The sequence below is a fragment of the Podarcis erhardii genome (genome assembly GCF_964252035.2).
Source record: "Podarcis erhardii genome assembly, chromosome: 8".
In the NCBI taxonomy this organism is placed as follows: Eukaryota; Metazoa; Chordata; class Lepidosauria; order Squamata; family Lacertidae; genus Podarcis; species Podarcis erhardii.
In genome coordinates, this window is record NC_138499.1 from 87,539,033 (window position 1) to 87,645,945 (window position 106,913).

Here is a 106,913-nt window from a genome sequence, read left to right on the forward strand (position 1 = left end):
ACAGAGCACTCTGGCAGAGATGACTGGCCGAATTCGTGACCAGGGGAAAGAGGCAGTGGAAGAAGACTGGAAGAAATTTAAAATATATCTTAAAAACTGTTGTAAAATTGAGGAGGGTTAAGATGTCAAGGGGTAAGAAGCAGAGAACTACAGTTGTAATTAATAAATTTACGGGAATTTAATGAAGGGAACTAAATGGATAAATTGACTAAAGGGTTGCTAAAAAATTTTAAAATAAGGATGCAGTGAAAGGGAGGTAAGGGGAAGTCGATTGAAAGAAGTTACAAGAAAATAAGATTATGAATTTATTTATGTTTGATTTGTTTATGTTTGTTTGTATTTTGTGATGTGTTTATCTTTTAATTATGTGTTTTAAAAACTGAATAAAAATTATTATAAAAAAAAAACAATTTACAGAGCACTCATATGTTCATTAAATCTGGGTTTTGGCGCAGGTCATCCTCCGACGAATTTTGAGCACTGCAGTGCAGAATCTAGCAACATTGTATGTTGTTGCAAGGACTGGTATCTGAGAGCAGCAGGGGGGTATAGGATTGCCCTGTGCGCCCTGGGTACTTATGAAGTAGTGGGGAAATCCGGATAATACGAATGCCTCTGTGATAGGGTCACTGGAGAAGGACATACTCTGACGTTTCTATTTGTCCCGAGTCACAGGGGCATTGTCTCTCCGAGTAGTCAATCTTCCTGTATGCCAAGCACTCCAGTAAGAAATCGTGGGCTGAAAGTGGGCGGAGGGCAGCCTTGGGCTTGTCCGTATGTACGGTAAGTGTGCATATAGATGGCACAGCACCATGTGAGTGGATCCATTTGCAGGCTGGATGACCATACCAATACCGCATGCACACTTATCACTGGTGTGCTAACTCTACATATGAATGGGCTGACTTGCAGGTTACTCCTCCTATCCAGTCCGTACGGGGCAGCTATGGCTACTTGGGGGCCTTGCCTGAGAGTGACCCCTCGGGCAGAATTCAAGCCCGTGCCCTGAATTGTCAGCCTTTATTATCATCATCTTTAAACGTAACTCACTACTTTATTATTATTATTTTTAAAGGCATTTTTTCTTCTTCGGCCCAGTTCCTCCCTAGACCGCCGGGCTCCAAGGGCCGGGGATCCCTGAGCGGGGCGAGCGGCACCCTGCCCACCCGCGCACGACCCCTTTCTTCCGTCGCTGCCGGCAGAGCTGCCCCTGGTTCGCCCCAATCCCGGCTTCTCCCAAAATGATTGAATGTTAATGACGTTGAAATGAAATGAAGTGGTTCTAGTAATAAGGTAAAATAAGAATATGCAAGAATGGATTGATATCAGATGAAAATTTGAAGTTATAATATGTGAGGATAAATAACTAAGGGTAAATTAAGAGGGTATGAATTTGCTGAACAAATTTTTAAATGGAATACAAAAAAGGGAGGTGTGAGGAAGTCAGGAAAATAAGTAATTGAGTGGTAAGATATTAGTAAGAGGGATTTTTCTTTTTTTTCTTTTTATGTTAAATTCTGGTTTTTGTATTTTTCTTGTGTTCTTTGTTTATTGTTTTGTAACTCTTTTCTTGTTAAAAATTTAATAAATATCTTTTTTAAAAAAAGAATGCCGGCTTCTCCCGCCGCCGCTCCGGCCACCAGGGCAGCAGAGGCGGAGGTTCGCGGGGCGGGCCGAGCGCGGGGCCAGAGCAGGGCCGGGGAGGGTTGCGTCCGGCCCGCGAGCTGCGCAGCCCCGAGGAGGCAGGCAGAGGCGGCGCCGATGCGCTGCGCTGCGCTGCGCTGCGCTGCGCGGAGAGGGCGATCCTGCCGGCGGCGGGCCAGCAGGGGCAGGGGAGACGCGGCTCAAAGCAGGCGGGCGCCACCGAGGGAGGGAGCCTTGGCTCCCGGACAGTCCTGACCCGGCGCGGGGCTCGAGGTTCAACTTCTGGGGCGGACACGGGGTCTTCCGAAGCGGCGCTGCGCCACTGGCCCATCTGGCCCAGCGCTGCCCACACTGGCTGGCAGCGGCTCTGCAGGGTTTCCGGCATAGTCTCTCCCCGCCCCACAAGGAGACGCTAACATTTCTTTTAGCCAAAGAGGTAAGCGTGGGGGGGACAGGGACCAGTGTCATTTCAATTACTACTTCACACGTTCTTTCTGGCTGACTGCTGGGCTTAGATTACCTGAGGCTGCTAAAGGCAGTTTCCAGGGAGCGAGTCCTCAGAGGTATTTCCAAGGAAGCCAACATCAATGGCACTGGTAGCAGTGAACCCGTATGCAGCAGTGGGTGTACACATTCACCAGCTTAGTTGTAAATCATCTGGCTGATTAAAAACCTTTTTGTTAAAAAACTGGGCACCACAGTTCAAGAAGGACACGGACAAACTGGAACGTGTCCAGAGGAGGGCAACCCAAATGGTCCAAGGCCTGGAAACGATGCCTTATGAGGAACGGCTAAGGGAGCTGGGCATGTTTAGCCTGGAGAAGAGGAGCTTAAGGGGTGATATGATAGCCATGTTCAAATATATAAAAGGATGTCACATAGAGGAGGGAGAAAGGTTGTTTTCTGCTGCTCCAGAGAAGCGGACATGGAGCAATGGTTCCAAACTACAAGAAAGAAGATTCCACCTAAACATTAGGAAGAACTTCCTGACAGCTGTAAGAGCTGTTCGACAGTGGAATTTGCTGCCCAGGAGTGTGGTGGAGTCTCCTTCTTTGGAGGTCTTTAAGCAGAGGCTTGACAACCATATGTCAGGAGTGCTCTGATGGTGTTTCCTGCTTGGCAGGGGGTTGGACTCGATGGCCCTTGGGGTCTCTTCCAACTCTAGGATTCTATGATTCTATGATTCTAATAGAAGAGGATATATACTGGCTGCAGAGTTTTGATTTAAGTTAAGTGCGGAATGAATACAGTGCAGATTGTGATGACTTGAGACCTTGCCGCTCCCTGAATTCCCCAACCCCCTCATTTGGGTGCAGTGAAGTACACCATGTTGTCTCCTCCTCCTGACTCCTTGGAACAACTGGGCACTCAGCTTTTCCTGTCATCTTTGTTTAGACTTAGTTATGTTTGAGAGGACTCAAACCTGTTGCCGTGGCAAACCCTGCTTCCTCTCATTTCCTTATATACAGACTTGCACGCAATGGTGTGTGCTGACTCACATGACAGTACACCTGTATAATACCTGGTGTGAAGAATCAGGCACTGTTCTTACTAAGGTCGTAAACCTGTGTCTTAGCTCTGCTGCAGCAAATTGCAGGTGGACTTACATGATCAAATACTTTCTCCATACAAAGCATGTACTTTTTAAGTCAATGCTTTTTATACTTTTTATTGATGGTTTTTTGTGCTACAGTGGTACCTCGGGTTGAGAACTTAATTCGTTCCGGAGGTCCGTTCTTAACATGAAACTATTCTTAACCTGAGGTACCACTTTAGCTAATGGGGCCTCCCGCTGCCACCACGCCACCGCCACACGATTCCTGTTCTCATCCTGAAGCAAAGTTCTTAACCCAAGGTACTATTTCTGGGTTAGCAGAGTCTGTAACCTGAAGCGTATGTAACCCGAGGTACCACTGTATATGCTGGCTGGTTAAACCAGGTGTGGGTAGCCAAAAACTCAAACTCTCAGTAAGTGAAGGATTTCCCCTGCATGCAAAGACAGGCTCCAGCGGATTGAGTGGGTGGGGCCAAGAATGAGTCCATGGTCCAGAAGGTGGTTTCTGCATTTTCCGTAGGCAGTGATGTCCAAACTTTTTTTCAAAGAGGGCCAGATTTGATGAAGTGAAGGGCTGTGAGGGCCGACCAAAGAGCCAACCACAATTGAAGTTGTTGAGGGTTTTTTGGGATTTTACCCCAGGAAATAAACTGCCATAGGGGCCGAATTAAATCAACCAGCAGGCTGGATTAGGCCCCCGAAACAGACTTTGGACATGCCTGCCATAGAGGGAAGTGAAGGGCAGATGGAACCCATCAAGGTAGCCCATCTAGGAGAGGGAAACCCCTGATCCCAAACCTCAGCTGCCTTGCAGGACATATTTGGGAGAAGAAAAGGTTAAACCATACACAAATCTGGAGTGGGGTCCCTAAGACAGCTGGGTGGCATCTTGGATGCCTCCATCCGGCAACTCCTACAGCCAAGCTGGTACCAAATGTCTTGGTCTGCTTTCCTTTGGACCACATCAGCAAGGCCAAAAGTGTGGTCTTGTCATCTGGGCAGCCCACGTCAGTGCTGCTAATGCAGTGGTTTGACTTCACCTCTGGAGGCACACTCCACTGTCTCATCAAGGCAGATGGATGCTGACGACAACAAAAATCTCTCCGCATCGAAAATTAGCCTGTCAATGGCTAATATCCTCCTCTCTAACATCCAGTTTTCTATGTGCAGGGAATTAAATATATACAAAAAGAAACATTTGATCATTTGAGACCCCACCTCACCCACATGCGCATTCACTCACACAATACGAAGCAGTGCAGCTCAGACACAGGTTTGCCACCTGAGGACTTTGACATCTGGAGAAGTATACATGCACACATTTCATGCCAAGTAGAATGAACAAGCTACCTGCATGCACAGTGCCATCGGCCTATGCACAAATATGCACTCCTAGTGCATGGCTGAAGTAATTCCTGTTTGGGGGCGGGTTGGAGAGAGCAACAGGAAGGAAGCCTGCACTGAACAATGGGAGGAAATGGGACAACTGGGGGGGGGGGAGGCTCAGCGAGCGCAAAGTGGTGTAATGTGCAGCAGCTAGATTCACGGAAAAAACATTCAGCCTGGGATGCTTTACAAGCAAGACTCCTAAGGATACCTTATAGCCCTCCTGTGGCACCAGCCGCTGCACCCACGATGAGTGAAGAGGGGGGTGAGAACAGGTAAGCCATTGCCAGAATTACAGTAGTTTAATCCAGAGTAGTTTCGGTAGCAGTTGCATGGGCGAAAACTTTCCTAACTGGGGATGGGAGTGAGTCAGGAGAGCTGCCCAAAAGCACATTGTGGAGCCGATACACAGCCATGGCTAAGAGACCACCAGAAGCTCCCAGGTTCAGATCTTGCACGTACCATGAATGTGCTGGGTAGCTCTAAGCTAGCAGCTCTGCCTCAGCCCCCATCACCCACAGCCTCCCAGAGGCACGAGACATTTGACAGAAGCGTAATGGAAAAGAAGCTCCTTGAAAGGGAAGTATTTTTCATATATACATAATGTTGGGGAGAAATACAAATTCTGATTAATTCTTTTAAATCATTTCATTTATTTCATAATCCTTTTATTTATTTCTTGAACACGAAGTGATTTGCACCCAACCAATGATATGGCCACAACCCTGAAAATGGCTGTGAGCAGGAGACAGACTGTGGTCCCTTCAGCAGCTGCTGCCGTTCTTACAAAGTAGAATGTGGTCTCCTTCAGTAAGACATTTGTGTTTCTTAAGCAAAAGAGCGTACCTGGGATCATTTAATGCAGATTAGATACAGATCACAAGTATGCATCCTTTCTTTGAAAATTAAGAACGTGTTGATGGACTGTTGGGAATCTTTCCTATTCCAAGACTTTTGTACAGTGCCCAGAAAGCATTTGCTATTGGGCACCTAATTTAGGAATGAGAATACATGAGTAAATTCAGTATGTTGTTTTTTTTAATGCTGAAAAAAGACAATCCCTGTTTTTAGAACATAGGGATTCTTTTGCTTGATTAGATCAAGATCCAAATAATCCAGCTTTCTGTTTCCAACAGTGGGCAGTGAGAATCCTCCAGGAAACTCACAAACAAGGCGTGAAGGTGACATAGACTCTGTTTGCCCCCCCCCCCCGCCACTGCTGCCCCCCCCAGTAACGTGGTATTCAGGGGTACACTGTTTCTGAACTTATAAGTTCCATTTAGACATCATAGCTAATCACAGTTGACAGACCTACACTCCATGAATTGGCCCAAACTTTTTAAAAAGTTTCTAAATTAGGGTAGAGCTACATACAGCTGCATGCATCTGCACAAATGTCTGATGGTTGCTTTTCTGAAAGAAATGCAGGTTTTCGAGTGGGATTTGGAGTTGAGAAGCCAAGGGTGGGAGGGAGATGGCATTTAACTCTTTTCTACCCACCATATCTCTGCTCCGCATCTCTTTCTCTCTTTCATAAGAAGGGTCCTAGATCAAACTAAAGGCCTATCTAGTCCAGGATTCTGTTCTCACAATGTCCTGGTGCCTATGGGAAGGCCCACATGCAGGAAGTACGTACAACAAAACTCTCCTGCTCATGGTGTCCTGCAACTGGTTTTCAGAGGTTTACCACCTCCAATCCTGACAGCAATATAACACACACAGAGAGAGAACGCACACCACAAGCCACTTTGCCTTTTGCAGTGTTTGAAACATGTTTGGAGATGCTGTCTCAAACGTTTGGGATGAGGGTGGGGATGAAAAACCTGGTATAATAGCAGCAATATAACATTTTAGAAATGAATATGGGACCCAGGGGGAGCAGCTGGGGATGGTTTTGTACAGAGTGGAGAACTAGGCATCCCACCCCACCCCCCACTGCTTCTGCCACTTCTCCATTCCAAATCTTCTCTCCCCACAGCTTCCCTCCTAGGGAAAAGCAGCTGTTGTGCTTTCATTGCACCCCTTTGCATGTAACATTTGGTTAGGATCTGCATCTTGTGATCTGAGACATCTGCCCTTCCAGAATAAGCCATGGCAAAGATCCCATATTCCACCTTCTACATAGCACCATAGTGTGAAACTGAATTAAACAACTAAGGGAAATCAAATGAACACAAGACTTGGGAGTCAGGTAAATAAGTAAGAAATATATTATTTTAATTCATTTTGCAAGAACGATGATTAATCAGGAGTGCGGATTGCCCAGGAGTGAGACTTGCCAGTTAGACTGAATTTTTGTAAAGACCAGCATGCGCAAAGGAAAGTCATTGGTCTCCATCTATTTGCAGAAACCAGAGAGATTTCTGAGCTGATAGCAGGAAGGGCTTCTGCAAAACAGTGGGGTGGGGGGGACCCTCCCATCCTGAGTCTGCCTAGCAGGCTGGATGCTGTCTTAGTTGCTGGCAGACGGGCTGTGTGAAGGAGGTCCTTGCTGTGTGTGACTCACAGTTTGGTGACCTCTCTCATGCCCTCAGGCAGATTACAGCAGTGCCTTTCCAGTCACAAACCCCTCCCCATATTGGTCACCCCGGCAGAATCTCACTCCAGCCACAATCCAGTTGTTTCACTCTGGGATGGGCCTGCATCTTCCTGCACAGAGGACAGGGCTCTGAATGCTCTGGTGGCACTCTCACAGAGAGACAGCACAAGAGCAAGCAAGGGCTGACTTCTCAGGACCCACAGAGACTGCATATCAGCCCAGTGTCAGGACTCTGTGCAGAGCCAAGCTATGTGTGACAGAAGTCTGTCAGCCCCATCTTCCTGAGAAAGTGGGGGAGGGGGTTCCATGTGAGTCCATTGCTGTTCTCTGGGAACTTTTGTCTTCGCGAACTTTTAGCATGAAAGGTATGAGCACCAAGAAAGCCAGGCTTCAGGAAGGACAATTTTATGCTGCTGAATTAATCTCAAGGTATATGAACTCCTGAGCCTTTTTATCTGCACAAATTGGACACAAGGGTGGGGGGGTGCATGAGGCAAGCCAAGGATTCCCATACACTTAGCTCTTCTCCATTCCTCCCAGTTCCAGGAGAGATGTTCTGCTGCCTTCCTGTGCCAGGTTTTTAATTGCTTTTTTCCCTTTCCCTCAGGTGGTAGGCTGAAAAAAGCTCTTTCCTCCCTTGCCAAGGGGACATGCACCACCAGTGCTCTGTGGACTCTGACATTGCAGACTGGCTGGCCCTCATCCATCTGGAGAGATACTGGGATACCTTCAAGAAACATGGATATGGCTCCGTGAAAGATGTGATCTCTCTCAGTAAGGAGGACCTGCAGAAGCTTGGCATCACCGCTACTGGGCACCGCAAAAGGATTCTGAATTTAGTGCAACAAACTCGACTGCTTGTGAGGGACAGAAGTGGGCACATGGCAGGAGATGCTCGTTACAGATCTGGCAAGTGTGTAGATTCTCTGGATGGGACTAAGGCGGCAGAGAAGAATGAAGTGGGCACAAAGAAAGACATCTTGGTGGAAACTATTCCCAGCCTTGGGGTTGATCTTGACTCTGAAGACAACAGTCAGCATCCGCGGTTGAACAAGGAACCGACGCCTCCTGTGACCAAGCCAGTGCCCAAACCCAGGACGTTGTTTCCTCGTGCGCACCAAGCAGCCAAGCCAGAGAAAGTCTCATTGGCACAAACACCTGCGCCTGTCTGCAATCCCACGTCTTGCTCTGAACAACCTCTAAGAACGTTTATTATTCTGGAGGGATTTGATCCAGGGGAAAGTACCACGGATGCTGAGAGGCTTGAGTTCAGTCCAAAGCACCAGGCAGGGCCAGGAGACAAAGTCCAAGGGGTCACCCTGCCACCTCAGAGTAGACCAAGGGAGGGCCACTTGGAATATGCTCTGCAGTGTTTTGCTCCTGAGAGTGGCATGAGTGGGGAGGCCAGGTGTGTGCATGAACTCACCTCCTCATCCACCTTCAAGAGCCAACCTGAGGATACCCTCAGTCCAACGGAGTCGAGGCCAACTGCCGGCCAAGGGCAGAAAGAGCCCTTGCTGCTTCCTTCTGCCCTCACCAAGTCAGCCTCCCCAGAGGAGCAGAAAGAGTCTGTGTCAGATGTCACTGTGCTCTCACCAGTGAAAAGCATGGAGGCGAAGGAAGCTGTGAGGAGTCAGCCTTCTGACCTGGTCAAGCAAAATGGGACTGTGACCGTGGAGAATGCCAAGTGAGTATCTATGCCTTTCCTAGCAGTGCTCTTTCAGGAAACCAACAGAAAGGCCTCAGGTAAAATAGGAATGGGGTCATTTGGTTGTGTCAGTTGCAGATCATTAGTTCTACACCCCAGTCCTTTGGAGTTGATGACTGGATCCCTGTTGGACCTTGCAGCCAGCCAGCCAGCCAGCCTGCCTTAAGTGATGCACAAGGCTAGGGAGAATGTGGGCTGGAACAAAGGCCTTTTCATGGCTCTGAGAATGCATTTGTGCATTCCTGAGGAACAGCGTCCCACAATTGCACTACCTAGTATGCCAAGGGAAGCTGGTCTCATATAGCCCTCATGTTGGGTGATAGGATGGCATGGAACCTAGGATAATTCGCATCCTGAAAACATAAACACTGACCTTTTGCTCTGCAGTCAGTTTGAGGCATGCCAGGGCAGCTCTAGGGATCAGGGTCAGGTGGGGATGTTACAAATGAGTCCTTTAAGAGGTGCAGTGAGTTTTAAAGTTTTAGGGGTTTACTTGCAAGTTCACATTGCAGGGCTTCACACTTCTCATGAATGTGGTTGCCAGGCCTGGTTCAGTGGTGCTGACTCTTGAGGAAATCTAAAATGAAACCCTACTACACTGTCAGCTAGTTCCAGGCAAAGTCTAAAATAAAGTTAATACATAAAATGAGAAAGAGGTCAAACTTAACAGTGACCATGACAAATCCAGAATGCGGCAGCTAGACTGGTGACTGGGAATGGCTGCCAAGAACATATAACCCCGGTCCTGAAAGACCTACATTAAATTATGCTCAGAAACATATTGGGAGCCAAAGTGTTGGTGCTGACCTTGAAAGCCCTAAATGGCCTCGGCCCAGTATACCTGAAGGAGATTCTCCACCCCCATCGTTCTGTCTGGGCACTGAGGTCCAGCACCGAGGGCCTCCTGGATTTATATCTCTGCTCCATTCTTGCAGGTCCTTGGGACAGCTCTGCCTGGATCATCCTCTGCAGGGACTTGATAACAGATCAGGTGAGAGCGACAACAGCATCCTTTGTCCACTTAGCTATTGCTACATGGGAAGAGCTAGAACCACATCAGACATAGGCACCAATAAAGGGAATGGACACTGTGAGAGTAAATGTTGGTTTGGGTTCCATATGCTCCTAAATCTAAAAGCTGTATAGGGTCTATGCACACTTCCTAGGGGAACTGGCTGTGTTTACCCTGCATGGGCACAGGAGCCTAGGAGTTCAGAGCCCACCTGAGAAATGCTAAACACAAGGCCCAGAACAGACAAGACACAAGAGGCTCTGGATTTGTTTGGAACAGTAGCGGTGAAGAAGGAAGAATGTAAATCCCCATTGTCAAAGCTGCTACATGTGTGTGTGTGTTGCACTGTGAGACAAATAGCAGTTGGAGGGTGGATTAAGATTGGGGGAAGGGCCCTTTTTATTCAGGGGACTCAGCTATACAACTGCAAAAAAACAACAACATTTTAAGTGTGTTGTAAAGTGCATTATACAAATGTGACACTAGATGGCGTATTTTTCAAAATGTTTTTTTAAAAAAGCATTTTCACGTTTTTTAATATGTGTGTAGATTCCACCCAGGTAGAAACAAACATGTGGGATTCAAAAAATCTCCTGCATCTCATCTGTTTTGGCCCTCTTGAGAGCCAAGAGACCAGTGAGGACTTTTCTTTCTGCCACTTCAGCACCTCCTGACATTTCAGCTTTTGTTTCCCCACAGGACCTGTTGAGGACTCCATCAGTCCCTACTGCGAGAGCATGTTTGGGCAATGGTGGCCTGCCCAGGAGCAGGTGAGGAGATATGCAAATATGGAGTAAGGGGCAAGGAGTGTGAAAGCCAATGAGAATGCTTTGCTCAGGCTCAGTTCTGCTAATTCAAGAGTCCACCTTATCCCTTATACACCCAGTAGATCACAGGAGAATTTCTCCTGCAAGTTCCAGAGATCTCAGAAGCCCACTCCACAGTAACTCCATGCAGGGCTTTTAGTGTGGCTGCCTCTGTCCTGTGGAACAGCATTCCTGTTGTGATGCAACAGGCACCCATGAGCTGCACTTTCGAGAAAGCAGTTGAAGACATTTTTGTTCCAACAGGTTATCTCAGCTGGATAAATGGGCTGCAAGGTTTTAGTCTTGTTTAAAATGTATTTGCTGCTTTGTTTTGAACTGTTTTTAATTATCCTACGTGTAAATTGCCTTGAGAAGGTGGCTTAGAAGATGATTAATAACAAGCACAACAACATCAGCCATGATTGAAGCAGCTGCTCACTATACCTCAGAAGTGGTTAGGGGGATGCCAGAGGCCTAGTATGGCACCCCACTTTCTATGTTCACCCCCACTTTTCTGAGCAATGAGATGCCCCAGGCACACAGCACTTAACCGGGATTTGGTTTCCCTTGGAAGGAGATCCTCTGGAGGCTCCCAAAGTTCTGTAATAATGGAGCTTATGTCCAAAAGCACATAAGGTCTAGCATAGCTGGAGGCACAGCTTAGCACTCCTGACAGACAGCCAAAGGTGGCCAATACCTTCCTGCCCTGATTGTGAGCTTTCTCAAGGCGTCTGTGTAGCCACTGCTGGAAACTTAAAACTAGGTTAGATTGATCTTTTGATCTGATCCAATCTGGCAGCTTGGTGTGCATCAATTTGTACACAGGGCATAGAGTTCTGGAGCTTGTCTTTCAGCAGGCAAAGAAAAGGAAAGGAAACAAGAACTACCTTTGTCTCCTAAACATTCTATGAGAATCTTCTTCCAGGCTGCAGGATCCCTTGAGTGGCAGGAATACGAAGAGTTGCCAGAATGTGCACCAAACCAGGGAGAAGAAAGGCCCGTGTAAGTGGTTTTAGCTACTATTCTCTCCCTACTTCTCAACTCTTTTTTACCAGTGTTAAAAATAAGCTGAAAGGGGGGCAGGGACACACTGGGAAATATCTCAGAAGATGGCATCTCATTGGTGCAGTCTGCAAAGAAGTTCACCAAACTAGACAGTGCAGAGTAACTACGGGCATGGGCTTCAACCAGGTATGATCTGGTTCAGCACTACTAGTGGTTGCCTGTCTTTCACGTGAAGCAGAGAGGGACTCACAGGATCGGCCATCACTCAGGGCTTGTCCACACTTCCGCTTGTCCTGTGCCTAGAAAGCAAGGCTCTGGGCAGTTTTTTGCTTGACCTGCGCTTTCTAGGTATGGGTCTGAGTGGTTTTCCCCTTGCCCCACTCCTTTCCCAGGGAAACCTTGCTCTTTACCTTTGAATCAGAACAAATGGCAATCTGCAGAAAATCTGATTTCCATTTGCTCCAGTTAAGCGCTAAAGAATGGTTTTCCCCAGGGGGAAGCAGTGGGACCAAAGGAAGTGTGCATAAGTCCTAACTGTACTCTAACTCCCCCTCTGCTTATCAATTTCAATGAGGAGAGCAGGACAGAGGAATGGGACTGGCAGGGGCTGGTGTTTCCTGATCTTCTGTCTTCATTGCTCCTCTAAAGGGCATTTTGAAAGGAACAGGATTGCCCTTCTTGCTACCAGCTGCTGTGGGAGAGAACTGAATTGGTTCTATAGCCGAAGGGCTTTCCATGCTACAAGAAACAGGTCTAACGTCTTTCTTTCAGGAGCAGAAACACCAAGATAGAAGAAAAGAGCCATTCCATGCAGCCAGTCCACATTGCCCAGAATGAGACGGAGGGATACTCTTCAGTGGAGGCTCTGTGGGCCAAAGGCTCCCCATTCAGACTCTCTGACCACCTGTATCCTGATGAGACTTCAGAGGACCTAACCATCTCCCCCTATGCCAGCTATACCTCGCTGTCAGAGCGCTCGGTCACTGTGCTCAACGGCTGGCTGGACAAGCTGTCTCCACAGGGGTAAGTGGCAAGGGAAATGCGCCAAGTTAAAACCTGTGCGGAAACAGGCTCTTTGCTTACTTGCAATCATTTATTTGCCTCTTTCCCAATAAACTGCCTAGAGCAGTGCACACAATTTAAGCATCAGAAATCACGCAAGCTGAAGTAACTACAAACACAAAAACAATAATTACATCTCTGCCGGAAAACTGATAGTTTTGTTTTGGTAAAGAGAAAGGTCCTGGAAAGGAAGAAGAAATGCTGAGATTTATACACACCCAGAAGTGAAGGGCAGGATCTCTAAGCCCTGATGTGTGAGAGTAGGCGGCATCACTCTGTGAAGGAAATGCACTCTGCACATATGCAGAGTATTTAATCAGTAAACAGATTGACTTAGTCTTTGGTGTATTAATCATCAAGGGCAAATTTTAATGAAGTGCCAATTAGGAACATAACATGTTTTGGGGTATTTGAGGCTTTTGTTGTTGTTGTTGTTGTTCTTACACTTTCTCGGATTCTTTGCTCCAAATTGCCCCCCGTTGAAGATGACCATGGGGGGGGGTGTCACATGTGTTTCCAAGCAACATGGCTTTAAGTGTTCAGATTATCTCTGAAAGGTACATATATTGAAGTTTTGGTAATAAGCACATTTATTGAACAGCTGAAAGGCATACAATTAGTCCATTACTCTTTACTCTTCAGCCTTAGTTGAGAGGCTTTCTCCTTGAGAGCTGAAACCTTTTTGCAATAAGCCTTAAAATCAGTTCTAGGACTGAGCCCTGCTGGTACCAAAGTCAGGCCTTTCTTAAGCTCTATCAGTGCAGAGAGGTGCCCCTGATAAAGGGCTCTGGACTCAGCCGGCTTTCCTTTTATTCCCATCAGGAACTACGTCTTCCAGCGACGCTTTGTCAGATTTGACGGGAAAAGTCTCATGTATTTCAACAATGAAAAGGTGGGACCAGAAGAAGAGAAACTCTGGCTGCTAAATGCTGCACATTTGGTGGGGGGGGGGGGTGTGTGCTCAGGGAGACCCGAGTGGGAGACCGAAGGGAGAAGACAATGGGAGGTCCTGGCTCAGTTGAGGAAGGGTGGGCCTTTCTGTGCATGTGGAGGGGACATGGCTGTGGGAGGGGTCATTGTGAGACAACCATCCATTTAGGGCCCCAACATCCCATGCAAGAGCCTTTGACCCATCTGTTTATTTTCAAGAGCCCGGTTGCCAAGCTGGTTTTTGTTTTGTTTTTTTGCCTTCCGGCTGGGGAGGAAAAACCAGATCTGCATAAGATATAACTAGATTGGAGAAATGACAACACTGAGCTCCCTTTGTCTCTTGCAGGAGCCGTATCCTAAAGGTTTGGTTCCCCTCTCTGTCATTGATGTGGTGCGCTCCACCAAGGACAACAAATTCCAAGTTGTCACGAAACACAGGATCTTTGTCTTCCGAGCTGAAAGTGAGGGTGAGAAATCACATCCTGAACCCCAGCAGAGAGCACCCGCTCTCTTATTTTTATCTGTTTCAAATATTCGTATACACACACACACACAAACACCCCTTGTGATCCTGTTCACTGCCCACACTTTGCCCTTTTCACTTGGTTGAGAGAAGGAGAGCGGCCTGTAGCTCTAGCAAGAGCTGTCTGACAGTGGAAGGGACTCCCTCAGGAGGTGGAGACTCTAGTTCCTTGGAGGTTTTTAAGCAGAGGTTGGATGCTTTCCATAATTCATTCGTTCAGACCCCTGGCTCTCACTTGTGGGGTGCCTCCGGGTTCCGTCCTCTCCCCCATGCTTTTTAATATCTACATGCAGCCTCTGGGAGAGATCATCAGGGGGGTTGGGCTGAGTGTTCATCAGTATGCGGATGATACCCAGCTCTACCTCTCTTTCAAATCGGAACCAGTGAAGGCAGTGACGGTCCTGTGTGAGTGCCTGGAGGCGGTTGGAGGATGGATGGTGGCTAACAGATTGAGGTTGAATCCTGACAAGACAGAAGTATTGTTTTTTGGGGACAGGGGGCGGGCAGGTGTGGGGAACTCCCTGGTCCTGAATGGGATAACTGGGCCCCTGAAGGACCAGGTGTGCAGCCTGGGAGTCATTTTGGACTCACAGCTGTCCATGGAGGTGCAGGTCAATTCTGTGTCCGGGGCAGCTGTCTACCAGCTCCATCTGGTACACAGGCTGAGACCCTTCCTGCCCGCAGACTGTCTTGCCAGAGTGGTGCATGCTCTGGTTATCTCCCTCTTGGATTACTTCAATGTGCTCTACATGGGGCTACCTTTGAAGGTGACCCGGAATGTACAACTAATCCAGAATGCGGCAGCCAGACTGGTGACTGTGAGTGGCCATTAAGAGCATATTACACCAGTCCTTAAAGACCTACATTGGCTCCCAGTACATTTCCAAGCACAATTCAAAGTGTTGGTGCTGACCTTTAAAGCCCTAAACAGCTTTGGCCTAGTATACCTGAAGGAGCATCTCCAACCCCATCATTCAGCTCAGACACTGAGGTCCAGCTCCGAGGGCCTTCTGGCAGTTCCCTCCCTGCGAGAAGTGAGGTTACAGAGAACCAGGCAGAGGGCCTTCTTGGTAGTGGCACCCACCCTGTGGAACGCCCTCCCATCAGATGTCAAGGAAATAAACAACTATTCAACTTTTAGAAGACATCTGAAGGCAGCCCTGTTTAGGAAAGTTTTTAATATTTGAAGTTTTATTCTGTTTTTAATGTTCTGTTGAAAGCCTCCCAGAGTGACTGAGGAAACCCAGCCAGATGGACAGGGAAATTGTTGCTGTTGTTGTTGCTGTTGCTGCTGCTGCTGTTGTTGTTGTTGCTGCTGCTGCTGCTGCTGTTGTTCGTTCTGCATGTGTCAGTTCTCACTGAAACTTTACTCTGGTCTTTGGCAATTGCCCTTGCAGCTCAGCGGAATGAGTGGTGTAGCGCCTTGCAGCAGAGAGTGGCTGAGCAGCGGCTGCTGTGTCCCCGGCCGTGCCTCAGTGGCACCACTCATCTCCAAAAATCTGGGCACCTGGAGCTCAAAGGCTACAAATCCAAGCTATATGTGGTGCTTGTCCTGGCTGAGATGTGGTTATACAAAAGTGAACAGGTGAGCACCAGAGCCTTTCAGCAGTCAGAAGCGCAGTCTAGAGAACTTTCTGAACCTCCCCAAATACTTCTGAAACAGATTTTTTGGTTCTGTGCCTTACTTAGGAGTTTGGAGGAGCAACTTGGGGCCCCTCTTTTTTTTTTCTGCCCTTGGACTTGGAAGGCGAAGGATCCTTGCCTCTCCATTAGTAGAATAAATAGTATTGTGTCTGATAATGGGATTGGGGTGATGTCAGCACTGAGGATTTAACTGTTGGAAGAACAAGTTAGCAGTCAGCATTTCTAAACAAAAGAAATGGAAGGAAACATGTTTGGGCTACTTTTTATGGCTTTTGCTTTTGTCAGGGATAGAGCTGTAAATCTGTAATGGGAACATCACTGTGGCTATAAGCTGAAGTCTGATTATTATTGTACCAATTTCACCCACAGTTCTTTAAAATGGGCATCGCCATCTGCCTCATTGAGATGCATGGCGCCACTATCCGAGAAGCCAAAGGCCGCACCTTTGAGCTCATCACCCCATTCAAAATCTTCAGGTAAGACACATTGGGGTTAAAAAGTGGGGCATCCACATGCTGAAGAATTGCATGCTGGGTAGAACCAGCATTAAGCACTGGCAAGGCTGAGCCCAGCAAGACCCACTGCTGATCCTAGAAGCTGGGCCAGTCTCACATTTCTACATAGAGGTGCCTGGCAGTAGCAGAACAAAGAACAGTGCGAGAGAGCTGTGCACCCCACTGCCTCCTCCATGTATACCTTCCATTGAGAAATGGAAGATTGTCCCCAGAGAGCCCTGTAGCACCACAAGGCATTGAGCAATGACTCTTCCACTCTTCTTAGCCATTGGAGCACAAGGAAGTCTTGCTCCACCACTGCTAGGTGCTCCACGCATGAGAAAATGGCAACTTGCCCCATAGATAACATTGCTAGGGCATCTGGGAGAGCTTTCTTTCCTTGTGACACCTGGAAGGAGCACAGCAGCCAGCCTCATGGGCTTCCCAGCGGGGAAGGTTTCCTGCCTCACTTCCTTCAAGTGCATAGCCCTCTAGGAAGTAGGAACTTGTTTCAGAAGCCCTCTTGGCAGGGGCCTCAGGGCAAACACAAAGGTTTCCACTGAAAGCAAGCAAGGAAGGATAAAAGTAGCAGCTTTCTTGTGCTCCAAGGAGCATGAGGGCATTGCTACTTTACTCTTTCCTGGAAAATGAGTTTGCTGCAAAGTTCCCTGCCTGGAAGGTGTAGAGTACCAGCTCCATCATGCTTCACTCCCTCCATCAGAGCCCTGGAAATTTTTGTGGTGGCTGGAGATGGAGGCATGATGGAAGGTAGGCAATCCTGTGTCCAAGAGCTCCCCCAAACCGGATGCCAGCACCCCACCTGCTCAGGTATCTGAAAAGGGCAGGGTATTGTTCTCTCAGGACATGGGGAGGGTTTGAGAGAAACTGCAGAGGGACTGCAGTTTATTTAATGTCATCCTTGGCTGTGTCTGGAGCAGAAGAAGCAGCCCATTTGGGCTCTGGGTGTTGCAAGCAGAATATTTGTGGCATTGCAGGGTGTTTTCTGGGAAGACAGAACCTGCAGTGTTAGATCTGTGTTCCCTTAGTTTTGGAGCAGAGTCTGAGCGAGAGAAGAGGGAGTGGATGGAGGCCCTGCAGAACTCCATTGCTGAGACACTCTATGACTATGAGGTGGCTGAGAAGATCTGGTCTAACAAAGCCAACAGGTTCTGTGCCGACTGTCGCACCTTGAGCCCTGACTGGGCGTCCGTCAACTTGTGTGTGGTTATCTGCAAGCAGTGTGCAGGCAAGTGCATCTGTGTGTTGTTGTGCACCTTCCCATCTGCAAGATGGTGTGGATGAGAGAGTGGATGAGGATGTCTTCGTTATGAGGATATGCAGGAGGAGAGATGGAGGAGAAGGCCGCGCCATACCTTTGATGGCAGGCCAGGACTAGGCATTCTGGAACTGGAAGCAGTACCAAAATGTGAGTCCCACAACCTAAGCTACAACAGATTTAGTGTCTCTGACAGTATGCCTGAGGCCAGAGCAGCATCTAATCACCCACTCAATCGAGTTTTAAGTGCTTTAGGCAAAGGTAAAGGGACCCCTGACCATTAAGTCCAGTCGTGACCGACTCTGGGGTTGCGGCGCTCATCTCACTTTATTGGCCAAGGGAACCGGCGTTTGTCTGCAGACAGCTTCCGGGTCATGTGGCCAGCATGACTAAGCCGCTTCTGGTGAACCAGAGCTGCACACGGAAATGCTGTTTACCTTCCCGCTGGAGCAGCACCTATTCATCTACTTGCACTTTGACGTGCTTTCAAACTGCTAGGTTGGCAGGAGCAGGGACCGAGCAACAGGAGCTCACCCCGTCGCGGGGATTCGAACCGCCGACCTTCTGATTGGCAAGTCCTAGGCTCTGTGGTTTAACCCACAGCGCCACCTGTGTCCCCATTTTAAGTGCTTTATACTGGAGTTAATGAGCAGCTCTGCATGAGGCTGGAGCTCAAGAGCAGCTCTCATGGCCTCTCATGCAGATGCGGCTACTTTGGGCCTGGATGTGAGACTGGCCCTCTGGGCCACCTGCAGCTGCATCACATGTGTGTCATATGAAGTTTATGCTTTTATAGCCTCCCTGCTTCCACAGGTCAACACCGGAGCCTGGGCTCCAGCATTTCAAAGGTGCAGAGTCTAAAGCTGGACACAAGCATCTGGAGCAATGAGATGGTTCAGGTACTAAGCCTTTCCTTGAGGGGCCAGAAACTGGAAAAAAATTAATAATGGTAGGGACTAGGTAAAGGGTAAAAGGACCCCTGACCATTAGGTCCAGTCACGGACGACTCTGGGGTTGCGGTGCTCATCTCGCTTTGTTGGCCGAGGGAGCCGGCGTACAGCTTCTGGGTCATGTGGCCAACATGACTAAGCCGCTTCTGGCGAACCAGAGCAGCGCACGGAAACGCCGTTTACCTTCCCACCGGAGTGGTACCTATTTATCTACTTGTACTTTGACATGCTTTTGAACTTCTAGGTTGGCAGGAGGAGGGACCAAGCAATGGGAGCTCACCCCATTGCGGGGATTCAAACTGCCGACCTTCTGATCGGCAAGTCCTAGGCTCAGTGGTTTAACCCACAGCGCCACCCGCTAGTAGGGATCTACAGATCTAGAAGGGACTAGATCTATAGAAATGCAGAGCACAGTTGTGGAAAGGAAGGATAGATGGATCTAGTATTAACTTGAGATTCTTGACTAGCTTAAGGTGCTCTTCTTCTTTGACCCCCTCTGGGGATCTGGAGTGTGCTCCTCCTCCAAGCTGAATGTCACCCCAACTCTCTTTCTTAAAGCTATTCATCATGCTGGGGAACGAGCAAGTGAACAGGTTTTGGGCAGTGCACCTCCCGCCTTCTGAGGCCTTGCACCCCGAGGCCAGTGCTGAGCAGAGGCGAGAATTCATCACTCGCAAGTACCGCTATGGGCGCTATCGCATGCCACACCCACAGTACAGCAGTCAGGAAAATATTTTGCAGGTAAGGCCATGTTGTAAGTTGTTATGTATTTGGAAACCCATCCTGAGGATGCGAAGGAGCTATGAAGGGGCTGCAATTCCCACATGCGAATTTCAGGGCACTGCCCACACAGGCAGGAGGTAGGAAGCCATTGCTGTTATCCAGAGGGCTGTTGAGCTGCCTTTCCCAGAGATTCAGACTGCAGCATCTGAAGCTGCTGTAGGAAGTCGGCTACCTTGAGTAGCTCCACTGACTGCTTTTATTTTCTCAGGCTCTGTGTGTGGCTGTGTCTGGGCCTGGACTTCTGAAGAAAATGTTGCAGTTCTTTGCAACCACCAAGGAAACTGAGGCAGGAGGTTGCGGGTTCGTTTCTAAAGCCAAGCCCTGGGGCAACAATGGGCAGGACCAGCAAGGCAATTGCCCAGGTAACCTCAGACATGTCTGTCTGTGTGTGTTTATGCAAGAGGATAAGCATTTTATCCATTTAATCACATCACATCTTTCCCAGCGGAGACTCCTAAATTTTGTTGCTATGTACTTGCTTCCCGATATCAGCTCATAAAAAGTCCAGTAAGTGTGTTTAATTTTACATCACAACCTTTTACAAAAACATCAGTTTCCTTTTCCAAAACTACTCCCTGGAATTTGAAGCAAACTATAGGAGTATGAAAGCTGGTTTTGAGCAAAGACAAGCTATTATTTTTAAATGAAATTATTTGTACAGAAGATTTAACGTTTGTCAGCTACTGAATTTCCACTCAGTTCTACAGAACGTAATCTTTGCACTTCCTACTTGCCTGCCTCCTTCACAGAATATTCTGTAGATGTGTGTTCGGTGACAATGTATGGGCATTCCTCAAACAGGATACACAAATGAATTTTGTGCATTTGATAGGCAATGTCAGTGTGGAGGAATTGAGCTCAGAAGGAGTCTACAATGAGATTACACAACCTGTGGTACACCAAGGCTACTTGTACAAGGCCCCAGTTGTGACAAAAATGGCTGCCACCAAGAAGAGCAAAGAGGGTAAGTAAGTGTGAGGAAAGGGTGGGCCCCACAACCTGTGGGTCAAATGGAGTAAGGCCTTTGGCCAACACTCTCTCTCTCTCATGTAGATTTTCAGAGAGTCTGGTGCTCACTGGAGAAGTTTTTCCTCTTCTATGAGACTGACAGGAGCTCCGAGCCCGTGGGGAAGATAGAAATGGCTGATGTGATTTCACTGGGTGTGAACAGAACAGATGGGCTGGTTAGTCCTATCTCCTCAGAAAGGTATGTGAGAATATGACATGTTCAGCTCTTGTCCCCTTCCATCTAAAAGCTATCCCTAAAATGAATCATGACAGAAGTCAGGTCACATCTGTGTGGTGTGTTGCTAGTGGTGATGCCACACAGTTGCTCTCCCTGGCAGCCACCGGATGTTTCATGCTACTTCTTGTCATTCATGTGCTACCAGAGCCGTCTTTCCCATTGGTCTTAGTTGTGCGTCGCACCAGGGCGCTGGCCTCTCAGGGGCACCCTAGCGAGTGGGGGAGCTATGTGGCTTTGCCGGCAGCCTCCCTTTTCCCTGCACACCTGCCAGCTGTGCCCCGCCAACTATATGGCTGGCAGGCATGCAGCTTCCTTCCCAAGCCTCCGCAGGAGGAGAGCGATCCCCGCAGAGGCTCTGCATCTGTAAAGACGGCCCTGCTCCTGGTTGTTGTTCTCCTACTGCTTCCTGGCGAAAGGCAGCACGCAGCCTTCTGGGGCTGCCTTCTTGGGCAGCCCAACACTGGAGAGCATGTCCACTAGCACATTTTCCTACTTGATCACTGCCACCACGCTGGGGATTGGGGCGGTGGGGGAGGCAGAGGACATTTTCCACCCCCCTCTCCCTTGTTTTGGAGTTGCGGGGGGGGGGTGCGCCAGAGGGATCTTTGCACCATGGTGCTGGATATGCTTAAGACGGCCCTGTGTGCTACTGTTGGTTTTCACAGTGCTTTGCTGCTCTTGCAGTAACCACAATGAAGTGAGTTACAGTGGTGCCTCGCAAGACGAAATTAATCCGTTCCGCAATTCTCTTCGTCTAGCGGTTTTTTCGTCTTGCGAAGCAAGCCCATTGACAGCCTAGTGGATTAGCGCTATTAGCGGTCTAGCGGCTTTTAGCGATCAGCTGAGAAGCGGCTTATCAGCGGATCAGCTGTTAAGCGGCTTAGCAGTTTAGGAAAAGCAGGGAAAAAGCGGGAAAAAACCGCGGGAACTCACAAGATTTTTTCGTCTTGCGGAGCAAGCCCATAGAGAAATTCGTTTAGCGAAGCGCCTCCAAAACGGAAAAACCCTTTCGTCTAGCGGGTTTTCCGTCTTGCGAGGCGTTCGTCTTGCGGGGCACCACTGTACTATCATTCATGTCTCAGATATATATGGCCAAATAATTACTCCATATTGCAGAGGAAACCATGTACAACTTTCGTACAGCATTGGAACCATTTAAACCTACCCCTCACATAGACTCCTATAGAAGTTAAAAAGCATCTAATGTAAACACCTTACTGAAGAAAATACACAGGAGAGGGTTACTAAAAAAACACACACCACTCCCTTAAATAGACTTAACTATTCATTGCAGAGAATGCGGAAGGGGGCATTTTAAACATGGCAACAGTTGGTATCTCTTTTTTAAATATGAAAGAAATATTGGTGTCTAACCCAATGCTTTCAAGTGAAATCATGGGAAATAAAAGAAATGTCAAAAAGCAGTACACCTGTCTGATATCTTGTTTTACCAGGGCTAGGAGTTTGCAGGGAAAGCAGTAGCACAGTGGCTTATTTAAGAAAAGTTACATCGCACAAAGACCTATCTGGTAAGGTCACATAGAGTATCAGAAAGCGAGGACAAGTCAAGGAAACTCAGATTTAGAGGACTGTAGCTTGGCAGGGCTTTGGCAGGACAGCCCCACACGAGCTCTGCTGGACATCCCTGTCACTCACCTCTTCTGGGATGAAGTTGCTTCAACAAATATCTGAAGCCTTACAAAGGTTGGCAGTGCCTCTTCTGCTGTTCCCTCTCCCCCCCCCCCCGAAAAAAAACCTGGCTGTGCTCTTTGCAGGGCCTTGGTCCAGTTCCGTCACTACTTGTTTATGTGAGGTGAATGAGAAGGAGCCACTGCTGGGAACTGGCCCTCGGAGTCTGAGGAAGGCAGAATCACACCAGTTTCCTCCTTGTGTGAGCAGCCTGTGACTCTTTCTCATGTGAGGCATGTCCGAGGTGTGGCCGAGCACTAACCTCCTGCAAGATGGAGGAGATCCATGACGGCATTTCTCAAAATTTCTGTTTTATTCTTTTTTTAAAGTGCCTAAATGGGATTGAGGCCACGATGCTCTGGGACAGGAGTTCAAACTTCTGTCTGCACCATTTTCCCAATCTAAATTGTCCTCAAAACTGCTATTTTCCTTGCTGGGGAGAATCATAGAATTGTAAAGTTGGAAGGGAACTTGAGGATCATCTACTCCAAGCCCCCTGCAAGGCAGAAATCTCAGCTAAAGCACCCATGACAGATGGCCATCCAATGTCTGCTCAAAAACCTCCAATGAAGGAGAGTCCAGTGCATCCCCACTAGCAGTTCTGTGAGGCTGGGGAAGAATTTGTGTTGGGGAAATGACCAGAGGCGAAAGCACTAAGACGTCTCTATTTTAGCACAGAATTATAGAACTGTAGAGCTGGAAGGGACCACGAGGGTCCTCTAGACCAACCCCCTACAATGCAGGAATCTTTTGCCCAACATGGGGCTCGAACCCATGACCCACGATTCTGAGATATTAAGAGCTTCATGCTCTAAGCCAGTGTTTCCCAACCTTGGGCCTCCAGATGTTTTTGGCCTACAACTCCCATCATCCCTTGCTAGCAAGACCAGTGGTCAGGGATGATGGGAATTGTAGTTCAAAAACAGCTGGAGGCCCAAGGTTGGGAAACACTGCTCTAAGCTATCCCATGCTTTATGGCCTCATGTCTTGCCTGTTCTGGCTCTGAGTAAAAGTGGAGGAATTGCTTCCCCAGACAGCCATTCTCCATGACCCTATCATTTGCTTCAAACAGGTTCCACTTCACACTGGAACTGTATCTGAGCAGCGAGCGAGTGCAGCAGCTGGGGACTGATGGGCCAGACAGTTTGCAGTCCTGGGCCAGTGCCCTTGGCAAGGTAATGGTGTGGAGCGGTAGCATCCCATGAAAAGTGTCAAAACACTGGATTATTCATGCACCTCCAAAGCACAGGCACCACCTTCTCCTAAGACAGCCAGTCAAACTATCCTTCATTAGGGCACTCTAAGCCCAGGTCCAGAATGTGATCTCTCTTTTGTCTACCTTTCTCCCCTTTATTGTTGTTGCTGCTGTTGTCATTCTTTATTTCAATATTAGTCACTTGGCACTTAGGAGTCCTGAAGTGTCTCACACAGTTTTAAAAGCATAAAGCATGTCATTGAACAGAGGAACAATTGCTATGTGGTAGATTCCTCTACTCATCTGCACACTGCCCTGTGCCCCATCCGTCTTCCAGTGAGGCTGTATCCTTCTGACCTGACCCTATACCATTCCTGTCCTCAAACAGGAGCTTAAATGCTCTGGCCAACCTTTACAGGGCCTGTGCATTATCCTTTTGGCTTGCCTCTCCAGGTCTGCTTTCTTATTCCTTTGCAGTGGTTCACCCCTCTCAGCTGCCACTGCCTGCTGGGCTACGAGTTCCAGAAGGTGGGCAGACTCTGCTACAAGTCAATGTTGAATCCCAATCAGTGGCTGCAAGGTTTCTTCATCCTCCAGAAATCTCATCTCTTCATCTGCCCAGGAGAAGAGGGGGTAGCTGAGGACAGCATCAACCTGCGGCAGCTTCAGGAGCTCAGTGAGTAGTCCCTGCCCTAAGAAACGAGAGATCAGTCCCCAACTTTCAGAGCAGCCTAGATGCCAACACTAGCCTTTGAATGTTATAAACTTATTGCTTTTATTATTATTAGCTTTTCTGGCATGGAATGAAAGCCTCATTCAGGCTTAGCTGAAGGCATAGGGCTGCACCCTTCTGCATGGAGCTCTTCTCTGATTTCCCTATCCACTGCTTTTTTTCCCCCTTGTAGGTGTTGTTCCCCTTGCTGATGATCCAGAGAAGAAAGAGATGCTGATCCTGGTGGAGATGGGGCGGTGAGATGTGTGAGGAGGAAGGGCCCTCAGATAATTCAACAGAGCACAACCCAGCTTTCCTTGGGAAAATGTGGTTAGCAGCAGCAGGGACTGGCTGACAGAAACAAGAAAAGAGCATGCTAGGAGTTGAGCCTGCCTTGAAAAGCAGAGTCAGTCTGCAGCCTTCTCTTCTCCTTCAGCAGCTTCCTGGTGGAGAAAGCCAACTGGCTGCATTCTAGATGCAGTGTGCCCTTCTCCCTTCAACCCATCCTCAGGGGTTGTTATCATGTCTGCAGGTAGACCTTCCAGTGTTACAGAGTGATTAGAAGAGCTGACAGCAGCAAGACAAACCAGAGTTATCAATCTGCCTTGGTTTTGCCCACCTTGCTTGGCTCCTGTTTCAGAGCCAATGAAGATAGCTTGCAAAACTACTGGTTCGGGAGCAAATGTCACCAGTAACTGGTGTCGCCAGTAAGTGATGACATGACACTTCTTGGGGAAGAAGCAGGCCCTGAGCTATGACTCCTCACTTTCATCTTCCTCCTGCTCTTCCTACAAATCCACCACTCCTACAAAATGGAGATAGCTGCCAGTTGCTGCTGATCCAGCAGTAGTTCCAGTCCAGCTCAAGCTACACCTGAGCAGTGAGTGGCTCAAACACTTTCATAAGGTCAGGTAGAAGGCCTGTGGTCTCTTGTATTGCCTAATGGCTTTCCCAAACTTACTTTTCCTCTGCTCTGTCCAGGCATGGCCTGCACTTTAAAGTTCCATGTCCAAGTGCCCCCCTTTTTTTTCCATAGAAGTTTCCCTGTGAAAAACCACTCTTTAAAGCTGAATTGGAGCAAACAGCAATCTGCAGAAAACTCAAATTGATGTCCACTCCGAGTCAGCTTTAAAGAGCGGGTTTTTGCAAGGAAAGCTCAGGCCCCCCCCCCCCAAAAAAAACCCACCATGCTCAGACATGGAGCATTAAACTGCATGACCTGTGCCTGGAAAGAGCAGGGTGAGAGCTAAGTGTGTCCCCAGAGTTCCTGACAACTGATACAGAGCTCACTGCCTTGGCTGTCCCCACCTCAGCATCCATGCCTGGGAATAGCTTTGCCCATTTCCCTGTTATTCTGCCAGTTTCCCTGCATCCAGCAAACAGAGAGGAGCAAGATCTAGGATATGTCAGGTTTTAAAACAACTATACTCTGCGCCAAAAAGAAGAGTTAGTGGCAAGCAGGGGAGTGGGGAGGAAACAGTGTTAAATTATTGTGCTGTAGAGGACAGTATTAAAGAAGTGTTAGTAATAAGAGGGTGTGGGGGGAGTAATATCCAGAAAACAGAGGGTTGTGATGGAGCCAATGAATTGGGTTTCAGTGTGGCAGGGGGACGGGTATGTAGTTCTGAGAACAGTGGACTTGAAGGAAGGAAATCCCAAGAAAGAAAGAGTAGCGTCGTGCTGGACATCAAGAGAACTATTGCACTCGTGTCCTGCCTGTGGACTTCCTTAGAGGCAACTGGTTGGCTGCTGTGAGAACAGGATGTTGGACTGAAATGGGCCTTTGCTCTTGTCCAGGAGGGCTCTTCTTGCACTCCTAGGTCTGGCCCAAACTGTAGAGACAGGTGCCACCCTCCTCGCCTACCAGTCACACTCATTCTGTGTTCTGTTTTAGGACATTCTGTCTCCAAGGAGCGTCACGGTTGGACTTCTCCGCATGGTGCGCTGCTATTCAGGCTTCAGCAGGGGGGCAAGGGAATGCTCTGCGTGACCAGCAGCTCAGCAGAAGTGGCATCCCCATCATCGTGAACAGCTGCATTGCCTTCATCACCCAGTATGGTGAGTCCCTCAGGGGCTCTTCCCATCGGCCAAAAGTCAATATTCTACTGGGAGCCAACACATCAGTGGCCGCCCACCACCAAAAACAACATGAGGAACTTTACCTGAAAATGGTTGAAGGAGGTTTTAAGGATTGAAAGGGTCATACAGTCTCCATTATCTTCTCTTTGCTGGTCTTCTACTCAATATTGCAGCATCTGTGGCTGCTTTGTGTAAAAGAAAACTGAGCATTGTGTGTAATGTGAGTCCCACTCTCGCGCAATGCATTTAATCAGTTGCAACTTTTCCTTCCCATTTCCTGCCTGGGATCTCCTTGCTGATTTTTCATATAACAACTGCAAAGACACAGCCCTTAGGTGCCATTTTTTTCACTGGACCACCTTTCTCTCATTTCTCCTTCTCCTCCATCAGGGCTACAACATGAAGGCATTTATCGGAAGAATGGAGCTAAGTCTCGAATCAAGACTTTGATGGAGGAGTTCCGACGGGATGCTCGAAACGTCAAACTGCGCATCAGTGACAATTTCATTGAGGATGTGACAGACGTGCTGAAGAGGTTCTTCCGGGAGCTGGAGGATCCTGTTTTCACCACATACCTGCACCCTCAGTGGAAGGAGGCAGCAGGTACCAGCCTTCCTGTGCTGCTGCTCCTTTATACGCCAGCCAGCAGCTGAAGCCGCCTTTCACTCCTTAGATCCCAACTGCAGTGGGACAACTTTTGGAGTTACATACAAACAGCTTTGCTCACTGCAGGGATACATTCGAGCCACAAAAGAAGTTGTCTTCCAGTGCCATATCCTGTGAATTCTATGATGTTAAGAAAAACAAAACTGAGAGTCTGCCTACATGTGACCCTAACAAACTGATGTGCTTTTAAAAATTAAATGCCAACTTTTTCAGGGCATGGGGGTGTCAAAATTGTAACATGCAGGGAGGAGAGAAGGGGAGCTTTAAGTCTTTGGTCCTGGCTGCAGTCTCCATGAAATTCACCTCTTACACACAGAGAGAGAGAGCAAGTAAGCTTAGGGGGAAAGCTTCATTTGGTTCTAAAGGGAACTTTTCCCCTAATGCTACTTGCTATGGCTTTCACAGAGATTGTGGCTACAGCTGGAAACCTTTCCTCCCTGCATGCTGTGATCTGGATAACAATCCCCACACGACAGAATTGCTAATCCTGTTGCTAATATCACCTGCAGTTGGGCTTGTCACCCAAGAAAGCCAGTGCCAATCAGAATAGTTGATACTGAACTAGATTGGCCAAATAGACAACCCGATTTGGAAAATAGAGTAAACTTTAAAAAAAAAAAAAAAATCACAGCCAAGCATTCCTTGTACCAAGTTGCTCAGGAAGACAAGCTCTGTTGCATACTAAAGATCTCCCCAATTGCCAGAAAAGGCTCCCTTCTTTTTTGGTGTTCTTCTTGCTTGTATACAGCCCAGTATCTATTGATATAATTAAAGCAGAAGAATGTATCAAAAACCATCTGAAGCAGCACGTGTTGACCTGGGAGGCCAGGGTTCAAATCTCCACTCAGCCATGAAGTTTTCTGCCTCTGTGGCTAATCTGCCTCTTAGGGATGTTTGGAGGATAAAACAGGGAGGGATAGAACCACATATGCTTTTTGGAGGGAAGGTGGGATATCAATGTAATAAATAAGTAAAGTAATGAAACAGAACATAATATCATATTTAGAGTGTATGTTTACCAAAATTTAATTCTATGCTGCTTCCTTTCAGCAATCTCCCAGAAGTCCCACAGATTGGAGCGATACAAGGAGCTGATAAGCCGCTTGCCCCGCCTCAATGGCCGGACCCTGGCTGCTCTGATTGGCCACCTGTACCGGTCAGTCTACACTCACCCTCAGTGGCCTCCGCAAAAATATCACTCTTTGCTTCCCAGAGCTCCTGTGGAAGGTGTTCTGTTTAGAACAGAAAACACCTTTCAGACCCTGGATTTAAAATCGGGGAAATGGTGCCAGGAAGGATTAAGTCCCCCTCCTGTAGTTCCACAGTCCCCGTCTAAATTCCTTCCCCCTTCACCACTCTGGTTGCTTTTAAGTCCTAAGAAAAGATGGCACACCTGGATGACAAAACGCACAATGGTGATGTGCATGATGAGAGATCAGAGGCTGCTAGGATTTCCCTGGCTGGAAGAGTGGCGGACACTTTCTAGTTGAGTTCCCTCTTCCAGGGTTAGCAAACCAATCCAGTGCGCAGTTCTTCTGCAGGCTGCTCTTCTTTGACAGCCCAGCTTCTACTTTACCAACTTCAGTGAATGCTGTGCTGTGGCATTGGTCTGTTGATATCAGGACATGGAGAACCACCTAAAAGTTGCTTAACGAAATCCATGCAGTTCTTCCCACTCTCCCTTCCAACATACTCATTCAGTCCATAATGGGGTGGGGGGAATGTGCATGGACTGAAAAATACCCCCCCCCAAAAAAAAAATGTTTGTCCTATCAAGCAGTTAACCTTTTGAGTAACATCCCCTGCTTCCTCCACCCGTTTGACTCACATGTTGGAAGTGGCAAAATTGAGAAAGTTATGCTCCATTCCATACTGTTCTCCAGACCTCAAGGAAAATGTTGGGAGAGATGGGAAAGTGTCAAAGTAAAGAAGATACTGCATGCAGCCTTCTGATCCACCTGTGGAGGAAGGACATCAGAGATATAGGAGATAGAAGGGAAGCAGCAGAGGGGGCCACGTCTGCACATGGGGCAGATTGGTGGATATATGCAAACATGGCTACCAGAATGCCCCTTGCTTGGAAGAGTGCCAGCCATGGAAGCGCCTCCGCTCACTCCTGCAGGTACTCACGGCCTTCTCTCATTTGATATCGCAGAGTTCAGAAATGTGCTGACCTCAACCAGATGACCACCAAAAACCTAGCTCTGCTCTTTGCACCCAGCCTCTTCCAAACGGATGGAACGGGGGAACATGAAGTCAAGGTGATGGAGGAACTGATCGACAACTATGTTCCTATCTTCAATGTGAGTTGCCTGCCTCTTCATCCAACTGCTCTCCCGGTTACTTCACAGTAGGCCTCTGCCTTTTTGCCTCCATGCTAACTGCTTTGCTTCTCCTGCCCTGTAGATAGAGGAAGACCAGGTGTTGCAGATGGACCTGGAGAACAGTTTGATTACTACCTGGAGGGATGTCCAGGTATTGCAGTTTCGCTTGCCCATCCTTTTGGCATGTTGCCCAGCAGATAGGTAGGCAACCACAGCAGCCCAAAAGACATTATGCGAGGGCTTGGATCCATGAGGATTCATGAAGGCTCCCGATTCTGTGTGGTTAGCATCCCCTCCAGACAAATCTTCACTGTAGCCTAGTAAAAATAATACTTAATGTTTGTGGGTGGTCTGAAATGCTGAACATTTAAGATCTTGTCACAGAAAAGTCCCTGTTCCACATGCTCACACAACAACCCACATGCACTGGCTGTACCACCAGAAGGGTCTCCTCCACAGACTCTGCAGATCTTGGGAAAGGCACTCCTTCAGGTGTTTAGGCCCCAAGTCATTTAGGGAATTGTAGTCCAAAGTTTACACCTTGAATTGGGCAAGGTAGCAAACCAGCAGCCAGTGCAATTTCTGCAGGACTGCTGTTGCGTGGTTTGCTCTCGTTGTACCTCTCAGAACCCTCACATCTGCATTTTGCACCATCTTCAAGGGTATCCCTTTACAAGTAGCCTAAACAGAATTATCCCCTCACCTTACTCCCTACAGCTCTCACAGGCTGGTGATATCATCCTTGAGGTTTACCTAGAGCAGAAGAACCCTGACTGCTGTGTCACACTTAAGGTGAGCAACAGTCCTCTCAACAGCCACTATCGCTTGGTGTCATTGGTTTAATATGGGAATGATGTCGCTGGCTTTTTTCACAGAGGTGGAGAGATCAGCCCATGAAAGGCTGCTTGTGTGAGGAAATCCACTGGAGTGGCCAGAACCACGGAGCTGCCCCTGGGTGTGATGGAGGGGCTCTCAGCTCTAACAGAGACACAGAAATGCCCTTGTACTTCATGGCCAATTTCCAACTCTATGCTGAAATGCATTAACTGATTGCACGATTTGCGTATAATGTTCTGCACCTTTACTTGACCACATGCTGATATTCCTGCCTCTGGGTTGGTTGACTGAACTGTGCTTGCTCATCACCTCGCAGGTGTCTCCCGTAATGAGAGCAGAAGAGCTGTCCAATCAGGTGCTGGAGATGCGAAATGTGGCACCCAGCCTGGACATCTGGCTTACCTTTGAAGTCTTAGAGAATGGGGAACTAGGTAAGCAGATGATACCTTTCTGTTGGGTCTGTATGCCAGGAGAGCTGTAGAGGTTTTTCAGAGTTTCACAGATGTGTCCAAGACATTCTTTTATTTATTAAAATAATTACATTAAAAAGGCCCACCCCTTGCTTAACAATAATTACATTAAAATACAGCTTTAGAATATGTTCCTAGGGTTTTCATGCCACACACATGAAACTTGCACAAAATCCTTGACCCTCTGATAACAATCATTTTTGTGAATGCTCTTCCCGCTCCCTGAATCTGGTCTCTGGACATGCATTGGACTCTTTCTGGCCCTTGTTTTTCAGAGCGCCCCCTGCATCCCAAGGAGAAGGTCTTGGAGCAGGCCCTGCAGTGGTGTAAGCTGACCAAACCCAGCTCTGCTTATTTGCTGGTGAAGAAGGTTCCCATTAGGGAAGGCAGCTGCCTCTTCACAGGTGAGTGAGCATGCCCTTCTCACGTAGCCCAGCTTGTTGGTGCCCTGGAAACAAGCAAGTCAGCCCCTGCTCACTTTTGTGATATAGCAGTAGATTCTGGGGCTCTTAGCCAGGGTAGCAGGACTGAGAAATTCTGCTTTAAATTCTGCAGAGCTGTGGTCAATCGGAGAAAAAAATGATGGTCTCAATGGGTCAGATATTTGTACAAAGTTGTTTTATGGAGGGGCTGTAGCTCAGAAGTAGAGCATATGCTTTTTACCAGAGTCCCCAGGTTCAATCCTCACTTTCTCCAGCTAAAGGATCTCAGGTAGCAAATGATGAGAACGATCTCTGTGCAAGACTCTGGAGATTTTCTGCCAGTCAAAGTGGAGCACTGTGCTTGGTGGGCCACTGGTTTGACTCAGTTTAAGGCTGCTTCGTTCAGATTCATCACAGAATCTCAAAGCTGAAAGGAGCCACGACTTGTCTGTTATTTGGCCTCTGAGTGCTGGCTCCATAATTCCACCGCCCTGAACATTGTTAGGCAGCAGTGCCTTGCTGAGTGTAAACCTCTCCGCCAATGTTCCCATTTCCTTGCAGGTGCTAAACGCGAGAGCCCCAAATGTGGTCTGCTGAAGTGCCGTGAGGAGTTGCCCAAACTCCTGGGCAACAAGTTTCAGGAGCGCTACTTTGTCATCAGGGACCGCAAGTTGCTTTTACTGAAAGAGAAACGGGTATAGCAACCCAACTAATACATTTGTTTATTTTAAAATGTCACATCATGCCTTAGCTTGTAAAAAGCAGCCCAATACAACTTCCAAAAAACAACCATTAAAGCAAACCAGCAAAATTCGCTCTTAAGGTTTGGTTGTAAGTTGCTTTGTGACCAACAAATTTAATAATAATTGAGGGCTACTGGCTTTTTGGCTGCCATTATCTTGGTATACCAAGTTTCAGAGCTTGGTATCATCTCAATAGCTAAAGAGCACCATGTATTTCACAAGGACTAAATGATCCTCTATACTAATCCTTCCTTCGTCCCAAAGGTAGACTCTCGTTATTACAGATTTCAAGGAGTGGTCCTTCCATCCTTTTGCCCCAAACCACAAAACTGTAGGATACCCATAGGGCCCTGAAGATCTGTTTTAGTAGAAGGGAGTATCTTTGTCTCTCCAGCTTCCTTTTTGTCTCTTTCCATCCAACCTCTCTCAGAAAGGCAGCCTCTCCCCCCTTCCATTGCCCAGTTAATTAACCCCAAATAGCAGATAAGAGTTCTGCCCTTTCTTTATATTTTGGGAAAGCTAATAATGCCTTATGCCTTTGGAATGATGATTGCACCTTCCGGTTCTCTATCCTCAGAGTGCTAAGCCAGAGCGGGAATGGATGCTAGACGTGGCCAAGGTTTACATGGGGATTCGTAAAAAGCTGAAGCCCCCTTCACAGTAAGTGACTACGGGATCCCATTAAATTTACAGTAGTAGGGTTGTGAGGGAGACGCCTGACCTGCAGGCCAGACTTGAACCACCAGACCTCCTTGTCTGGCCTATGAGGCCATTTTGGCCAGCAGTTGCACTTGTTGTCCTACATGACATGGGAGCTTGGGAAGCGCTGCCCCCTTTAAACTTTGACAGGCGTCAGTCGCCTGATGTAATTATGACATCAGATGAATGACAGCAGGGGATTGTCTCACTCTGTATCCATCTCTGCTACAGGTGGGGTTTCACTCTGGTTCTAGAAAAGCAGCAACTGTGAGTATCCTTTCTATGTTGCTTTGTTCTTTCAGTGTGAGGAGATGAGCTATTCCTCCCACTTTCCCTCCCTCCCTCTGCCCCAGGGCTTTTCTCATCTCAAGCACTGCATGGGACAGGGTGGAAAGAGCCTGTCACAATGGGACTGCCTCTGATGCATGAATGTGACTATTCAGTGGTGCCCCGCAAGACGAATGCCTCGCAAGACGGAAAACCCGCTAGACGAAAGGGTTTTCCGTTTTGGAGGCGCTTCACAAAACGAATTTCCTATGGGCTTGCTTTGCAAGACGAAAATGTCTTGCGAGTTCCTGCAGTTTTTTTCCCCTCCCCCCCCTTTTTCTAAGCCGCTAAGCCGCTCATCAGCTGATCCAATAAGCCGCTAAAAGCCGCTAAGCCGCTAATAGCGCTAATCTGCTAAGCCGTCAATGGGCTTGCTTCGCAAGACGAAAAAACCGCTAGACGAAGAGACTCGCGGAACGGATTAATTTCGTCTTGCGAGGCACCACTGTAGTCCACAAATGGCATCCCACGTCCATATTAAAATAGCAGGTAGTGTACCACCCACTTTCTTACAGGCTGCTGTTCAGCCTGAGAGTGCAGTTGCTCAGGGACGCACCAAAGGGCTGCTTCCATCACTTGTGAGGGCAGTTCGCTGGCTAAGACCAGCCGTGTCTGGCTACTGCTCACAGCTCCCATGCCCATCAGGCAGCGTTAGGGAAGAAGAGAAACATGAATTGAAGGTGACATTTTCCTGTTCACTGCCTCCTTTTGGAATCTGTTGTAGCATAACTGGACAAACTTGGAGAGATTCAGGTGCAAGCCTTTCCCTCACAGGTTTCAAGTGGGAATTACAAATCCTCCAATCCTAATCTCGGTGGCTGTGAGTTGCAGCGGCTGAATGAAACTTCCATAGTCAGAGACAGCAAAGCCCCTGAGATTCTGGGGACAAAAGAACAGTGGGTGGTCCATGCCCTATCATTGAACTTAAGAAGGCATCTGTCTGGGCATTGGTGGAAATAGAATGCAGGTCTTTGGTCCAATCCAACAGGGCAGTTTTGATGTTCTTTTGAGTCCTTTCCCTGGATAAACTTCACCAGCCACCTTTAGCTGCTCCAGGGAATGCAGCACTGCCTGTTGAGCTAGGGAGTAGGGTGGGACAAAAGTCACCAAATGTTGGCAGTAACAGGGAGTGTTTGTTCCACAGGTATTTAGCATGCATGGGGCAATCCGATCTGTGGGACTGGACCACCAGCATCCTGAAAGCCCAGGTGTGTAAAAAAGCACTCAGCCAGGAACATGCAGTATTCCCTTCAGTCCATGTTATGCATAGGGAATTGCTTTCAAGTAGTTTGCTAATGAAACATCTGATTGACCGTAACACTGATATGATAGTTTTGTTCTGATTTGTGATGTCATCTCCACAAAAAACGTTTCCTGGATTGTTCATCCTTTTATCTGGCAACGACCTGCCCTTGAGGTGACAACACCCAACAGAGTCTTACCTGAAAATATATTCAGATGGGAGATCTGCCACGGGTCACCCTCAGGAAAAAGCTCAACTATTCCTTCTTCAGGTGAAACTCACCTGTTTTCACTCCAAGGGCAAGTTGTTTCAGTTTTTCAGTGCATTTGTTGGAAAAAATGGTTAGAATCCAATGTGCAAGCATTTATGCTTTCATGACAGGACTTCCCTCTCTTCTTCTGCCCCCATGAACACCTAGCACCCTCCCCAAATTTGCTCCAGAGGTTTGGGGGAAGTTCTGAAACAGATATAAGGGGGCCACAGGGAGAAGAGAGGGAAAGTCCCTTTGGGCAAGTGTGAATCTTTCCACCAACACAGTGGTAGGAGGAGTAGTCCTTCAATCACAGCAACCCTATAGCAAGTTTAATGTATGACATGAGAGGGCCAGAAAATAAATGCCTCCCTTCTTCACTATATGGCTACTTCTGTTTTGCAAATGTGAAGGTGGGCAAGAAAAATTGTGGCTCTTTCACCCAGCAAAGGCGGGATGCTTTCCTTTCCTACAAGGCACAGTGAAATGGGGCGAATTGTGTGTGTCTTTACCCACACTCTTGTGCAACATAGCAAAAATGTTGTTGAAAAGCCAGCAAATTAAAAGGGAAAAGGAGAGGATGATGTTGCCCCTCTTCTATTCTTTTTTTCAACCATAGCCTTTTTAGTGTTGGGGAGGTACATTGGCTGTGCTTCCTTTTACTAAACATTTTCCAGCAGCCGCCTCCTCCAGATGCAACTCTTTCATTACTAATGTGAAGTTCCCTAAAGGGTTAATGATGAAACCCAGATAGAAATAATCAGAAGTGCCATAAATAGTCCACTGCTTTATAACAGGTTTTTGCTTTGCAGCCATTTTCTGCCTGCAACGATAAAAGGGAAAATCTTTGAACTCCGTTCCAAATAAAAAACCATTAACGGAGCTGCAAACTTTGCACACTAAGCTTTCTACCAAACATCATCTTTGCCTCTGACAGCAGGTGCCTGTGTGATTGTGGTGGGTGCTGGGCTTATTGTGCATTTTAAATATTCCACATAAGTTAATGCTGCATTTCCAAGTCCTGTACGCAGACAGACTGTATTTGTGACCAACTTATGGTGGAAGACATCACTCATTCTCTGTTAGCCTGCCCCTTACATAGACCCAAGATATCACTTTCTGAAACCTTTGTTCACACAAACAACCAAGTACACCCCAGCAGAAAGGGTTTGGTTTCCTTTAAGTGACAATAATAGCTTTGTAATACAGAGACTGGTCCTCTATGCACTGGCTGCAAAAAAGAGAGGAAAAAGGAGATATGGTGATTTTATCTAAATTGTTTTGGTGGTTCAGTGGTTTAATATGAAATCAAGGTACAGTGGTACCTCGGGTTAAGAAATTAATTCATTCTGGAGGTTCGTTCTTAACCTGAAACTGTTCTTAACCTGAGGTACCACTTTAGCTAATGGGGCCTCCCGCTGTCGCCACACCACCACGGCACAATTTCTGTTCTCATCCTGAAGCAAAGCTCTTAGCCCGAGGTACTATTTCTGGGTTAGCGGAGTCTGTAACCTGAAGCGTCTGGAACCTGAAGCGTCTGTAAACTGAGGTACCACTGTAGATTTAAGCGTGTTGGTGTCTCTGGTATCTTCTCTCATCATGGATGCCAGCTTATATTATGGATGTATGTTCTGTAATATTTTATTCATACTATTGCTGCAAGTTGGTCATTACCTTTGGCTTGAACAATAAACTTCTGAACTTAATAATAATAATAATAGTTGCCTGCCTCTTGTGAAGGAAGCATGTTGGTTCAACAGGTAGTCACTGCAAGCGGTTAGTATCTATTACTAAGAACACACTTATAGAATAATAATAAAAATATCCATTGCCTCTTCTACTCAAAAGGGCAAAATAACCTTGCAGGCCTGAAACAAGAGATATCAAAGGATGGCTCTCTCCTAAAATCAGTCTCAAAATGTAGCAACCGGCCAGATGAAATGTGGAAGGAGCAGCCATGTTTTGATGTATTTCTCCACAACTCGGCTCACTTCATGTTGGACCTGGGCTGGGAGAAAGCATTTGAAGCAATGGCACAGATTAAGGCAGGGTACCAGCTGCCCTCATGCACATCTTTTGTTGTATACTGGTACATTAGAGCCCCATACCTAGGAGTAGGGAATGTCTGACCCAACGACCAGACGCATGCCCCCATTGAATCATGTCATGGGTGGCATGACGTCAGTGAATGTGTTGTGACTGGTAATATAAAGAAATAGTTGTTGACTTCCCTTCCTTTAGCATGACAGCATCCGCCCGGTCATCCTGCGTCGGCGCTCGTCTTCTGACCTATCCAAGCAGAAATTTGGCACCATGCCCCTGATCCCTCTACGGGGAGACAGCACCAATCCCACCATGCTCTCTGCTAACCAGACCCTGGTAAGGCTGAATGACCTAGCTCCTGCCGAAGCACTGCTCTTCCGTGAAACAAGAGCAAGCTGCAAAGCATGCACAGCTTTACAATCCCTGTGCTCAAATGTAAAGCATTTCCTTCTGCTGGTTGTATGCCCTAAGAAAGTGGTACAGTTCGTGCCAGAGCCCAGGAAGAGTAATTTGTGGGTGATCTATTTCTGTGTTTAGCTGAAGTTATGGGAGAGTCAGTTCCTCATTACAAGAGGAATTAATTCCCACATGATGTCTGAATGTGCTTCATTGAGAACACTGTCTTTGCCCCAGCCTCGTCCATGAAGCCACGGCCTCTGTCTTAGAAGAACAACTGGCAATGAAGCAACCAACATATTGCTTCTAAGAAAGCTCTTCTCAGCCAATAAATCTGAATTGGTGTTCACCCTGAGCAGATCTCTTAGCTGGTTGAGGAGCCACCAGCCCCTTCACCTTGTGGGCTGGAGGGCCTCCTCATGTCTTATTCTTCTGGTGCCCTGGATTGTAGGTGGAAACTGCATGCCCAGAAAGAGCAACAGCAGAACCTTCTGAGAAGAGGATGATGCATACTTTGCCCCTCTTGCTTTTTCTCCAAAGGAAAAACAAGATGGTATAAAAATAAACCCAGCAACCCCAACCTCTGGATCTCTGCTAAGCTTTCCAAGTCACAACCAAGACTGATTAATCTGCTCTTCCTTCTTGTCTGCTTGTGGTGTGAATTGCATCATCTGACCACTTTTATTCCTCTTGTTTGCAGCACCGCCTGCACACACGAAGGACGCTGTCCATGTTTTTTGTAAGTACCTATGCATTTACAGTATTACATACTTATCCTGTATGCCTTACACTGTTAGTAGAGGGGGGAAAGACCAAGCTTTCTCTCAGAGGTAGATCTTGAACCCTTGTCTCACACAGAAGCTCTCTCCTGGGAGCTTCCCTTTCTTCTTCTCCCAGTCTCCCACCCTGGGAGACCTTCCCTTCTCTGCCTCTCACACAGGGTCTTTCAGCCAGCCATCACCTTCCTGTGTGTACCCTCATTAACCCAGAGAAGAGGACATCAAACAAAAAACAAAGCAAAAACGTAGTAGATAAGAGAAAAAAAGAGAAAGAGCAAAAGCAGGAAGCAAACGATAATGAAATAGAGGGGACCCCTCCATTTCATCATCTGTTGCCTCCCGCTTTACTATTCCACTCTCACGTTCTGGCAGACCTTGATCGGTATTTTCCTTCAAAGGTTCTGTGCATTCTTTGGTTTGATCTTCCTCTGATCCATTTTCATTCACCGTTTTATGCATCTCGGCTCCAAGCTAATGAGGAATCCGGGCCGTGGTGCTGCAGAATGTCTGTGGAGTGGGCAAGCGCTCCCTTTCAAACCCGGTTGGATCTGGGCCATCCCAGAATGGAGAATAGCCAAGCTGTCTCCCCTGAGCCTTTTCAGAAAACTTGAACATTGCCCGTGCATGCCAAACAAAGTGTGAGCCACTGACAAGCTTAGTTGCCTCTAGCCTCACCCAGGACTGCCGTCTGCTATGGCAAGGAGAAGGAAGGGTGGCAGCCTGGGCCTTGACTTGTGGTTGAGGCCTATTAGACACACCTGTAGTGTCAGAGCCAAACCAGGGCAGGAGGCCAAACTTCTAGGATTTGTGTGATTGCACACATAGTCCTGGGTAGCTTACTAGACTAGGCCTGAGCCTCAGGCAATTAGGTTATTGGTCCAAGCTGCAGAGACTAAAATTGCAGAACCAGGGCCAGCCCAACCTTGAGGCTGACTGAGGCAGCCACCTCAGTGGCATAATCCCATGAGGCAGTGTCCCCATGGGTGTCCCACCTACTTCTGCTGCCACTACCACTGCAGAAGCAACAGTGGCTTCCAGTGAGATTTTGCTGGAAACCGCTGCACAACCCCAGTAAATGAGGCTCAGCGGTGGTGGAGATGGCACCTTCCTGTTTTGCCTCAGGCAGAAAAACAGGACAGGCAACCCCTGCTCAGAACAATTGTGGAATGTTTCTTTCTGCCTCGAGCCCAAGCATTGGCAAATCCATTAATGGCCTCCTTTTGCCTTGACTCCTCACAGCCAATGAAAATGCATCAGGATTCACTAGAGGAGCAGCAGGAGGTGGCTGAGTCTGAGCCTGTCTATGAGGAGGTGGGAAACTTTGCCGACATGGGCTTTCTGGAGCTCCAACAGTCCCTGCTGCCTCCCGTGGACCGAACCAAGAAGCCAGTTCCATGCTCAGAGCAGGCAGTATCCAGCTCACTGCCCCCCTGCCCAGCCCCCAGGACATCTGGAATCAACGTGGCAAAAGGATGCTGCTTTGAGAGGACCCTCAGGCTGGAGGAGGGGAAGGACCTCCTCCCAGACAAGCTCCCAGGACACAGTGTGGCCCCAAGTGCTGCTGTAGAGAGAATGACTGAGTTGCCTCAAGGGCCGCCTGCCCCAGACTGGGAACAAGGGCAGTCAATAGAGGCACCTGCCTCCCCTCCAGAACCTCCAATGGGAGAGGAGCCTCAAGCAGGTGCCCCCAGGAAAAAAAGCTTCCAGGCAGACTTGTCCATCAGTGACAAACTCATGCAGGAGCTGAGTTCTGCCATCCTCCGGAAGAACGAGTGCCAGGCACCTGCCACAGTGGGGAAGCAGAACCCCCAGGATGGGGCCCAGGCACAGCTGGAAGGGTCACGGGATCTGAGGACTGAGAGCCCTTAAACTGGAACTAGGATCACCACAGTCCTGAGCATGACATGAGTTGCGGGAGGCTGTTGGTCTGCATCACGTCTCTGCCTGTGATGGGTAGAACCAAATACCCTGCCTGGAAGCGTTGCATTAAGAAATCCTCTCCTCCTCTTGAACTATTTTATCCTTAGAGTTCCCACCCACTTCTAGAGAGGAAGCGTGGTGGAAAGCAAGGTGGGGTGATATTTACTAAGACAACGGTGGTGCCCCCCCTCATCTCCAGCTCATATCCACATGCAGAATGTGGTGCTGCGTGCAGGATTCAGGTTCCTGGGAACCTCAGCTTTCATTTTTACAAGTTTCTAGCCCTCATGCTAAGATTATACTCTTGCCTGCCTATGTGCAATGCCTGAATGAATCATAGAAGTCAAATAGGTGGCTGAGTATGTCCTGTGATAATCTGAACATGTCACAGACTTCAGCTGTTCATGGTGCAAAATTTGAATGGCGTGGTCATATATTTCTGTTTAGACAGGCCTGCACAGGGAATAAATGTTCTTGAAAAGGTAATGAAATCCTGAGCATTCCCAGCAATATTCATACTGCCACTTGGAATAAATGAATTTTGTACAACAGAGAGCAAGAGTTTGTTTATGCTGAGTTATCTAGAACAGAGCTGATTAATGTGCACGGTAGATATGGGAGCCAAAGGTTTGTTCATACCGTACTGGAGACAAGTAAATGAGCCACAACTGCTTGAAAATTGGTGAAGGAAATGCGGTAAACCACTTCTGAGGTGGTGATGGTGACTGGGTGAAACTCTGAGGAAATGTCTCAAGACTGCACATTCCAGTTGGCCCTCAGGATCCAGAGGCAGTTAAGAACACACTTCACTCTTCTCAGTTGGACATCTGAACTTCACAAAATCATAGAATTCGTCATCTAGTCCAACCCCCTGCTATGCAGGAATCTCAATTAAAGCATCTATAACAGATGACCATCCAACCTCTGCATAGAAACCTCAAATGATTTGGATCATCACTGGGACATGTGCCATTTTCCTGATGAAAATTTCCCTTCCCTTTTTGCCCTAGGCAGCAAAACATGCAGCTACGCATCTCTAGGTTTTGCCCTGTGGGACAAAAAGCATCATGGAAGTTTTTTAAATCAGGAAAATGCTGGGAGTTTTAAATACCCACCCATCCCTACTGCTATTTTTTTTTTTAGTTGTGGCTTTCCCAATGGTAACATCAAATCTGACTCTCAGATTCATTTATGATCCAGGCAGCGAACTTGAAATCATTGGAATCAAATCTAAATATTTATGAAAGTGAAGCCAAAAACAGAGCCAGCTATTCATCTCTGTTCAATAAACAATTTAATTCCCAATATATTATAAAGTAGCAAAGAAGTGTATTAAGGGAAGTAACAAGGTAATTTGAGAGAGGACAAAGTTTGAAAAAAACACACATGGGCTACATATAACAAGTGTAAAAAAATAACATTACATTTAGTTTATATTCAACACGTCCTTTCCAACATTCAACAAAAGGAGGACTCTCATCTGCCAGCTGAAGTCAACATGGCACAAAATTCAAAATCCAGCCAGGTGAGAGCTTGTTTCCAAAGAGGCAAGCTGGACATCCTGACCAGCAGGTGCCATATTATGGGTAGGAAAGAGATAAGAGCTATGAGGCATTCAACTCTGCTCTTAGGACCTGGCCACTTAACAATTAATATACAGTGGTGCCCTGCAAGACGAACGCCTCGCAAGACGGAAAACCCGCTAGATGAAAAGGTTTTCCATTTTGGAGGCGCTTCGCTAAACGAATTTCTCTATGGGCTTGCTTCGCAAGACGAAAAAATCTTGCGAGTTCCCGCGGGTTTTTTCCGCTTTTTCCGCCCTTTTCCTAAGCCGCTTCTCAGCTGATCGCTAAAAGCCGCTAGACCGCTAATAGCGCTAATCCGCTAAGCTGTCAATGGGCTTGCTTCGCAAGACGAAAAAACCGCTAGACGAAGAGAATCACGGAACGGATTCTTTTCATCTTGCGAGGCACCACTGTACAGTGGTACCTCGGGTTACAGGCGCTTCAGTTACAGACTCCGCTAACCCAGAAATAGTACCTCGGGTTAAGAACTTTGCTTCAGGATGAGAACAGAAATCGTGCTCTGGCGGCGCGGCAGCAGCAGGAGGCCCCATTAGAAGTGGTGCTTCAGGTTAAGAACAGTTTCAGGTTAAGAACAGACCTCCGGAACGAATTAAGTACTTAACCTGAGGTATCACTGTATATACATATTCCCCAAAGCGAACAATTGATCAGAGGTGAATAAATAAATGCACAGGGAGCATATGATTACCCTGTTTTCATATTTTTAAAGGGCTGCTGTGGCATTCGTATGGAGCCCCCGGGCGTCTCACGGACTATTGACCCGTACACCACTAATCCGCTGCCACCAACCAGGTCCTCCCCGGTAAATCACTTAGTCTCAGACAGGTTCTCAGGTTAACAAAGAAGAGTATAGTTTATTGCAGACACAAACAAACTTTAACTGCATTCCAAACATTGTTACTCTTTACCTTCTTAGTCTTATTTTATCCTGTCTCTATCTCTACTACCTCCCCTCACACAAGAACCAACTGCACTAACTGTCTATTTCCAACTGTCTGCCAACTGCTTTTCCAACTGCCTTTCCCAACCAACCAACACACTAAAACCAACCAACTACCCACTAAAACCAACCAACTACCCACACCCAAACCTCAGGCTAAACCCTTTTATAAACAGGTAGGCTCCGTCTCCAGCTTTCCTATTGGTCTACATATTAACCCTTTCTCTCCCCCTATACAGACATTTTCAAACGATCAGGCAAACACCACATCCCTCCCCCCTTAAAGAAGTTTGATCAGGAGGGATAACTGAACAGAGTTACACTCCTGATCAAACTGCATTTGACATTTAAAACAACTCAGTTATCTACAGGAAAAATTATTAACTGTCCATGGTTAATCTTCACCATCGGGTCTCTTGATAAAACATCGGCCACAATGTTCAGGGACCCTTTCACGCTTCTTATGGTGAAACTGAAGTCCGGCAGCCACAGGGCCCACTTCATCAGTTTGCTATTAGTTCTCATCATCCTTAGCCAAAGCAAGGGTGAATGATCGGTGCACAGTATAAATTTCTGGCCCCAGGTGCATGGTTTTAACTTCTGTAGGGACTAGATGATAGCAAAACATTCTTTTGCTATCATGGAAAGGTGTTTTTGAGTAGCAATTTCTTGCCGACATACCTGATCGGATGCAGGTTGTCTTCCTCTCCCGGTTAATTCAGCACGGCTCCAATCCCAGCATTCAATGCATCTGTAAAGATGGTGAACTCCACCTTGGTCTCTAAAGGCTTTATTATTCCTCCACCCACCATATGTCCAAGGTACTTGATTTCTGAGTCCCCAGTCTGACTTTTACTAGCCTTAATGGTCAAGTCTGCCTCTTTAATTCTTTGGAGAACTAACTCTTGGTGCTCTTTGTGTTCGGACCAGGTTTGACTAAAAATTGCAATATCATCCAAGTAACCTACTGTAAACTCCCTTAATCCATGCAGGATCTTATCCACTAGCCTTTGAAAGGTCGCTGGCACATTTTTTAGTCCAAAGGCCATCACTTTAAACTCATATAATCCTAGGGGACTTCTAAAGGCAGTCTTTTCCTGATCCCCAGGACATTCTTACTTGATAATAGTCTTCTGTCAAGTCTAGACAGGTAATGAAATAGCACCTGCCTATGGTCTCAATTAGGTCATCTAAGCAGGGCATTAGATAGGCATCCGCCTTAGTGATGTGATTTAACTTTCGGTAATCAACACAAAATCTTATAGAGCCATCAGGTTTGTCTACCAGCAATACCGGTGCTGCCCAGGGATTCTCTTAGGGTGTTATGATCCCTGCCTTTAGCATCTCCTGCACCTCGTTGTGGATTTTATCCATGTATGTCCCAGTTATCAGATAAGGGGTCACTGCAATGGGTTTAGCATCCCCAGTGTCTATGCAATGGACTTTGCTATTCCCGGAACATTACTAAAGACTTCCACCTATTGAATTTAATAAATAGAGAAGTTGAGAAAAAAATTACATGGACAAAACAAAGATATTTTGAACAGGCAAATAAACCGGTTAGGATGCTGGCATGGTTTATTAAAGAAAGACAGGTAGAAAGAGTAATAAATAGAATTATTGACGAAGAAAAAGAAATTATTGACCCAAAACAAATCAAAGAAAGATTTATAAAATTTTACAAAAAAGTAGAATTGAAAGAGGAAAAGAAAATCCAAAAATACTTATTAGAAAATAGATTACTAGATATAGAAGAAGAATACGCAATTTTAAATTCAAATATTGAACTTGAAGAGATTTTAAAAGTGATTAAAAATATGAAGGATGGGAAATCGCCGGGACAAGACGGAATCTCAGTAACATATTATAAAAAATTAGAAGAAATAATAACACCCAAATTACAATTAATTATGAATGAAATTTTAGACAAAGGAGAAATACCCAATTAGTGGCAAGAAGCATTGATAACCCTTATCCCAAAGCAAGGTACAGATTTGAGACTTATAAAAAACTACAAGCCAATATCTTTATTGAATATAGACTATAAAATATTTACTGGAGTTCTTGCAAATAGAATGAAAACTCTGCTAAAAAGGGTAATTAAAAAAGATCAGGCAGGATTTTTGCCAGCCAGACAAATAAAGGACAACACTAGAATAATTATAGACTTAATAGAATATGCCGAAATGAACCCAAGTAAAGAAATTTCAATGCTTTTGGTAGACGCTGCAAAGGCATTAAGAGTGTCTCTTGGAAATTTATGATCAAAACCTGGGAAAGTTTAAATTTAGGTAAAAAATTTATGAATGGAATTCAAGCAATCTACAAAAAACAAAGAGCCAAATTAATCCTAAACAACGAAATTACAGAAGAATTCAACATCAAGAGAGGGACACGACAAGGATGTCCTTTATCCCCACTCCTATTTATAACAATATTAGAAACCCTATTAATAGCTCTGAGAAAGGACAAAGAAATAAAGGGCATATGTCTTTGTACACAGTGTTACAAAGAGCATTTGCAGACGATGTGATCATTACAACCGAAACACCAAAAGAAAGTATAAAAAAAGCATTAGAAAGAATGAAAGAATTTGGCAAAGTAGCAGGATTTAAATTGAACAAAGATAAATCGAAATTGATAACTAAAAATATAGCTGAGAAAGGGGAAAAGGAATTAGAGGAAACAACAGGACTAAAAATAGAAAATAAAGTGAACTACTTAGGGATATGGATTACAAATAAAAATACAAATTTATTTAAGGATAATTATATTAAAAAATGGAAAGAAATTAAAGGAAGTATGGATAAATGGGGAAAACTAAAACTGTCATTCGGAGGAAGAATATCTATGATTAAAATGATGATACTCCCCAAAATTCTATTTTTATTCCAAATGATTCCAATTGTAATAGGAAATAAATATTTTATAAGCTGGCAAAGAGATCTTGCAAATTTTATATGGCAGGGGGAAAAGGCAAGGATGAAATTAGAAGTAATGACGGGCCCAAAGGAAAGTGGAGGATTCACAGTGCCATATTTAAGAAAGTATTTTGAGGCAGTGTGTTGGTGTTGGATAAAAAAACGGATATTATTAAAAGACAATGAAGTCCTAACACTAGAGGGCTGAGACAAAATATACGGCTGACACGGCTATTTATTCTATGACAAAAAAGAACAACATAAAAAATTTACAAATCACATAGTAAGAAAGGCTCTATTGGATGTCTGGGAAAGATCAAAAGGAAAAATTATTGAGAAAACTCCCCAATGGGTTTCGCCAATGGAAGCAACCACAACATTAAAGAGTAATGTAAAAGAGACTTGGCCAACATATAGGGAAATATTAGAGGATGTAGACGGAAATATTAAATTAAAAGCTTACGAACAATTACAAACATTTGGAATAAATTGGTTACAATATTATCAATTAAAAGCAAGATATGAAAAAGACATAAAAAGGGGGGATTTGAAAATAAAACCTCAAAATTAGAAAAGGAAATATTGCTAAGCGATTAAAAATACTTGCAAAAATGTATAGATTATTAATGAAAACCACCTTAGAACAAGAGACGAAAGGGGGAAACATGTTAAAATGGGAGCACGATTTGGGATATGAGATAGATCTGGAAAGATGGAAAACTTCTTGGGAGGAAAACATAAATTTTACTGCGTGTGATTTATTAAGGGAGAATTTCAGAAAAATTCATCACAGATGGTACCTAACCCCTGACAGATTGTCAAAAATAAATAAAAGGAACAACAGCAAACGTTGGAAATGTAACAGAACAAAAGGTACATTATATCACATGTGGTGGACTTGCCCAAAGATTAAAACCTTTTGGGACATGATCCATGAAGAAATAAAAAAATTGATAAGGACATCACACACAAAAAAGACAGGGGCATATCTATTAGGAATTCTAGATAAAGATATCCCAAAAGATAAAACTAACTTATTTCTATACTCAACAACAGCAGCAAGAATTTTGATTGCTAGCTATTGGAAAGAAGACAGCATCCCAACAAAAAGAGAATGGTTGGGGAAACTTTGTGAGTACCTGGAATTAGCAAAACTGACGGATATAATAAGGAGAAAATCCAAAACTATGGTTATGAAGGAATGGGAGTTCTTAAATGATTATTTACACAACCAGGGCTCAACTACAAAAATCTGGTTGTGTTTAGAATAATCTTGTGCATAATATAAAAAAAATACAAAGTGAGACATTAAGGAAATCAAAAGGGAAAATATGAAGAACAGAGTTTCTGACAAACAGATTATTAAAAATGTGTGAGGTAAACAGTGGAAGTCTTTTTTTAAAAAAACAAAAACAATTTATTTAAGGTAGATAAGGAGAAGATGAAATTATACAATTGAATATAAATATAGATGGGAAACAGCTATGTATTGTGAGTACTTATCTACATTTAAAAATTTTCACTTATGATATTTTTCTTTTACTTCTTTATTCTTTCTTTGTTCTTTTCTCTTTTTTCTGATATCTTATCTTTCATTTCACCGCTTTATTGTGAATAGCATTTTATAGAGGTATAAATAACTGTAAATATGAAAAGAGACAAAATATTCTCTAATTCTTTTTCCTTGGTTAGATGTATTTTCTTTTTCTTTTGTACTTTCTTTTGTTGTGAATATGTATGTTTTCTAATTTGTACTTTAAAATATTTATAATTTTTTTTAAAAAATATTGTTATTTAGGGGAATTGAATTTAATTCTAAATTATATACAGTGGTGCCCCGCAAGACGAATGCCTCGCAAAACGAAAAACCCGCTAGATGAAAGGGTTTTCCGTTTTCGAGGCGCTTCGCAAGACAAATTTCCCTATGGGCTTGCTTTGCAAGACGCAAACGTCTTGCGAGTTTTGCAATTTTTTTTCGCATTCCCCCCTTTTTCTAAGCCGCTTAGCCGCTAATAGCCGCTAAGCCACTAATAGCGCTCAGCTGCTAATAGGGTTGCTTCGCAAGACGAAAAAACCGCTAGACGAAGAGACTCGTGGAACGGATTCTTTTTGTCTTGCGAGGCACCACTGTACTGGAAAGGGACGCGGGTGGCGCTGTGGGTAAAACCTCAGTGCCTAGGGCTTGCCGATCGCATGGTCGGTGGTTTGAATCCCCGCGGCGGGGTGAGCTCCCGTCTTTCGGTCCCAGCTCCTGCCCACCTAGCAGTTCAAAAGGACCCTTAAGTGCAAGTAGATAAATAGGTACCACTTTATAGCGGGAAGGTAAACAGCGTTTCTGTGTGCTGTGCTGGTGCAGGCTCGCCAGAGCAGCTTCGTCACGCTGGCCACGTGACCCGGAAGTGTCTCTGGACAGCGCTGGCCCCCAGCCTCTTAAGTGAGATGGGCGCACAACCCTAGAGTCGGACACGACTGGCCCGTACGGGCAGGGGTACCTTTACCTTTTTTTATATACTGGAAATGTGGGAGATTACAAGGGGTCAAAAAAAATGGATGTACCATGCCATATTAGAAGCAAAAAAAAAATTCTGATGAATTGGAAGAGCCGCAATAAGATTCCATTGAGCACATGGATTGATAATATGGACAGACTAGCTACATACGAACGAATTGCATGTCAAAGCAAATTAAGAATGAAGAAATATGAAGAAATCTGGAAGGAATATTTAAGCAATAAGGGGGACGGTGGTGGGAAGTAGGGGGATGAGAGGTGGGGAAATATTGTTAAAAAGGTGTAGTCATAGGTATATCAGTACTCAAATTTGAAATGTTAAATTGTGTTATAAGTGTTATTGCGGTTTTTGTTGTATGTGTTTTTTGTGGTTGTTGTTTGTCTTGAAAAAATGATTAAATAAAAACAAAAACCAAAGCAGCACAAAAGAGTCCAAGATGCTGGTAAAATAAGTAGCTAATTCAAGACATAAGTACCAGTGGCTATATGGACAAAATGAGGACTGAGAAATAATAAAGATGTATCAGCAGAAGCTTGAGGCCTTAAGAAGTACAGAAAAATCTTTTTTGCTGCAGGCCCTACTTGTTACCTTTAATGCCACTGAGGTGTCACTCTTCAGCCCATCCAAGATGGGTTTGAATCGTTCCACTTCATCCATTTCTGCTCGTTGTGTCAGTGCCACCAGAACGTGCTCATGCCTATGTAAGAGTAAAGAAAACAAATCAGTAACAGATTATCTGACAGTGCAATGCTAGCCATGTCTACTTGCTAGTCCCAATTAGTTCAATGAGATGCACTCCCAGGTGCTTTAAAGATGGCAGTCTGACTTTCATACGCTCACAACAGGAAACTATGTAAGAGTTTGATAAATTGTGCATTTACTATATTAAAATTTCTAAAAACTGTTAAGAACCAATGTTACCTTGGATCCAGGGGACCAAAAACCCTCCTAAGCAATATGGAGTAAGATGTGGGGCTTCAAAGTGGGGATGACCCCAAACCTTACACAAGCTTTGTTCAGCTTCTGCTTCTTAGGCTTCAGGCAGCTGTGCAGATTACATGCACATTAAAACTTGCCATTTAGATGTAGCCTTCCAGTTTTTAATGTATTCTGAAAAGGATCCCAAGTGCTAGACTGCCCACCTATGAAATACAACTAAACCAAAAGATAAATCGCCTACAGTGACTTACATATCCACAGGCTGAGGCAGAATGCAGAGGGCAGACAGTAGCGTGATAGCATCAATCATCATGGATGGGACTTTGGGGTCAACGGCTCTTGCCAAAAGCAGGATCCCCTCCTCCGTTTCAAGCATCGTCTTAATTCCAAACTAAAAAAGGGGGGGACACACCCACTGAGTGCATGCACATACAGAAAGGTTGCCAATGCCACAGGAGGAGAGTAAGGCAACTGTCTAACCTGGGAAATAGGTATAAGGGGGGGGAGGGCCAAGACCCACCCCCCCGCTGACATGTGCAAAAGTGATGTGCGGAAGATGCCATAAGTGTGCAAATTTAAGAAGGGGAGCATCTCAACTGAGAGTAATCACACTAGAGGTTTCTCCCTCTTAATCTAGAAGTTCATTTACACTTCATCTCTTCTCTCCTCAAAGTTTTGATGTGCTTTAACCTATATACATTTTAGATTAGATTCCTCACACTATTTCCCTCTTATCTTCAATTCTGTTGCTTGTTTAATTTACACTGCCTCTTCATTCTGATCAAGTTTCTCCTTTTTTCTTCTCCCCTTTGCTTCGTCTTACTACCTTCCTTCCAATACAATACAGTTCCTAATTTCAAATAGCTCTACTCCCTTGCTTCTCTTACTTTCTTATTGCTTTCTTCTCCCCTCTTAACCTCCATGCTGCTGCTGTGTGTTGCCTGGAAGGAAGGCGTGGCTGCGCTCTGCTCCAGGTGGCTGCCATCAGCCTGAGACCCTGCAATATCATCTGCCTTTCCATCAGGTATATAGAAGGGGAAGGCTTCCTGAGGCGAAGCACCATGTGCAACACTACTTGGCATGGCACTTGGTGTCTCCATGGAACCTCTCTGTTTCTCTGCCCAGCACCAGATTTCTCGGTGGTGACCCAGGTCTTGGAGCCTGAGCTTCCACAGCAGTAGTCGCCTGCCATGAACCAGCTTGAGCAGTAACAGCAGCAGCAATGTTTAATGTAATATTTTATTTATTTGACAATGATGCAGTTTCAAATGTGTCTTTTATATTTGATCTCCTTTAGTAGTGTTTTATTTTGATATGTTTAAGTTTTTTGTTTGTGTGTTTGTTCGTTAAGTTTGCTGTGTTAATGGTGAAGTCTATATTTGAAATCTTTAAGATAACATTTTAGTTTCCTACTAACATTGTTGTTTTGAAAGTACACTTTATATTTGATTTTCTTCTGCAAATGTTCTATTTTGGATTGTTTTAAAAAACAAAGTGGTATAGTAACTGTGGCGTTCGTACGGAGCCCCCAGTCATCTCACGGTCTATTGACCCGTACACCACTAATCCGCTGCCACCAACCAGGTCCTCCCCGGTAAATCACTTAGTCTCAGACAGGTTCTCAGGTTAACAAAGAAGAGTATAGTTTATTGCAGACACAAACAAAACTTTAACTGCATTCCAAACATTGTTACTCTTTACCTTCTTAGTCTTATTTTATCCTGTCTCTATCTCTTCTACCTCCCCTCACACAAGAACCAACTGCACTGTCTCTTTATTTCCAACTGTCTGCCAACTGCTTTTCCAACTGCCTTTCCCAACCAACCAACCCACTAAAACCAACTAACTACCCACAACCCAAACCTCAGGCTAAGCCCTTTTATAAACAGGTAGGCTCCGTCTCCAGCTTTCCTATTGGTCTACATATTAACCCTCTCTTTCCCCCTGTACAGACATTTTCAAACGAACAGGCAAACGCCACAGTAACAAAAATATTATTATTATTAATAGTAATAATACCAACTTGATTCTAATCTGAAGAGCTCTCTCTCTTTTCCATCTCCCTTCCCCTATTCCCAGCTACTGGAAAATTCTTGCACCATATATTTGCTGGGCTTGCTCAAGTCTCAATTAAAACATTTATCCCATGACTTCCCACAGCCATTCCTATTCCATTTTCTTCCCTTTTGTGTCTGTTCTCAACTGCAAACTGAAGAATGGTCTGGCTTCTTGAGCAATTGTTATACAGAGCTGAGTTACACTGTGTTCTTAATCACCATCCTCATTTTTCACTTGACTTTCTGAAGTTTGCCTACTGATTCTAAAAAAGTAAGAAATGGCAGTTCACAAATATTTATGTTGAAAACAAAAGACATACCTTATTGTTCATGAAAGCTTTTAAGCATCTAATGATCTCATGTTTGATCCGGATGTCATACGGCCTAGCAGGGGATAGAGAAAGCAATCTGATTATTCTTCCAAAAAAATTATTGGTTTTCACAATATTATAAACACATAAGACAAACAAACAAACATAAATCATAGCCTTATTGAAAATTACCGTTATTAACTTTGTTAAGTGACTTCCTCACTTCCCCTTAGTTGAATTTCATTGCAAGTCCTTTTAACGGTTTTCCAAATCCCAATTTTTATAAAATTTAACTTAAACATTAACATCCTTAAATCTTCACCTTATATAATTAAACATATTAATTCATCACTTAACATAAACAAAATCCTAAGCCTATTAAGTATCTGCAAGCTGTTTCCGGTTATTTTAACTTAACAAATTTAACTAAATAATCATTAAATTTATTCCATTCTTCCTGATATTCCTCCTCCTTCTGGTCGCGGACTCTTCCGGTTAGGTCGGCTAGCTCCGAAAAATCCATCATCTTCATCTGCAATTCTTCTACTGTTGGTAATTCTTGGGTTTACCACTTTTTAGCTAACAAAATACGAGCAGCAGTTGTGGAATCTGATTATTTATGGTCAACGGTTCCTATACAATTATGTATAATTTTACCACTCCACTCAAAGAAGCTCCTGGTCCAGGCAGCATTAAGAGTTGAAACAAGATGCCCCAACCTTCAATAGAACTTTGGGGTGAGGAGAGGAGAGGGAGAAGAATGTTTGGAAAAGACTGTTTCCCTCAATCTGAGCTCCAGTTTCCCCATCCGCATATTTGCATCCTTGGCCTAACTCAGCTCCTATATTCTCTTCTTTCAACCATGTATGAAAGCCTATCTGCAGGCATATATAGAGATATCCTTGTCCCATGTATCTTAAAATGCTCCACCCCAAAGCAAAATAATCTCTTTTATTTCTTTATTTTATTTCTAGCATTTGTACTCTGCTTTTCAACCATTTAGGCTCCACAGAGTGGCTGACTCAGCAATGAAGTACATTCTTGAAGTACAAGCAAAACACATTTTTAATCTACTCCTATATTTAGAAAAATGGCTGTGAAATAATACATACATGTCCCCTGTCATCTCACTGGCTTATCTGTTCAGATGTTATAATGGCCCTGGACACAGGGCAAGCCCACCCACGAGGCAAGGTAGCCAAGCACCTGCCACTGCTCACCTGACACCTGGCAGAGGAGGAGGAGGAGACAGGGTGGGGAGGGGAGGGGAGGGGCATTTATTTTCAATTTCATCTGCCCTGGCAAAACATCCAGGTGATAAGAAACAAAGACATCTGAGAATGAGCATCTTCCACACCAGACACACACAAATTTTACAGGGACTTGAAACATAAAGGTACATAAGGAACCACCTTCTTTAGCCCAGCATTTTCCTCCTATTAGCAGCTGCTCTGAGGGCCTAAAAAGCAGAGGGTCTTTCACAGCCTCCTGCCCTCCCTCCTCCGAGCTCCTTTTAACTGGAGAGGGAAAGATCAGAAACCGGAGTCTCTTCTATATGGAAAAACTTGGCTCAGCCCCACCATCCAAAATCAAGCCTGCCCTCTTCCTGATCCCAGCCCTCTACACCCAGAGAGAGAAACTAATGGCACCTGAATCTTGCTTAATGGTGTCCGTCAGGTGCCTTTCACTGTGCTCTTTTGGGTGCCTGCTGAAGACCTTCCTATTTAGAAGCAAGACTACCCAGATGTTTGAGAAAACCTGCAGGAGGGTTGGTTGGTTTGGTTTGTTTCTATAGGGGAAAAAATCAGTCTCCGTCGACTCTATTCTGGTTTCCAAACTTGCCGCGTGTTTGGCAGTCCTGGCTTTGTAACCGTAAAGAAGCGACGCCTTTCTTTTCTTCCTCCTGTTGGTTTGGGGGAGCACTCTTGCTTCCCAGTTAAATCCCAAAGGAACGGGAGCGGGGCGAGGGGGCGAGGGGGCGGGCAGAGGGAAGGAAGGAAGGAAGGAAGGAAGGAAGGAAGGAAGGAAGGAAGGAAGGAAGGAAGGGGGAACTTGGGCCGGGCGGAGAGGGGCGGATCCGGCACCCGGGGGACACCTGCGCTCCGGGGAGGGAGCCGGAGGCCGGGGCCGCTTCTGCCCGCCTTTCCCCGGCCAGCGCGGGACCAGGCAGAGCGGGACGAGGCGGCGGGGGCCGCGGGCTCCGAAACGCCCCGCCAGGTCCTCCTTCCCCCTCCCTCCCTCCGGAGACACTCACGAATTTGCGGGACTTCCCGCCGCCGCCGCCTCCCCCGGGGTCTCCTCCAGGCACGGCCGTGGCGGGGGCCTCGTCGGCGGGGACCTTGCTCTTCTTCCTCTCGCGGCCGGTCCCGCGCGAGGCTCCCCCGCCGCCGCCGCCGCCGCCAGTGCCGCCCTCCATGGCCGGGCGCGAAGTCCGCCCCTCGCCCTCGCCGCCGCCGCGACCAGGACCGGGGCAGCTGGGCTCGCCTCTCCCGGCGCAGCCAGGCAGGCAGGCAGGCAGGCAGTCAAGGAGCGAGCGGCAGAGCGAGGCGGGCGGGCGGGCGGGCGGGCGGCTCCTGACAGCAGCGGCGCTCGACGCCCACCCGACGGGACCTCTCAACGGCCGGGCAGCCGCGCCTGCCGAGCTCCGCCTCAGCCGGGCTCCGCCCTCCGTCACCTCACACTGGCTGCTCCGCGCGCCGCCCCGCCTCCCAGGAAACAGGCGCCCCGCCCACCGCGGCGGCGGCGGCCGCGACGTCGCACGTGAGGCGCAGCCACGCCCCCTCGGCTCCCTCGCCCGCAGCGGCGGGAGGAACCAGGAGAGCGCAGAGATAGGAAAATGGGGTAGAGGGGCGCATGTGAGCTCGGAGAAACAACTTCCAAGATCCTTTCGGCGCTCTCTTTCTCTCTCCTCGAATGCCAGTCGTTCTCTGCTATGGAGAAAGACGCAGACAAATAGGTCTCTCTCTCAAGGCAGTATCAGGCACGTGGCCTCTTTGAATCACTTTCTTTGGGGGGTTTACCTGTCTCAGAACATACAGCCAGGCACTCCCCTTTGCAGGCACAACGTAATGTCTGTCTTCCAAGATAGAGCAAGGTCAAGGAACAAAGACTACACTTAGGTGTATGCAGACCCTCTGGAATCTGTTAAACTCCAGATAAGGTGCTCCTGCTGATGTTAGAATGATCTGACTTTAAGGATTCTGTGCATCAGTTGGCCAAAGGTTGGTCGCCACCTCCACCACGTAAATCTGCTTAACCCTCATATTTTGAAACAATCTGAAAGATGCTGTTGGTGACTTACAGATTAACCAACCCCAACCCCCAACAAATCATGCTGAAGAATTTGGATGAAGTGGATATATCCCTGCACCCAGCCCAACCCAGAGACACTGCCCTTGTTGGCGGGGCAGTTCCACCAGCAAGAGGTTCCCCACTGTATCTGCCCTAACAAGGGGCACAAGCTACCACTGGCAGCGTTGTTAGCAGCAGCCAATAGGTAAAGGTATCCCTGCCTGTACGGGCCAGTCTTGACAGACTCTGGGGTTGGTGCGCCCATCTCACTCAAGAGGCCGGGGCCAGCGCTGTCCGGAGACACTTCCGGGTCACGTGGCCAGCGTGACAAAGCTGCATCTGGCGAGCCAGCACAGCACACGGAAACGCCATTTACCTTCCCGCCAATAAGCGGTCCCTATTTATCTACTTGCACCCGGGGGTGCTTTCGAACTGCTAGGTTGGCAGGCGCTGGGACCGAGCAGCGGGAGCGCACCCCGCCGCGGGGATTCGAACTGCCGACCTTTCGATCGGCAAGCCCTAGGCGCTGAGGCTTTTACCCACAGCGCCACCCGCGTCCCTAGCAGCAGCCAATAGTAACCCCCAAAAGGGAGTGTTTCAGGGTAGAGGCGGGCTAGAACCCAAATCAGCTGGGCTGCTGCCACATGATAACAAGGGGCCCAACCAGGACCTGGACACCGATATAGTGAGCTGACATTTTCCTCTGCACACCACACCTGCCCTGGCCAGCCCATGCAACAAGGTTCTACAGGTGGCAGCGGCTACTCCATGAAGCCTTGTCATTGCTTTTGAACTAGCCCCCTAAGTTATCTAGATACTAATAACTTGGGGAAACTAAATATGCTACAAGTGACATCAGTGACGTTTGAACATGTAGGTCCTCAACTTACCACTATATGGAAGCTCCTCACTAATTGCTTCATCTACAAGTAATGATGTTTCATAAGTCCTAAAATGAAAGGCAGACTACAGTGAAGTCTTCCCATGACACAAACCTGTGCCATTTTATATCCAAGGAAGGTGAAGCCCCAACCCATTATCAACAAAAGCTTCCAGAAGACTCACCAGCACCGGGCCACATTGCGAACTGTGTAGCCACCTCCTCCTAACACCAGGAGGGGTATGTTGAAACTCTTTACATATTCTACACATTCCCTAGGATTCAAAGTTATAAAATTTAGAAATGAATTCATCTCAAACTTGCTTACATTCATCTATGTGTTGTACATAAACCATCACCCTTCATATGGCTACAAATAGGTTTTGGAAAATTTACAAATAACTAACAACACAGGATCTATTTATTCTGTTGTATGCTCCTGAGCGCGTTAAAAGTGGGAGGTTTATTTCAGACCAGAAAAATATATGCAGCACAAAGAGCCAGTGTGAACTCTCTAAAGTCCTAAATATTGAAAAGGTTGAGTAATGTGTGTTATGTATAAATACAGACAATAACTTATTCTGAGCTAAATGCTGATCTTTCACTACTGACTTGAAAGGTGAAGGTTGAAAAAAAAGTAAAGAGAGCCTAGGTAGGTATGTACTATTAACCCATCAGTACCACCTCAAGGTAATTCTTAGTATAACTGTGGGAGGCATACACAATTAATAAAGAACAACCAAAACCTGTAAACTTTCTGCTTATCTTGTCTTTGTGACAAAGCAGATAATTGTGCAGGTGCGCCTTATAGAACACACCTGCTTACAGAGGGGGACAACTGATCCAAACGTGTTAACAAAAGTGGAACAACAATACCATCATTACTTCAAAGCACAAAATCAACAAAGTTTGACCTAACACTACATTATTGCTCAGAAAATCAGAAACGAATCCTCATGTGCCAGGGTGAGAATCAATCATCAATCAATCAATTTCCTTTATTCGACCGATAGTCAGAAATAAAACACAGAAATAAAACACAATACAGAATTATGAACTAAAACATCATAGGGGTACATGAATAAGGTAGGGCCACAGCACTAAACCTCTCACAGATAACCCACATCAAGGCATTCAATTGTACGTTTCCGACGCTTGAGTGCCAGGAAAAGGAATTTAGCCACTGACAAAGTTGTTTTCCTAGAAGACTTATTTAGCAGATATGCTGTCTGCTTTCCTCTTTGTCGGGGACTAAGCTGGGGTAAGTATGGGGTTATAAGATACTGTCTTAAATCGTTGTAGAAGGGACAGCTCAGTAAAATGTGCTCTGTGGATTCTACCTCACCCAACACACAATAGCATAATCTCTGGTCATATGGGACTCCTCCATATCTTCCCTTCAGAACCGCCGAGTCAAGAACATTCAGCCTAGCCGCGATAAATAGTCTGCGGTATTCCACGTAGTGGATATCCGCCAGGTAGCGAGCTGGAGCAGCTTGGTAGGGTGAGAATCAATTCTCAGAATGGGGAGGGGGAGAGACAGGGTTTCAAACTGCTAACTACCAAGGACCAAAAAAGATGTAACACAGAGATACATTAATGCAGGGAGTCGCCCAAGTTTTTGGAGCAGTGGGCACATTTTGAATTTGGGGGAAGTGCCTGTCACAAAATGACTGCCGTTGGAGCAAAGCACAATTTGAGCAAGTACACGCACTGCTGTTTCCCCCTTCCAGACCTCATGCTTATTGTGGGAAATAAGCTGTGTCCTGCTTGTGGAGATCACATGGCAATTATTTCACACTATTAGGAAAAATAAACAAGGTCGTTCCCCCCACCCCCACAGAACCGTCTCTCACACATACATTACACAAATGCCTCTCCCTCTCTGCCCAAGTGCATCTTTCCCTCTCTCAAAGCACACATTCATCTGTACTTCTTGCTCACATATGTATTTCAGTCTCTCACAGACCATACGCATGACTCTCCCCCTTCCAGCTCTCTCTCATACAAACACACTACACATGCATTTCTCATCCCTCTGCTCAAGTGCATCTCTCCCAATTACACCCAGAACCCCTTCAAGGGGTGAAGCAAGTGGACACCCCCAGCTCCATATTTACTGGCAGGCAACAAGCAAGGAAAGAGGATGGACCACTAGGTGAGCAGAGAAGCAATCCCTGCCACTTCTCCCCCCTCCAAAAGCAACCCCTCAAAAGCAACCAGAATGCAAGGAGGCCAACCCTTCCAGCTTTGCTTTATTTTAAAAGCAGATTTTACTGAAGCAGAACAGGTGGGGGTGTTAAACTTTTTCTCAAACTGTTTTTCAATCACATACACACCAATTAATTCCACTGTGTTTTTCTGCTGCAGGGTTAATAGTCGCTTTGTGGGAGGGCTCAACCTCTCCCTCACCCCTCCAGCACCACTAGTCCAAACAAATGTGAAGCTCCCACAGCTGCCGTTAAACGGTAAAAAAGGTGGGAGATCCAATCACATCCGTTTCAGTTCCAATGTGCCCTTTTACTCAACTCATTAAAGGGACTCACCCATGTCCTCTTATGCTGAGGTTAAAGCAGGGGTAGGCAACCTAAGGCCCGGGGGCCGGATCCGGCCCAATCACTTTCTCAATCTGGCTCGTGGATGGTCTGGGAATCAGCATTTTTTTACATGTGTAGAATGTGTCCTTTTATTTAACATGCATCTCTGGGTTATTTGTGGGCATAGGAATTCATTCTTTCCCCCCCCCCCCAAAATATAGTCCGGTCCACCATATGGTCAGAGGGATGGTGGACCTGGCCTTGTTAAATCAAAGACTGGAGTTCTGGGGAATTCAAAAGCTTTCCACAATTTTGCATCACTTTGCTTGGGTCTAATAAAGGTTTTGCCCAGCTGGGTTATGAAATGCTTTCTTATGGTCGCTGAAGGCAAATACTTCCCGCACCTCCTTTGAGAGCTGGTCAGCCCTTGCTAGGTCAAAACGCAAAGCAGCTCAGATGTATTGCAACCTGTGGAAACTTCACCAAAATGCCAGCAGATAACTCTGGCTGAAGCTCTTGCAAGCAGATCCAGCAAAATGTAAGATTTGCGCTATGATTAGAAAGCTCCTCCCTTGCCAGCAACCTAAATGAAAGAGGAGCATTTGTACAAATAACATCTGTCCACGAGGTGGTGCTAAACTGCCACAAGTGGCAAGGCTGGGCATGAATCATTTTCTCATATAAAAAGGAGGACAATGCCATTTTGGCTATTACTGCCAGCCCAGGTGGGTGTAAGAGCAGCTACTTAGGAAACAATAAATCTGACAACTGGTCTCTAGTTTGACAGATGTGGCCCAAAATTATTTAGAAACTTCTTCAAAACCATAGTGTGCCTTTTAAAAAGTAGCACGGCAGAAAAGAAGCTTTGGGAGCTGCAGTTGGGATCAAAAGAGCAGGCAGAGAACACTGGAACTGGCAGGACCAGTGAGGTTGGAGGTGGCCAATGCAAATATTTAGCACAAAGCATCTTCCTTTGGTTCAGCAGTCCCTGTTGTCACAGTTGCTTCTCTGCTGGAATAAAGGTTGTGGGGCCTCCGTTCTCTCCTTACCGTCCTCCTTTATGAAGAACAGCCAACATTGCAGTTCACACCAGTTTTATCGCAGTTCAGACCTGCTGTCACAATTTCTAGTGTGGGTTCATACCACAATAAGTACTCAGCAGTAAACCCGATTGCATTCCCTGGGCATTGCTCCTTAGTAAGTGTAAGGTAAAGGTAAAGGTATCCCTGCCCATACGGGCCAGTCTTGCCAGACTCTAGGGTTGTGCGCTCATCTCACTCTAGAGGCCGGAAGCCAGTGCTGTCCGCAGACACTTCCAGGTCACGTGGCCAGCGTGACAAGCTGCATCTGGTGAGCCAGTGCAGCACACGGAACGCTGTTTACCTTCCCGCTGGTAAGCGGTCCCTATTTATCTACTTGCACCCAGAGGTGCTTTCGAACTGCTAGGTTGGCAGGCGCTGGGACCGAAAGACGGGAGCACACCCTGCCGTGGGGATTCGAACCGCCGACCATGCAATCGTCAAGTCCTAGGCGCTGAAGTTTTACCCACAGCGCCACCCGCATCCCTTCTTAGTAAGTGTAGCTAGCCTTTAATGTGCTTCACAGGACTATTCACAAAGGACTCCAAAAAAATTCCAGACCTATGCAAAACTATTGTCTCTCCCCCCCCCCCAATTTATCCTCTTCTCTGTCTTCTTTCCAGGATGTGGAATAAAATAGAGGAATATTAAGTGGACCAGCAGTCTGTTCTCAGTGCCTCCCCCCTCTAACAAGGGGACTTGCTAGAAGTCAAACCAAGGTGGCAGCAGCCAGAACAGGGTCTGGGGTCAACAGATCTTAGGGCCTGGCTGTTGCTACTCACAGCACAGATTCATGATTCAGAAATATCTACCAGGCCAAGGGTGGTATATAGATTTGATAAATAAAATAAATAAATGGAATGTCTCGGCCATAGCAATATTTTGGGGTTGGGGGTTGGCTGAGCAGTGCGTAGAACTGGTCAGCCACAGGTTGACAGGAACGACTCCAGGAGCCCCTTTAAGTTTAAACAGAAGTACAATGGGGGGTGGGGGAGGAAATATAGTTTAAAGATTTTTGGTGATTTTTTTGGGGGGGGGATTTTTGTTTGTTTGTTTGTTTTTGCTTGTAACTTTCCCTTTGCAAGGCAGATGCCCTGCTTTGCTCCAATGAGCCCAGCCTTGATTCCCTTCCTCTCACCTGTCTGCTCCAACTCTTCCCCGTCCTGAAAGAAGCACAGAGAAGAACCGTTTTTTCAGGACATCCCCCTGCTTTGGAGTGAGGCAGCTGCGTATGATACTATGTTAGAATATTATATATTAATTTATACCCCGCCAGCCGCCCCCCAACAGACAAGGGCTCAATAAGAACCGCTAAAAACCTAGGGGTGGGGAAACAATCATTAGAACAACTAAACATCAACAATTAAAAACCGTATAATAGTCATGGAAGTTGCTTTGGGAGTCTTTTTGGCTGGAGAGCGGGGTACTGATGCTCTAAAATAAATAATATAAACAATATATATATAAGATCTATTAAAAGCCTGCAATAAGAAGAGCGCGGCCCCTGCCATTAACAGCAGCCCGTTCCCAAAGCGCAGCGCTCAGCCCCGCCACCTCCTCCTTCCAGTCGCCGAAGCCCCGAGAAAACGCCCCGTGGGAAGCGGCGGGGAGGCGGGCAGGGGCGGGCGGCGCTCTGCGGAGCCGGGCGGAGCCAGGCCAGCCGGGCGGCGCGGCAGTTCCGGACTCGCCTCCCCGCCGCCGCCGCCGCCGCCGCCGCGCTCTGGACCCGCTGGCCGAGGTCGCGAGGGCGGCCGAAGGGGCGCCCGGGAGCCCGTCGCCATGCAGCCGCCGCCGCGCAAAGTAAGTCCCTGCGTGCCGGGCCCTCCTTGGCACCCGGGCACAGTCGGGGCCGCGGGGTCCCCGAGACGCGCTCTCCGCCCCCTAGTCTGAAAGGGGGTGCGCCCTTGAAGGGGGCGGCTTCCTTGGCAGCGCAGCGTCAGGCTCTAAACTAGGGGGGCCCCAAACTTTGGGGATCCTGTGGGCACAGTTGGAAATGCGGGCGCCACAAACGACCCATTTCACAGAAGGAGAAAACCGTGGGGATGTGCAGAAGCTCCTCCCAGACAACGCGGGACGGTGGGGGAGCATCTACACACACCTCAGAACAAATGAAACACAGAGGAAGGCGAAGGGGCAACCCCCCCAAACAAGAAAGCAAACATTAGTTAGATATAAAAATTGGGCAGGGGCTTGTCTGGCGATGGAGGGGGTCTTGGTGGAAGGTGCCACAGTGCCTGTAGGAGCCACATGGAGCCCCCCCCTAACCTCTTGGACTCTTATGCATCATCATTCCTAGCCTTTTTATTTAAAGTGCTTAGCACCCACTACCTTGTCCCCCTTGCAACAACCCTTTTGCAGAGACTGAGAGGAGGAGTGACTTGCCCAAAGCTACTTGCTGAGTTCATGACAAGCAAGATTTGAGCCAGGGGCTTCTAGACCCTATTGCTACACCTGCTGCATGTGGGTTGAGCTCCTGGAGCTTCTGCCCACTGCTGGTCCCTGAGGGCAGGTGTTCCTGGGGTCCTGCTGGTCCTCTTCCCACTGCCTCTGGGTTCCATTCCTGTGCAAAATAGGGGGTTCCTTTCCCTTCTGCTCCAGGTGTGTATGCTTGTCGGCTCCTTGCCCTGTAGGAGGGCCTATTGCCATTGCTAAGGTGCCAACTCTTTTTCTTCTGCAGGTTAAGTTGACCCAGGAAGTGAAAGTGCGCCTCATAGAGCAACTGTCGAGCCTTCAGAACAAGCAACAGCGGGAGCTGGAACTCCTAGAGGACATCAGGTAACAAACTGAAATTGGGAACTGGGCAAGCTCCTGAACAGGTTCCGCCACAGGCCTAAAGGCTACCCTTTCCCTCCCCTGTTAAACAGCCTAAGACAGCCTTCCTCCTTACAGACATTGAATCAGAAAGCAAGGAATGGAGATTGACCTCTTGCTAGTGGGTGACCTATGAACTTCTGAGAGCCTACTGCTCCTTATCCGAGAGGCTTAGCCTGTAAAGAGCATCAGCCTTAAGCTAGAAGTGTGGTTCACCTGCTTACATAAATCCAGCAGTCATTTGTGTTGATTCTGTACCTGAAGTTAGCATGTTATGTTTCAGGGACTCTTCCAATGGATCAGTGGTTCATATTTAAAATGTGGGGATTACTGGAAAAAGCAGAGTGGTGCTGAGTAGCATGTGCTCAAACCTGAGCCATTACTGTGCAAGGCTGAGGCGTCTCAGGGCCAACGAAAACAACAGCTGCTCAGTAGTCGCGTCCCCCCTTTTGCTGGAGGCCATGCAAGTTAAAATAATGTGAGCTGGGTTATTAGGAAAACTGCTCAGTTGAGGTCTTCTCTGGAATTTTCTGTCAGGAAGTATGACACACTAATTGTTGTTTCGTAAGTATTACTACTTTGAACTTGTTTTTTAAAAGCATCATGCAATTTCTGAGGTTACAGTCGCAAGGGAGAGTTGGGTGCATGCTAGCTGGGCTTCCGCTGAGTCCCAGAGCTCTTCACCCAGCAGATCTTGAGAGTGAGATTGTTCCCTTGCCCTTAGATTCTGATTGTGCAAGAAGATTGGGCTGTGTGGTTATTCAGGGCCTTTGTCTTCTCCTTGCTTGCAGGTCCTACAGCAAGCAGCGATCTGCCATTGAGAGGGAGTACGGGCAGGTGAGACAATGCAAGGCTTCTGAGCTGCTTGCTTGAAATATGTTGCATGCTCCCATTTAAATTGGTTGTAGCCAGTGACATATCATGGCGGGGTAGTGGTGGATATAACCAAAAAGTGTCTGGCCTTAGCAGCAGCCATTTCCCCAGGGTTTAGAGCTCTAACTAACAAGTTGTGGCAAGAGATGGATACAGACTCAGCTTGTGCCATCCATTGTAAGTCAGCACTCTTCCCTAGCTGAAGGAAATGACCCAGTGAGCAGGCAAGGATCATTTGAGCTTGTCCTTGGAGCTTATAGACCTAAAGAGCCAGCTGCAGTTGTTTCTTATGACTTTTTCTACTTGGAAGTGGGCAGACGAAGAGTCAGCTGTATCTGGAACTTGTACAGCAAAGGGTCTTGCAATCACTAGAAAAAAGTTGAAATAAGAGGTGGTACTTATCAGACCGTAGATCTGATTCCCACCTGGGCCATGTTTTGGAGAAGCCTCGTGGGTTATGCCCAGGTTATGCTATCAAACCAACATGCCCTGAAGGCCTAACTTCCTCAGCAGTGGTGCTGCAACAAGCTCCTAGGCTTTATGTCCTCACATTACTGAGTGTTGCTGACAGAATCCTACCCTTTAGCCCTCCTGCCTAATCTCTGATTCTCTCTTGGTTGCATCTGGCCACTGCACACATAGATGGCTTCGTTTGGCTGTCCCCACTGAGGCTTGGGCCATTATCTCTTGAAGTCCCAACCTGGGATTGCACGTGAGTAGGAAAGTGATCCCTTGGTGTATCATATCACTCGTCTGCATTTGATCTCCTGCCATCTTGTTGGACAGCATCCTTTTCATTCCTCCCCATTTGATTCTTGCGAGCCATTCACTGGTGTTGACAAGTGCGTTGCCATCCTCCTGGGGGGTTACATAACTGTAACGGGACTGGCCTTGGAAATGTCCTCTGAGGCACTTTGCCTGTCTAGAACTGGACATGGAAGATGAGTTTGGGGACAAACATGCCTTTTAGGTCTGATTCTTGTATTCAGCAGGATCATGTGTTAAGAGTTTTCTGGACTGCTGAATATTACTCCATCTAAAGCCATAACTCATATGTTGCATTTGAACACTTTTTAAAAAACAAGAGACGCCAATATGCACTTTCAAAAGCAACTCCAAAAGTCATTGGAGTAGAGAAATGTCAGGCAAGGAAATTGTTAATGACCTGTTCCTCTTCTCTCTCTTCTTTTCTCTCTTCTCTTCCTTTCTCTCCCTGCCCACATCACTGGCAATTTTTCTGGTTTAAAATAAACTAATTATAAGTCATATTTGTGTGTATGAAGTAATTCTATGCCTCTGGAAACTAGCCTGCCTCGGGAAAGGCTGGTTTTCTGTCTGCTGAAAAAGGGGACCATTTGAACATGCACTGCCATCCCCTACTGCATGAACTTGTACATTTTAGGAAAGGCTTCGCCACGTGATTCTTCTGGTCCTTTTCAGGTTCATACCCTGTTAGCATCTACTCTCCTGTTGTGCTACCTGCGACATGGATTCACATAGACAGTTTGGAACTTGCATTTTCTGTATGGGGTCTCCCATACAAAGGGGCTGGGAGCTGTGTGTGCCAATCCATCGCCAGGAAGTTTGCTTTTCAACAGCTTTTCCAAATTTGTGAACATTATTTTTAAGTCAAATGTGAATATATATATATATATATATATATATTTCATTTATATACATTACAACAATGATTCAACTACAATTTTAACATTTTCAGCTTCGACTCCCTTCCCTCTCTTTCTGCAGTTCTTTACATTTATTTTCATCCTTGCCTGTCTTAATTTATTCTTTTATTCATCTATTCTCATATATATCTCATATATATTTTTGAACTGCAGGTTTTTACAATAATCCCGCCAATGTCTTGATCTGTTTGCAGATTATTTGTAAATACTCAATAAACCATTTCCATCCCTTTCTTAAAAGTTTGTTATTTTGATTTCTTATTCTTCCGGTAAGTTTCGCCATTTCTGTATACTCCATTAGTTTCTGTATCCATTCTTCTCTCGTTGGGACCTCTTCTTCCTTCCATTTTTGGGCAAATAGCATTCTTGCAGCTTAGGTAGTTCTGATCCCATAATTCCCAAGAGAAAAGCTTCTGGTTTTTTACGAATGTTATCTTAAACATCTTTTTCAATTCATTATATATCATTTCCCAGTAAGCTTTAACCTTATTGCAAGACCACCACATATAGAAAAAGGTACCTTCTTTATCTTTACATTTCCAACATTTATTTGATTTTGATTTATACATTTTTGCCAATCTACTAGGTGTTAGGTACCATCTATATAACATTTTCATATAATTTCCCCTTAAACCATAACATACTGTAAATTTTATATTCATATTCCATAATTGTTCCCATGTTTCCATTTCTACGTTGTGACCAATATCTTTTGCCCAGTGTATCATTGAAGATTTCACTTGTTCGTCCTTTGTCTCCCATTCCAATAACATTTTAGACATTACTTTAACATTACAGTTTAACAGGTCTCTCTCTAGTTGTGATAGTTGTTCCCCAAACCCCCGCTTCATATCCTTTTTAAATACTTCATTCAAATGATGATATTGTAACCATGTTGTTAACACCCCAATAAATCCTTAAACTCTTTTAATTAAAATTCTCCACCCTCCTCTCTTAGCAAATTACTAAAAGTCACCCAACTTTCCACAAGGCTTGCAGAGAGCTGCCCGAAGCCTGGGGTGCACAGCGCCATGCTCCCCGGGCTTTGGGCTGCAAGCAGCTGTGCGCAAGTCTGCGGAGCCTGGCGGGAACTCCCGAAGCCCGGGGTGCGCTCCACTGCGCTCCCCGGGTTTCAGGCTGCAGGCTGCTGTCCGCAAGCCTTGGGAGCCTGGCGGGAACTCCCGCGGGGCTCCCAAGGCTTGCGGATAGCTTCCTGAAGCCTGGAGAGTGAGAGGGGTCGGTGCGCACTGACCCCTCTCACTCTCCAGGCTTCAGCGAAAGCCTGCATTCGCCCCATAGGATGCACACACATTTCCCCTTCATTTTTGGAGGGGGAAAAAGTGCGTCCTATAGGGCGAAAAATACGGTAAAACAACAAAGCCATCATGCATGGGGGAAATTGGTTGCATGAACTGACTCTGAGTTACTGTCGGGAAACCGCAGTATTCTGAACCTTGGACCAGTGATAACTTTGCCTTATGCTGTTTTGAGTTTCTAAGCACACCTGCGTTCGGGTTTTATTTTAAGAATTGGATGTGCTCAGTCAACACACTGAATTCCTGCAGTCCTACACCATGGATAAGGAAGGTGCAAGCACATTCCAGGATGTGTTTGACCCTGAGCATCTTCCCAGAGACGAGAGCACCTGCTGTTCAGCAAACCAGTAATATCGGAAGCTGCCATGTCAACATAATCCAGGCTCTTGGGTCTTTATCAAATGCTTTTTACTTTTATAGTCTTCCCCCTTAAGTGGTGAAGATATTTCCCTATAGCAAATACATATAAAAGAAGTGAAGGAGAAGAGTTAGGACAAAATCTTTAACATTTGTGAAAAATGGATATTGCCCCTTTTAGGTGATACTTAACTGATGAGAGGAAAAGAGGCGTCTGATAATTAAGTAGCGCCCCTGTTCCCATGACCAAAAGTGCAATATTTTCTTGTCAGTTAAAGCAAATAAGAAGGGGGTGGGGAGTGGAGGACAAGTCTTTGTGCATTAACTGGGCAAAGTGACAAGTGATCAGTTCACAAGAATTGTTGTTTTGGCCGTACCATTTCTATTATTCTTTGCAAATAAGAGGACTTGCATCCCAGGAAAAGGCGTTTCCAGAGAGCCAAATTTTGTCCTATATTGGTCCATTAAAACAGGGGTGGATAGAAGGGAGGTCAAGATCTAAGGGAGGAACTCTGGGTGGTTTGCAGTAGATTGCCAATGACTTATGAGTTCCAACTGTTACAGCAAATTTCCCCCCAAATTGGGATGCTTTGGGGTATAGGGGAAACTAGGAATGGGTTTTTGTGTGAAAGGACTGTGAGCTCAGTTTTGGTACTATGTATAAATTCCTGAACTGAGATGTACTCAGGGGTCCCAAATTCCTAGTGTATGGGTGTCCCAGTTTCTAAGGCATTATTTTGCACTTGACCCCAGCTGTTAGATGTTGGTGGGGTCTCACACACCCTGCATTCAAACCATGGAAAAACAGAATAAACAGGGCTCTGAATGGCGAGCAATTAATAACGTCCATTTTTATGCAGTCCTACTTTTCTCTTAGACGCAGGTGGCGCTGTGGGTTAAACCACAGAACTTAGGGCTTGCCAATCGGAAGGTCGGCAGTTTGAATCCCCGCGATGGGGCAAGCTCCCGTTGCTCAGTCCCTGCTCCTGCCAACCTAGCAGTTCGAAAGCATGCAGTGCAAGTAGATAAATAGGTACCACTCCGGCAGGAAGGTAAACGGCGTTTCCGTGCGCTGCTCTGATTCGGTTTGTCATGCTGGCCATATGACCCGGAAGCTGTACTCAGCCAGTAAAGTGAGATGAGTGCCACAACCCCAGTGTCATCCGCGACTGGACCTAACGGCCAGGGGTCCCTTTACCTTTACTTTTCTCTTACAAAGTTCACTGCAAATTAGCATGGTTCCTAAGTGGCCTCCCATGCAGGCAGTGGCCAGGCCTGCTTAGTTTCAGCCGTGCTTCCCAGGCTGCCTATAATAAAGAAGATAGTTGCTGATAATAGCTAATGGAGCCGGAGAATCTCCACACACACAACCCCCCCCCCCGCCTCCTCTTCTTCTTCTTGGGACTGCTGTGGAGAGGAAGAGGCAGCCGCTGGAGGCCAGTCTTACATCTGCAGCTCAGCAGGGGGGCCACAACAAACACCCTGGGTGATTCATCTGCTAAGTTTTCTGCATGCGGGATGGGGAGGGATACCCAAAAAGGCCAGTGGCCATATTTGCAGGAGCTTTCAGGGAGAGGGAGGGCTGGCTTGTGTTGTTGTTTTGTTTTCGACTACTCTTCATCTCCATCTTGCAGACTTAACATGGGTGGAAAGGTGGGGCACAAAATGTTTCAAAATAAATACACTGTATATATTTACAGGCATTGCAAAGGCTGGCAAGTCAGTACCAGAAGAGAGATGGGCAGCGTGGCTGGAACGTCGCCAGTGACTCCAGGTGGGGAATTGGGCTTTGTGGCGAAAGGAGCTGAGCTGCCTTGCTTATTGGGGAAGGGGCTCACCTGGCTTAGCAGCTGGAAAAGATAGCTTTTGAGGAGAAGGGGGACATCTTAGTCTTGTACTCATCTCCCAAGCTTGGTTTTCAGCTGAATCCACCTCTGATTACTGCTGTTCTCAAGGGTAGGCCAAATAGCAATACCACCGTGTTTAATTACATGTGTGTTTGGTCATGGACATGGGTAGGCAATCTAGGGGCCGGATCTGGCCCAATCACCTTCTAAATCCAGCCTCCAGATGGTCCGGGAATCAGCGTGTTTTTACATGACTAGAATGTGTGCTTTTAGTTAAAATGCATCTCTGGGTTATTTGTGGGGCATAGGAATTTGTTCATTTCACACACACACTCCCCAAGGTCTGAGGGACAGTGGACCGGTCCCCTGCTGAAAAATTTTGCTGACCCCTGGTCATGTATATGCCTGGGGAAATGTGGCTGTTGTTCCTTTAAGTGCCCAGCTCTTTGAATTCAAAGAGCCTTTTCTCTTTCTCTTTCCTTTCAGCTCCTTAACCTATAATGTTGAAAACCTCTTAGCAGAAAGTGGGGTGGTTTTTGATATTGCATTGTGGCTTTATGCCTTTCTTTAATCAAGACATCTGTCAATGCAGTGTCTGTGCTTGCCCTTGAGTTTTAGTGCAGGAAGCAAAAGTGCCACCCGGGTTACTTTCTTCCTCATTATTACTTGGGAGGAAGGAGGCTCTGTTAGCTGGAAAGCAAAGAAAGCAGGTGGGAGGAAGTAAAGAAGCAGCGTTAAGCCATCCTTCCAGGGAAATGAGGATGTGGGCGCAACAACTGGACTCGGGAAATGGGTGGAAGGATGTGTGGAGCAAGGTGGGAGAAGCTGGCAACTGGAGCACACAGGCCTGGCAGAAAAACGAGGCAACTGAACCTTGACGTAGTGGGTGCTGTTGCCTTGTGTTGGTCTAATGCAGCCATTCCATAGAGCTTCCTCAAATTTAACCTCAAGGCAAGTTCTAAGAATCTTGGAGGATGTTTTGTGGAGAGGGAAGCTGATGCAATGAATTACAAGCTCTGAGCCTGGATGGGGCTTTATACTCAAAGAGCTCAGGAAGTGGTTTTAGCACTTCAGGAGGCTGCTGATAGATACCACTGTGCACATAGTTTAATGGGGACTGAGTGCATAGCTGTCAAGCATCCCTTATTTGGTGGGAAAGTCCCTTATTCCAGCGCCGTGTCCCGCCTCTGTCCCTTATTGATGACGTCCCTTAAATTTCCCGGGTTTCAAAGGAAGCAGCTCCTCTCCCTCCCTCCCTGCCGGCCAGGGAGGAGAGAAGCTCCAACTGTGTTGCTTGGCTGCATTGCTCACCCAATAAGGAGTCTAAGAACGACTGGGGGGTGGAGCTTGCATGCCTTGTGCCAATCAAATCAGCCACGTTGCCTGGGGACTCGAATTTGCTCAGCGCTTCCCAGCGGAGAGGTGGCGGTGGTTTTCCTTGCTGCATCCCCTTTGCCGGGTTGCTGCACTGTGGGAACCACCACTTGAGGCTTTGTTTGGCTGCTGGCTGGGCTTTCTGCCTTTGGCTCAGAGGGGCTCAGAAGTTGAACATTACTGTGCTCCTTGGAAAATCCCTTATTTTGGCTGCTGATCCCTTATTTTCAAGGCTGCTGGTCCCTTATTTTCAAATCTGTAAGTTGACAGCTATGACTGAGTGCAAATCAGCAATTGTTTAGAAAGATGCAGCTGGCCGGTCTGTATTGCATGTACCATGCTGCTTAGTGCAGTGGCTGTCAGGGAATGAAAAACCCTGGTGTTCCTGGAGGACAGAGTCCTCAGACCTCATGAAATCAGAAGCAGGGGCTGGTGAAAGCTGGTAACGCCTTGACCTCCTCTAATATTTCTGCAGGAGTGTCTTTGGAGTCTGGAAAGGTGTGATTGATGGCACCGTCTCTTCTGGTCAGTCCAGGCTGGCTGCCTCCGATAATTATCGCAGTGTGAGCGCAGAGGCAGCTAAAACCACTCGTATGTCAAAAGAACACTTGTTCAAAAAGGTACTTTTTGGGTGGGCTAGGAGGGTCCTAGTAGCAAGCCTTTGGGGACAGAGAAGCCGTGCTTGGCTCTGGATGGGGAGGGGTCCTTGAGACTCCGCTAAGGGGTTGAGCAGCAGCTGGCAGAGGGCAGGGTGCTGAATGTCGGACCACTTCCCCACCTGCTCTCCTAGGGCATGGACCAGCTACTGAATATCCAGACTGAACTGCTGGAGACGGTGAAGGAAGTCAGCAAAACCAAGAAGCATTACACACAGATTGAGCGGTCCAGTGAGGTAGCCAGAGAGAAGGCTGCCGATGTGGATGCCAGGTGAGCCCCCGGTTCCCTACCCCCCAAGCAGGGGAATCCCAAAATGTGAGTGCCAGGGGGTCCCAGTGGGCTGCGCCATGTTGTTCTCGCAAGTCTCGCATGCTCTGGGACTTAAGATAGAGCTTTCCAGAGCTAAGCATCACTTGGTGGTTCGCATCCAGGGGATCTGTGGAAACTGATGCCTGTCCTTTCCCTCCCCTCCACAGGCTCAGGAAGAGTGACCACGGCATATTTCACACAAAGGCCAGCTTGCAGAAGCTCAGCGCCAAGGTCAGAGGCCCATCCTGCCACCCCACTGGGACACTGAAGTGGGTTACAGAGGCCTGAGGGATGCTCCCGTCGCACAGTGGGCTGGCAGAGAGCTTCCCGATGTGGGGTGTGGGTTTGGTAGGCCTTTGAAATGTCGAGTACATGGCCCTCTGTTCCTCTCATTGCAGTTCTCTGTGCAGCTGGCAGAGAATTCACAGCAGCTGGTGGTGGCACGAAATGAGTACCTTTTGACTCTGGCGGCTGCAAGAGCCCACCTGGAGCACTACATCCATGTGGAGCTGCCTGCAGTTTTCAAGGTGAGAACTCTTTTCTTACACTGTGCACCTTCTCCTCTGAGGACAACTTTGCGGACCTGGGCAAAGTTTGCTTGCGTGCAAAGCAGCTGTGGCAGGCCATAACTTTGAACAGGAAAACTCTATGGGAAGGGACAGTGGTACACAGCTTCCTCTCCACCGACACACACTCCCCTAGTTTCCAGTTTCACCTTCCTGCAGCTGTGTCCCTTTTAAAAAAAGGTGGGGAGAATTGCATGTTTTTTAGCCTTCCCTAAAATGCTTGGATTGCCGCCTACTGGGGTCTTTTCTTTTGCTGCACAGGATTTTAGCTTGAACCAAATTCTATTTCCCAGTTTCTTGCCAATCCCACAAATATCTTGCCTCAAATAGGCCCTGTTTTTCTCTCAAGGAGTGTAGGGAGTTGCCTCATTTTGGATGACTCCCTGCACTGCAGCAAGTTTGGGTGGAATGATCTCTCTTCTCCTACGTGTACCTCCTCCCTGGAGGAGCCTCCCTTCCTGTTCCTCTTCTCGCTGTGCACCACCCAACCTGTTGGATCTGTGTTTTGTCAGATGCTGGATGGTGACCTTTATGAGCGGCTCAGAGACCAGCTGACCCTGCTCAGCAAGACAGAGCTGGAGGTCTGCCAAGGCACACAGGAACTTTTCCAGCGTGTTCTAGGTACATCTGCACAGGTAACAAGGCGCTCATAAGTGACTGTGTTTCTAGGGGTCTGGAGGGTATCCCCCAAACTGCTGTTCTCCTATTGGGAAAAAAATGCAGGCATATTTTTACATTTGATGTTTTCAGATCTCCTCCAATAGAAATCAGAGCCCTCTGTGACTATTCTAAAGCTTTCTGAAGAAGTGTCCCTTCTGTTTTGGCCCTTATTCTCTTGCCTAGCAAGTTTGGACTTTCTTCCCCCACCTTACATGTCACAGTTTAGTGTTGCTGTGGAACAGCCATTCCCCAAATGAACTTGTGGTAGCCCTAGGTCTTCGTTTCTGAGTTAAGCAACTAAAAGTGCTTTTCTTTGGGACCAATCTGAAGAAAACAATAACCACCTTGTTAGACCTTTTCTACCATTTTGGGGAATAACCTGTGAGCCCTCAGAGGCCCACCAGCAGGTGGGAGAGGGTTGTCTCTTAAGCTTTTCCAACCTCCTGAAGCCCACCAAGCTCCACAGTATTCCATCTGCCTCTGCTGCCCTCTTGGTGTGTGAATTGTTGGAGGAGCAAAAGACTTGTATGGTGGTGTTGTGGAGCTCAGTCAAGAAGAGTAAAATTTGGGACTAGGTGTAGGGAGCACAAGCAAAATTAAAGAAAAAAGATGGTAACAGACGGGCCACAGAGATCTATAGGACAGGGATGGTTGACGGATGGGATAAAGAGAAGCCTACAGAGAAAGAGGAGATTGCACTATGGGATGTGGAGAGAGGAGGAGCACCTGAGAGATTGTGGGAACAGGAAAATGTAGCATAAGAAAGGTGAGTGAGGGGTAATGGGCGGAGTTACAAATACCTTGAGGACCACCGACCTGGACCTTGTGATCTTTATTTGAGGCCCTCCTTCATGTGCCTCCTGCGCTAGAGGTCCAGAGGGTGGCAACACAAGAATGAGCCTTTTCTACAGTGGCTCCCTGTCTGTAGAATGCTCTTTCTAGGGAGGCTCGCCTGGCGCCTTCATTACATATCTTCAGGTGCCAGGCAAAAATGTTTTTCTATAGCCAGGCCTTTGGCTGAAGAACATTCTATGGCCTTTTAAATGTGTTTGTAGGAGGAGGGATTGTTGGTTTGTTTTAGTTTTTCTGCTATGTATTTTGTGTTCTCATTATATATATTTTTATGGTTTAAATCGCCCTGTGCTCTTTGAATGAAGGGTGGTACAGTGGTACCTCGGGTTAAGAACTTAATTCGTTCTGGAGGTCTGTTCTTAACCTGAAACTGTTCTTAACCTGAGGTACCACTTTAGCTAATGGGGCCTCCTGCTGCTGCCGCGCCGCTGGAGCACAATTTCTGTTCTCATCCTGAAGCAAAGTTCTTAACCTGAGGTAATATTTCTGGGTTAGTGGAATCTGTAAGCTGAAGCGTTTGTAACCCACTGTATATAAATTTAATAAACAAATAAATAAAATGATTACAGAGATATCATTTACTCATACAGAGAAAAATGAATATACACTATAAGCACAGAGATAAAAGGTGGTGACAGATAACCGGATAAAAAAAAGAAAATAATGCATCAAATATGGCAGAAATACTTTTCTGAGTCTGATGTAGTCTGGCTCTCTTAAGGATGTAAAAATCTACAAGTGGCCCTTGAGTGATTTGAGTTGGGCCCTCAGATTTAGCTGATGAAGAACATTGTAAATGTGCACTTGAAATAGGTGTTCTTCATCAGAATTGTGTTTGATAAAATAAAATAAATAAATGCTGGACCACTGAGACTTTGGACAAGGCTGCATTGCCAGGGGCTCTTTGGAACACAGAAGCAGCAGAGACCCTGTGCCAGCAGCATTTCCTCCAGCAAGGACAGGCTGGCGGTAGGGCAGTGAAGGCAGCTTTCTCTCTCACTTGCTTGGCATCTCTCAGACTTTCTTTTCTTTCCGGTTGTTCTTGCAGGTGTGCCAGGAGCAGAACCTCCTCCTCTTCCTCCAGGATAATGCTGCATTTTCAGCGATGGTCATGCAGCCCTTTCAGCCGGCAGGAGCTGACCAGGTGGTAAGAGAGAAGCAGGTCCTCCCTAGCCCTTGCCCAGGAGGAGAAGGGTGTCTTCGGACAGGGCTGCTAACAAGCCTATTTCTTCCCAGACTTCTCTTCTGCATGAAAGTGGCAGCAGCCTTGGGGAGAGCGGGTTAGAGAAGGAAGCACGTCGCTGGGCCGCTCGAGCAGCCAGAGATTACAAAATAAAAACTGTCAGTGAGCAGGTGAGCAGCCAGGCTTTATTTCCCAGGAAACACTTCCCATGTGATAGGACTTGTCCATGAAATTAGAGAGAAGAATCCCGTTTTTCTGGTTGTACTTTTATCTTCTGCATTATTTGAGTGGATGGATATGAACTGGGAATAGCATAAAATCCTGTGAAGAGCAGGGTAAAATGAATCCCTGTCTTCACCCGTGAATAAAAAAATCAGTTCTCTTCCTGCTTAGATCAAGAGAGCAGGGTTTTTGTGGGGCTCCAGTCCTTCAGGGCCTTGTGGTTGCTTGCACTGGCAAGTCCCTTCCCTTCCCTTCCCTTCCCTTCCCTTCCCTTCCCTTCCCTTCCCTTCCCTTCCCTTCCCTTCCCCTTTGGGCAGTCTCCTTAGAATTGGGGCCCTTTTTCCCTGAAAGAGGAGGAGCAGCTGTCAGAAATGGAAATGGAGGTTTCCAGGCAATTTCCCCTCCCCCTCCTCTACTGGATAAAGCTTTTGGATTTCTGGAGCTGGCAGAGGAGAATCTAGCAAACTCCTTGGAGTCCAGGGGATGTTTCCCCAAGACACGAGCCCAGCCTGTTATTCTGTTCTAATGATTTTTTCACTCTGAAAAGAAGAACAGACTTCATTCATCCTGTTTAATGATTTCACCTCAGCAGCCACAAAAAAAGTTGTATAATTTCATAAAAGAAAACGTGGCCTACTGCAAATTTTGACGTTCCTGTGGCCATTCTAATTTCAAGGGCCAAAGACTGACGCAAGGTTTCCTTCAGGATTCCTGAGACAAGAAAACAGAATTTGCCCTGAGAATGATGCTAGGGTCACTTAAGTATTCAATATTGGGTTGAGCAGGTTCTACAGAGAATGGAAGCCAGGAGGCAGCAGGCCCCTGAGGCAGAGATGACCACCATGGAGAAGAGGATGGAGGAGATAAGAGAGAACCTACGGAAGGCTGAGGTGCGTCTGACTGCAGGCTGCCGGTGCATTTTCCAGAGTGGTCAGCAATGCTTGTCTGTCTGAAGCTGTCGGCTTTGTGCTATCAATATCCCTTGCGGGCTCCTAGCATTTGTGTCCTGTATGTGTGCTTTCTAGTGCTTTTGCTGACTTGACGGCAAATATTGCAGGAGTGAAAGGAGCAGGCTGCATTGCCCAGGAGAAAAATTCCAACTGAAGGTATCCAGCCCGTCACCCCATTTGACTGTATTTTATAGCCAGGGGGCTAGAATCTCCATGCTGTGTAAAGTTTAACTTGTTGAAGAGGTGAAATACAGTGGTGCCTCGCAAGACGAAATTAATCTGTTTCGTGAGGCTCTTCGTATAGCGGTTTTTTCGTCTTGCAAAGCAAGCCCATTGACAGCTTAGCGGATTAGCGCTATTAGCGGTTTAGCGGCTTTTAGCGGATCAGCTGATAAGCGGCTTAGCGGCTTAGGAAAAGGGGGGGGAAAGGGGGAAAAACCCGCAGGAACTCGCAAGACATTTTGTCTTGCGAAGCAAGCCCATAGGGAAATTCGTTTTGCGAAGCGCCTCCAAAACGGAAAACCCTTTCATCTAGCGGGTTTTCCATCTTGCGAGGCGTTCGTCTTGCGGGGCACCACTGTATAGGCAGCATCCCAGAATAAACAGGTTTATGCATCATCATATTGAGACTTTGATGTTTTATCCTTTCTGATGCAGTTAGCCAGTCACAGGTGGATCTACGTTTGGAAAATGATTTCCACCAGCTTCTCATCTCCATTGCTCTGCCTTGTGTGTGATAAATCAGATTTCAAACAAAATAAATTTCTGATCTTTTATTGAGGGAAAGGAGGGTATAAGATGCTGTGGAAAGGAGGGTGGGCGAATGCATAGAGAGGCTCAAAATCAATAGCAGAATTAGATTCCTAGGTTCAGAACATCAGGAGGTACCGTTGCATTAGATTCCTAAGCGTTTTGCAGGCAAACATCATGGCTGGCTCCTGGCCAGCATGTATAAAGTGTGCATTTTAGGTGTAACCAAGAGGGGCAGCCTTGTACCCTGCCTTTGCTGACAGGGCATTGGCTTCTGGCTGTCATTCAGAGCGTGGCATTCTTGGTCCTGAATGGCAATCCTAATCTGCTAGCTGCTGCTTTTCTCCATTTGAAAAACCAGGCTTGTCATTTCCTTTGTTCTGCTTGTGGTTGGATGTGACAGTTGTTTGAGGATGGAATTGCTGATTCATTCCTTGATCACAGGACGGTTCTTGCCCTCTCTTTAGATCAGCAAGGTGAAGGCGGAGGCCCGGCTAGCTCTCCTGCGTCAGGCTGGCCTGGATGTCGATACCTGGCTGGCAAGCAGCATGGGGCAGGTGCTGGACGAAATGGAGCAAGAGCGGCGGCTCAGCGAAGCTCGCAGGTCTGAGAGAGGCTCCACTCCGACGGTAAGCATGGCCTCTCCCCAAAGATCAGCTCCCAAACCCTTGGAAAGAGCTGCGCCCCCACCCCATGCCCCTTGAAGGTTGCTGCATCATTCAGACACGTCGTTCTGCTGCATGGAAACAACACATGGAAGAGGCTTCTGTGCGGTTGGCAGTACATCTGAAAAGGGCATCTTTGAGACATCTGAAAAGGGAAAGAGAGACTCTTCAGCCCAAGGGCTGCAAGGAGCTTTTGAACTTGTCTGCATTCTCTTGCCCAAACTGGGACCATTCCCCCTGCAGTGGTCTGTTAAACATTAAAAGCTTCCCTAAACAGGGCTGCCCTCAGATGTCTTCTAAAAGTCTGGTAGCTGTTCTTCTCTTTGACATCTGGTGGGATGGCATTCCACAGGATGGGTGCCACTACCGAGAAGGCCCTCTGCCTGGTTCCCTGTAACTTGGCTTCTTGCAGTGAGGGAACCACCAGAAGACCCTCGGTGCTGGACCTCAGCGTCCGGGCAGAACAATGGAGGTGGAAACACTCCTTCAGGGCAAATATTCCCATTCTCCATCCTCTTTGTGATGTTGTGTTTCCTTGGAGTGAAACCCTCTCCCCCCCACCCCCAGTTATCTGAGATTCTGTGTCTTTGGCCTGGAGCTGCCTTTTCTTTATATTTGATTGGCCTGTCATTTTAGCTTCCCATAGTTGACAGTCATAAATCTTCCATCAGGCAGAAGACTTCGATCTTGCTGAGTTTGATGACTATGACGACAACACAGAACTGTTTGAGGATACAAGACCAAGTCCGAGCATGGTTCGTGCTTATCCTTCATCCTGCAGAGTATTTTTCCCATACCAGGTAATACTTCTTTTCTTCTCCCAAATAGGAATTGCTGCTTGCAGCATGCCCTTCACAATAATTTATCATTACAAATCTCAAAAACCACCTCTAGGTGGCTTTTCAGGGGCTTCAGCAAGGGCACTGCCAGAATTTTGGGGTACCTTAAGCAAGAGACTCTCCAGCCGAGCTTCTTACCAGCAAGTGATGTAAACGATAACAGACAAAGGGAGTAGAGCTGGGAAAATGGAATAGATGTTTGCTAAATGTCTTCACTCCCACACATACCTGGATTCTGACAGTGATTTCTCATGTCTTACACTGTACCTGGAAATCTCAAACAGTGGCACATTTGAGACATAACAAACCACAGCTTCATGATGCCGGAATGAGCATAATAATAATAATAATAATAATAATTTATTTATGCCCCTCCCATCTGGCTAAGTTTCCTCAGCCACTCTGGGCGGCTTCCAACAAAGATTAAAAATACATTAAAACACCCATCATTAAAAACTTCCCTAAACAGGGCTGCCTTCAGATGTCTTTTACGGATAAGATAGCTGCTTATTTCCTTCGCATCTGAAGGGCACCACTACTGAGAAGGCCCTCTGTCTGGTTCCCTGTAACCTCACTTATCGCAATGAGGGAACTACCAGAAGGCCCTCAGCTCTGGATCTCAATGTCTGGGCTGAATGATGGGGGTGGAGATGCTCCTTCAGGTATACAGGACCAAGGCCGTTTAGGGCTTTAAAGGTCAGCACCAGCACTTTGAATTGTGCTCAAAAATATACTGGGAGCCTGTTGCTTTCATGCATGGGGAGCAGCCTTCTGGTTTGCCACAAACCATAAGCAGAAGCTTCTAATCTCCTTTCCTCACCCATGAAAGGAAGAAAAGAACCTTATTCCTCTGAGGCTCATGGCTGGTCAATGATGCCTGAGTGAGTCATCAGTGCTGCAGACTTTGTTGTGACTCTACGTGTGTTCTTGCCTGCCAGGCCTGTCAATCGGACGAGCTCTCCATTGCGCAGGGTGAGGAGCTGGAGGTCATTGAAGACGGCGATGTGGAGGAATGGGTCAAGGTTTGTATAAGGAAACTGGGTCAGGTTCTTCTCTGCTATGGGACTTGGAAAAACCTTCCATGAAAATCTGCCTTTAGGGTGCTAAGCAAGAGTGTGAATGGGTGCTGAGCAACTCTGTAAGGCATGCTGGAGATGCTTGGACACATGGAACCATTGGGCGTCCCATCTCTGGCAGCAATGCCAGTGCCAAGACAGAAGCTGAGCACTTTGGACCTAAGAGAGCAGATCCCAGACTGTAGCCTTGGGAGCAGGCTGTCTGTGTTCCAGCCACACATGGTAGGAACGCACAAGGACAAGCTTGTTCAAATATGTTTCTTAGTGTCACTTTTCCTACCTGACTTCAGGCGCGTAACAGTGCAGGACAGGTCGGGTACGTCCCTGAGAAGTACCTCTTCTTTATGGATTCAGTAAGCAGGGAGCACCCAGCCCCAGATGGGAATGCCCAGGAAGAGTCCTCTGATGTGGCCCTGGAGAGGGAGCTGACCAACATCATGAGCATGGGCCTGATGCTGGAGCCTGGAGGTGCGTCTTGCTGGGGTAGTGGGGGGGGGGGCTGTGAGCTATTAGCAGAGGGTGCAAGTGCATGGTGGTGTCAAGATACAGGCCCGGCACGGCTTTTCTGCCCTGCCCGTCGGATCTCCTGTGATAAAATTCCAAGGGAGCCTCTGCCCAACCTGGCTGGTGGAAGAGGCGGCCTGCCTGCACTTGAAAGGGTTCAGTTTATATACGCTTTTTATCCTGTCCTTCCCCCAGCAGAGTAAATGGCTGCTGATCCCACCTGCTTTGTAAGACCAGTTGTGTCCTCTGTCTGTTTGCAGCTTCCCTGGTGCGAGCCCTTTATGACTACGAAGGGCAGAGCTCTGAGGAACTCAGTTTCCCCGAGGGAGCCATCATCCGAGTGCTGCCCCGGGAGGAGGGAGCGGTAGATGATGGCTTTTGGAAAGGAGACTTCAATGGGAGAATTGGAGTCTTCCCCTCATTGGTTGTGCAAGAAATAACTGGTGCTCAAGAGGGAGCTGAGCAGGTGAGTCCCAGGGTGGCCCAGGAAGGGCAGAGCAGCTTGTCTGCCTCCTTATGGAATCAGTGTTTGGACTGTTGCAGTTGGCAGGACCCAGGAGTCCTGGTAATAGTTACTGGGATCCACAGATATGGACACCTCAGCACGTGCCCCTCCTGCCTCCGGGGAGCATGCCAAGGCACCCCAGAAGCTTGGGGCTGAGGAGGTACCGTATTTTTCGCTCTATAAGACGCACCAGACCATAAGACGCATCTAGTTTTTGGAGGAGGAAAACAAGGGAAAAAATATTCTGAATCCCAGAAGCCAGAACAGCAAGAGGGATCTGGCTTTTGGGATAGCCTCTTGCTGTTCTGGCTTCTGGGATAGCTGCATGCAGCCTCTCCCAGGCAGCGGGATGAAGGCTCCCCCAAGAGCCGTGCTTCCTTTAAAGAGCATGCGGAGCGTGTGTGCGGCTCTTAGGGGCTTTTCGCCGAGCAGGGAGAAGGGCAGCACACACGCTCCACGCGGCTCTTTAAAGGGAGCGCTGAGCAGAGCCTCCCACCTGCATTTGCTCCATAAGACGCATACACATTTACCCTTACTTTTTAGGAGGGGAAAAATGCGTCTTATAGAGTGAAAAATACAGTAGTTGAGCAGTCATGCAGTGCTTCAGAGGTGCTCAAAGGGGAAGCAATCTGTTTTATGATCTAAGGGATACTCATACTGATGCCTTGTTAATTTGGAGTCCACAACTTCTTTCTGGGCTTGACAGCTGGGTATAAAGTTATTATCACCACCCCTGCCCATTCCCCAGCTAGAGAGGGGGCGGCATCTTGTTTTTGATGTCATGCTGAGCATACATCCAGAATGCAGCACGAGCCCTCGGAGCATGTGCAAGGTGCTCTTTTCTTCATTGTTCTTCCAGCTTTTTCATGGCTGAGCCCTGCTGAACCTGGTTCCCACTCCAACACAGGGTTGTGGGGAGACACTTGGCCCACATTCCTTTTTTCCACTTGGTGTCTTAGAAGTTTGCTTCGCTTGCTTTGAGTCTGACGGCAGCTTGGCTTTCTTGTTTCAGGAACTGCTTTCACCATCTCCTCCAGCCTTCTCCCCTCCAGTCCTTGACCATGCATCTCCTCCAGACATTCTGCTAACAGGTGAGTTACTTGAGAAACCAGCATCTGGAGTCTTTCCCCCCTACCCCACAAAAAAATGGTGGCTTCTGGAATAGTCTAGTTGTGTTAGAGAGAAGTGGGGATATGTACAGATCTCTGGTATGCTGTGAAAACATGTTTGGGTTTCTGGAGAAGTGGGATAGAGAGAGAGAGAGAGAGAGAGAGAGAGAGAGAGAGAGAGAGACCAGGTTAAGGGCCGGGATGTCAGCAGTCCTTCACTGTTCTGCCCCACACAAATGTAGTCATTAATGTTTTTATGTGTTCCCAGGTGGCTGGCAAGGAAACATGCAAGATTCCCCTGACCTGAACACACCACGCATTCGCCCAGTAAGTTGTTGCCCATATGCCATAATGGGATGGCCTCAGTCTCCCTGTCCTTTATCCCCACCACTCACAAAAAAGTTCATTCACGTATGAGCATCCTAAAATGCAAGTAGGCTATGATCTAATATTTGATGCAATTTGAATAACTATTATGAGCATATTTATCTCTCAGGTAGAGAAAAAAGGCAGAATATTCCATTTTGGCCAAAAAGGGAGTGCTCAGTCCTTCTAGAATGATCTTACACACGAGTGGGGCTTTGTAGTCAGCCTTGCCTGTTAGGTTTGTATTCTACTAGAACCTTAATAAGAATTTATATTTGAGAAACTGAATGTTTGAACCCACATTACAGGAGGTAACCAGAGTTTGTCAGTCTTCTGTTGGGAGGGAAGAAAAGTAGAGTGGGAAGAAAAAACTTGAGATGATGATAATTTTTGTATCCCACCCATCTGATTGAGTTGCTCCAACCACTGTGGGCAGCTTCCAACTGAATATACAAAAACACAACACAACATCACACATTAAAAGCTTCCTGATACAGGGCTCCCTTCAGATGTCTACTGAAGGTTGTATAATTCTTGATCTCTTTGACATCAGATGGGAAAGAATTCTACAGGGCAAGTGCAACTACTGGTCCCCTGTAACTACACTTCTGGCAGTGAGGAAACCACCAGAAGGCCCTTGGAGGAGGATTTCAGTGTCCGGGCTGAATGATGGGGGTAGAGACACTCCATTAGGTATACAGGGAAGCCATCTGGGGCTTTAAAGGTCAACACCAATACTCTGAGTTGTGCTTGGAAAGGTACTGGGAACCAATGTAGATCTTTTATGGTCACGGTGGCCATTCCCAGTCACCAGTCTGGCAGCCACATTCTGGATTAGTTGTAGTTTCCAAGTCGCCTTCAAAGGTAGCCCCACATAGAGCGCATTGCAGTAGTCCAAGCGGGAGATAACCAGAGCAGGTACCCCTCTAGTGAGACACTGCACAGACAGGTAGGGTCTCAGTGGACATACCAAATGGAGCTGGTAGACAACCGCCCAGGACACAGAATTAGCTTATACCTCCATGGACAGCTGTGAGTCCAAAATGACCCCAAGGCTGCACACCTGGTCCTTTAGGGGCACAGTTACCCTCTTGAGGACCAGGGGCTCCCCCACACCTGCCTGCCCCCTGTTTGCCAGAAACAGTACTTCTGTCTTGCCGGGATTCAATCTCAATCCATTGACCACCACCCATCCTCCAACCGTCTCCAGACACTCACACAGGACCTTCACTGGTTCCAGTTTAAGTAGTAGGTCGAACTGGGTATCATCCACATACTGGTGGACACCCAGCCCAACCCCCCTGGTGATCTCTCCCAACGGTTTCATATAGAGGTTTTAAAAAACATGGGAGATAAAGTGTAACATAAATGTCAGCAATACTCCAGACTCCTTCTGATGGATTTTGAGAAAAACACTAATAGGGTCCTAAGCTTGCCCCTTTGTGGGCATAAGATGCAGTGCGATAACTTTACACCCTTCAGAAATGCTGCCTTCCCCCACCCTTTCTTTTTAGGTTCGGGCTCCCCCGCCTCCACCATCGAAGGCTCCAGAAGATGACTCGCTGCCCAGCCACGATTAAGTCCACATCTGCCAGGGATTTGGCTTCCCAAGAAGGCTTGAGCGCTTTGGGGGCTGGTGGGGCCACAAGCAAATCCGTTTCTGCTTGGAGTTCTTGGGTGCCTCTGGCTGCTTTTGAGCCTGTACTCACATCTTCCAGCACCAGCAAGCTAGCAGTGGGACGGAGGTGCTGAGAGGAGCATTGCTGCTGCTGCTGCTGCTGCTACTGCTACTGCTGCTGTTGCTGCTGCTGCTGCTGTTGCTGCTGCGATGAGCTTCTCTACCTCAGCACATGAGTACATGCTCAGATGGATGGACTGCACCAGAATGGACTTGCCAGGGAATGTTGAAAACACGTTTGTCTTTCTCTCTGCACTGGGGTCGAGCCCCACAGCGTAGGACCTAGAAACGGCAAGTTCTGTTGGCCCTTGACATTCCTTGGACTGCTACTCAAGACAATGCCAAGCATTTCCTTTGTTCCTGTTCTGTGGTTTGAGATGGGAGCAGGTCTCTCCGTTTGCTTTAAATGCTGCTAGCTAGCATCTGTGTGCACTTTGTCTGTCAGAACTATTGACAACGGCCGGGTCTGCTGCTCTTCTTGTAGCCAGCAGTTCTTTTGCTGTCCCTTGCTGAGTGAGTGAGCTGCGTCCTTGAGAGGCAATAGATGGGCAGGTACTGACCGAATAAACAGACACCATTCTGCATGTCTTCAGCATCTTTAATAGGTTTAGTTTTTGTTTACACTGTACTTAAACATGAAAAGATGTAGGGCGAAGGCAGAGGTGGCCTTCGGTCATGGCTTAACTAGAACACAGAAGACTAGAAATCACAGGGTCTGGGGGAGTGTTTAGTTGGCTCCTCTCCCAAGCCAGGTTCTGGTCTCCTAGCGAGGGGGAAAGCCTATCCGGAGCCACGAGAGTCTCCAGGATCTGTGTTGAGCAAAGCAGCCCCCACCCCCACCCCATGCAAGTCCCCACACATACCACATTGAGCCCCACAGCAAAGGGGCTCAGAATTAGGTGCTATTTGGCTGCTTCAAAGAGGATGGTGTGGTTAGTAGACACTAGAGCAGGATCTTTGCAAGGATTTATCACTTAGGGGAGTGCCTGTTTGTAAATATTGCAGTCTGAGGCAGAATTCACATTTCCTCTTGTGTAACTGCTGCTCCTGAGTTGTAATTCTAGCTCCTCTGATTGTCTTGTGTGAATGCTGGAAACCAGGGAGGTTACCCTGGGTCCAGCTACCTGTCTAAATGCAGCCCCCGGGGCCACTGTATTCCCTGGTCAGGATGGGAGTGGACACTCAGACTTTAAGCCGGCTAAGCTGAGTCACAGCTACGAGCAGAGCAGGCAATGCCAAGGGCCTTCTCCCCTTAGTTCAAAACTCACTCCACCCACATTGGCCAAGTTCTCTTCCTGCTGTAAGCAGTAGCTGTATTTTATTTTTTTAAACACTAATCGTTCACTCAGACCTGACTGGCATGCAGGAAAATGGGCTATTGCTGAAAGGGCAGCGCCTGGAGCGGGATGTGAGAAGGTATCCTGAGATACAAATCTGGGATTCTTCAAAGCACCGCAAGTTGAGCCCCAGCATGGAGAAGAATGGGATTCTTACCAGCTCAGGCATACCGGTGGGTCCCGCCATCCCACCCCACAATTCGCATGGTTGCACACAGGGCCTTAGCAAAGCTTTCAACAGAATGAGGTTTCAGCAAGGTGGATAACGCCACAACACGGTCCCGTTCCTGCGCTTTTCCGCTGCTGCTGCGTGAGTAGCTGTTGCAATGGGGATGAGGCTCTTGCCAAGTGTCATAGTTCTACTAGTGGAAGTGGCACATCCTTGCCAGGCGTGGTGTCGCTCTTCTGGCCCAGGCGTGACTCGTTCTGGCCGCCTAGTTCTTGCGAACCTAGTGTTGGCTCTGTGTGCATCTCTCTGCTTTGCAACCCTGAACATGGAGCAGGCAGGCTCTGAAAAAAAATGTTGAAGGAAGGAGCGTGAACAGAAACGTCTACCAAAGGCAAAGGATAGTGGTAACTGCCCTCCATCTGGAAGCAGCCAGAGTTCCACTGCAACTTTTCACAAGGGGTTAAAAGGATGACTCCACAATGCAGCCCATAGTGGCAGGCCAGAGCAACAGTGATGGAGGTGCCCCTCCCCCGTAGGTGGGCAGGAGGGGTCACATGCTCCTCCATCCTCCTGTCTCCTGAGCTACTTGGCTTGCTGTGGCTCATGCTGGAGCTGCCCTTGCTTGCTTTTATTACTGATGCTGTTCAGCACACACTTTGGCCGTTTCCCAGCCAGGGGCGTAGGAAGGGGAGTCCAGGGGGGGTGCGGGTATCATTCTTGAGGGGGGTCTGGCCTGCAGCGCACCCAAGCCACGCACCTCTCCTGGGAGTGACGTGGTGGCTCGGGCCCCTGCGCTGCCCAAAATGGCAGCGTGGGGCTTGCGTGGGCAGCTTGCCATGCCGCCCCCCTGGGTGGATTGCCACGGCACTCCCGTGCACAGGTCGCCACAGCGCCCCCATGGGCAGCTCACCCCGCCCTTGCCACTCTGGGTGCCAGAGCAGCTAGCTACAACCCTGTTCCCAGCGCTGCTCACTGGTCTTTAGGATGGGATTCTCAATGGGAAGGGCTTCGGGGGGGGGGGTCGTGAGCAATACTGCCCAGCAGAACTCCTGATCTGTATCTTTGTCACCCCTGACTATGCTCTGGCAAGCAGAAAGGGGCTGCCTCTTCACACCTCACTACCCCCTGGTTACTATTGCAGAGATCAGCCATGCAGTTGGACTGCCAAGAGTCAACTCCCAACCCCGTCATCTTCTGGGAACACTGTATTGCCTGCGTCTCTTCCCAGCCCTTTCTCCTAGGAGTCCACAGCCAGCAACTGAACCATGGGCCTTGTCTGGACTGTACCTGCACAGGTGCTTACAGTCGGGTCATTTAGGAGTAGCTTGTGTGGCTTGGGGTTATCCCACTCACAGCAGTGGGGTGGGGAGTAGAGGGAGAAGAGGTCACAGGGCAAGACTAGAGAGATCCCATCCAAGATCTTCTGGCTCAGCAAGTGGAGAATTGCCTGTCTAGAAATATTCTTTCCAGTCAAATGCTAAAAGAGAGCTTGGTGAGCAAAGTCCTCAGAAGTGGGACCTGACCATTTCCCTCCTATTTTATGTGGCAATGCTAATCCTGCTCCCTCCCGCTCCCCAATCCTCCTGGCCGGTTCAGTCTTGGCTCCTGTGACCTTGCTTTGTTGTCGCTTCCATTGCTGCTTGTCCAAGGAGGTGTTTCCTCTCTCACTCCATTACAATAGGGCTCCCCCCCCCCAGTCACTGTTCCCACTGGGAGACTTGAACCCTTCTCTGGATGGGGGTAGGCGGCATGGTTCTCCCTTTTCTCACACAGGGTAAAAAACCGGCTGCATGTTAGGACCGTGATCCCTTTCCTTGCCCTACTGTGTCCTCCTGTCCTCCTCGCCCTCCACCAAGAAAGGTTAACACCCTCTTGCCTCCTGGTATGAACTGATTCTCACTTTTGGTTTGAAATTTCTGTTGCTACCCAGACCGCCCACCCTTGCTTTCCAGCAGCTGAATTTCCCTCTCCATGTGGTAGGACTGAACTGCCTCTCTCCTTTTTCTCTCATACTAAGCAGCTCAGAGTCTTTGTTTACTGTGAAATGGCTGTTAGAATAATTCATCTTTTTCCGTGTGACCCCTTCCATTGCAATCAATCAATCAATCAATCAATCAAACACACACACACACACCTGGAAGTGTTACCCTCCAAAAAGCCTGATCCCTGTGGTGGGATGTGAACCCTCCTTTGGGGCAAATGAGACGCCCTATAACTTCTCTAGGCCTGCACATACCTCACAGGGCTGTGGATCTGACTGGTAGTTTTAACTAAAGTGTCACTGCTTCTAGGTATGTGTGGAACTGACCATAAATGTGGTAAAAGGGCTGTTCTGCTGCTGTCCACACTGGGGCTGCCACAGGACCACCAAAGGAGAGCCCTGGATCTTCTGGGTGCTGCAGGCATATATGCTTATGGACCCAATCTGATGAGCTATGGTACTAGATCTGCTGGAGGAATCACTGTGAACACTTTTTGGCAAGATGCCTGCTGAACGGGTCAATGGCTATCATCACAGTGTCCCCAACACCATTCCTCGCTGAGTGAGGAGATAGGTGCTTAAAGGGTGAGGAGGTGAACGATGGTGAAAGTTGAGCTCTCCCATGTTCTGCGTAGGTGGAAACCCTAACCTAATACTTCACGTGTCCCCGGAAAGAGTCTGGGCCTGGTACAAGGATAGCTATCCTCCCCTGGGGACCAGCAGTAGACTGGCAGGCTGTGAAGCTTCCACCTCAGAGCAACGTGGTTCAGATTGCTCTGGTGCCTGCGGAGGACAAAGAGAAGCCCAGAGAGCAGCAGTCCCCGTCTGGTTTCCATGTGCCAAAGAATCCCGTCACCTCTTGCCAGTCCAGTAAAATCAGAGCTACTCCCGACCTGCACATTACATACTTTGTCAGGCAGTCTGGTCTCCCCCCAGCATAATGCTGGGAGTGGTTTTGTGGCGACACTCAAACCCTCAGTCCCAGCTGTTGACAAGCAGAGTGTGGAACTTACGTCACATGGATACTCCTGGGTCCTGCACCACCAGCCTCTGCTCCTGGGAGAAAAGAGGCAAGAAACAAGCAGGGAAAGGGTCACACCAGTAGCTAACATTACTAGAAACCCCAGAAGCCCCACAACATGGCACCTAAGGAGCGGGGCAAGAGTGGCAAAGAGGCTTTTAGGGGTCCTGGAAGAACACATAGGGGTCCCTATACTGGCTAGGATTTGGCCAGATGGTCTATGCCAACAATAGCAGGGGATGGGAACTGGGTTGGCCGTATGAGTGGGAGAGAGATGCCAGTGCCCAGAATGGTGGGCATAGGTGCCAACTCCCTGGGGCCCCTGGGTGCCTGAGCACCCACAAAATTCCCCATGAAGGGGCCAGGCACCCACAAATTTTGGTCCCAGGGCCATGCACGCTGCATGGTACCCACGGCCCCGGGCACCCACAGTCATGGGGCCAAGCTGGCACTCCTGATGGTGGGCACTGGTGCCAGGAGTTGCTTAGGAATCATGCCTCTTCCTAAGCATGTGAAAACCCCCAAGGAGATTTACAGGTAGGAGCTAATTGGCACTCACTGAAGTCTTATGAGGCAGATATGAGATTAGAGAGCTTCAACAATGATTCTATAAAAAGGCCAGTCAGGGAAAGAGGTGGAATCCTGTCTAAAGACCATTTTACATGTGGCAGTTTTAATGGGCACTGCAGACTCATGATGTGCAATTGCTAAAAGGTATGTATTCTTTTTTAAAAAAAATAATGTATACCAGGAAAGCACATCTTAAAATAATATGAGTTTGTCAAACATGGATAAGTCACAAAATCAAAATGTCACAAAAGATGGCAGACTGCCAAAGACCTTTTTTGAAATGGCTGACAATATGGACTGGATTGACATTTGGAGAACTAAGAACCCCCTGGGAAGAGAGGGAACATTCTTCTCTGAAGCCCAACTGACTTGGACAAGAATCGACCAAATATGGATATCTAGAGGTCTGGCACCCAAGGTCAGAAAAGTGGAAATCTGCCCAAAGACCTGCTCCGACCATAATGCGCTGAAGATGGATATGACACTTTTGCCAACCGGCTCCTTTAGATGGAAGATGAATGATAGCTTGTTTGGAGATCAGGAGATCGTTAAGAAGGCCCAAAAAACTCTGAAGGACTATTTTGAAATAAATATGAACACTACGGTGGAAAAAAGAACTATCTGGGACGCAAGCAAAGCTGTGATGAGGGGGTTCTTGATACAACAGAACACTGTAAAGAAAAGAACACAAAATGAAAGGAAAGATAAGATTTTGCAGAAAATCAAAGAATTGGAGAAGAAATTAAGATCAAATCCGAAGTCACAGCCGATTCTGAGAGAAATTAAACTATATCAAGCTCAATATTCCAAATTGATAAACCAAGAAATAGAATGGAAGATTAAATTAATGAAACAAAAAACTTTTGAATCGGCAAATAAATGTGGGAAACTGCTAGCCTGGCAGTTGAAGAAGAGACAGAAACTAAATACAGTTACAAACCTAGAAATTGAAGGAAGAAATATCCAGAACCCCATGGAAATTAGAAAGTGCTTCCAGAGATACTTTAAAAAATTATACACTCAAGGGCCGCAAGATGAGGTTGAGATTAAACAATTTTTGGAAAGAAATGGACTAACAAAGTTGTCACAAAAAAAACAGATTAATCCTGAATAACAAAATAACACAGCAAGAGATTGAACAAGCTATCCAGAACATGCAATTGGGCAAATCTCCAGGGCCAGACGGCCTGACCTCCAAGTATTATAAGACATTAAAAGACTATCTGATCCAACCATTGATGGAGGTCTGTAATGAAATTATGGAAGGGAAGAAGGCGCCGGAATCGTGGAAGGAAGCTTTTATCACATTGATACCAAAATCTGAAGCTGAAAAGACACAACTTAAAAACTATCGTCCCATCTCCCTTCTGAATGTGGATTACAAAATATTTGCAGACATTTTGGCAAGTAGATTTAAAAGAGTTCTTAATGAAGTAATTCATAAAGACCAGGCAGGCTTTCTCCCAGGCAGACATATGTTTGCAAATACTAGGAACATTATTGACGTTTTGGAACTTTTGCAAACAGATATAAATACAAAAGCAGTGTTAATTTTTATAGACGCGGAGAAGGCCTTTGACAATATTTCTTGGAAATTTATGAAGGGAAATTTGAATGAAATGGGAGTGGGACGGGGGTTTGAGAATGGGATTGACGCAATATATTCAGAACAAAAGGCTAAACTAATAGTTAACAATGTGGTTACAGAAGAGTTCAAAATTGAAAAAGGAACACGACAAGGCTGCCCGATTTCCCCTTTGTTATTTATTTCGGTTCTGGAGGTGCTCTTGAACTTAATCAGAGGGGACCGGTTGGTGGAAGGGATTCAGGTCGGAGCGAAACAATACAAATTGAAAGCTTTCGCAGATGACTTAGTTTTGACTCTGCAGGAGCCAGAATCTAGTACGAAAAGAGTATTACAACTGATACAGGACTTTGGTCGGGTGGCAGGATTTAAATTAAATAAACAGAAAACTAAAGTGTTGGGAAAAAATTTGACAGATATAGAGTCGGAACGGTTTCAGAGAGAAACAGAACTAACTATGGTTAAAAAAGTAAAATACCTAGGGGTAAACATAACAGCAAAAAACCTGAGTCTATTTAAGGATAATTATGAAAAATGTTGGTCTGAAATTAAGAGAGACTTGGATAGTTGGACAAAATTGAAGCTTTCTTTGTTAGGCCGAATTGCTGCTATTAAGATGAATGTATTGCCAAAAATGTTGTTTTTGTTTCAAACATTACAGATTGTGGACAAAACGGAGTGCTTCCGGAAGTGGCAGAAAGATATATCCAGATTTGTCTGGCAGGGCAAAAAGCCCAGAATTAAGTTTAAGATATTAACAGATGCGAAAGAAAGAGGGGGCTTTGCCCTGCCAGACTTAAAGTTGTACTATGAAGCCGCAGCTTTTTGCTGGCTAAAAGACTGGCTACTTCTCGAAGACACTGACGTGTTGGACTTGGAAGGTTTTAACAATGCTTTTGGTTGGCATGCATACTTATGGTATGATAAAGTTAAGATCAATAAGGCCTTTAAGAACCATATTGTCAGGAAAGCAGTGTTTAATGTCTGGACAAAATACAAAGACTTACTGGAAAATAAAACTCCAAGGTGGCTCTCACCTCTGGAGGCTAAGGCCCTAAAAAGACCCAATATGGAGGCCAAATGGCCAAAATATTGGGAAATATTAGAAAAAGATGGAGACAATTGGAAATTGCAGAGTTTAGAGAAAATGAAGGATAAGGTGCGAGACTGGTTACATTATGCTCAGATTAAAGAAGTTTTTAAAAATGATAAAAAGTTAGGGTTCCAGGTGGAGAAATCGAAGTTAGAAACTGAATTGTTAGAACCAAAGACTAAGGTATTATCTAGAATGTATAACTTGCTGTTAAAATGGAATACACAAGACAAAATGGTTAAATCGGCTATGATAAAATGGGCACAGGACATTGGGCATAACATCATGTTTGAGGACTGGGAAAGGTTGTGGACCACTGGGCTGAACTTCACCGCATGTAATGCTCTGAAGGAAAATGTAATGAAAATGATATATAGATGGTACATGACCCCAGTTAAACTTGCCAAAATATACCATTCGTCTGATAATAAATGTTGGAAATGTAAAGAAAACGAAGGAACATTCTTTCACCTCTGGTGGACATGCCCTAAGGTGAAGGTATTCTGGGAAATGATATATAATGAGCTGAAAAAGGTATTTAAGTATACCTTCACTAAGAAACCAGAGGCCTTCCTTCTGGGTATTGTCGGCCAGAAGGTGTTAAAGAAGGACCGAACATTCTTTATGTATGCAACAACGGCAGCAAGGATACTCATCGCAAAAAAATGGAAAACTCAAGATCTACCCACACTGGAAGAGTGGCAGATGCAACTGATGGACTATATGCAACTGGCCGAGATGACTGGCAGAATCCGTGACCTGGGAGAAGAGAAGATGGAGGAAGACTGGGAGAAATTCAAGAAGTATTTACAAAAACATTGTAATTTGGTTGAATGTTAAGAAGGATGCTAGATTATAAAAAATTGGCCACCACTAAATTAGATTTGAAATTTGATGATAAGTGAGACTAAAGAAAATATAAAACTTTTTGGAAGAAGTGCTAGATTATATTTGGACATGAGATTGTAAACAAGTTGATAATTTGTTTGGAAAAAACTTTTAACGATGTAAATGGGAGCGGGAGACGCGAGGGAGTCCAAAGAAGTCATGAAATTATGTCTGTGATAGAAGTAAGATTGTTTATTATTTGTGCATTTATATTTAAAAACTTTAATAAATATTTATAAAAAAAAAAAAATTAAAATAATATGAGTTTATGAGCCTGTTCTACCATTAGGTAGGCTGAGGTGGCACATCTCAGATAGCAGATACAGGGCATTATTAAAAGGTAGCAACCTGCCAATTAATAATTTACTACTGCCAGGGAGGTTATATTTATATCTTGCTGCTTCAGGCGCTAAAATAACTTGGGCTGTCTCTAAGTGGTATGCAATTCAAAATTATGGTTTTAGCAGGTACAGCAGGTAGCATCCTGTCTATATAAAACTCTATGCTCCATCTCCTCCACCTACCAAATTCTTTCTGTCAAACCAAGAAAATGTTGGATATGTAATAATGCCAGTGTAAATGGGGTAAGAGGTTACACACAAAGAACAAATATGAAACCCAGTTTAAGCAAGAATAATATACCCAATATCTGAGTGTCCTATTTCAAATAGTATGCAATTTTTCATTTCTGCCACTTCAGAGATAGATTGGTTTCTACACCTTTTGACCTCATAACCCTCTATGGATATTCTGAAGTTACTGCTTCTAAGCTGATTTCAGCTTGTATGTTGTTTTCCTGAATATATTTGCATTCCATCATTTAACCACAACAAGGCAGCTATCCTAGAAGTTATTAAAACAATACTTGTGAATTTGTATAGCTTTTAGCCAAGCATTCTGTAAAGGGTGCCTCTGCTGCCTCTCTGGTCTGCATTTCACTATGTACAATGGCGTCTGAAGCAAAAACACTTCATTTCGTCAGCATTTGCTTACTTTTGGCAGTAAGCAACAGTTCAAACACTTATTTTCTTTCCTCTTTGCTGTTGTATCCCCATTATTACCTGAACTCACTACAGTCCTGCACCTTCCTAGTTTTATCCTTTTATGTTTTTTTTAATGTTTTGATGTTCATGGAACTAAAATTCTTAGTGCTGTAACATTTGGAAGATTAATGTTCTTCCCAAATCTCTCCTGCCCTGGGAAATCCTCTTGCAGCTACCTTTCTGCTCTTATTTTCATCACAGTTCTTCCCTTTGGAGAACACTTGCTTAGTCCAGACACAAATAGATTTGGGGTAGTGGGACTTCTTAGGATATATACAGTGGTACCTCGGGTTAAGTACTTAATTCGTTCTGGAGGTCCGTTCTTAACCTGAAACTGTTCTTAACCTGAAGCACCACCTCCTGCTGCCGCCACTGCACAATTTCTGTTCTCATTCTGAAGCAAAGTTCTTAACCCGAGGTACTATTTCTGGATTAGCGGAGTCTGTAACCTGAAGCGTACGTAACCCGAGGTACCACTGTATTTCCCTCTTTTCTGGCAAGATACAGAGCCTCCCTCAGATCATTTTGCCCAAGAACAACAGTTCAGAGTCAAGCACATGAAGCAGTGTGGGGGCCTGGTGTGGGGGCGTGTCCTGCAGCCGGGTACAGGGCAATCAACCCGTGGGGGTGGGGCGGGGTGAGCCTCTCCGCCGCCTCCCCCTCAGCTGTAGGGCAGCTGAGGGAGAGGCAGTAGGCAGGTGCAAGTCCCATGCTGCCATTTTAGGCAGCGTGGAACCTGCAGGTGCCTAAGCCACCACGTCACTCCTAAAAGTTTCGTGAGCCCATTTTTTTTTTTTAAACACCTCATTTTGTCACCCCCCTCAGTGAGGACATCTGGGGCGGACCGCCACCCCCCATGCACCCCCCTTCTTCCGTCACTGGGTGCATGCATCATTAGAGGAGGGAAGCAGAACTCCCTCTGCAGCAGGAAAACAGTGCTGCACCAGCTTCTGTAGGTAGGTAAGTGGGTACAGATACACCTTCATTCTCAGTGCTAGGTACTCTGTGCTCCCTGCTTGAAGATTGGATCTTTTGATACATGTAAACAGTTACCCACTGGCTGTTTATCCTCCTCCACTATCTCAAGAGAATCCGTGAATCGCAACCCCTGGCCCTTTCAGTGGCATTAGTTTGGATGTGCTGTGAGGGCTGTTACCTGTTAGTCAACAATGCTCTTAGTATCCCTGTGCACAGAAAGAGAAATGGGGTGTCCCGTAAGACGAGGAAAGAGAGGACATAACATTATCTACCTGGAGTTCTGTGCTGTTTGTTCTATTGATCTCGTTTCCTGATATATCTAGTCTGGATGCTACTTTTTCTGATACATCATTAGCTGCCCTTTGAACACCCTCGTCCTCAGAGGCAGCCACGTCCTTATCCAGCCTCTCCAGATCCTCTGACCCAAGGCACTTGGGTCCCGTAGAGCAGTTTGTCTCGGACGCATTGCTTATTGCAGTCCCTAGGAGGCTGGCCTCTTGCAATGAGCAGGGCGTAGCGTTTTCTTTCCTCTCTGGTCCATTCATGGAGACATCTGAATTGGCCGTCGTGTTCATGGGGCCTTCTCCTTGGGTGGACTCATCTGCCCATTCTTCCTTGGACCCTTTTTCACTTTCAGGATCTGCCTGCTGGAGTCTTCCTTGCTGAAATTCGCCTTTGTGGACTATTCCATTCTGGGAGCCCTCCCATGGGAGTTTCTCGTTGCTGTGGGCTTCCTGGTTTGCATCAGCAGATTCAAGGTCCTGTTTGCTACCAGGGAGAGACTCGTCCTGTTTCTTCCCAATATGGGTGACATGAAATCTGCAGTGGGGGGGGGGGGATAAAGGAAGTCAGGTGAATCAACAGTGACAAATCATCCTGTAAGAACCCTCATCATCTGGGTTGCAAGGTCTCCTGACAGAACAGAAAGCAAAACTCTGAGGCACTTGGTTATATTTTTTGTGGCTAAGTTACTAACCATATCCTACTAGCTACTCTCCAATGCAGAATAGCATAGCTTTTCCCTGGATACTTTCAAATAGGTTTATTATTCCTGTATTTTGGTGTCCACCTCTCACTCTCCCCACGGATGCTGGATTAGAAGAACATGCTAAGGAAAAGGAGCGAATGCTTCAATGGGAAGAAAAGGCTGGACATGAGCCCTGTGGAAACCAGTTAGGGAGCCCTTTCCCACATCATTTAAATCTTTTCCTCAAAGACTCAGGAAAGAGGCTAAAACTGCAACACTTCCAAGTCAAACCATGTGACACTACTCATCAAGCTGGTGCTCTGACCCCCTCACTCTTTGTCTTTGATTTATTTTCACTTTTCATCTGACAAGTATGCCTAATAAACTAGCTGAGAATATAAATGCACTCTCTCTCATGGAGCCCAGGCAAGCACCATTCACTCACTAAGAATAATGGCAAATCTCTTCATGTGGGCTCAGTGTTGTGAGGCACTGGATGGGCCGTTGGAGGGTGTCCCATTCAAGGGATCCTCTACTGTGTCTTTATTAAACACCTTATTCAAAACAGATTGGTTTTGGTGTGGAAAGTTTCCTTTTCACCACGTGAGAAATGATGTGTCCTCTTCCCTTTTGTTGCTGCTTTTTGTATGCCTGGCCCTGCAATTCCGTGGCCCCTGGAAGGCCAAGAATTCTGACCTTGGAGGAGCGAGATGCAGTGCTGGATTCCCACTTTCTCACCATTCTGGAAACTTCTGTAGTCCTGGCCCTACCAACATTAGGAAGACCAAAAAGGAGCTGGACCAGAGGACCAGAGGGAGGCTCAGCTTCAAGTATCCAACACCTGACCATGTCCTGACATGCCCCCAAAATGGAGATCAAACTATGCTAGCTCGGGAGTTGGAGTGTCTCAGTTCCCACCCCAGCATAGTTATTGTTTATATAAACCCTACAAAAAGCTGGTGTGGATTCCCTAAGGAGGTTGGATGGCGTCTTGTGTGCCTCCTTCTGGCAACTCTTGCAGACAAGTTGGTGCCAAATGTTTTCCTTTGGACCACATCAGCAAGGCTCCGGGCAGGGGGGGGGGTGGCTCTTGTCGTCTGGGTAGCCCAGGACCTCCAGACACATTGCATGGGCTTGAGCCCCAGAGAGCTCACTTTGGTGCTGCAAGCGCAGCAAAAAAAACGCAGGGGCGAGCAGTTGTGGGGGGGGGGGGAGTCACTCCTGTATCAGTCTCTACAGCCACTGCAGGCTCTGCAACTTTCTAACAGTTTGGCCTCACCCCCAAAGGTGCACTCCTCCATTGTCTCCTGAGAGAGACGGGTGCCAACAACAACATAGTTGTTTGAATTTTTCCAAGATGAGCCAGTCATTTTTATTATTATTATTTTGCATTGTTTTATGGTATGTTTTATTGCACTCATACCTTCTATTGTACCAGTGACTTAATATTTTATTTGAGGGTGCAGTCTACAAATATTCTAACTATATATATATATATATATATTTGCTTTCGTAGATTTTCACGGGTACAGGAATGCAGGTTTTGGTGTCCTCGGGTCGAGGACACCAAAACCTGCATATATATATATATATATATATATACACACACCGTTTGTTAGGAGAGGGAAAATGTAAAAACAAAACAACTGGAGAAAGCACCCTTGCGCACCTCGCTCTTGCCTTGCCACCTGCTATGGTGAATGCCTTCTCCCAACCGAAGAATGTGCATTTCTTATACTCCCTTTACACTGATTTTCCAAGATGTTGTATTATGTTTTTATGCTGAAATCTAGTAAAATGAAGGATAGCATGGAAATAAAGAAAGACCTGTCTCTTGATAAATACCTGCCCACAGAGAAGACCGTGGTCTCCCCCGGGTGCATCTTGCCCTTGCCCTCCTTGGAGCGGCCCTGTCGATGCAGCGGGTGCCTCTTTTTCCTACTGCAGTGGATGCAAGGGGCTTGCGTTGAGCCCAAGTGCACTGTGTGGTGATGGGGCAGGCCAGCATCTTGGCTGCTGCGATGTGGGCAGAGGCTGCTGGAGAAAAGAGAACAGAAAGCTAATTGCCACAACAGTCATTGAACTCAGAACATAATTGCCCCACTCAATCTAAACAGAAGGATGCAACCCTCAAGACGCGACCAGCACATTACCATGAGACAAGCACAAGAGGTTCTGAGATTCACACAGACAAATGTGACCCACGGAGTTCAAGCTACCAGGAAGTTCTCCTAAGGAAGCCCCACTGAAATAAATGTGAGTGGTACAAAAACACAACCCCACCACCACCACAGTACAAAAGGTATAAAGGACCCCTGGATGGTTAAGTTCAGTCTTGGGGTGTGGCGCTCATCTCACTTCAGGCTGAGGGAGCCAGCGTTTGTCCACAGACAGCTTTCTGGGTCATGTGGCCAGCAGAACTAAACTGCTTGTGGCACAACAGAACACCGTGATGGAAACCAGAGCGTACAGAAATGCCGTTTACCTTCTCGCCACAATGCTACCTGTTTATCTACTTGCACTGATGTGCTTTTGAACTGCTAGGTTGGCAGCAGCTGGGAGAGAGCAAAGGGAGCTCACCACTGTTGCGCAGATTCGAACTGCCAACCTCCGTGGTTTAGACTACAGCCAAGGCTTGGTGGTTTAGACCACAGCGCTAGCCGCATCTACCACAATACAATCCCAGCATGGACTGGGGAGTGAAGACCCCATTCGGTTTCCCTGCCTCAGGAACCAAAAACAACCCGAACTGTAATGAAATGAAATGTTGAGGGAGCCATATGAACTCCAGGGATTCAAGACTGGACTTCCCCTTTGCCCTTTTCTAGCACAAAGACAAGGGCTCTAATCTCTCCATCTCTTCCTCACTGACAGCTGACCTCTAGCCCAGTGTTCAAGGAAGGATGGCCTAGCAGAGATTCCCAAGATGGGATAGGCATTATGGTCACCTGGACCCTGTCCTCACCTGGGCACAGGGACCGGCAGTGGGAGATCAGCGTCACCATCTCCCAGCATTTCCTTCAGGACTTCCACATTTGCTAACAAAGGGGAGAAAGAAGAAATGTGTCACAGCCAGGTCCTCATGTACAGGGACTTCCCAACCGTTAAACCAAGGTTAAGCCTTACCTTCATTCTGAATGATGCACTTCACTATCTTCTCTACAGTGTCCTCATTCAGCTCCTCATCTTCATCTGAAATGAAAAGATATGGCAGTGAAAGAAGAAACATAGGAACTCTTGTGACGGGATAAATCTCCATACGGCATCAAAAACCCTGAAATGCTCAAGGAACAGCTAGCGCCGTGCTTCAGCAAAAGTGACCTGGGAAGCTGTTCTCTCTAACAGAGGTGTGCAAACAGAAATGGCTTGCTGGGTGGGGCCCCAGCTGTTACTGCAGCTTCCCAGCAGGTGAGGTACTATCAAGAAGGAGAGGCAAGGGGGCTGGAGGTTGGCATAGTGCAAACCATCAGCGGAACCAACCTGACACCCAGCTGGTGCATTTGCACTGTGCCAATCTCCCTGCTGCCTTGCCCCCTCTGCCCTGGCAAGCAACAGTGAATTAGGAAGCTAACCTAGCAGCTCTGTCCCACCCAACAAGCTACTGGGGGGACGGGACCTGTGGCCACAAGCAGCCCTTGGCCTGATTTCATACAGGGGCAAGGAGACACAGAGAAATTGAGCTTCTCTACACTATTTGTGGCTCTGTCGCTCCCTGCCATTGCCACATGTGGCCTCTGACCAGGACCAACCCAAGACATTTTGGCAGCTGAGGTGGGCCACAAAATGGTGTGCATGCCCCTGCCATGGAACAAGGGCAGGGGGAGAGCAGCAGGGCCTCCTATTCGCCAAGAGGCCTCTGTAGAGGCAACATGGGGGGGGGGCTGCTGAGGAGACACAGATCCAGCCTCCAAGGGATGAGATACAGCTGTTTCTGCCACCAGTGCAGTGGCAGGAGGTGATGAATTCCATGCAGGCCAAATCTGCTGCCCCTGTGGATCCTGCCACCTGAGGCAGCTGCTTCACCTTGCTGGCCCTGCTCCTGACAGATTAGCCCTGCGGGAATGTGATCCTCAACAGAAAAAAAAGGTTCCGCGGCCCTGCTCTAGCAGATCACATAGCAGCGCAGTCTGCTCATAATCATCCTGATATAATTTGACTTGAATCTCCCAAACTCAGGGGTGCCATTCAAAGAAGTCAGTCACTTCCCCACACATTTCAGTCCCTGTGTTTATTCCTCAGGAATACCTGTATTTCTTGGCAACCCACTACTTCTACACAATGTGGCAATTGTTAGAAACAATTACTTATAAAGATAAATATCTCTCTTAAATGTTGCCTCTTCTTTGCAATCTAAATTCGACAGAAGCCATGCACAAACTCTTGAAACTTTGCATTCCCCGCCATCTGACATCTCTCTAGTAGATGTAGAACAGCTAAGCCAAGCCTGCAGAGATCGTTCACAAACAGCTCAATAATCATGTGTTTCTACTTGATAAATGGAAAACGGCCATTTACAAAAGACAAAACTCTGTAGCAAGGTTAAGGCTGCCACAATGCCCTTCAGAACAACGGAGCTACAGTCTTTTTGATACCACTCTGCAGCACAGGAAGTGCAGGGAAATTTGGGTTCAAATCTCCTCACAACCATAATCTTAACTAGGGCAAGTCACAATTTCTTATTCTAGCCCACTTTATGGCTTTGTTGTGAGGATAAATTCATGTGTGCCACCTGAGCTCTTTAGGGTGAAAGTAGAATGCAACCTTGATGAAAAACTAATAAAAACTAACTACTACAGCTTTTATTTTTCTTTCCCTGCTCATCTTTACCTATCCTCCCTCCCTCCTCACATTTGGAAAACAGCAGAAATGTGGCCCCAAAATGCCTGTAGCTGCATCACATACAGTGAGGCTCAGGCCGCAATCACAGGCAAGTCTGAGGGGCATAATAGCCAAGCGCACACATAAAATTTTCAGGCATCCCATTACAAGGACATTCCTGGCCTGAAAAAAGAATGAGGTATCAAAACCAGCCCTTGTCGCAGGAGTGAGCTATGCCCACTGGAACATCCTGCTTTCAGGTGTGGCTGGTACCCACCGATTGGTCAGGTGGAAGGCAGGGACTCAAGCAGGAGGCGGAGCCAGGGCCAATGACAGGCAGAGCCAACTCCCTCTAATTTTGTCCCGCCCTCTTCCCTACTGAGTCCTACAAGGGCAGCACTGAGCCATGGGAGGAGGAAGCCAATAGGCAGTACCTGCCTCCTGGACAGAATGCAAGAAAGGCAGGCAGGTTGGGGCTGGTTGAGAGCAGACTGAGGTCGGTGGCGCAGTGCCCCCATTTGCCCTAATGGAGCAGCCTCCACTCCCTCCTTTGTCATCCAACTTTAGTTGAAGTTGTACGGAAAGAGTTTTGCTGTAGCTGCCAGAAAAGGCAGTACAGTGGTACCTCGGGTTAAGTACTTAATTCGTTCCAGAGGTCCGTTCTTATCCTGAAGCTGTTCTTAACCTGAAGCACCACTTTAGCTAATGGGGCCTCCTGCTGCCACTGTGCCACCGGAGCATGATTTCTGTTCTCATCCTGAAGCAAAGTTCTTAACCTGAAGCACTATTTCTGGGTTAGCAGAGTCTGTAACCTGAAGCATATGTAATCCGAGGTACCACTGTATTTCTCTTCTGCTGTTGCCTTCCATCCCACCTTGATTCAGAGTCCTAAATATTATTTGCCACTCAGTTCAAGAAAACCATTGTGGTGGAGTGACCTGGGTTCAAGTCCTCACTCAGCCATGAAGGACACTGATCTGGGGCGAGTCTTCTAGCCTCTCACCTACTTCACAAGGTTGCTTGGGGGAATAGACTGATGCAGGGAAAGGTCACTCTGAGCTCCTTGAACAAAGGTAGGATAAAATAATGAAAACCACTCACACCCATCTAAGTTCAGATGCCCCTAATTCTAGCATGCAACCCACCATGATATTCTGGTCCTATTTTCCTATGTGTTTCAGTTGATTTGGCATGAGGCCGGGACAAGATGCTTGGAGAAGTATGGTCTCTCACTGGCTTATTAAACCCTTGGTCTTCATAGAGTCAGAAGGGACCGCGAGGGTCATCAAGTGCAGGATTCTTTACACCCAACATGGGGCTCGACCCAAAGACCCTGAGATTAAGAGTCTCATGCTCTTACCAGCTGAGCTATTCTGCTGTCCTCTCTGCATAAATTCCAGCAGCAGAGGGATGACTATCCATTTGGCTATGGTTCAGCAGGGATTTGAACCAAGAGATTCAACCTCTTGCCTCAAACTAGTATTTGCTGGCATTATTCCAAGGCTACAGTTTTGCAAATTATTAAATATGAGCTATTAGCTCCAATTTAGCGAGGTGACTTTAAGCAACGTGCAAATGAGCTGCAAAGTTGGTGAAGAGGGAAGGGAGACCAGTAACGTTTTTGCTTAGATCCGGAAATTTCAGCTCAGATCTGGGTCATTCCCATCGAACACAGCAAGAAAAACGTGAATAAGACTGGGCTGCATGATAGGTGAAAGCGAAGCTGAGTAGAGCAAAGCCAAAGTCACAAAACCTAAAAGGATGGGAGCTGTCAAGACGGATGAAGCGGCTGCTCTGAAAGCCACCAGCAGCCCACATATAATTACTTAAATCCCTCCAGCAAATTGCACCAGCAGAATTTAGGCTGGTGGGGTAAAATAGTGATGCTTTTTTAAATGTAGAGTTCTCCATGCCCCCTTCTCCAACTCATTATTTGCTAGCCCAGGGCTGGCGAACTCTTGGTCTTGAGGGAACACCGCTTTGCGCCTGCAGGTGGCGGGGAGCCTCGGGCTGAGAAAGAAAGAAGACCCCCGCTCACTGCTTTCCTTCTCTGCCCCCCCCCTTTACTCACCATCTTGCAGCTGGGTCAGAGACTCCTTGTTATCAGAGTCCAGCTCATCCCGGAATGTCCGGCAGCGGTAGCCCTTCTTCTTCAGGACGTGGCAAATGAGGAATCCCACGAGTCCCATGACGAAGAAGACCAGGACCAGCAGGAACAGCATGGAAACGCTGTGCTGGTGGTCGGCATCGTCCTCCCCCTCGTCGTTGCTGTGCTCCGACATTCGGATCTGCGAGAGAGGGAGCGCGCATGGCTCAGGGCCCGCAGGTGCCCACGTGCCCGCAGGTTGCCCACCCAGGCCAGTGGCGCCAAGGTGCCCTGGGCAGGTACCGGGGCTCAGCTCCCTGTTTCCTGGGCTCCCCCACTAATCGAAAAGCACCCCTCTGGTGAGAAGCCTTACTGAGGGGTTGCGGAAAGTTTATCAGGGAGGTTTCGCTTGACTTCCAGAAAGAGGTTCCTGGAGATTTTACCAAGGGTCTTTCGCAGTCATCTGCCTCAGAAGTCAGGCGCAAGGACGAGCAGTCCAAGGGCAAAGATTCTCAGCCAGATCCCCGGGAGAGAGGAGCTGCTGCTGCTGCTGCTGCTGCTGCTGCTGCTGCTTCCCTAGGAAACGTCCTGCTTCCATTTTGAGATGCTTTGACTTGAGAAAAGCCTTTCCTCATGCCTCCCGTTTCTGCCTTGGCGGTTCCCTGACCAGAACCCTGCTTCTCCCTCCCTCCCTCCCTCCCTCCCTCTCTCCTTCCCCTACTAGAGGTTTTCCAAGGACACGACGCCAGCCTTTGCGAGCGCGCGGCCGCTCTCGGTGGGACGAAGCATCCCCGGCCTCCCTCCCTCCCTCCCTCTCTCTCTCTTTCTCAATCTGTCCGTCTATGTCTCTCTTTCCACCTCCGCCGCTGGGCTGGAGGATGCTTCTCAAGGACACGACCGGTGCCGCACTCCTGCCGCTGCCTCTGCAGCACAAACCTCGCTCCGGAGAGGCGCGACGGCTCCCTCCCTGCTCCTCCTCCTCTTCCTCCTGTGCAAGCACCTTTCCCCACCCCCATCACACCCCGCCCGCCTCCCCCCGCCGGCTCCCCTCGTCCTGCTTCTCGGTTTCCAGACACTGCAGGTCCGAAATACTCACGGCCGACAAGGAGGCTCTGCTCCCCGGACGTCCAAGTCAGCGCTCAGCGGAGCGCATTCCGGCTGCCGCAGCAGCGACCAGGCAGGCTCCGCAGCTGCTCGCCAGGCGGCCCCCAGCTGGCCGCGCACCTTCCGCGCGCGCAGGAGCCCAGAGCATCGCGCGCACCTTCCTGGCGAGGTGCGCGCCAGCCGGGCCTCCCCAGAATCCGCATGGGCTTCAGCCTCCTCCCAAGAGCGTCCCAGAGCCGGGCGGGCGAATCCTTCTCCCCGGGCTACTAGGCGCTGCTGCCCCCTCCGCTCCCTCGGATGGCGCGGGCGCCTCCAGCGGGCGAAGCAGCGACGCGCTGCCACCGCCTCGGCGCGCACCTGAAGCGCCCTTCTTCCCGCGAGGCTGTTCCTTCTGCCTCCCGTCTCCTAGCAACCCCGCAACTCCGAGGCCGGGTACCACTCGCAGCATCCCTGACGCCTGCCTAGCAAGCCGCGCACATGGCTGGCTGCTGCTGCCCTTCAGCACAAGGGCTCCACTATGCCTCCCGGGTTCCCCACAACCTCTCCAGAAATCTCTCAGGCAGAAACCGGGTGGGGCCCGGGGAGAGGCTGAGAGAGCACCGTCTGGGGACCAAGAGAGGGAGCAGCTGCCAAAGCGCCTCCAGGAGCCATTTCACACAGACTTTGGAAGGATGGCCCTGGAGCTAACAAAGCGTCTGACCCCGCCGAAACGTTGATATTCCGAGGTTCTGCATCAGGCTCAGTAACTGGAAGGCTTCCCAGACCCTGTTAAGGCCAAGTCTGGGTTGGATCATATCACACTGCTGGTGGGTACTCTAAGCCAGGCATAGGCAAACTCAGGCCTCCAGATGTTTTGGGGACTACAACTCCCATCGTCCCGAGCTAACAGGACCAGTGGTCAGGGATGATGGGAATTGTAGTCCCAAAACATCTCCCTGGAATGCTAGTTTCCCACGTGGAGGGAATTACTGTGTGTTCATATTGCTTGCCTTAGAGCACAGCAAAGTGTGTTGTCCCCCACTCCTCTAGTGCATTTCTCAACTCATATAAACTTCAACTTCTCAACTTGGACTACTATAATGCGCTCTACGTGGGGCTACTTTTGAAGGTGACCTGGAAACTACAATTAATCCAGAATGTGGCAGTTAGACTGGTGATTGAGAGTGGCCACCGAGACCATATAACACCTGACTTGAAATACCGGTACCTACATTGGCTCCCAGTACCTTTCCAAGCACAATTCAAAGTGTTGGTGCTGACCTTTAAAGCCCTAAATGGCCTTGGTCCAGTATACCTGAAGGAGTATCTCCATCCCCATCGTTCAGACAGGACACTGAGGTCCAGCGCCGAGGGCCTTCTGGCGGTTCCCTCACTGCGAGAAGTGAGGTTACAAGGAACCAAGCAGAGGATCCTAGTCTAGGTAGTGGATGTCAAGGAAATAAACAACTATCTGACTTTTAGAAGACATCATAGGGAAGTTTTTAATGTTTGATGTTTTATTGTGTTTTTAATATTCTGTTGAGAGCTGTCCAGAGTGGCTGGGGAAACCCAGCCAGATGGGTGGGGTATAAATAATAAATTATTATTACTATAACTTCATATCAGCAGAGCTTCATTAATGTCAGATTTGTTTTAGTACACACTAGAGGTTGTTAATGGAACAGGGAAAACTTGTCTAGAGACAAAATAAGAATGGTTAAAAGACTCCAGTTGTTGTCAAGCTGCTTTGAGAAACACATCAAACAGCAGTACTTTATAACAAAGTGCTGGTTACATATGCGTTTTGGATAACTTTGTGAACACGGATTTAAAAGCCCACATTGGAAAATGCAGGGAGAGCACAGTAAACAGGAGTGTGAAGACAGTCACAGATTTGGGGAGCAATCCCGCAAGCATCTGGTGTAAAGCAAACTGGTGCAATTTATGTGAATGTAAAGTTACACCAGATCCAAATTCCTTCAGCAGCACAGCTGCTTCCCTGCCTAAGCCCGGGAGAGGGAAAATAAGCTTTTAAAATAGTTTTCTGTCCAAAGTTTCCAAGACTGAGCTGAATTGGCTAAGCATCCAGTCTAGCCCCACCTCCTCCTGGCAAGCTCTCTAAACTGGCCTCAGCTGAAGCAACTTCAGCTCCACTGGCTGAGCCCCAGCTGAGCCAGGGTTGATTGACTGATTTACTTATGTGCAGCTTTTCAATCGTGAACTGTGCCCAAAGCGCCTTACAGCAAACATTCAAAACAATGAAATACAGAGCATGGAAATTCAAACATATAAAATACAGAATGTGCCAGTGAATTAAAAAATGACAAAATCGACCATTTGGCAAACACAGAATAAATTCAACATTACAAAACAAAAGCAAATGCTATTCATTGATCAGGTACATAAATGAATAGCAAAACAAGAGTCCACCAACAATAAAAGTTCCTGGCACTGGTCTTGCTGCACTCCAAGGAGCTTAGTTTAAATGCTCTTTGGGGGAGAGGGGTAGGGGACATACAGCCGGCTCCAGAAATGGCTGACAAAAGCAAAAGGATGGGCAACTTATGCCGGCAAACCTTCTGCTGAGCTGGGTTTGGGAACTTAATGCTGACTGAGCCAGAGATCTGATGCATCCTAAGCTGCTCCTCCAAGGGGTCTTGCCATAGGAGTGTTCCTTTAAAGGAGGAGCATTCAGTTATATGAGCCCTCACCAGAAGTCTGAAGTCAGAAAGCCACATATAACCTCCGTACTCAGCCTATGTTTTAACTTTATATATATTTGCTGATGTCCCCTTTGTGCTCATTTCAGCTTCCCAAGACACTTTGTAAGTTACCACTGACTGGCCATACTGGAACAAGCAAACTTAAGGGACAGACTGCTCCATGAAATTGATGGATTTACAGTTATTCCAGAGGTTGAGAGCTATCACTTGCACACTGAATCCAACCAAAGATTTTTTAAAAAAATCACACTGTATGCAATATTTGGCTTACCAATGCTGATATATCTGTGTTAATACCTTGTTATTGTGAATGGCCCTCTGTGCAAGTCCAAAAATATGGATGCTGTGGGCCCTCAGGCAAAACATTTGTGTGTCCACTTCTCACTTCAGTGGGCTCAAACAGGCTGTCATTGCCCCTGGCTGTTGCTGCTGCTTTCCATCAACACTGTTGACTGCTCATTTGTCAGCAAGAGAGCTGGAGGTGAAAGAGAGAGAAGGCAGGAGCAGCTCCTTCTCTACTTCTGCACCATCATAGTTCTGATTCTGGGCCAGAGGGAAGGGGGGTGACTAGTGAAGGGTGGAAATAGGAAATAGGAAGCAGAAAGGGGACAGGGGGTTGTTGACATTGGTGCCCGTGTAGATGTGTGAGACCCAGCAAGGGCCTGACCACATCGACCCCTCAATCTGCTCTCCTTTTTCTCATCTCCAGTCTGTTTCAGAAACCTTTTAAATTAATAACTGGAGTCCCACAAACAATAGTTTGTGTGTTTAGCTGAGTGCAATACTCTTTCCATCTGCTGAGCATAGGGCACCCCTTCCCACCCCCAAATGTGCTCACTCTTCTTTTCCCCAAACACCACAACTCTCAGCTGCCATTGTACATCCATGGGATCCTCCTGCACATGAATTGTCACATGGTGGTGTCCCCAACCTTTGGCTTTTTATCAATATAGGACTTGTAAAGTCAGGAGGAGATTGTGAGGTAGTAAGAGGAGCACTAGGTTCTCCGAAGAAGAGCCATGATCGGCTGAAGCCAGCCTTGGAATAACACTCAATACAGGAAATGACTTCTGACAATGTTTACACATCCATAATTCCTCTTTGTGCCAATAGCCACTGGTGGTGCAATCTGAAATCTGTTATGTATGTATCTCACAGGATAAAGTCTGCGGAGTACTTCCTACACTCTGTCTCAAACACTGTTAAAAGTACACACTAGAGGAGCTTTCTTAGCATGCCCAGTTTTTTCTCTGCTTCCCCATCCCTGTTTTGTTTTTTAAAAAAGCAAAATTTCAATAAGAAGGTGTGTTCTGGAAAACTCAAGTGGCTTACCCCTCACTATTTTGTGATTTCAGTTGGTCCTTGTTGGCACCTGTCTGTTTTGAGAGACAATAGAGTGTGCCTACCCATAACACACTGTGCATATTAGGTAAAGGTAAAGGGACCACTGACTGTTAGGTCCAGTCGTGGACAAGCAACGGGAGCTCACCCCATTGTGGGGGATTTGAACCATCAACCTTCTGATTGGCAAGGCCTAGGCTCAGTGGTTTAGACCACGGCACCACCCACATCCCACTATGCATATTAGTTGGTCCTAATAAGGCTATTCTCCTACAGATATTATTGGATTTTTTTTTTTCCTAATGGTAAATGGCTACTATTTCTCTGTCTATGGAAGAAAAATGTGTATTTGAAAGGGGAATATATTCTTACCTCTTTTCCTGCTAGGGTAAAAGCAGCAGTCGGCCCCATGGCGTAGTTAGCTTTAAGGAAGAGTGCTAACTTTATCTCACACTTGCACCTTGCTGATCTGGGTGACCCTCCATGCCTCCTGTTCTCTCCCAATCCTCAGGGTGGCCAAACTGTTTTAATGTCTAAGCCAATTTGAAAACTAGAGGCAAGAAAGAATATTAAAATGAGAAGGGATACTGTTTGCCAGTTTCAAATATTTTTGCATATGACAAAAAGAGCAAAGGATTTAAATGATAGGAAGATAAATGTATGTTGAAAATAAAGAGCTGATTGCAATCCAGTAATGGTACAATTTTGTTGGGATCTATAGGGTATCTAAGGAAGTATGATTGCTTCCTTTTATAATTGACTGCAATTTTAATATTAACATTTTTAAAAAAATACATGGGAAATGTTGGATGGGTACCTGTGGTGCAAATAGGAAAGATGGATATACAGTATGCTTGACAGGTTAACTCACTAGATTCTTTCAAAATAATTTCCTTCTTCCTCTCAATAAGGCATAATAATAATAATAATAATAATAATAATAATAATAATAATTGTTATTTATACCCTGCCCTCCCCAGCCAAGGCCAGGCTCAGGGCGGCTTACAAGCAATAATAAAAACAAGTTGAATGATTACAAATTAAAAACAAAATTAAAATACAACATTAAAATAATGAAACATTAAAATATTAAAATGCAGCCTCATCGCAGGAGGAGAAGGAAAAGAAAAAAGAGAGGGAGGGAATCAAATTGGCTCCAAGCCAAAGGCCAGGCGGAACAACTCTGTCTTACAGGCCCTGCGGAAAGAAATCAGATCCTGCAGGGCCCTGGTCTCATGAGGCGGAGCGTTCCACCAGACTGGAGCCAGTGTTGAGAAGCCCCTGGCTCTGGTTGAAGCCAATCTAACTTCCTTAGGGCCCAGGACCACTAGGGTGTTGCTATTTATGGACCTTGAGGCTCTCCGTGGGGCATACCGGGAGAGGTGGTCCCATAGGTACGAGGGTCCTAGGCCGTGAAGGGCTTTAAAAGTCAAAAGCAGCACCTTAAATCTGACCCCGTACTCCACTGGAAGCCAGTGCAGCTGGAAAATCACTGGGTGAATATGCTCCCATGGCAGAGACCCCGTGACGAGCCTCACTGCAGCATTCTGCACCCGCTGGAGTTTCTGAGACAGCTTCAAGGGCAGCCCTGCGTAGAGCCAAATCTGAATATATATAATTTAAAAGTCCCAATTCTTTGAGCAAAGACCATGGGAATGTGCCATGGGG

The 106,913-nt window shown here is 47.0% G+C and overlaps 4 protein-coding genes and 2 long non-coding RNA genes across 14 annotated transcripts; 2 read left to right on the forward strand and 4 right to left on the reverse strand.

Annotated features, from left to right (window-relative positions):
- The first annotated feature begins 1,852 nt into the window (after positions 1 to 1,852).
- On the forward strand, positions 1,853 to 39,908 carry ARAP3 (ArfGAP with RhoGAP domain, ankyrin repeat and PH domain 3). Of its 3 annotated transcripts, none has more exons than XM_081872588.1 (34): positions 1,853 to 2,080; positions 7,732 to 8,811; positions 9,768 to 9,823; positions 10,544 to 10,614; positions 11,576 to 11,652; positions 12,427 to 12,678; positions 13,540 to 13,609; positions 13,994 to 14,114; positions 15,568 to 15,755; positions 16,184 to 16,290; positions 17,355 to 17,554; positions 18,398 to 18,483; positions 19,093 to 19,275; positions 19,526 to 19,679; positions 20,150 to 20,281; positions 20,371 to 20,524; positions 23,325 to 23,427; positions 23,925 to 24,123; positions 24,353 to 24,416; positions 26,054 to 26,217; positions 26,629 to 26,841; positions 27,955 to 28,060; positions 29,060 to 29,207; positions 29,311 to 29,379; positions 29,946 to 30,020; positions 30,382 to 30,496; positions 30,811 to 30,939; positions 31,519 to 31,652; positions 32,278 to 32,360; positions 32,631 to 32,666; positions 33,871 to 33,934; positions 36,461 to 36,598; positions 37,359 to 37,397; positions 38,677 to 39,908. In XM_081872588.1, the coding sequence occupies exons 2-34, from the start codon at positions 7,775 to 7,777 to the stop codon at positions 39,304 to 39,306; spliced, it is 5,397 nt and encodes a 1,798-aa protein (XP_081728714.1). In that variant the 5' UTR covers positions 1,853 to 2,080; positions 7,732 to 7,774; the 3' UTR covers positions 39,307 to 39,908. The 3 variants fall into 3 exon arrangements, with proteins under 3 accessions (XP_081728714.1, XP_081728713.1, XP_081728715.1); XM_081872587.1 differs by lacking the exon at positions 1,853 to 2,080 and adding an exon at positions 4,710 to 4,860; XM_081872589.1 differs by lacking the exon at positions 1,853 to 2,080 and having other exon boundaries at positions 8,732 to 8,811; positions 11,508 to 11,652.
- Positions 39,909 to 44,960: 5,052 nt separating this feature from the next.
- On the reverse strand, positions 44,961 to 53,476 carry LOC309349229 (uncharacterized protein; the record flags this gene model as incomplete). The annotated part of the gene is made up of 6 exons (XM_081874977.1): positions 44,961 to 46,444; positions 47,903 to 48,011; positions 48,505 to 48,644; positions 50,631 to 50,694; positions 52,876 to 53,231; positions 53,354 to 53,476. The coding sequence occupies 6 exons, from the start codon at positions 53,474 to 53,476 to the stop codon at positions 46,427 to 46,429; spliced, it is 810 nt and encodes a 269-aa protein (XP_081731103.1). The 3' UTR covers positions 44,961 to 46,426.
- LOC309347959 lies at positions 49,872 to 50,270 on the reverse strand. The gene is made up of 2 exons (XR_014159080.1): positions 50,079 to 50,270; positions 49,872 to 50,041 (listed from the first exon to the last, which is right to left on the reverse strand). It is a non-coding gene; the product is annotated as an uncharacterized lncRNA (long non-coding RNA).
- Positions 53,477 to 54,516: 1,040 nt separating the features above from the next.
- On the reverse strand, positions 54,517 to 57,367 carry LOC309347952. Its single transcript, XR_014159069.1, has 3 exons — positions 57,339 to 57,367; positions 54,978 to 55,067; positions 54,517 to 54,861 (listed from the first exon to the last, which is right to left on the reverse strand). It is a non-coding gene; the product is annotated as an uncharacterized lncRNA (long non-coding RNA).
- A 2,725-nt stretch (positions 57,368 to 60,092) lies between these two features.
- On the forward strand, positions 60,093 to 82,146 carry FCHSD1 (FCH and double SH3 domains 1). 3 transcript variants are annotated; one of them, XM_081872719.1, is made up of 20 exons: positions 60,093 to 60,208; positions 61,086 to 61,183; positions 62,011 to 62,056; positions 67,151 to 67,224; positions 69,147 to 69,291; positions 69,462 to 69,598; positions 69,805 to 69,868; positions 70,036 to 70,164; positions 70,716 to 70,838; positions 72,764 to 72,862; positions 72,952 to 73,068; positions 73,906 to 74,010; positions 75,288 to 75,449; positions 76,157 to 76,285; positions 77,263 to 77,346; positions 77,691 to 77,868; positions 78,165 to 78,370; positions 79,422 to 79,500; positions 79,787 to 79,845; positions 81,399 to 82,146. In XM_081872719.1, exons 1-20 carry the CDS (start codon positions 60,188 to 60,190, stop codon positions 81,462 to 81,464), a joined length of 2,121 nt encoding a protein of 706 aa, XP_081728845.1. In that variant the 5' UTR covers positions 60,093 to 60,187; the 3' UTR covers positions 81,465 to 82,146. The 3 variants fall into 3 exon arrangements, with proteins under 3 accessions (XP_081728845.1, XP_081728846.1, XP_081728847.1); XM_081872720.1 differs by having other exon boundaries at positions 72,764 to 72,859; XM_081872721.1 differs by lacking the exons at positions 60,093 to 60,208; positions 62,011 to 62,056.
- On the reverse strand, positions 82,140 to 105,727 carry RELL2 (RELT like 2). Of its 5 annotated transcripts, none has more exons than XM_081872836.1 (9): positions 105,618 to 105,727; positions 104,202 to 104,379; positions 100,084 to 100,300; positions 96,321 to 96,386; positions 96,160 to 96,232; positions 95,040 to 95,231; positions 92,500 to 93,046; positions 86,063 to 86,105; positions 82,140 to 83,409 (listed from the first exon to the last, which is right to left on the reverse strand). In XM_081872836.1, the coding sequence occupies exons 2-8, from the start codon at positions 104,268 to 104,270 to the stop codon at positions 86,064 to 86,066; spliced, it is 1,206 nt and encodes a 401-aa protein (XP_081728962.1). In that variant the 5' UTR covers positions 104,271 to 104,379; positions 105,618 to 105,727; the 3' UTR covers positions 82,140 to 83,409; position 86,063. The 5 variants fall into 5 exon arrangements, with proteins under 5 accessions (XP_081728962.1, XP_081728963.1, XP_081728961.1 ...); XM_081872837.1 differs by having other exon boundaries at positions 95,040 to 95,228; positions 104,202 to 104,447; positions 105,618 to 105,702; XM_081872835.1 differs by having other exon boundaries at positions 104,202 to 104,447; positions 105,618 to 105,700.
- Positions 105,728 to 106,913: the final 1,186 nt, after the last annotated feature.

What these genes read in the sequence shown, in the direction of transcription:
- RELL2 (XM_081872836.1), bottom strand. Translation starts at nt 104,270, where the DNA reads ATGTTTTGCCTGAGGGCCCACAGCATCCATATTTTTGGACTTGCACAG. An exon ending in TCTGACCCAGCTGCAAGATG is followed by an intron (nt 96,387 to 100,083) that starts GTGAGTAAAGGG and finishes TTTTCATTTCAG; the next exon opens with ATGAAGATGAGGAGCTGAAT. An exon ending in ACGGTCTTCTCTGTGGGCAG is followed by an intron (nt 93,047 to 95,039) that starts GTATTTATCAAG and finishes CCCCCACTGCAG; the next exon opens with ATTTCATGTCACCCATATTG.
- ARAP3 (XM_081872588.1), top strand. Translation starts at nt 7,775, where the DNA reads ATGCACCACCAGTGCTCTGTGGACTCTGACATTGCAGACTGGCTGGCC. An exon ending in CTTCCGAGCTGAAAGTGAGG is followed by an intron (nt 14,115 to 15,567) that starts GTGAGAAATCAC and finishes TTGCCCTTGCAG; the next exon opens with CTCAGCGGAATGAGTGGTGT. An exon ending in GTCAGGAAAATATTTTGCAG is followed by an intron (nt 19,276 to 19,525) that starts GTAAGGCCATGT and finishes TTATTTTCTCAG; the next exon opens with GCTCTGTGTGTGGCTGTGTC.
- FCHSD1 (XM_081872719.1), top strand. Translation starts at nt 60,188, where the DNA reads ATGCAGCCGCCGCCGCGCAAA. An exon ending in GAACTCCTAGAGGACATCAG is followed by an intron (nt 61,184 to 62,010) that starts GTAACAAACTGA and finishes CCTTGCTTGCAG; the next exon opens with GTCCTACAGCAAGCAGCGAT. An exon ending in CGGCAGGAGCTGACCAGGTG is followed by an intron (nt 72,863 to 72,951) that starts GTAAGAGAGAAG and finishes ATTTCTTCCCAG; the next exon opens with ACTTCTCTTCTGCATGAAAG.